A 140358-nucleotide genomic window follows, 5' to 3' on the forward strand; every position below is an offset into this window, starting at 1 on the left:
AAGTCACCACAAAGAACTGACTGCATGTTGATTGAGCTTTTTCAATCCAGAGAATCTTGCCCATTATCTGTCTAGCACAAGCCAGAGAAATCATTCGAAATAATGAAAAGACACTTCAGCAACTCTTTAGAAGAACCATTCAACCTTTTACTTTAGGCCTTCAGATCCAGGTAAATAAGTCATGCAGCTTGTTCCCCATGCATAATTCACCTTGCTTAGTGTACATCTGAACCTCCTGATGTATAATTACATTTCCATTTAGTCATTTAGCAGACACTCTTATCGAGAGCGACTTACAGTAAGTACAGGGACATTCCCCCAAGGCAAGTATGGTGAAGTGCCTTGCCCAAGGACACAACGTAATTTTCACGGCCTGAATCGAACCAGCAACCTTCGGATTACTAGCCCAATTCCCTAATGGCTCAGCCACCTGACTGTATGTATAAATAAATAAATAAATAAATACATTAATAAATAAATGTATATGTAAATGTAAATATGCAGTACAATGACAGACAGCAACAGTTACTGACAAGCAAAACAAAGGGAACAGCTGCAATTATTATGTGAAAAAGGAATTTTGAAATGTAATACCCATGTATAGATTTTAAAATATGTAAGTACAAGCTTGTATCCATCAAATGACAAATAAACTCAAATTTAAGCTAACAAATTCCAAAGTGACTTTGCAAGTTATCCTGCTGGAGAAAAACTGCAGAGTTTGTATTCCAGAACTTTTTGTTTTTACTTAGTTTAAACAATGCAACAATTATGTAAGCAGGGGGAATACTTCACTACTTGTAGTTGCAACCATAAGCATAAGAATTAGATTGGTGGCGACTGCATTTGCATCTCAATTGTCGCACTCACTGCTTCACTACTGTTTATGGAGAGGCCCACTGTGAGGTTGTTGTAGGTTGTTTATCATATGAGTCTCACATACACTTTGCATACACAGAGCTCACCAATGGCAGCACACTGTTCAATTCTAATGCACACATCTCACTGTGCCAATATTATCTCCGCGAGCCCAGACGTTTTGTAATAACCGTGGTCTGTGAATGGGTTGTTTTATTCAACGGTGTGCTTTAGTTTTTTTCAAATACTGAAAATGGATAAAACAAATATACCAGTTCACTCCTCTCCAGTTACTTTGTTGCCGTCCCCTTTCATTTATCACAGGTTGTCGAGAAAATGTGAATCAGAAGGATTAGGTTTTATGTAAAATATTTTGAGCAGAAATTGCTGAAAATACAGTGCTTCATTAAGTACAATGTAATGTTGATTCGTTATTGAAATTGAAATACCACATACTAATCTAAAGTCAGTGAAATGTTTGACATTGGTGTGTATAAACTGTCAAAAGGTTGTAGGGTTGGCCAGAACTGTCTCATTCCAGGGTCAGGTCTGCACAACTGAGAAAGACATTTACATTTAGTCATTTAGCAGACGCTCTTATCCAGAGCGACTTACAGTAAGTACAGGGACATTCCCCCCGAGGCAAGTAGGGTGAAGTGCCTTGCCCAAGGACACAACGTCATTTGGCACGGCCGGGAATCGAACCAGCGACCTTCTGATTACTAGCCCGATTCCCTAACCGCTCAGCCATCTGACTCCCCCAAGACAATCTCCTTCAGGTTGATTTCAGCTCTGATGGGGTCTCAATCCACTTTCCACTCATATCATTGTTCCTTAGTAACCTAGACTATTCATTTATTATTTTGCGGTCATTTCTGTCTTCAAACTTTATGCCTAGAAAAGCGAACAGTATTGAATGCCTAGAATCCAGAATTACAATGGCTGACACTTATAGAGAACAAGGTTAACTGTAGGTCACGTGTCCCCGCTCAGTAAAGCAGTCCCTTCCACCCTTTCTTCTCCAGATGTGAAGGAAGTGTCAAATGAGAGACGTGGATTACTGCAGCAGGTCTCTAAAATATGTTTCTCTGTCTCTTCTCTTGGTTTCTTAAAGTCTCTGTTCCTCTTTTCTCTCTGTCTCTCTCTCTCCTCTCTCTCTCTCTCTCTCTCTCTCTCTCTCTCTCTCTCTCTCTCTCTCTCTCTCTCTCTCTCTCCCTCTTTCAAATTAGGATTGTAATGTGATTTCTTGTCAAGACCGAAAACGTACAGCACTATAGATTGGGGAAACGTGGTGAAGCATTGGGAGAGAGCAACACAGCGGTGGTGGGATGTGGTACACCATCTATCAGGGAGACTGCAAGTCCCTGAGGCCGCCTTGTTCAGCGCCAGGCCCCAGTGGCTATAGTATTACTATACTATAGTATACTAGTATACTGTACTATAGTATTTGATAACTAAAGTAAATTAAACCAGAAGATAAATATATATTTTTACCCTATTCATTTGCCTTGCCTTCTGTATGCAATATACAATAGCTTACTGTAGAGGCGAGAGCCAGGGGATGTGTCTGCCCCGATTGTCTTTTTTCCCTTCAGATTTACAATGTAAAAAAGTTAAATAACAATGAACAATCATTGACATTTGTATGATTTCTTCTGTTCTGGAGCTGTGATTGGATGCTAGACCACACGTATCAGGGAACCTAACCGTCAAGCCATCTGGAGGCAGGCAAGTGTTGTAGCCGCTGATATCGATCATCCTTTACATTTCCTCTCACAGATAAAAGCTGCCATCTGGACACAGGTGTTACACCTCTTTGAAAACTGGAAGTACGACAACCTAGAAAAAAGAAAAAGTATTATTTCCACGTCGTTTTGAAAATCTTTCCGTTTGCATGCGTGTTTGTGTGTGCGCGCGCGTGCGTGTGCACGTGTTACCCTTGAGTTCTGCACACAAATAAACTGCACTTTCAACAAATATTTTTTGTTTTCTATGTACAGCTTCTACCCTATGTTATCCCCGGCTAAGATCAAGAAACAAAGGGAAGTATGTGTGTACTTTCTATGTAAACCTGGGATGTGTGCTTGCCTATGTGTGTATCACATGTAACTTTTAAATTTTAATTATAGCTTATGTTCACATTGCCCAGCTAGATGTTACAAATAAAGTAAACCTGTTACTGTATATTGTTAGTATTATTATTATTATAGTTCCGTTGCTGTATATTGTTACTGTTATAGTTTTTATTACTAGTTGGAGACAACGGGGGACTGGCTGTTTTCATCCTTATTCGTATAAGTATAACCTACTTTAGAGTTCTTTCCCCTGGAACAGATTTCATGTTCCAACTGAGGGGGGCTGTCGTTGTTTTGGTGTGTGGGGCTGCATCAAATACCCTTTTTGCTCTGTTAAATTGCTGCACTAGTCCACACTTGACCGGTGGGGATCTCATTCTATTTTGACTGTAACTGTTAGCTGCTCCTGGCATTCTCTAATCCCTGCTCTCCTCTCTGTCCCCCCCCACACATTCCCTGTGGTGTGGGGGGTTTGAGCTGTCAGGACCTGCTTGGTCGTCGGTCTGCCAACGCTGAACCAGGTCGTCACCCGGAATCCAGTCTCCATGACGGCCAACAGCGAGTTTCCCGGTCCCATCCAACGTCTATAAAGCCGAACAATGGATTTTGGTGTTTCAAAACCCATTGACACTGTATGACTATGTTTAGCTTGTGTTCTGCTCCTCTCTCTTACCAACCGTCTCTGGAGGAGGGGATCCCTCTCTGAATTGCTCCTCCCAAGGTTTCTTCCATTTTTTCTCCCGGTGGGAGTTTTTCTGGGAGTTTTTCCTTGTCTTCCTTGAGGGTTTAGGTTGGTTGAGGGGCAGTTCTATGGGCGCATGTGAAGCCCTCTGTGACATGCTTGCGTGTAAAAAGGGCTATACAAATAAATTTGATTTGATTTGATTTGATTTGAAGAAACAAACCGTGACTAAATGTAAATTGTTTTTAAAAATGCGTACAAATATCCGTTTTATTAACGTTGAAACAAATTGACGACTGAAAAAACATTGGTATGCCAATGCTGCCGCCAAGTGGTTATTTCATTTATGACAGATTTACTTGAAACAACGCAAAAATGTAACAGTGATAGCCTATCGTTAATTTTACAATGTCCTCCTGTTGCAAAAGTTTGATAGATAACCTATAACCCGAGCAGAGGACGTGTGATGAAAGTATAAATTATTATTTCACACATTTGACATAAATTACCCATCTACCGCAGTCAACATAATAGCTTGAGACATTTAAAAGATTGATATATTACCGAATTACAGGCAATGTGTGACATTAAATAATGATGACATAGTGTTATCAACAATGACAGTTCTAACAATAGTTGTCAGTGCCGACCTCTACCCTAACCCTGCTCAGCCAAGCCTTAGCGTGAGTAGCTGACATAGTATACATTTGCATACTGCTTTCTCACTCTGTATGTCTCATTGGTATTTTAGTGACACAACAGCACTTCAAGCCAAACATGTCATCATCACCTATCAACTGAAACAGGGCTGTTTACCAAGTCTTGAAACAAGTTCTTGCCAAGGGTTCAAGAGGTGAGTGTCAATCATTAGACTCATAGTTCAGGTTAAAGGAATGACCCCTATTAACGGAAGGAACTGTGTGAATGAATTACATGGCTTGGAAATTAATTGACAATAATCACGTATTTGTCAAAGTACAGTAATTGAGCAAAATCCAAATAAAAGTGACAGTACCATGTGATATTGAAACCGTCACCTGAGGCCCCCTGAGGCCTTGGGTCCTGTCATGATCAGTCTGTTCATCCCAAAAGGGTGTGTGACATTGATTCCTTCAAAGGATACCTTGTTTACACAGCGGCCTGTTTTACAGCGCAAGAGAATATCTGCTCTGTCTTCAGGTATCATGGTAAAATGATTCTCTGTGTTTACCTCCCAGTGTTATGTGATGTATATGGCAGTTAGAAAGAGAGGGGTTGGGCTAAAGGAGTGAGGATGTGTGGTGATGAGAAACTGGTTTAGCTCCTTAGTATGAGGGCGCTAAGATACTGTAGGTGGAGCTAAATCATAACACACTGCTTCACCACTCACTGCTCCTTTCTTTCTTTCTTTCTTTCTTTCTTTCTTTCTTTCTTTCTTTCTTTCTTTCTTTCTTTCTTTCTTTCTATTTGTCTCTTTCTCCTCCCTCCCCCCTTCTCACTGTCTCTCTCACTCACTCTCTATCTCTCTATGTTCAGCTTGTTGTCACTGAACAGCACTGCCCATGATAAATATATTTACCATGGTTTGTGTACATCCGGCCTGGCTTGAAAAAAAAGAAGACCTTTAAGGCTCAAGATTAAAACCACATTGTACTGTGCATATAGCCTATATATGTGTGTTTACTACATGTTTAAAGTATGTCTGTGTTTACTGTGTGTGTTTGTGTGTGCACGTTTACTCTCTGTGTGTCTCTCTGTGGGTGTTTTCAACTACATGTTCTATCATAGAAAGTGTGTTTCTTTAGTGCTTCACATTCTGATACATACACACTCCACACAACCATGCTCTTTTTACAAGAAATGTCACAGAGGGCTTCAATTGCAACTACACCAACCTAAACCCCCAAGAAAGACATGATGAAATTCCCAGGGAAACTCAGAGAAAAAATGCAAGGAACCCCGAGAGGAGCAATTCAGCGGCGGATCCCCTCCTCCAAAGACGGTGGTGACACAGAGAGGTACAGATCATAGGCTAAACATAGTCATACATCAAGTTGGCAAATGGATGTTGAAACAGATATTCAGAATTCCACTTCAGTGCTCTGAGCTGGAGCATGTCAGTCTAGGCAGGGGTATAACTAAAGGTCATGGCTGGAAAGTACAGGATCAGCACAGCACGACAGCCAGGTAAGATGTACAGGAAGGGACCAGAGACTCTGGGTTTGGCCCCAGAGTTACTGTAAGTAACCTTTTAGCCTAATGACCTCTGTTAATGTGGTGTTGACTGCTAACGAGACACTGGTGCCTGTGAGGGTCAGAGGTGGTGTTGTGTGAAGCTGTAGGACAATGTGTCGGATCCAGGTGTTGCATGGCCACTCATAGGTCCAGGCCTGTGGCCCGGGGGCTGGGCAACACTCCACTGACCCCAGTGTCCTGTTCCGTGCTGGTCAAACCCTGCTGACCCCTGGAGTAGATGACCAGGTGTGAGGGGTCGACCCAGCGGAAGGACAGCTCATATACCTCACCTTGCGAAATGGCTGGAATTCCAGGTAAACTTGTCGGTCGGTTAAACACATGGGTTGAAAATAGTGGTCGGACTGCAGTCTTTGGTGAAATTGTCTTGATCAACTTCAATCTGCCATGAATAGATTAATAGAGTTTGAAAGTGTTGTGAAACCATCGTTCGTTTATCTAACAAAATGTATCATTTTTGTGACTCCCAATCTGAAAGGGTTGTCACTGTTAATAGAATGTGTTATTGTCTTCACGGGCAAACAGACTTACGTAATCTTTCTGTATTTCTGCCATTCTATGGCCTGTTATTCTGGTGAATCTCAATCTACCAAAATGCTGACGGACTTCATTTTCTTTGAATACCACTGCACAAAGCTTTGTTGAGTCCTCATAAATCTCTGGGGAGCCTAAAACTGAAAAACCAGGCCTGTTCTTCAGTGTTCTCCATGCAGGCTGCTTTTGAACTGTCACACTGAGTAGTTACTGAGTGCGCTCTGACTGGGAACGTGGGACACGAGAGGGACCGCTCCCTGACAGCTTGTGGTTGTGGTTCCTGTCTCTTCTGGATCCCTGTCCCCAAAACATCTCTGGCTGTTGCCTGAACCCCCCCCCCTGCTAATTAAAGGACAGGAAGGGAGAGAACACACAGCAAGCTAAATGTGCAACTGTTTGGGAGGGTTGCTTTCCTCTCATGTTCTTCGTTATGTTCGATTATGCCATCATGTACTCAAAACAGATGCAGGTGGATGTGATTGGAAAATGGACCACAGTTTAATTATTGTATACAATTAAGTCTTTATTTTGTGACTACAGAAAAGATGTCGACTTTTCTGTAGTAACTAATTAATACATTTAATAAAGGGATTGTATATCCCATCATTGGACTATTGAATTGTTCATTTCCAATACAAGTAATTTGTGTAAGTGCAATGATAAAACAGTAAGTGTTAAGGTGCTCCACCACACATGCTTTTGTTATCAACAATTCACAAAGAGAAAGAAAGTTCAGGATCATGAGCGCCCCAATGAGTAAAATATTTCAATCACAACACCAAAAAGTTTTCATTTCGGGCAGAAGTGTAACGCTCTAAACCACAGAGCTGCAAGATTACGACACCCATCACAACAATGGCGTACTGTTTCCTGACATTCACGAAAGTAATTTGCTTCACTCTATAACTTCAGACAGCCCTACTCTAGGACTTTGTGGAGAGCAGTCAGGGTGGTTTGCCATCGAGAAACCATGCCACCTTGCCGAGAGGCTGTAGCTCTACAGATTCAAACACACTGGGGCCCTGGATCTCTTCCCATTGGCTATTCTGCAGAGAATGTCCCTGTTATTTGTCACTGAAAGACTGTTGCTCTCTGGGAAAGCGCACCGCAGAGCCTGGGGGGATTGAAGTTCTTAAAGCTCGTAAGCCAAAGAGAGAGTACACACGGGTAGAGATGCAGTGGATTTGAGTAGAAACATGTTTTCACTGTGAGCCTGACATCCTTGAGAACAAGCAGTAATTGGAAAAATGTGGGGGGGAAATGCTGAATTCAACAATGAGCGTATTTCTTCTTTTATCACAAGCACAGCTCCTTGGGGGCTTCTTCTGTGAGGTTAATGCAAGTAGAGATCGGGTCGAACCAATCCTGGGATTTAGTACCTGGTTGGCACACAACATGAAAAACCGCCACATTACAACCCCCCTGGCTGGCTAATGTAAAGGAAGATGGCAAACGAGGAAGAATACATGTATTTCAATAATACTCTGCGAAATGAATCCCTTCAGAGCCATGTGTTGGTTGACAGCTGCATGATATCATTTGGACCACAGAGCCGTGATGTTTGTGTTTCACCTCCACACAAGTCAACCATGAAACCCCTTCTATTTGCGCTGTTTCCAACCAGACTGTTAGCATGATAGCACACATTAAAGTGCTTTACCCATGCTGCCCATCCCAGAGAGACTTTGCCCAACAACATGCCCTCTGATTTACACAACAGGGGTCATTACCAAGCAACCAGAGGAGTCCTTCCTCCTCCAAAGCCTCTTCATCATAAGTGTTTCCACTAATGGATCCCACATGGCCAGACTCGTCTGACTATGATTTTCACATCAGTTTATTGCATGTAAACAAACGGCCGTATCAACAGAGCGTGAAGCCCCATATCGTTAGGGATTCTCGCTTCATCAGTCCGGGCTGGAAGAGGAAGCGCCCCCGGAAGGAAATGAATCTTCTTGTACAGGAAATAAAAGCTGTGAGCGGGTTAACAATGCCGAGTCATTAGCTAGTTTGGTTTAAATACATGACATCAGCCAGAAACAACTGAGACTTTGTGTGTAGGTGTGTGTGTGTGTGTGCATTTGTGTTTGGATGTGGGGAGACTTTTAAAGACGTGAATTCCATTTCCTGTGTAACCAGTTATTTCATGTGAGTGAAAGTCATTTGCCATATAGGCAAATTAACAAATAATCATACAGCATCAAGGTTCTGACATGTTCTTCATGTTTGACTTGAACAGTTTTGTGCAGGAAATCAGGGATGGCAGATGGCAGCAGAGTAGCAGACCTAGTGATGGTTCCAGATTGCAGGCTGGGTCAGGGAGGTGAGATGGTTAATTCCCTGTGCCTTGGCCCCGCCCCCCTCCTCCTGAGAGGCCTGAGGCGGAGGGGCGGTGCCTCGTTTCATGCCGTGCCAAGGATTCACACCAGCAATTTGACCTGTCAGCCGAGCAATGAATCACCTGGGAAAGGCATCATTAGTTCTAGAGATTTATTGGAAACACATAAGCGGCCACATTTTCATACTGGAGACGAGCTGAGAAGCCTGAGGGGGAGAGGTAGTGGGGGGAGGGGAGGGAGCTGCTGGGTGGAGTAAATGGGTGGGGGCCACATGATAGTGTGTGTGTGTGTGTGTGTGGAGGGGGGGGGGGGGATGGTGACCAGGGGTTCAGGTGCGAGTTGATGATAGAGTACACTTAGGTTTACCTCCATCGTTGATTATTTTCCTTGTTAAAACCAAAGCAACCCACCTCTCCTCAGACCAGTTTTCTCTTTGCTCCAGAGACTTCCACATACCAGTTCTGACGGAACAGCCCCTTCTCAGTGGACTATATAAATGACACAGTAGGCCCCAATTACTGGGTCATAAATTCAAAGAGAGGGAAAATATGCTCGGCTGGAACATTGAGTTGGTGCAGATGTGTGTGCCAACCGTGCATGTTGAGACTCCTGCTCTAAGTGGTGAAGGAGATTGGGGAAGTGACAAACAGAGAGCCATCGTTGTAACCATGCCGCCAGCTGCTGTTATGGAGGGCGTGTGGACAGCTGAGGCCCAATATACAGAAATCTGATGGATATCTGTACTGCATTGGCAGTGTTGATTATGATGTTGACATATTGCAAGAAACACATTTTTCCCAAAAAGTAATGGTATGATTCAGACTCGATATATTAATGTTCATGTAGGTGGACAGATACTGGAGTTGCGTACAGTTGAGGATTCATTTTTACATTTTTCTCTTTTTATATCTGCCTCCCTCCTTCTGGACTAGTCTGAGCAATGCCTTAATGCTACTTAAAGAATCCTTATTAGTGTGGTGCGTTAATGAGTTGCGTTCAACGCTGCTTCTCAAGTGTCCAAGTGCCTATATAATTGTGCTCCAATTACCTGTCAGCGCTGACAGCGTCTGCTATGAACGCCCTGTCACTGTCTCACACATTTAATTAACTCTCCCAGACTCAGATTGGTTTGTTTGGCATTCCTGGTCATACATGTTCTCTGGAAAACCAAGTTAGTCTTTCAACAGCTTAAAAGAGTTTTGAATGTGACTGCATTTTGACAGATAGGCTAAAGGTCATATGGTTCAAAAAGAATGTTTGATGTATTTTCGACAATCTTTTGTACCAAAAGAAAATAATTGTGTAAATTAAATGTGTGTCATTGGGTGGGTGTCATCCATGTCATGTATTTCAGCTCAGTGACTGACACTAACATCACAAACACATTTAGTAAGAAAACTCGTTTCTATTTGTGTGCCACATCATTAAATGCATCGTCTGTAAAATGCATTTGAGACAGTGTCAGGTGGTTAGATTCAGAAGTTTCCCTCTGAGTGGGATCCCTCCACTGTGCACCAGGTACTTAGTAGTGTGAGGTGCCTGGAGAGAAGGACGAGTCTGGCTGTTGTGTTGGTCATGCATCATTACAGAAGGGCTCCAGGGCCTTGGAAGCCGTGTTGGCTTGGATTAGCTACATGTTGGCCCCTTGAGGAGCCTGGTCCCTGCAGACACAGATGCAGATGTGTCCCTGTTGGACCCCGGGGGTTCTGGGTGTGAGAGATCCTCCCCCCTGGAGCTGGAACGGCCGATCTCCCAAGAGGGCAGGTTGACAGGCCCTGGCATCCCGACCTCGGGCCTTCAGCTCTGGGAGTCACACTGCAGTGCGAGACCTGACAGACAATTCATGGATCTGCTTAAACACACCCCTCAGCCACAGGCTTTACATTTAAATCAGCCATATCTCGTCATCTCAGTAATTACAAAGACTTTCATTTGTTGTGGGGATGCCTACTGTATAATGGTGGAGTGTGTTACTGTAACATGTGACTGCCTCACATGCCTCGTGTGTCTGGACCACGGGGCAAATAGCAGCACAATAATTCAACAACTTTGAAGTCATTGTAATAATATTAATAATATGAATACTAATCTTATTAATATTATTACAATATATGTAATAATAATTAAGCGTATTGTAATTTGAAATTGTTGACATTCATGATCATGTTGTTAATGAACAAACTTGCTCACTGTTTAATGAATGCGTATATTTGTTTTGTGTTTTCAGTCCATTCAAATTTAAGTGAATGGCAATCGTCTCTTCTCATTTGTTGGAGTAAACGGTGTAAGTTCAAAGCGAAATAAAGACACAAATCTCTTCCTAGTCCTGTTTTAAATCGTGTCTGACTACAATTTTGGAATTAGCATAATGCTAGTAATTACAGTCACCCAAAGTTACATCACCCTTATTTACACAGTGGGGGCAAGTTACAGCCCCGGACCTGTAACAGTCAGTGCTTGTAAAGTCAGATACAGATCCGCCTTTGGAGGAATGTTTATTCCACAGTTTTAAATTGTTCATACCCAGTTTACAAAGGAGAGAGAATGGTGACGTGGAATTGTTTTTGACCATGTATCATATCAATCCACTGAAAAGACATTCTGGGCTCTCTGGATCTAATTCTCACATGTGTCCATATCAAATTTACAAACGATTAAAACCACCCCCAAATAAATTCCAAAGTATTTCCTGTCTTGATTTCCCAGTCTTCTTCATTTCAGCACTGTTGACAACAAGAGAATTGGGGCCCTGAGAAGACGATACGTGCCAGCTACTCATTTCAGAGTGACATTTCAAAACCTGCCTGAGGTGATGCAGGCAGATTAATCAACGTCAACACTTTGCAGCTTACATGAAGCCTTTGAACAAAACAGAAGCTTGCTAATCACGTCAACACGAAGATTTTTCATTTCTAATTGTAAACATCTACAAAGAAGTTTGTTGACCTTGTTGTCCATGCCTTCATTTAAATATATAAAATGTGAAGAAATAATAAATGTTTTTTACTGAAAAATGTCTGTGTAAAATTACATACTTACCTTGCGCTATCTTCATACAAATAATATATAAACAAAAAACTGCCTGAGACAACTTCTGAAAACCAAACTTCCATGGGTATTGTTCAAATTTTACCTAAAATAACCAATTATTGAAAAGGATATGTGGAGAACTCGGTCATCCTTGACGCCAAACTGGCTGGAGAATAAGCAAATGAAGAACATCTGACATTCAAGTAAATGGGGATTCATTAATTCTCAGGAGAGTTGTGTCATCCTCACCTGTGCTGTTTGTGTATTCTAAGACCCAAAAGAATGACTTTGTAAATCTGCCCTGAAGCAGGAATCTTGACCTTGTCAATCCAGATTGACGTGTGTGTGTGTGTGTTTGTGTGTGTGTGTAAAACCAGCTACTTCATATTGTCTCTCCAGAATTAAATAAGCTAGATGTGCATACGACAGGTGCTTGTTAGATATTTAGGGCAGTAGAAGATTGTTTTTGTGGAAGGATTAGACTATAGTTCAAATGACTAATATTTCAACTCTTGTATTCAATGAGAGCGTTGCACACTTAAATCTTAAAGAAAATGTTTTGATACATTTGGTCATACATTTCTAAGACACTCCCTAGTCCAATAATAACAATATGTTTGAGTCTGAACCTTTTTTATACTTAGCACAACACATATTCTAAAAAAAAGAAAATGAATGATTGTCATAAATTCTTTAATGTATACTTGAGACCAAAATGTCACTCTTAGCAGCTTGATTCACACAGCCCCTGGACTCGTTTGAACATGTTGCTATGCTTTGTGGGATCTCTCCTGCTTGTATTAGGTTGATCTTCAAAGAATGTGACCCCTGCCGTAGTATCCAGGGCAGCTTAATTGCCATGAGTGAGTTAGATGTGGCAGCATGCCTCGGGGCCAGGAATCATCTGAATCCTGCTGTGTTGAGCTTTTGATGAACTATCCTTCACTGGAGCTCTCACCTGCCTGGCTGCAGCACACTGATGTCAACCGACACAGTCACCTGGCCTCGTCAGTTACCTCCGACATGATCCAATCAGGATGTTGATGCATCGTTTGTGTTATGGCCCTCAAATCCTGTGACTGGGCGTATGTGTGAAACAATAGTGCAAATGGGTGTGCTTTGGAACTTCGGGACATGAGTTGGTGCTTTCATGTTGACTGACTTTGAACCGACTTTGGAGACAAGACGGACCCTGCTTTGTGAACAAAGTTCTGAAGTCATGCATTGTTGAAAAGGCACATCCAGAAATAGCCGTGTCACATATTACAACCCAAACGTTCTGTTCTTTTATTGATCCCATCCTTTTCTCCTGCACCTTGATAAATAATAGCTGAGTCTCTCCCTGGCAGCGCTTCTAGCCTAGAGGCGGTTACGATTCCACACCAGGGGAGACATCCAGAGAAAATGAGCCGCCAAACCTGCTGTGGAGTCTGTTCTGACTGAGGAGTATGTGTTTGAGGCTAGTGTGTAGGGTTCCCACTGGATCCCCAGGCCAGTGCTGTCAGTCACCCACACTGAGAAGAGCATCCTCACCGATCACATTTTCCCTGTGCTTCCACCTATGGCAGATCTCCTGCAGATATAGACTATGAACAGACCGAGCCTGTCAGTCACTGCACTGGAGAAGTCAAGTTAGTCACGCTATGGTCTACACAGCCCAGTGCTGTGGAAAATATTCTCCCTGTCCACACTCTGCACTCACTCCTCCTTAGAGCCTTGTACCTTGTTGTTGCTCTTCAGATCGTTCTTACCACTAACCCTCTTTTCATCTTCGGCAGACAAATATACTTTGTTTTCCAGCGGCTAATACGTCTTTCGGTGACTTTGTTATTCTAATATGTTACATTAGTCACACAGACAGTCATTTGGGTCATTTAGTTGTAACCCAAGCATCGTTTTAGAATGACTGCATTTATCTCTTTGTTAACACTGGCATCTACCCCTCTGGGCCATTTTCTCTTGTGATGCCTATCATGTTGTTGATGGTAAATAAGCACTAAAAGGCTTTCTAGCTGGGGTACACTCAAATGACACTGCTGATTGGACGTGAAAAGCAGACGATACTATATGACAATCCCCATCTGGCATCTGGATATTCCTCTCTGTCTTTCTTTCTGTCTCTCTCAGTCTGCGTTCCTCTCTCTCTTTCCGTCTCTCTCTCTCTGTCTCTCTCTTTGTCTCTCTCTTTCTGCCTTTCTGTCCTGGTCTCTATCTCTCAGTTTCTTTTTTGGATGACTCAGAAACATGTTAATTGGAACAAAATGCACGCGAAGTGTTGTCCTACCCCATACTGCGCTAACAGTTTTCGGAATCACTGCCACAAAGGAAACTTTTAAAAAGTGTATTATGCACTCTGTGTATAGAAGTCCATTGTTGTTTTCTGCTCTTTTATTTTTTCCCTGTCTTTTCTTCCGAATTATGAATTGAGCTTTTCAAAGAAATCCTTACCAGATGAGTGCTCTTGCATGAGAGGCCTTTCACGAGCAAAGCAAATGTATGATTTCAATGTGTTCTTCCTTTGTTGTTTGGGTTAGTGTGTGTGTGCATGCGTGTGTGTGGTGGAGGTGGGGGGATACATTTGGATTCAAACAAAAGACAGACTTTGGAAAAACATCTTACTTACAGTGAGTTTCGAACAGTTTTGTAGTGAGATGGGGATCATTTTACATGATACTAAACCTGAGACAGGGAAAAGCTAATAGCCACTTGCAAGTTTCAGCTGCTATTGAACCTGCTATTGAAAATTTGGAAAGATGATTCATAGTTTGGTTTTATTGTGCTTTTACTGCACTTTACTTACTTACTGGATGACAGAGCACCTTCAATGGGATCAGCCCTGAGGTGACAAGAGAGGGAGAGAGAGTAAGAGTAAGAGATTGAGAGAGGGAGAAAGGTAGAGAGAGAGAGAGAGAGAGAGAGAGAGAGAGAGAGAGAGAGAGAGAGAGAGAGAGAGAGAGAGAGAGAGAGAGAGAGAGACGGAAGAAAGAAAGAAATGGAGGGAGCCGGTATGCATGTCTTCACACTACACTGGTGATTTTGTCTAAGGACCAGAGTCCTTAGACAGGTCGGGATAAAGATGAGGTAAATCCGGCCATTAAGTTGTCATTTGCGGTCTGAGAAAAGTCGCCTCTCGGATCTGGTCCCAGGTCAGTTTGGCCTTTTGTTCCATGATGAGTACGGCGAGGGGAAGCTGATCTCAGAAGTGTGCCCATGGGGTATATTCGGAGCTTAAGGCCAGGTTAGACAGGCTGCACCTCTGGCTTCTAAGCCTCACAGCTTTGTAGAAATAAGAGAAGGGAAGGTGAGGGCGGAGTGGGTGGTGGTGGGGGGGAGGCGCAACAGTAATTACAGAAGATGGTGATCTCGGTGACCTCACCACACCCGACACTTAGCATGTTGTCTGCGCGCCGCTGTCCTGCCCTGCTGTCTGTGCATGACAATGGAGCAGGTCATGGAGCCAGTGATTATACTGAGGCTGGGCTCTCCTGAGTCCTCTCAGGTGTGTGGGGAGAGACGGGACAACACCCCGGGTCCCCCTGCTACACAGGCACAGCCCTCCCCTGGCTGACCCCTCGACCCTGGAAATCAGCTGGACGGGCCCAGGAGGTGGTGCCTTTTATGAGGAGAAATGCTTGACGTTTTTTATGCCGAACCAAAAACAATGTATGCAAATTGGGTTCTGATCTGGTATCTTTATTATCTATGGACGATAGTCGAATAAAATAAAAGATGCTTGAAGCGTGAGGAAAATTGTAAATGTTACCCGTTGGTCGAGAGGAGATTTGTGTCGTGGGTTTCCAAAAGCAGAGTTTTAGATGGTGAGGAAGAGGAGAGGACATGTATGTAGATCCACCTGGTAACACTAGAGGGCGATCTTTCTCTCTCACTGCACTGAATCTGGATGTTAGGTGGTTCGGGGGACGCCGTTTAAGCACCGTTCTCCAACACAATTATGTGTCAACTATTCTTTTGTCCAGTATTTTGCAATACACGTTAGTCATCATTTTCATCAACTCTTCTTTGCTGATGAATCACATGAAATAATATCATTAGAGTTTAGACATGGTTATACTTGTTTGAAAAGTATGCTGGTCTGTGTTCTCAGTCAGTCTGTATCCATATTCATTCAGAGAAATGCCATGCCATGAGGAGTGCTTGGTAATGTCCCCATATCTCACATCCACAGATATCTGAGCGCTGAAGCAATTCAAATTAGCAGTGATAAGAAAAGAGCACAGTAGCTTCCTGCTAGGGTTGAGAGCTGGGAGTGTTTAGACATGGCCCCGTGGCTAACATTAATTGACGAAGCAGTCCTAATGAATGGGGCAGATCTACGCCAAAGGCTTTGACAACAATTACCATTGCTACAAATTGAAGCTCTCTTGGGTTCGTGGGGCTGGATGTACTGAAAGCCGCAATGACAACCCAGTGAAGTCACGTTGAACGAAAGCCATCGGTAGCATAGCTCATCGTTGTGGTCATTGGCCTGTCTGAAGTCTGTTCTAAATCTAGCCCAAGTGGACTTCTTAGAGATTGAGAAAAGGATTCTTAAGTCAGTTCGTATTGTTTTGCTTCCTTACCCCTCAGTCCACAGGATGACTCATACTACTAACACTCAGTGACAGACCGCCCTCTTATTAAACGCAGGGTTTTGCATGAAAACATGTGATCGTTGATAATCACCCAGCTCTGAGTGGCATTTCAAACTGTGCGTTCAGACTGTGAATTTTCTTCCTGACTGACTGGTCTTCCATCAGTTGAGGTTAAAAGAGTAGGTTTCAACTTCTCAAATGTTTTTAGAAAATGCTCGGCTGGAGGTCAGACCTCGTTGTTGTGTCACGTGATCGTTTGCAACTTATACTGGTAATATAATAACTGGTTATTATATTTGCTTCGAATTTTGCTTCAGCTTTAGTTTCATGAAACTGAAACCTGTTCAGCTTTGCCGTCGAAAAGTTTCCTGCCACCCCTCTTCTGCTAGCAGTAGTTAGTCAGTGTGGTCTGAGAACACTTTTCAGTTTGTGTGCTTTGTGGAGCGTAACACACACAGCAGAGGATTCCTTCAGTGTGATCTCCCTCAGGCCCCCTGCCAAAGCACCAGGGCAGGTTACACACTTTGCCTGCCTGTAATTCCCAGTGACAGCATCGATGCTGGGGGCCAGACCTGTAACCCTGTACGCAACGTTAACAAACAGGCCCTGGGAGGGTAGAAATCCCACAACCCCCTTCTACATCCCCTCCTCTCTCTCTCCACCCTTTTACCCTCCACCACCCTCTCATCTCCCCATAGAAGGCAGCTGTGAAGGGATCCAGGGTTCTTGTTCAGATTTGAGACCTCGTCATCCACCCGGCTTCCCCACCGCAGTATGTCAGTGCGCCGTGTTCACTGTCCAAAGGTATTTCAAGACACCTGAACTTGTAACAAGAGATCTCCTCCTGTTTATATCTTTTTTTCTTTTCTGGCTACTCTATCTGTCGCTGCACATATACAGAGCTCTGGGCTAGAGAATCATGTCAGCGGTTCATTATTGTCTGTGGGCGTCATACTCATGGTTGCATTGTGTTCTCAGTTTACCGTGAAGGTACATCGGTGTTGTGTGGAAACTATGCGATAATTATTGTGTCGGGAAATTTGGAGGAAGAATGTGTATCCTTTGGGCAGTGAGCAGTTGCCTGTCGAGAGTCATGTTGTTCTGTGAATCAGCCTACCTGCGCACTGTGGTTGACCCGGTGACTGCCTGCTGTAGGCCGTGTCCTAGTCAACGCGGCAACAAGAATGCAGAGGCTCAGTTCCCCTTTAAAAAAACGAAACATCGGGAGTGTGAGTCAAAGCCTGACACTCTTGCTCCTTTGCTCCCAAACAGCATTTTTTAGGGGGGGTTTCATGAAAAGAAATGGCATCAACCACACCTCCTAGTCTTGTTAAATTAGCGCCAATGGTACATTCCGCCTCTTGAAACTGTCTTCTACATAGAAGGAAACTACTTCTCTGAACCACCTGAGGCCACTGGGAGGTTGTTGATGTCACAGAAGAATATGCAAATCTCATCCAATGTCATAACACAAGTAAATCAAGGGAAATACAGCGGGGAAGTTATCAGTGTTGCTTAGTGGCACTGAGAACAGACGTTTTGTCATGACCAGGTCTGGAGGACGGGATTTGATCTAGAATGTTCTACAGGAGCCTTAGATAGTCCGTGCATTCTTTTAGGTTTGCTGGGATGTCTGGCAGGCTGCTGCAGGTTGTTAGTGGTCAGTTTCAGTGGTTTCTGAATAACAACACGCAACTCCCTATTTCCATTAAAGTTTAACTGCAAAGTGACATCCAGTAAGAGACCGGCTGAGAGAGGGAGGAAATGCTCTCTCAATACAGTAATCATATATCAGTAACGTATACAGTGCATCATATCATACATACATACTGTACATCACCATACGTGTCTGTATACGCACACACATATATATATATATAAGGATATAGAGCTTATTCTCTTTTCTCAATGAGTGTAACTCTGCGACTAGTATGAAGTTAGAAAGAAAGAGAGCGGTGTTGCATACAGTACTCGCCAGCCCACCATCATTAGTGACCCAGTTCTCGTCTCCAGACTGGGCTCCCCTCAGGTCCTTGCTGTTCCATGTGCCTCAGCTAGACAGATCTAGTCTCTGCTAGATCCCCTTTCGGGCGTGACACCACAGATGACCTCACTCTTTCTCCCCTGTGGGAGATGACCTCTGACCTGGAACTGAAAATAGGCCCCATTAATGACAGATCCTGATAGAGCACAGTTGAGCATATCAGCAAGTCTGGGCATGCTGATGGAGGGACAGACAAGTTTGTTAGTACCGGTTATGTATAACACCGCAACTTTATTATTTGGAACGCTCTATGAGTAATGGTTGATTTATTTGTCGACTTAATTTTCCTAGGTGAAGCAAGACGAAGATGAGTTGTTCATTTGGATGAGATCCAGTCCACTGAGACAGGAACACCTCCTGGGAGAGGACTGTGCGTGTGTGTGTGTGTGTGTGCGTGTGTGTGTGTGCGCGTGTGTGTAGACGAAAAGAAAGAACATCAAGTGTTCATAGACACTAGAGATTTGCGTGTGAAGTCCAGCTATATCATTCTTTTGATTTGCAGCCTTATAAAGTATTGGAACAAAGTTCACTTTTCTTTGTTTTGTCTTGCAAATAAAGTTGTGTACAACAAATGAGGTTGAATGGGATTTGTTCCTAGCTGAGGGTAAGTGAGTTGTGGTGTAAATAAGGATCAAGTGGTTTTACTGTATGTTGTGATTTAGACAGCTTGGGCTTCCACTCTTGTAAAGTCTTTAGACTTGACTTGTTAACACACTGTAGTGAGAGTAGAGCTCCAGAACGATCTCTCCTCATTCTCAAGCGTATGTTCAGGCACATACACGCACCAAGCTCTCTCTCTCTGTGGATGGAAGCAATTAAGGGAGAACAAAGCAAAAACAAGAGCAAAAAAAAGTGGAGAGGAAATGTTGAAAATACAAGTTTAGTAAATTACCTCATAAACACCAACCCTCCCCCCATTCAGTTTTGTGCCCCTAACCACTATGGCCATAGTCTGTAGACACACACACAGGCAGACACACACTGTCTCTGTCTCTCTTTTCTCCCCCCTCTTCCTCTACCTCCCCCCCCATCTCTCTCTCACCCCACATGTCCTGCTTAGCTACTCATTCACTTCATCTGGAGTTCATATGGGTTCCATTCCTTCCCCCCTACTGCCAGCCCAAAACTATTTCCTTTTTCAATTTCCAGGGGAAGTTGTTAACTGGTTTCTGAACCAAACAAGCTTTTTCTCTTTATTCTTTGCCTCTCCCTGCTCTCTCCCCTCTCTCTCCCTGCTCTCTCCCTGCTCTCTCCCTGCGCTCTCTCTCTCTCTCTCTCTCTCTCTCTCTCTCTCTCTCTCTCTCTCTCTCTCTCTCTCTCTCTCTCTCTCTCGCTCTCTCTCTCGCTCTCTCTCTCTCTCTCTCTCTCTCTCTCTCTCTCTCTCCGCCTGTCTCTCTCTCTTTCTCTGTAGTTCCCATTCTCTGTATTTCTGTCTGTCTTTCCCTACTCTCTCTCTCTCTCTTTTTCTCTCTCTCTTTTTCTCTCTCTCTCTTTTCTTTTTCTCTCTTTCTCTCTGTCTCTCTCTCTCCCTCTATCTCTCTCTTTGTCTCTCCCTTTTCTATGCTTCAAATGACTTACTATCAACACTTGTGTTTCAACACTCAATAAACTTCATAGGGATATCTAATAGGCAAACTGATCGCATGTTTCGAAGGTACGCAACGTTAAGTGGGATGTATAAACAACTTGTTCTCCACCCAGTCCCATACATGCTCACACACACCAACTGGCTCAAGCTGCACACACACGTACATCCTCTTTGTCTTTAGTATGCAACCATGCGGGCAGTAGCCACAGGCTACAGAAGCATGCTCATCTGAAAGATGTACGCAGGCCAAGCAGACTTTCCCAGCCCCACCCCTCCATCTCTCCATCCCTCGATGCCTGATTCCGTCGCTCCTCTCTCAGCCTGCTCTATGCCCCCTAACCTTGCTACGAGTACAGAGCAGAGAAAGAGGACTCTAACCCCCCCCCCCCCCCCTCCATCCTGGGTGGAGGAGAGGCGAGGCTGGAGGTGGCGAATAGCAGGTCCTCAGAGTAACCCGTGGTGACAGGTGTCAGGGAGTCTCATGGGCAGACCTGTGACGAGTGTCCTGCTCACTTACAATCCACAGTTTGGCGCTTTTCACAAGTCACGAACTGATGAGTGCCAAAGAGGTGGTACGAGGCTTTGCCCTCGCTCTAACACAAACACACACAGACACACATACACACACACACACATACACTCACACCCTCCCTCAAGCCTGGCACTCCACACACGCCCGCTGCCAGGCCAGCTTAGCGTAGTCCAGGAGGGCTTCTCTGTCTCAGGGCTGAGGCACAGAACACAAAGCCGGTAGGCCGTTACGCAGTTGGTAAATTATATTCTGCCGCGAGAGATGAGAGAGAGAGAGAACTCACCAGGACATCTCTGTTGTTTACCGTGAAGCACAAAGGCCACCACGTCGACTCGCGCTCCTCGCGTCTCCTTCCTCCACTGTGAACACGCCGAAGCATCCATGACATCGTTTGTTGCTTCTAAATGCGTGTATGCGACCGGTTCTAGCCTCTCTGAATACGTACAAACGGCTCTGTGAACCAAACTAATTGCAGACATGGTTTCTTGTTGCCACTGGTTTAAGTGCCAGGGCTTGGAAATTACATGATGTCATGGTGGATTTTTGTCATCTTGGAACTACTGGCCCTTCATTCCTTTTTTCAAAACTTTCATCCTTGGATGTCTCATGAATGTGAATGGAATCTTATGAATTTAAGTGAAATTCCCTTGAACCATCCCTGGGTTATCATGATTGTTTTTTGGGGTCTCTCAAATTAATGCTACAATCTGGCGTAAATGTACCATGTCTTCAGTTTTGGACCGACCATGCTTTTGAAAGAGCAAAGTAATCGAGCCAGGATGGCTGAAGAGATCTGACACTGAGGTGTTCATTCACTTTGCATGTTTCCTTTCTTCAGCACAGCCATGCAATTGACTCACCCGAAACGGGGTGACAATGTCCCCTCTCTTCGCTCCAAACCTCGAGAGCTCAGAAAGCAAAAATCCTCAATGACCTCAGGCCTATTCATCACGCTCTTCTGTCCGCCCATGAGAGAATTCCGCTGAACTTGACCCTGGGTCTTGTCACCTATTCTACGGCAGCGGGTGGAGCTCGCCCCCCGGGGCTCCCTGGGAGCGTCCCCTCCTCCCTGGTCCCCCGGGGGGCTGCCTTCTGATGATGCCAGCCCAGTGGGGAGCGGCGGGGAGCAGCCAGGGAGGAGCCGTCATTAGATCACAGCAATTACAGCATTTCCATGTAAGTGGGTCCTCAGCAGGCTTCCACATACTCATCAGGACCTCTTTTATACCTCCACCAGGCAGTCAAGACCCCCTTTATACCTCAAAGCAGGCAGACCTGGGCTATGGGCAGCTAATGAGAGCAGCCTCCGTCCCTCTATTCAACAAGCAGTCTGCCTATTCAGCCAGCTCTCTATAAACTCCCTGTATTCACCGTGGGCCAAGCCTGCAGTGTTAGCGCCAAACTGGCTTCTCTGTACCCACCTCCCGCCACCCTCCTGCCCTCCCAGCCCAGCCCCACCTTTTCACACCGAGCCGAGCTCAAAGGGAGGCCGGTAGGGGGGTGTACAAAAGAGCTGTGTTTGTTTAACATCTCTTTTAAGAGGAATACTTGTCAAATGTGGGCTGGATCTCCACTCCTCCACCTCAGCTCTCCTGCTGCAGCTGAAGCTTCTGTGGAAACGGCACCGCCCGTTAAGTCACACATTTTTAAGTCCTTTAAGGGTTAATACACATCTACTGTTTTTTATTGTCTTATTTGGAAATTTCGTTTTCATTCAATCCTGGTGTTAAAATATTGGCGTTAAGTAAAAAAAAAGTGGTCAATACATGATGAAATTAGCCTATGTGTTACTATCCTTGAAATCTAAAGCAGTAATCAATTGTCTTAAATAAATTGCACAATTGCTATGCTAGTATTCAAACCATTTATTTTATTATCATGTCAGGAGTAGACTACCTAATAACCAATTTCAAAGTAAAGAATATTCAACTTAGAATTTAAACACGTGATCAAAACAAGCCAGCATGGAAAATAAGACTTAAGTTTCTTATCCTTTTTTTTTATCAAGCATACATGGATGAACTAGGACAACTGTGCGTCCCTATGTCCTTTCACTTCTCAATCTGCAGAACATTTCTGTTGGTTTCTAAGAATAGCTAACCGACCTAATACAGTCAGTGACATTTTCACCATTCACTGAATACAATTAAATTATGTCTCACCAAAATGCCAAGCATTTACAGGCCTCTTTACATAACGCATCAGGACACGGTAACATATTACAGCTTGTTCATGCAACCACACGAAAGTTTTCTGTTCATGAAAAGGTATTGACAAAATTAGCAGTAGACCTATTTCGATAAAATATAATGTTCTCAGCATTATTAGCAAGGCCTTGTGTTAGTCAGTACAATAATACGTTTACAACCCAACGAAGTTCAATTCTATTAGGCTACAATTTTAATAGGTTAAACATGTGTGTGAATGAATCAGACAAAGGTTTTGTTGATAAATGTGCGCCTTTCCCATTACGTAGGCTTTTTGTAGGTTACTGATGGAAGTTATAATTTATAGTGTTATTTTGCATATAAAATAATCGAAGCATTTTATGGTTAATTCATTTTACAGCGTCAACGCATCTGTCGCGTTCGTCAAGAACAAGCTTTTTTTCTGGACTTGACATGCTTTGATCTCTAACAGCTAGAGCAAGAAAAGGGGACACAACGAATTAGGTTAATTTGCATTAATAATCAGTGGATATTTATCGACTTAATGAGGTTCATATCGACGATCTCAGTTTTAATTGAAACCAAGTGTTCATTGTTTCAAACTAATTAGGCCCAACTCTTTAAAAGGCCCGTCGTCTGCATAAAAAAAAAGAAAAGAAAAACGAATATTAGTCCACTCTTCTCAATTACGAGATGAAATGACGAAATATGTGATCATACTTTATTATTTCATTATTTCATTATTTCCTATAAAATGTAAATTATTGTAAACTATGACATTTCGGATTAAGGTTTGCGTTTGATGACAAGCTGTATCATGCTGTCCTGTAATAACTGCTTCACGCTCAAAGAGGACATTTGCATTTATGCAGATTAAATTAATCTGTTGATCTCCTTGTCTAACTGATGTAGAAGGCAGCATCGTGTGTGGATATTACGTCTGTATGCATGAGGACGGGTTAATTAGTGATACTTCGCCTAGGATTCCCTAAAGGTCATACTTAGCCAAAGGCTTGAATACATTCCATATTCTTGACATGCTACAAACTGACAAGTGCAGTGACAAAATTCCTTGTTTTTTTATGATTCAAAAAAAATTAAATAATTAAAATCTTAAACTCTACAAAAGGAAAAAAAAATCATTATAATTGTTTAGAGAACGAATGATTCACTGCTTTTTCATCATCACTAATTTTGCTTAACCCATTTTTATTAAAGTTTTTTTTATGTCCTCCCCAGTCACATAATCCTGCTTAGTTTTGGATTCTAGTTTTGGAAAAATTTCATTGCAATCACTTTTGTGGTGCTCTCACCAAAAAATAAATAATGTATATCTGTGTATTGTCTTTCTTTGTATACATCTTTTGACTTCCAACACCTATTCTAATGATCATAAGTAAGATGACCTTCAGAACTGTAAACACATTGCAGCATTTCGCTGTCTTTGCCTAGGACAACAGTCTAAAAATACTTGATGTGCATAAATGATATAAATGATATGCATTCTTTCAGTTGTAGCTACTGCCAAACAAACTGCCAAACTGGGCTGCAAGCAAAGAAACGAAAGGAAACATGAGTGACTTATTTTTGCGATCTCCCTTATTAGATCCAGTCCCATAATCCTGTCATCCTCCTGACAGACAGACAGACAGACAGGCAGACAGGCAGACAGACAGACAGACAGACAGACAGGCAGACAGACAGGCAGACAGGCAGGCAGGCAGGCAGGCAGGCAGGCAGGCAGGCAGGCAGGCAGGCAGGCAGGCAGGCAGGCAGTCTTTAAGCTCTGCAGGCTTTCTGACAGGCCACAGAACATATGAACCCTCCTGACCAGGATGTTCTCAACAGCCAGTGATGTCATTCTCTGCTCGTATGCCTTGTGTTCTTTCCTTCCTCTGTAATACATCTTCCATGGTCTGCTCTTTCTGGCCACATGATTGCTTCCAAAGACCTGTGACAGACAAACGCTTCCACAGTAAATGGCCCGTTCTTTTACAAGCATACTGCCTCTATTGTGCTATGTTCTTCATCTGTATTTGCTCCGGATAATGTTGTTTTTGTTGTCGTCAAAGGGGGTGACACAGTGTGAGTATCAGATAGAAGATACGTTGGCTCAGGAGTGGCCTGAGATGATATCCTGCATCAAAAGTGACCAAAATAACATAAGGTAGCCAAAAAGACCAAACTGAAAACAGATTTTTCCATCTTATTTGTGGCATTTGTACACTAACCGGAATGGATCGAGGCATGAAAGGCCACTGCTGTCTCTGAAAAGTGTGGTGCCTGACAAGCAAGAAGTAAGGCGTTGATGCAGCGATGTGAAGAGATCAGGGTCCTCCCTGTTTACGCTCTCTCTCCCCCCCCCCCCCCTACCCTACTTCCACTGAAGTGGGCTACAAGAGTGAAATTGACAGTTTGGACAGGCGGGTACTGCTGGTGGCGTCATATCAGGTTGTCACCAGAACATTAGGAACAGGGCAGGGGATGACTGTCAGGGATGTGGGGGTGGTGGTGGGGGCTGGTGGAGGGCTCGGGGCTCGGGGCTAGTGTGTGTGTGTGAGTGGGGGGGGGGAGGAGGGGCGGCGGGGGGGGGGGGGGGTGCGGCGTCATTAGAACCAGATGAAGGTGATTGACTGTCTTTTCTCTATTCTGGGGAAGGCATTTCTACTCCCGGTCTTACTGTCAGTTTCGTTACAAAATATCAAGTCAGAAGCATTCGTCTTCAGACATATCTATTTGGTAAACTTATGTTCCATGACTTTCCAATCCAGAGGGTTTGAAGACACAGATAAAGGACCCTCGACGAAATACGGCACAATAACTCAGCTCCCACAGACTGTCGGCTGTTTTCAGTTTATCCAACAAGAACAAAGATGCAGAAATCCCTCTCAAGCTGACCGGGCGCTTGGACTGACCAAAGCTCGAGGAGCTGAGCAACAACGTGCGCTCCCGATTACTGTCTTTATCATCTGAGAGAAAACAAAGAGATCTTAATCAATCGTTGTTGATGTTTTTCTTGCTTGAAAAAAAACGAAACTAAACAGAGCCAGGAGATGGGGTCAGGAGATATGGTTAGCTGAGTTGACCTCTGGGCACAAACAGCCAGGGTTCAAAATAATTGTGAGGGGTGGGGTGCATGTGTGTGTGTGTGTGTGTGTTGGGGGGCGGGGGGTTATACAGAGAGCAGAGCAACTCTACAGTTATCACGTCACAGCCGTGCCCCCCAGTTTCAGTTCTCGTTTGTCTCATCATGTCCACATGTGTCTTGTTTGGTTCTGTGTCTTAAGGTTCCTGTTTTGTGTCCAGTCTTTGTCTTGTCCTTACCCTTGTTACCATGTCTGCTCCTGTTTCAAGAATAAACCCTTTGTTTGACGCAATGCCTGGCCACTGTCCTGCGTTCAGGTCCTACCCCACCACTCCACGTAACAACAGTAGCTGATAGAAGTAAGTCAGGCTGCTAGTCTACTGAAGTCATTCACAGTGCAGCACACAAACTTTACTGACAGAAGAGCAACTTTCTTGAAGGCATTGAATGCTTTGCATTTTGTGAACAACAGGCTTTCAACACAACCATTTCTGAAAACTGTACACCATGAATTCATTCTCAGGTTTTTGCCCGGTGCCTAGTGCCCACTGCCGAAAGACTGTGGATTAAGTGATTTGGTTGCTTTGTGGTGCATTTGAATTAGGTGAGCCACATTCCTCCCACCCAGCCAAACCACTGGCTTTCACTGCACCACGGAAAAAGAGAAGGGTTTGTCCTCACATTTAGAGTCAAAACAAACAATCACAATGTTAACGCCAAAGAATGATTCCCAAAGCAAACACACGTGACTCAATAAATGGATTACAAGCTCCTCATAACAAAGCAGCCTTCTGCACCTCTGGGATTTTGGAGTTTGCCAAGTGGTGAAGGCCACGCCCGGCCATGGCTGGGATGTTGGAAAGTCACGGTGGGGTATTCGCTCGCTGATCCTTCAAGGGTTTGAGCATTTACCTCAAGTCGGCAGCAGCCATTTCACAGGTAGTCGAGCTGAATACTGTTCAACTGGTTGTGTGCTCCCTGCATGAGAGGCTGTCAGCTTTCTGGTTGTTCCACTGATGACAGCAGAAAGCTGGACATGCAGGGGCATGCCCCAGAAACGTATGCATTACAGATTTGCGGGAATTCAAAACCAGGATCGGGCCTAACGCCCCTCGCTTCCAATTGTTGCCATGTATCGGCTTGATCAACCGAAGTACATCCCACTTATCAAAGGGTCACAGCTGTGTTGGTGTGAGAGAGTGGAAATGTTACCTGAAATGTGTCAGTGGAGTAGACCCGGCTGTTAACGTTCGAAGTCGAGTTCCCCTGACACAAACACTTGCACTGACATGCACAGCCAGGCCCAGTGACTTCCTGGTGTCATCTCCTCCACCTGCGAGTGTCCTGGTATCCTGCCCCCCCCACCCCTCCTCGTCTATACATTTGGATGTCTTCCCAGCTACCCCCCCCCCCCCCCCAACTCTCCTCACCCACTGTCCTTTGATGTAGAGACCTGGCAGTAAATTCCTGGGTCTTTTATGCCCGCTCCCTTTTCTATTAGCAGGGTTAACAAGCTGCTGCAGCCCTAGCTAATGAGACTGTACCATGTAGAGGGGGTCACCTGGTGTGGGGGGGGGGGGACTTGGGCTCTTACAGGGACCCTGAGAGTGTGTGTGTATGTGTGTGTGTGTGTGGGGGGGTATCCTAAAGATGGGCCCCTGAGCCCAACCCTTTCCCGTCTGGGGCCCTGCTCAGCGCCGATCCCGCTGGGGACAGATGGGCAGAGAGAGGGGGGGGCCTCATTAAGACAGGATGTACCTGGACGCCGTAAAAACTCCCTTTTCCCTTCCTTCGTCCGTTTCCTTTTTTCTCTCTCTCTCTCGCTCTCGCTCTCGCTCTCTCTCTCTCTCTCTCTCTCTCTCTCTCTCTCTCGCTCTCCTCTCTCTCTCTCTCTCTCTTTCTCTCTCTCTCTCTCTCTCTCTCTCTCTCTCTCGCTCTCTCTCTCTCTCTCTCTCTCTCTCTCTCTCTCTCTCTTTCTCTCTCTCTCTCTCTCTCGCTCTCTCTCTCTCTCTCTCTCTCTCTCTCTCTCTCTCTCTCTCTCTCTCTCTCCCCTCAGACCAGCGAGAGCTCCAGGAGATCACTTACAGATGTAGAACAGGACAGCAGAGGAGAAGAGAGGAGGGGAGATGCTATTCGAGCTCAAGATTGCATCAGGCCTGCAAAGTAGCTTTTCCAATATCTTTATTCATTTATCATATTTCAAAAAAACAGACGTAGCACGGTCACGGATGATAAACAACGGTATCTCACACCTGTATTTTGGAAAACATGTTGTGTGAGGTCACATCTTTCTCCAGGGGTTGAGTTCTCTACTAACACGCGCACAGCTGGGGCCGACACCCTCCCTCACAGTCACACACAGTCACATGCACTCACACACTGAGGGGTTAAGTGTGTTGACCCCCGGGGGTCAGCCGATCATTTAGACGGTCCTCTGAAGACCCGGGCCATGCAGATCAGCTGTGAAGGCTGGCCAACCGTGTGACAGCAGGGGGGCCATCTTGTCTGGCTGTGACCCCGCCCCCCTTGCAGTCTGGGGCCCTTTCTTAATCAGCACAGTCACCGCTGACACGCAGCATACACACGGCAGTCCCCCGACATCACAGCACCTGTCAATCTACTAGGACAGACTCACCATGCAGGCGGAAGAGAGACAAACACGTCTAAACCAGTGTGCTTGTTTACCAGCCGGCTCTCACACAACCCTGGACGAGTTCCTGGCATTCTTCAGTCCTCAGCACCTTTGTTCTTGATCTATCTCTGTCTTCCATCTCACTCCCTCTTTCTTGAAATTCTCGGTAACACACACAGAGCACCGTGCACGCACCCACACACACACCCACACACAAAGTTTACCCTCCACAGAGAGTTTAGGCTAAAGAGAGAGTGAGATCGACGTCGCCTACAGGTATAAACGCAGACGGAGGCTGCCTGTGGTATGGAGTGACTATGAACACTGCTTAAGGAGTGTTTGTGTGTGTATGCGTGTGTGTGTGTGCTGGGGAAGGAGGCACCCAGATCCTCCTCCAACGAGGGTCTGCTGCCCCTTTGATCAAGCTCATCAAGCCGCGCCCGGTGGGGGCTAACATTCCATGGCGTCGGGACTCCGATGGGTCGGGGCCACATCAGGACTAATGATAATTCAATTAAAAGGTTGCTCACTCAGGGGGGGATGAACGACACCGCTCCTGTCCTGCAGTCATCCAGCCAGCCATCCAGTCATCCAGCCATCCCGTCATCCAGCCAGTCGGTTAGACAGTCTCCAGCATGGCCTAATTGAGGCCTGCCTGGCCCTCGGTGTGGGCCACGATGAGGGGTCGCCCCCGAACGCCCCCCCGGAGGCCCCTCTCCTAATTGGTTAATTAATCCGCACAAGGCTGCAGTCTGCGGAGCCAGAGGCGTCAGAGGGAGGGAGGGGGGGAGGGGGGAGTGGAGGAGAAGTGATGGAGGGGCAGGGGAAGGGGGGTTACTGAGTCTGACAATGACATCCTCTTGCACGGTAGAGACATGAGCATCTGAAAGAAGAGCCCACCGCGCGATGACTTCTGGTCTCGCTTGAATTCCAATGACAAACTTCCAGTCGCCTACTACGAAGGCCTTTAGATGCAATTAGGCCGACGCGCTCCAAGTAGGGAAGTGATCCCTGCGAGGATACACAAAGGAGTTGGGCCTATTATTCTCCAGCTCTCTCTTTCTGGTCTCTCTGTTATCTGTTCTTCAGGGAGGGGTTACACTGAGCTGGAGGGAAGGGCAGATGTGCGTAGTGTTGGTCTGGGTGACACTCACTGGAAGAGGACAAGTACGTAATTTGCCCTTAGTTCCAACACAGCACACTCTTGCATAATCTGGCTGGCACCGTTTGGAGGGAAAAGCTGAAATTGACTTCAGATTACACATCCAGAGTTTGTGAAGTCCTTTTTCTCAGAGGTAAAACCACCTCATCCTATATGGACAGGGTGTCCTTTTCACAAATCGACGTCTGTAAAAACACATGACACTTTTCGACTTGCGTGTCGGCATGTGTTGCGTAACGTGTGCATAGAATGTCTCGGGAACAAGACTTTATTTGCTGTGCCAACTTCTGGATGGATTCTTGTTTGACTAATCACCATTGAGCGGTCTCAGTCTCTCCGTCCAAGCGTCATAGCGTTAAATCAACAGCAGCCGTGTTTGTGTGTCCTGCTCATGGCGTTAAGCATCCCACCTGTCTGTTCGCCCCGGGAGAATGCAGCTTGTGAACACAGCCCCCGTCCACACAAACGGGTTCACAGAGGAAACTTAAAAGTGTCTTCATGAATGAAGGCCCCTGCACACACACGGTCTAATCCCGAAACACGGTGCAGGTAAAGACAACAGCGTGCCGGGCTAAGCTCACGACAGAGCTGCGGGGACGCTCCAGTGAAACAGGGAGGGGACGGTGCGGGTGATTGGGTGGTTTTGTTGAAACCGGGAGGTCGTCGACCACCCCCACAGGTACTCTACATCTCCATTCCGTCGGCTGCCCGTGGGTTCTCTTTGTCCCTAATCCTCGCTCAGTTTCAGGTACTGTGGCACAATGTCTTGATTTGGCAAGTTTCAGCATGCCACTGGTGGTCCCCATTGGGAGCCAACTCAGTGTTCAACCCAGACCTGAGCACCAAGGAATATGGAACTCGAGTAGCAAGACATGGTAATTTAGCAGCAAGCATGGCTCAAGTCAGACCTATTACTTGTCTTAGACACATCCAGCCTGAGGCAAGGACAAACTCAGCACACAACAGACTGTACATGACATGACAGCGACTCAAATAAACTCGAATGGACACATATGGACTCCGAGAATGTGTGTGTGTGTGTAGCGTGTGTGTATGGGTGGGTGGGTGGCTTGTTACAGCAGGTCAGTTCAAACCTATGCAGTAAACAAACAACTTGAACGTTTCCATCGGTTGGCGCTACATTGGACTGAATGTGTTTCCAGCATATGTCCCAGCGCTCATGAAAACGGAACACCTCTCTGCTAAAATGTCCTCTCAGATTTTCAACTCTGCATCTCTGTGTGTGTGTGTGTGTGTGTGTGTGTGTGAAAGTGCTTCATCTGGTGCTGTGTGTCCCTCTTCTCCTCTGTAGAGACATCCAAGAGAAGGCGAGGAGTGTCAAAAGGCATTTGGCCAGGATGGAGCCATGCGGCACGCTGCCATTCACATCGAATCAGACATACGGGGAGCCCAGCTCAGCCTGGGGGAACGTCCTCCGCCCTCCACAGTCCGCCCCGCTCCTCACCTCCGCTCTCAACACACCCTCCCTCCCTCCCCACCCCCCCCCCCCCCTTCTGGACCGCAGCAGAGACCCACCAAACACAGGGTCTCCACCACGCCTCATCACACTGCCCCCGGGACACCCCCTTGACTGGCCACACACACACACACACACATACAAACACACACACACCATGCCTGTCCTGTCCTCTCCCATTTATTGCCGTCCTGGCACCCACAACTCTCTCTCTCTCTCTATCTCTCTCTGAGACTCTTCTCCATCCATACTGACTCTCCTGCCCCCCCCCCCCCTTTCCTTCCACCCCTCCCCTCTCCTTCCACCCTCACCCCCTCCCCTCCTTTTCTTCTCCTCCCCTCCCCTGGATTTCAGAGCAAATAGCTGAAGGCCAGATTAGAGGTTGGCTGCCTCTTTGTGTTACCAGCTAGGATAAATATTCCCAGGATGACTCCCTATTGCCTGGAGGTTGTTTACCCGTGTGCATGCTGCCCATCCCCCCCCCCCCCCCCACCCCCACCCTGCACACACACGCGCGCGCGTCAGGTTGAAGACAGTGAGATCACCTATAATAGCCCTGAAGTCCTACATTCCCGTTACCTGTGCGGTCACAAGGAGCCCATATCTGAGACGACAGACACTGAGGCAGCCCCGAGGCGACCGGCGACAGCAACCATGTTCGCCTCTCAGGCCCTTAAATGGCCCCACACTCCAGCAGGGGTACAGAAAGACCTTCGCTAGCGTCGTTGAATAGCCATCCACAAAAAAATGAACTGATTCAGATGTGCGACAAAGCCTCAGTGCTTGACAGCAGAAAACTCCAGCAGGTTGTCCATGTGCCACAAAGAAGCTGTAATGTCCCTATCCGTTAAACATGTGTGATTTGTGGTGCTTTCTTTGACCTGACAAGTTAATGGTAGGGTCCTTTCTGAAGTCTCGTGAAGAGGGTTAGATGGAGGTAGTGAGGCTGTAGCTCAGAGCAGCAACGACCTGTGGACAGGCGGAGGAAATGGACTCCTATCTGGGATCAACATTTCTGAAGGGTTGATTTACACACACACACACACACACAGACTTTCACCACGAGAAACTAAAGAAGATCCCCTTTAGCTGACTCCACATAGGGCTCCTTGCCCCCCGTCACAGTGTTGGCACATTGTATAAAGCGCATCATGTAAACACCATTTCCAACTGTCAGTATTATTGTCCTGCTACGTTGATATTTCACTTTCTTAGAAACTTCTCGGAAGGCCTGTGTTTTGGTCGGGTTTTTTTTTAGGTGCGGAGAGAGCTTGGAGCGTGCCTGAACAAGACAGATGCTGACAGGCGGGACATATTTGCTGCTGGTCGGAATTCTTGCCTTTTTATTGGCTTATGGTGAGGGGGGGAGGGGGGGGGGCGTCGCAGCTCTGGATACGTGAGCGACTCGAGGTCTCGCTATTCAACACTGAGGAGCAGAGAACACAGTCGTCTCAGGTTTGATGGAATGACCTTGATTGGAACTGTTGCAGGATGAGACGAAGATATAAGTCATATGGACAAGAGTGATTTTTCTTGCACACCATCAGAGGGTTGCTAAATGCAATACATGTTCTCTCATGTCTCAAGTACCTGATGGCAATCTGTTCACAATCTATCTCCACTATTCTGTTATCTATAAACTCAAGATCACTTATCAAACCTTTTTTTTTTCTCAAAATATCCGACACACTGGTCCAAAAAAACAGATTTCTGTTGGTTACCATGGTCATCTGACTAAAGACATGCACACACAAAATATACACACACTCTGAAATCCACGACAATATCAAATAAATTTGACTCAGGGAGAGCAGGAGTCCCAACAAACACACAAGCCAAGGGCAACCATCTCTGCTTGTCCCTGCACTGCTGTGAAGGGGCCGGGCAAGTGATTCAGAGGGTCAAGCTCCTCCCATAATTAACGTTAGCTGCACCTGTGGACACAGTTTGTTAAGACTTGCCCCGCGTCACCATGAGATGCACATCTCTGCCATTCAGACTATATCAGACAATACGCAATGTTTCTCTCACTGAAAACATGCTGAGATAAGAACTTTATCACCCTCTGCATCTCTCCAATCTGCCATCTGCGATCTCTTTTTCTCTCCCTTTCTCTGTCTCTGTCTCTCTCTCTCTCTCTCTCTCTCTCTCTCTCTCTCTCTCTCTCTCTCTCTCTCTCCCTCCCTCCCCAATGCCCCACCATCCCTCCCCCATGTGCTGTATTTGTTTATTTTTTCCTTAGCTGTTCTCCAGAAGTAGGTGCATCAGCAGAACCGTTGTATGTGGTAGTCACGCTTGTTTAGCCTCTGTTCTACCCTGGACAGACAGGTGCATGGCAACCTGACACACACATGACTCACACACACCCAAATAAGTGTGCTCAAATCGCGCACACACACACACACACACATGCATGCGTACATAAACAACCTATCCAGGGATAGGCTCATCATCCTGCATATGTTTTCGGGTGAGCGAACATGCATTGTATTTTGTAAGTTTAAAGGTTCTCTCTCTTTCGCCCTTGCTCTTGTGGTGTTTAATGAGGGGGAGGCAATCTGACAGGGTGGCATTGACATCTTTCGTCACCAGAATTGCTCTTTATGCACAAATCTTCACCATGGCTGGCTGCCAGGGAACACACTGTAAGCACTGCTCCGTCTCCTAAAGAAGATGCCCCACCCCGAGAATATGCAGCTTTGACGGAAGCTGGAACGCAGGCTAGGTGTGTGAGTGTGAAATATATACACAATGATGTGAAGGGTCAGGCCAAGCCCTGTCTTAGCATGACTAAGAGGAGGCCATAAAAAGAAAGCAGATGTATGAGAACATCTTACTCCTTCACCTTGAAAGTTGCATGATGTTTTTTGGTTTATTTTTGGTGTGTGTGTGTGTGTGTGTGAGGGAGGTGGGGGGGATTGTAGCTCAATATTCAGTGGATGTGTAAACGTTATAAAAGTACATTTAACTAAAGAACATATTATTTGTTAGCCGCAGTCTGGCTTTGGTAAGAGTGAACACGGTGCATCTTTCTCCCTCCATCCTACACATTGCAAACAAGTCTGGACAGCTTGTATCTCATCCCCTTGAATAAACACTTGCAGGAAATGAATGTTTCCACTGATTCACTCCATACTGGAAGCATTTATTGTAAGAGAAATTCATTCAAGGCAGCTTTCTCTTCACATGGTTAGCATTTTCTTTTCCGGCCGATACATATCTTTTCATTTACTTTGACTTCACTTCCGACTTAGTGTTATCGTAAAAAGATTCCGTTTTTTGGGGGGTTGTCTATTGTCTGGCTGTTATCACATTTTTCTCGTACGTTTTTTCATTTTCGGTAAAACAGTTCAAGTTTCAAGATTACGAAAAAGGTTCAACAACTATTTTCTTTCCAATTGTGTTTGTATTATTCAGCACCTCACCCAGCTCAGTGTCTAGATCAGTGAAATGACAGTTATGTGTGGTGTCTCTTCTAAAGTCCTAGTTTCTGTGTTTCCCTTCTGCTCAGCTATGTTTATGACTGGAAAGTCAAAATGCCCGGGGCCAGTACTTTAACCATGCAATACAGCTGGTTAGGGACTGTTGGTGGGGGTAATGAGCTTTACCTTTAGCTGAACCATAAAGGCTGGTGCCTGCCTATGGGCATTCCAGCTCTGAAGCTTCATCCCCCCCAACACAAACACATACACAACACACACATACAGACACACACATGCACACAGGCAGGCATGCATGCGCGCACACAGGCAAGCATGCATTTACACACGCATGCACACCAGCAGGCGCACACACACCTACACCCCCACACACCACATTATACACATACACTCTCCCTCTTTCTCCTCGCCTTCCCTTTCCCCGGGTTCAAGGACCGTAACTCTCCTCATTGCAGAATTCCTGTCTTTCAACCAGGACTCAGAAACGACTTGGTCATAGTGCCTGACTACTGGTACTTAGCTTCAGCACTTCAGTAATCCATGGTAGATACATTGCTGCAACTGGAAGGTGTCATCCACGACAGCGCAAGAGTCTTCACATGCAGTGTGTATGATGCAATGTCGCAGAGCGTTGAGTCGTGTAGCGCACTGAGAACACAGACAAGAGCTGACGCCATGAGCCTCATTCAGGCCACATTTGTGCTGCCACGTTCAGGGCCTCACCAGCCGGTCGTCGTGTTCAGCTCGGGCCTCTTGTGATGGTGAGCCTGGATCACTGAGGGTAGAATGTGTATCAGTAAACCATGAAGCCATTAAGTCTAAAACTGCATCGCTAATGTAGTGAAACCTGTCACACATGTCCAATGGCATTTCCGTATCCACTTGGAGGACGGCACTCATTGTTTATACTGTTTGAAATATTTTGGGGGGAAAACAAGACATTGAATGACCATCACAAGAATGTTACCGTTGGTTCCAAAGTTTCATTTGAAGACTGGGACTCGTAAGTGTCACGGGCCATTTGATTTGAGCTCAAATACATCCTTTTAATACAGCAAATAAAATGTGTGAAGGGTGACTTGCTCTGAAGGATTTTCCTGTTTAATTGGAAAGACAAGCACTTTATTGCACACTTCAGTATCACTTTACATGAACCCCCTTAAGCAAGGTTTATACGTAGTTTAAGGACTGTTGAAGATTAGTTAGGAGCCTTTTTAGAGCAGCTAGAAATCTATAGGTTTACCAGACTTATCTTTACATCTTAGCCATGCACATAAAATAAATGTAACTCTATACATTGTCATCTCATTTCCCTTTTACTCCATTTTACCAGCACTAAAAATACTGTCGCTCTACAAACCAATGGGATGCAACCACTTGTAACAGTTCTGTAAATAGTATGTAAAACTACAGTGAAACAACACTCCAAAAAAGCTTCCTAAAATCTTCACTGGACTTGCAGTATGACATATGCTTCAATAGTTCATTGTGCCCCGGATACATTTTTCATAATCCTCTTCATATTTAGGTTTATACTCTTTGACTGACAGGCAGTTGGAATCCCTTAGCTGACCCATGATGCATGTTGAGGGCAGGGAGAGGTGAGCAGCAGCAGGTGGTTCCTGGGTCCCTTTGGATCTCCTCAGGGGTCGTTGCTGCAGCATTAGGGCCACTTCTAGCTGTCAATAGGCTTGGGAATCAGCCATGTGCTCACAACAGATAGAAAGGAGAGGCAGTGAGGTGGAGACAGAGGCTGATCAATTATCCTTCATAATCCATAATCCATAGTGTGTGACAACAATGGAGGACAAATGTGGAGTTTTCCAAGACTAGAAATACTTGCAATGCAAACATGGGTTCATGTTTTCTCCTGTGACAAAAAGCATGCAAGTGACCTTGAAACTCTTTAAAGTGATAACTCGTTGAAGTTTTGAGTGGTTAGGTTGTGCTACAGTGCTGGGTCTTTGTGTATGTGTGGGCCTGTTTGTTGAGCAAACAGCTTGTTCTAATTATGGTTCCTCACAGGGCCAGATAGGTGGACAAGGCTGCTTGTATGTTTGTTAGAGGGGGACAACAGATGCTTTTGATTTGGCTGGAGATGTGGCATCAACCATCCTGTAATTTATCTGTTTTTGTGCTGTGCTAAATAGAAGGACCAGTCTCTTGCAAAAGAGAGCTGCATCCTTCTCGAACAGAGGCCTCTTTGGCAGGAAATCCTTTTCCCAGTTTGCTAGCCGTTCTGGGAAGAAAGACCTCTTCCTTATTTTGTCCTTGTCGTTGGCTAGTAGGGCTGGTTCCCTGAGAAACCAGGACATCTGTTGTCTGTGACGGAGTGAGGGAGGCTGGAGGAGAGGAGAGTGGGGTCCACACTGGCCCGTCTAATTGGGAGTATGCGTGAGCAGGAGAAGGGAGGGGTGTTTGGGTGGGCGCCCGAGGAGGACCGAGGACAGGCCACTACGTTCCCACAGTATGAGAAGAAGAAAAAAAGGAAGAAAAAAAAAAAAGAAGAAGAAGCAATGCCCCTCCCCCCCCCCCCCCATCCCCCTCCCCCCATTCCAGACTCCAGACTAAAGCCATCCTTGCAATTTAGATTAATTTCTTCCACATTTTCCTTAGGGATTAGAAGTTAACCCCCGCCCCCACTCTACCCTTCCCAATCCCCCTTAATTGTTTGGCATTTTCATTATGGGACGTTGACCACCCCCAAGTCCTAGCCAGATCCCAGGTTATGAACATGTTTTATTGATTTAGTTGTGTTTCTCCTTCCATCTCCAGTTTAGGTCTTGTTGCCACTTTGTGAGAGTGACATGGCTGCTGAGACACATGTGACGTGGGATTTTTAAAACCAGGACTGAACCCATAAAGTGGTTTCGGTGGTTGGGAACTGCGACGTCGATTAGTGTGACAGCAAATGACTCTTAATGCACACCAGACTGTTGAAAGTGCTAAGTACGCTATGGATGAAGACAGCATGAGAACAGTTTGGGCATAAATGTCACTCATGTAAATTGTGAATGATATCCTCAAGTTAAACACCGAGGTGTTGTATCGAGTGCCACTGAACCCTTTCTCGACTGAACTGTGCTTGGAAATCATACCACAGCATAACTCAAAATAAATCTACTTGTGTAATGGGATTCTTGTTTCTTTTAAAGACAGTAAAAGTCCCGTTATTAACTGTCCTCCATGTTGGAAAAAAATAGCACATCATGTGACTCTTCAATGGCCTAGATAGAAAGGTCACAGTCACAGCTAACATGAAATATGACTTTGCCTCAGTGAGTCAAGAGATGACAAGTAGCCTTGGGCATCTTAATGAGATCAAATGATCATTAGTACATTAGTACTAAAGTATTAAAAGTTTTGTTTGGCAAAATCAGATAAAGGTGTGTTTGAGTCTAGGCAAGCTGAGGCCTATTTGTGTGTGTGTGTGTGTGTGTGTGCAACTCTGATCAAAAATATGTTAAAGGTAGTTTTCTTACTGATTGCTCACAATGTATAAAATGTCCTGCCTCTGGCAGCAAAACTATGGTAATGGTTTTAACTGCTAAACTCAATCTCAATTGGCTAGACTGAAAGGCGGATTTCCATAACCAATAACAATATTAAGATACTGATTGTGGGATGATGCAAAAGATGAGGGTGGTCATCATGGTTGCTTGTTCTTGTGTGTTTGCAGTTGGTGACTGGCCTCGACTGCAAACAGGAAGAAGGCTTCAAACGTCTTGCATTCAACACCAGCATGCAAGAGAAATGTGTTCACAACCCTCATGTCAGAAGTGTTGAGACAAAGGTTAACCAGCCCCCTTCAACCCTGACTGAAACACGACAGTGGCTCCACATACAGTATCCACCATAGCATATTATTAGCGGGACCGAGTCAGCCAACAGACTCAAGGTGAACAATGTAAACAGGCGGCAGGCTCTGTAGCTCTCGGCAACGGCTTCGTCATGAAAGCCACGGGCCGTCAAAGCTTGACAAACTTCCCAGCAGCAGCAGCAGCAGCAGCAGAGAGAGGTAGAGCACCCCTGGTCAATGGCTCGGAGGCAGGGAAGTGTCGCTGCAGCAGGGCTCGACCAGTCATCAAAGGCAGACATGGCAGAGCTTCTCGTCTCACGTTACACAGCCCTGTGGAAAAATGATGTGTGTAACTGAAGGCAGTTAGAGTCAACTGCTGGCAGGGCACTAAGCCACAGACTGACAGGTCTGGAAGAACAGGTTTCTGAGGGAGAGGCTGCTACTTGTTGAGCTGTTAGGCATGACACTGAGTCAAGCAACTACTGGTAAGTCCACCGGGGCCCTCTTTCTTTCTCAGCACTGGGGGAGAGAGTGAACTTAGGGGAAATGTCGCCGGGAACAGGACGACGCGGATGATTTGCGAGGGTTGGGAAAGGTTTACTGCAGGTCCGGGGCTTCACATTTCATTTCGAAAATGTCAGGCGCAGTCAGATGCGCTCTGTTTTCCGAAATGAACGGCACCTGGACTGACTCGTGTTCCGGGGACAATTTGAGTGCAGGTATGACACATTTACTTCACAGGTGTCTGCGTCCAAATGGCTTGGGTTGCTGAGACGTGTAAACAAAGCCACATGAATCAGTTGGCACGTCGTGAGTAAGTGATGATTAAGCACCCTTGCTCAACACACTGGGTTCCTCGGTAATGTCCCCGTTCATCTTCTCCCACGCTGTAGGAACTCTTCTGCTATTGTGAAACATCAAGATACGGTGTCACTGCGGACGGCACAGGTATGAGGTTGTGGTTACGTAAACGCTGGATCTAAAGATCCATTGGGTTGCATTATTCAAGAGGCTCATGTTCTGGAAAAAAAAGAAAAAGAGGAAGTGAAAGAAAAAAAGAAATGGCCGACAAAGAGTGCTGCTTGTCTCGTCGGGGACACGGGTACAGTTTGTTACACAGAGTGAAAAACACACAAGTGGTCATTTTGCTTGAGTGCTCTCTTCCTATCACACGGTGGGTTTTGTGATCTCTTGATTCACCGAGCCACAGTGCTTGTTTGTGTAGCTAAGTTACAGCACATAATGATGCCCACTGTTACTTCTAGTCTGGAGGGGTTCTGTTTATAATTGGGAAAATCTTCAAACACATGACTTGCCCTTTATCCCCCAAATAATACATAAATAAAATAAATCCAGCTCGAGGAGGAAGGACGGCAGCAGTGTAGTAGACCACATGTGAACGGCCCTGTCCCTCTCTCTGTGTATCCATGTGCACATGAGAACATCTGTCACATTATGGAATAAATAACAAGTTTCTTTTTTTAAGAACAGGGTAGATTTTTTATTATTTTTTGCTATAATTTTAAAACAGTTTTACACATATTTCAAAATGCATGTCATACCCATTTCCTAAGTTCTACATGATAAAAAACAAACCCATTTAGAAAAGTTTAACACATCATAAAAAGATAAGCCAGACACCAAAATTAAACCATTATGTACATATCCCATTAAATTACAACATAAATTAAAAATATTTACATTCAGGGGTAATATAACGGACAGAATTCTCAGTTTGCAGTTCATTTTTTAATTAAAACACTCTTTCAGAAGGGTAATATATACACGTTGCATACACAGGCACACTCACATCATGTAACACATACACTCTCGCTGAAAGGAATACAATTTCGATTAAACTGAATGATTGTGGTTGAATACAGTTAACATCAACAGGGACTCGTTTGTATTGAGGGTAAAGATGATCTAATATGGTGGAGTAGTCAAAAGGAAATTGGTCCCTAAGGACAGCTCTAAAAGTAAAAGAAAAGGAGAATAATTTCTAAGCCTTTGGTGTCAACCCACAATAATGATTCAACAAGAACACTGAAAGGCTTCTATTGCAAATTGTCTTTAAGGTTTGTGGTTTCTGGGAAGCACAGACAAAATAACAGACTTTCATATTCAGACACACAGTATGTAAGAATCTCCTCCCATGGACAAATACAATAACACTGAACCCATTGAAGTCATTATGAAAAGTCTAAGCAAAAAAGTAAATAAAATGGATGCTCCTCTCTCCCATAACAAGTGTCCTTTGGTAGTCCAATGGGAACCCTGCACCGCAGAAGAGACACAGGAAATCACCGGATTTGCCTCCAGACAGAAGAAGAAGAAAAAAAAAGGCTGTGAGGAATTCACAGCCACAGCAACTCATCTTGAAATGATGTCCTCCGGGGAGAAAAACAACGTCTGTTTTCTGTCCTGTTGCTATGTCAACAGAGTACAGGGCCTGTGGCTGGAGAAACCTACTGTATGGCACCAAGGTAGGTTGACCTTGCACTAAAACCAGCCAACGGGGATGAAAAGCCTTTGAAAACTCTACTTTTAGAAAGCGCATGGGTAGTTGTAATTCGTACGTTCGAGTGTGTAGCAACACAAAAATAAAATCTAAGATCAGTACTTGATGACCATTTTCAACACTAGATAGGAATCCAGATGAGGCATAGGGTCTCTACAGTCTTTTCGAAGGGTGGAAGGAGGGGACAGGGGAGGGGGGGCCAAGCGGGAGGGGCCGATGCGGGGGGAGGGGGGCCGTGGGGTCCTTATTTCCTGTGCTTCTCCATTTTGTCGGCTTTGCTTCCGCTGTCGGACGAGCCCTGCGTGTCGCTGCCGGAGCTCAGGTACATCTTGTCCACCTGCTTGAGGGCCTCGTTCAGGTAGTTCTGGAGGGAGGTCATGGCAGCGCAGATGGCAGGCGAGCCGAAGCCGTGAGTGATGAGGCTGAAGTGGGTCAGGCAGCCCTGGATGCCCTGGTCCAGGATGGGCGCTGGCCGGGAGTTCCCCAGAGGAGAGCGGTCCTGGGTCAGCAGGTCAGTGAACTCCTTACAGATCTGCCTGAGGAAAAACACGTTGCGATTGAGTATTTGTTTTGGGACACCAGACAAGTGAAGAAGGATTTATGACATCGCCGAACCCTCACGATATTGGAATTAATCAAGTACCACACGTAATTCGGATTCGAAACACAAGCCTGTTCCTGTAACTAGCCGAGGTACTTACTTGGCGGCGAGGAGCATGTTCTTGCGAGAGTTGGCCTCATTGCGTTCTACGTGCGGTCTGCCTAGGTACTCAGCGATGGCTTTCGCTGGAAACTCCGTCTCACAAACATACCCAAAATCCCTGGCCAAGTGAACAGCTTCGCCTGGGGAGGGAACAAATTCAGAAATGATGTGAATCTGGTCATAAAAAAAAAAAAAACGACACTCCAAAAAGGTAGAGAAACACAGATCTAAGAATCCCATCCAGACAACCACTGGGTGAACAGAGGAGTTGACTAACGTTCATAATCAGCTGAGCCCAGACTCTTTGCTAGAGGGTGGAAGAGCCAGTGAGATGAACATATCCCATCTCCAGGCTACTCCTCTGCATGGTCATAATGGGCTTAGCTGACTAAATGCAACCATACAGCCTGTGGCACCAACCGAGCCACTTATTGATAGACACGCACATCACTTTAGGATACAGCTATTCAGAAGCGCTGGCTTTAAGGTCATCCTCTCCTCTTGGCAACACGTACACGTGATAACAAGCCTTAATTCAGCTTTGAAGGTCTCTAAATAACACAAGCCCCGAGTCATTCCCCCGCACAGAACTATCAGCCCATTTATAGTGATTTGGCTTCGGAAGAAAAAAGATATATTCCACAAAGCCTGAGGCGGTTCGATGTGATTCAAAGTCAAACTATGGTTCCTGCTATGCGTCATTGTCTAGTTGAGACTGATGGGAGTCTGAATTGAGGAAAGTTGAGGTGTACTCACTGTCTGAATAAATAGATGAGTAGACATCTGGCAAGATAACTTAATGGAAAACTGTGTGTGTCATTGGGTGTGGTCATTGTTCTAGCTGTCTTAGACGCCATACACTCCATCGTTTTATTTCTCCTTCGGTTGTGAGTGCCACAACTATAATAGGCAGTTAGGATGCATAGATATGTCTTTCAGGCTTTTTCTGCAACGTTCAGGGTCTTGGACCAGATGGTAGCTGACCTGAAAATGTCTCACTGGAAGTCATGGTAGATAATGTCAACACTGCCTTGATGGTTAAAGGCAGAAGGGGAAAGAAAAGGCCCAGATTCAAACACACGCTACGTCACGCGAGTCCTTTACAATGGATATTCCACCAATCATAAAATCATATGGGTGACCAAAATAACCCAGAACCAAGGGATATAACACAAAGTCTAGTTGTATCCAGTGTTAGACAGGCAGCAACCTACCTTCAACGAGGGCAGTTAGCAGGGTGACATTAGCTGCCTTCCTTCTCCCAGCTGGCAGGTTGAGACCAATCTTGTCCAGCTTTTCTCTCAAAGACCGGCCACCATTTTTTGACTTGGCCCTGCAAAAGAGACAGAACCGGATATTCAGCTTTGTGATAATTGCTTGAACTAATTGCTGCCAGCTACAGAGGGGACCGGCTTGAAGGGAAGGCTTAGGAGGAATTCATGGCATTCGCAGTGAGAGAGTGGCATACTTGATCCTCTTTGTTGGTACATTTTGTTCTTAGGAGTAGAGATCAGAAGTGAGAGGTTGTCTTCCCCAACTTTCCTATCATTAGTCAGACATAATCTGTCCAGTTCCCATCTCTTTTCAGAGCCCATAGGAGGGAGGGACTTGCGCAGCGCGTTCATCCTTGAAAGAGGACTCATCACATACTTTTGAAAACACATAAATCAAAAGGGAGAAGAGACTTTGAAATCCACCCTGACCTAAAAAAACACACACACACACAAATAATGCCTCGTCCTGAGAACATTGCAGAGAAATCACATGCATACATACACACTCACACACAAACAGTCAAATTCCCCACTTGCTGGAGCCGAGTCAGTTTTACGCATGACTGGCGGGCAGGCTTCACTCTATTCGTGGCGGGTGAGAGAGACAGCATCTTTCCCTCCCCTCCCTCCCCCCCTCCCTCCCTCCCTCCCTCCCTCCCCCCCTCCCTCCCTCCCTCCCTCCCTCCCCCCCTCCCTCCCCCCCTCCCTCCCTCCCTCCCTCCCTCCCCCCCTCCCTCCCCCCCTCCCTCCCTCCCTCCCTCCCATCGCTCCATGACCTACTTAAGGGTATCTCAGATTGAGTGTTAGTGTGCGTGTGTTTGTATGTGTGTGCGTTAGCGTGAACGTGTGTGTGAGCGGGGACACATGGGAAGTTCGAAACATGCATTCCTTGCACAAAACACAGCGTTTCTGGTCTCGGGGTCTATCCCCCTACTCCCTTAGCAGACTGCTTGCTGACATATGGGCCACAAGGTCAACTGCTTAGCGACAATTAAAAACAGCTCTGCGACCCCCTGACACATGCAGACGTGCAGTGCAGACGCACATACAGTACACCCAATGTCGCTGTCCCACTCAAGTGCTAACTGCATGAACACAGCCTGTCCCCAAAGCGAGGGGACAGAAACTGCAGCGCAAACATGGCTTGTCACGAGTCTGCCACACCAGAGCTGCAGAGGAGCAGTGGCTGAAGAAGAGCCTGAGCGGCGTTTAGAGAGGCCTCGCTCGGCGTTCCCTTTCAGACGGCACACGTCCAACTGCTGTCGAGATCAGCTTCGGACCTCTTTCCCTTTCGACTCCTGACCATGAATTACGTGCGAGTTGGATACTGCATTGGTATTCCTGTGGCTAAGGTGCCGAGCAGATCTAGGTACTGCCAGCAGCTGTGGAATACCAGGAGTGCCGATAATAACTGCAACGTTTGGTTGTTTGCCAGGTATCATTGAGAGCCTCGAGGGGACTGAACCGCGCCAGGTTAAGTGACATCCGTATCGCCGGGAGGGCGTGTATAAGCGAACTGTCAGCTCGATCTGGCAGTGTACGGAGGTTGAACTCTGACCTGCGTAGGACTCCACCCAGCAGGGAGGCGTTGAGGCACTCTGGAGGGGACAGGCGTCTCTGCACCTCGGCCACGGTGACCTTGTACTTGGAGGTGGAGCTGAGGAGAGAGAGGCGGCCAGGCACGGAACAGAACACCTCCGTGGGGTTGGACACCATCCCCAGCAGGGATTCCTTCTGGAAGGGAAGGCCCAGCATGTTCCCCTTAGGGAGGGAGACAGGACCTGGAGGGGGAACAAAGAAAAGAAAAAAGATTAACGACAGAAGAGGTTGCAAAGAGAAATGGAGTTGAATAGCCTGGTTTTCTACGTTCATTAAGGTCGGAGATATTGAGGCCTCGCAGCTTTGGTAGATAATAAGACATTGACCCCCCCCCACTCTTTTATAACACAGTCTTACAACAACTTTCTCTCTTCACCCGCCTTGTGTTTTTTCTTTAAGTTCCAGTAAACACTACTTGTGTTCCCTCGTCCTGATGAATGTTCCCAAGAGCCTGGCCCCTTTTCAAGGCCCGACATGCACACAAAATGTTCAGTTGCTGGTCAGAAGAAGCCAGGAGATGTGGAACATGACCACTTTAGGTCAAGCTGAAAGGCCTTCCATCCTGCCATCCATAGAGGGCTTGCAGAGACCTCACCTCAACTCAACTGATGATGTAACTCAACAGTTACATCATCCCTTTCCAGACAGACAGACCCTGGACTTACAGCGCAGATGACTAAATGTACCTGAACAGAGTCTAGAAACGTTTGGTGTACAGATTGAGTCTAAAAAGGGGCTATTGTGGATCACAAATCACTGACAACGCCAGTCAGACAAACACATAGCACACTACATATAGCTACCTTCATCCTCACCCGCAAGTATGCCCCCCTCATAATAAGTCCTCTGTAAGCGATCAAGGTTCCTGCCACCTCGCAGTCCTAATACTGAGACAAAAATCACAGAGGAGGAACAGGGGTGATTTAGGACTCATCTGGGTCTAGGCAGCTGAGAGACACATTCCATGGTTTACTAGCATACACCCACAGCCTGGCTTGAAGCCTGACTACAACATAATGAGCCTTTACACATTACCATAACAATGACTATGGTTGTGAACAAACAGTTTACTCCTTCAAACTATGGATCAAATGTTTGCATGCTTAGAATAGACATTTCCGTACTAATTAAGAGATAAACATTCCAGATGTATCTATGCTAAGACAAATTTGTTATGAATCAAAAATGGCTTCCAAGGATGAAAATTTTATATTTCGGCAAAAAAGGATCCAAGATATGACTCCTTTTGACATTACATGATAATGAATTCTCATTATATCGAAGAATCTCATGCATAGGCTTTATTTTACATTTTAAAAGTTGTGAAGCAAACCAGCATGTGAGCATAAGAATACAGTATAGCTTTGAATCTAAAATAATATTTGGGAAAACCAGAATAATAATCCAGAATAATCCTCATTCAAAACATTTCAAGTCTCAACAAAATGCAGAATTGTCCTTCACATGCAAGCTAATGCCACACCCCAACCAAAGCTGGTTTAGCAAAAAAGGTCACAGAGTGTCTAAATGGAACTCTTCTGTTGCATAAAGACGTTGGGAGTACCAGCTGAGCCCCTAAAGACTGGCCAAAGCTTCCCATCAATGGACAATTTCTAAGATTGCTTGACTTCTATATGGTGTCTTGTCAGCCAACCTGACATTTAGAAACGTTTTTTTTTTTACCCACTCAGTCAATAGACTATTGAAGCAAGACAGGACCAGACAAGGCTTGGTTAAGTGCACCTTATGAAAAAATCTCAAAACAAGCTTCTCCTTACCGCTTTCATAAACGCTGAAACATGTCACTGAATTAACAAATAATTGAAAAAGCATTAAAGCCCCCTAGCAATGTTTGCAACTTGTCCTTTCTGCCATCTGATTGTTGGGCCTGCTTATACATGTCAGTGCCACACTTGTTAATTTAGATCTATGGATTTTAACATACTGCAGTCAAGACCTTAAAAATTGTACATACATTTTTTTATTTGATTAATTTAGCAGACGGTTTTATACAAATAGTGCGTATCAAAATATCGCAAAATATCAAGGCTCAGAAGTGTATTGAAAATTATAGAAAATATACAAAGTAACCAACCTTTTTTGATGACTGTCTGATCAGCCATTATAATACTGTGATCATCTCCATGCTGGAAAAAAAAACAAGACAAAGCGGTGCAGCAGTGAGATTTGTACTAATGACTACATTTGTAATTTGAGGTATTTTATGTATTTGAACTATAGCATTTGAGCTTCTGTGTTTAAATCCACATAAAGTGCAATTGGCCCCGCTCATTATACTACGTTATGCCTGATTTGTATTTAAAAGCCAGTAAACTTCTTGAGATTACTCACTTGAACATCATCGAGACCGTGACCCATTTCGTGCATTCCTAAATTATCACCAATGACTGAAGACTCGATACTGTGAACATGAGGTGGTAGAAGTTCTGGACGACGGAAGCCTTCTCTCCTGATGCCCGAGGACCCTCCGTCCAACCCCAAAATCTGACTCGCCAGTCCACTTCGAGCATGAGGCCCCAGTCCATCTTGACCCTGCCTGCCAGGCCATGACTGCTGCTGGTTTGACGACTGGGACTGGTGTATGGAGTTAATATTGAAAGGGTCGCTAAGGTGGGAGTAGGGATCACCTGACTGAGGGTATGACATGGGCTGGTAGGGTGGTGGGAAATAGGGGGGCTGGAAGTCCGAACTGGCAGAGTGGGAGAGGGATGGAGACGGGCTGTACAGGTGTTGGCTCACTGCAGGCAGGTGAGGTAACCTGGGGTTCCCGTTGCTACTGCCATCGTGCCTTTCCTGGTGACAAAACAGACATTAGAGTTTAGAAAGACATGCTAGAATTTGTCAGTATGGGCATAATTTGTTTCTTGCGGAAATACATGTTCATAGGTGTAATACCATAATAGACATAATCCACAATAAACAGGTCTTGAACATGTGTGAGACATACAGAACTGAATATGATAGGCTAAGGTAACTACTGCCAGCAATACAACTGCTGGCAATACTTCGGGAATCAGACTTTTGGGTTAACTGGGACTCATCGAAGATTGGAATGCAATTTAAACTCGACTGTCCTAAGTAGAAATGTAATTATATCTTATCATCTAAATCATAGCCTAAAAGGTAAACTAATACGTCCATTACTACTTGGAAGAAGGAAGTTTAAATTTTTTGAAATTGTATCATTCAAGGAAACTTCGCCTGTGAACCCTGAAAGTCCCTATTGTAAAGCGTCACTTTAAATTAATAAAATATGACCATTCTTTTAAGATTGTACTTGGTATGACTATTTTAACACTATTAACAGGCTAGTAGTAGGCTAGTAGGTTAGTAGTAGGCTATTTTATTATGTTATTGAACATTTTCTCATTCGAATGTTGCGTACACGATACTATTTAAGCTGTTTTACAAACTCTGAGAGGTAGGCCTAATTACAACAACCCAAAAATATATAAACCACTCACGAAAATGTTGAACGTTTGAGTCATCTAACTCGTTCTTTTCCTGAACGATTGACGCGTAGTTTCATCTTTCATAGATTAATAAAGTAGGCTAAGATAGACAACTATGAAAAATAGCTCGCTAATACAACAGTCTACATGATTTGAAAATATAGCCTATTGTTGGTCCACATAAGGAGTCCCGTTAAATTAATTTTGACTTAATTTTGGGTGGAATTTTTTTTGCATATTAAAATTTGATCAACGCAACATCTGATGCTGTCAAAACTTACCTCACAGTCATCTTCGTACTTCACGTTATCTGCTAGCTTCCACAACATTTCTGTTTCTGATACAAAACCGATCAGTATAAGAAAGCTCTCGACCAAGTAGTTTACTGTCGCAATTTAATCCAGATAAGAAATAAATAATTGCTTCCTTAAAAGGCAGTTTCTCGAACAAAACGATGGTAGTTTGAAGAGAGCACTGACGTTTAGAGGTGGTTTCGGGCGGCTGTCAACGTCTAGGTCTAAACAGCAACTAGAGAAAAACAGTTTTTTTGGCAATATCCCTTCTCATTCAGCCCAGCGCAGTGGAGAAGTGTTATGGAAATTGGAAGAAGCGTTCAATAAAAAGAAACTCGACTCCCTCTTTTGGTCAAAGTAGTGATGTTCAGTCCACTGATGTAGTAATGTTTGGTTCTAAACTTGTAGCCCTCCTTCAAATGTGTGGCCCTACTATATTTGCATAGCCACTTTCAGTGGGCGTTAACATAACTGTGATGTCACGGTAAGAGTCAAACTTTGCCGATTGGTTATTGTTAGAACGACATATATATTTTTAACCAATTGTTCGATAGTCTCGTAAACCAATGGGGCGTTTTAAAAATAGAAAGTACAGACTTTTTTCAAATTACAATTGTAACAATAACATAACAATAATTTAGTTGTGTTGATAATGATAGAAAATAGACCCTAAAATAACGAAGATAATAGCCTATTAGCACCTAGGACAATAATAACAATTATATCATAAAATGATGGGTTAATGGCACAATTAGCTATTACAACCAATATTTATAATAATGATAATAATAGCAAAGCTAATTGGTCATTCTTATAGTATTCGGCCTTTTGTTAAGGATTGCAATTTGCTTAACACCGTTCATCATAAAGAAAACCAAGCTATTATCACTGCATCGAAATGTACTTTTTCATTCTTGAATGAAAATGTATAGCCTACGTTGCCTATGTTATCATTGGGCTTATATTTGTTATGCGTATCTAGCTATCTTGTAAACATCATATGCATAACAATTAATCAGATTTTAGTCATGATCCCTTAGTTTCTGAAAATGAATCAACATGATTTTGAGATATGGGCCTATTTGTGGTTCAGAGTTGAGTGCTTAAGCCTTAAGGCTCAACGTATCTCTTTTTAAAACCCTGTTAAATCTCCCCAAAAATCGCACTCTTCATTAACATTTTTGGTGTGGCTACAATATGCAGATCGCTCTTTGAAAGGCTTTATATTTCCCATTGTTATTCCTTTTTTGCTTTTTTACGGTCTTGTTTGTGACAGGCCTAGTTTACTGGGTCCCATTTTCCACATGATTAAATAAGGAAATATTGATCATTATTAAGTCATATCCGTGACTTAATCCGTGACATAGCCATATCGTTTGATTCTATTACAGTCACATTTGCCATCTAAAAAGAAATGTGACGGTCTATGGTCAACATTCATGCTCTGGGAATGAATGGTTTGATGCCTGTTGCTTGAATGTGGTGATCGGCTCTGGGAACATAACGACTGGGGGAGAAGCAGTTCAACCGTGTGGGACGCACCGGATTAACGCAGCGTGTGCTTAGTGGCTGGCGTGTTGTGATATGAACCAGAAATTAATGCCCACTAATTAAGTTATCTTTACGTTGCTATGTTGCACAGTAGGCTAAACAAGGTTTGACACACAAGACCGACAGTTTTGCATGTGTTGTTGTGCATAGGCTATCCTTCAGCCAGTTTTCTTTCCAATAATTATTCGTTTAGGCCTAAGTGAAATAGTGTGACATGTTTCAATCATGTAATAGATTTACCTAAACATGTTTGCGCTGTCTTCGTATAAAATTGGCAAGCCAATCGGCAACAAAACAAAACAATCAGGCAATAAACAATTTGTTTAGTTTGAGCAATTAAGGTGGATCCTTTTTATAATTTACGCCCAGCTGCTCTGTCGACACTGTAATTTGAACAATGGAGTAGCCTACAGAGGGTCTCTAATTCTGGACAATTACTAGGACTTTATGTATTTGAATGTCATCATAGCCCATTACAAAAACTAATAAAAATGTTGCAGTTGGATATGTTGAACCCTGTGAGGGAACATCGCATTTAAATGTAGGCATAGGCCTATCAAACTACAGCCTAACTAACGTTGTGAAAAGCCAGACCTTCCAAAATTGTGTAGAAATTGAGTAGAAAATGCAAAACCAGCAATAGCCTATATCAAGACAAATAGGCTATAGGTCTCTACAACTAAACAATAAACATTGTCCTATTATTCTATAGGCTACGTGTCTTTAAACATATTTTCTGACATATTAGTTTTACAGACAGTGCTCATTGCGCTTGTAAGATGTCATTGACCTTCTTTACATAGGCTATAGCCTTATTTAGTAATTGTCAATTGCCGTTTCATGTTCCAAGGCCTTCATGTCAAATAATCTAACGAATATTTTTGTAAGACGCTATGTCAATAATAGTTGCTAAAGCCTAGGCACAATAAGTTGTTGATCTAGAATTAAAAAGGTTAACATAGCCTACCCGCCAATCCAGCCTCTCCAGTAAAGACATCAGAAAGACTCGGACAGTAATTCCAGTGCAAAGGATTCGAAAGAGTGAATTCACAAGTGCTCTACATAACCGACTACTCACCTGAAGGCCCTAAACTGCGCATGCGGCCTCTAGGTATACACCTGCGCGATTACCTCCCTATAGTTATGTGATTGGAGCCGACATCATCACTCACTCTCTTTCTGTCGCTACAAGGCATATCCTATTTCATCTGGAAAATCTAAGATGATATGTGAGGATGACGGCATAAAATAATTATAGGATTTCGCTGTGTATTTTCTTAATGATTGGCCAATCAATCTAATTTTATGATAATGGATTACAAATTATCATTAGGCCAACTGAAACAATGGTGTGTTCGAGAAGGCCAACTCAAACACAATCACAGGCAACAGCCTTATGTTGAAATACTTTCAGATATAGAGATAGACCAATATTTCCAGCTGTCAGGGTGATCAATACGCGACTTTCACGTTAAAAGTCTTAACGTCATTACAACCTAGCCCCAAAACTGTTTATAGATCATTATTTAACTGACATTAAACGTTCAGTGTTGCAGAATCAACTTTTCTAATGGCAGAAAACGCCCATGTGATTTAATTTTCATTTAAGAAAATATAGTCTCCAATCTTGGTCAAAAATGTGTGGAAGTATTTCACTGCATGCTATCATCTGATTTGATCTTTAATATTTATTTTTTACTGTAGATAAGTGCACCTAAAAAGCAATTAAAAGATCAATTTAATTAACATACATAGTTATGACGCTTTATTTTAGATGGGTTACTTTGCCAAGCCTGCAAAAAAGCACGAAGTCTGGTGAGCAGTAGTCTTAACCTCTGCTTCCATCTTGTGACCGTAATCAAGCACTGCAGGGGAATTGAATGCCTTCAACAATTAAAATATGCCTCAGACCCATTGTGCAATAGTAGACCAATCATTTATTTTTGAAATATATTTGTAAATATATTTGTTCAAAACACACTTACAATTTTACTTCCAGAGGTGACATTAATAGCATAAAAAGTATGTGAGTTTCATTAAGAGTGCTGTTTAAGGAGAAAAAGACCAATACTAGTTATATAAAAAAAGAAAGCCTGTTGTTGATATCAATGGACCATACTCAATAAGCAACCTTATACATCATAAATGTTACTTTTGAAAGATCAACAAAAGTTATTTAAAAAGTAAATTGCAGTACAGCCAACGCCTTTTTCCGGTTAGGGCCACAAGCAGTGTGTTGCATCATAAATGGTGGTATACCTTTGAAAGATCAACAAAAGTTATTTTAAAAGGAAAACAGATTGACAGACAGCTGTACCAGCATCCAATGATCCACAAATATTTACCTTTATTCTGGAGGATAGCCTAAGGTGTCTCCAAAAATGAGAAGTGTGTAAATAAATGCTGTCAACATTCTAGTGACGCATCCACATTTTTATAAATGAAAATAAAACTTTCACTGACAAGTTCCCCCCCCCCTCCCTCCCCACAATAGAGAAAAAATTCCCTTGAGCGCAGGTCATCTGAAAGTGAATGAATTCGAAACAATGAAAATTGAAGAGAGAAAAAAGTGATTGTTCAAACGGCCCCTCTTCTTATGGCCAAAATAAACAGATCTTCATCAGCGCATACAGAGCTCCAGGGAGAGCAGGTACAGGCATCAGGGGTCGACATCCAGACCGAGTTGGTCCTGGGTTTGACGGGGCAACTGGGTCTCTTTAGAAATGATACGGGGTGTGAGTGACCCAATTGGAGGTCTGGGCTTTGGTGCGTTTGGCAGAGCTGTGAGAGGTGAAGAGGGACTTGTAGACCTCGGACTTCTCGTCCATGGCCTGGATAGACCTCTTGCTCCCAGGACCCACTGAGGACTTGACTCCGTTGGAAGAACTGGCTGATCCAGAGGGTCCTGCTTCTGCAGGAGAACAGAAGGAGCGGAGAGGTTAACGCCTACGGTCAGGAGAATCCTACAAGTCCGTCACGATCAGGGGATTAGTCATGTAGCTGTTGCGGGATGTGAATACAATACCTGACTGACTGCTTTCCCCGTCAGTCTGTGTTGAAGTCTTTCCCTCCACAGAATCAACTTGAGAGGAATCTGGATTCTCTTAAATACATAAAAACACAACAACAACCGTGAAACCAGATAAATCCCGAGGAAATGAATAAGAATGGGCAGGTTTTCACTCAACCCCATGTCACATATTTGTTATACTTTTTATCCTTGATACAGTTGTTTGTTGATGATGATTGCTGTGCATTGTAAGAGTTAAGAGGTGCTTACAATATTAGAGTAAGTAAATAAAACATGTTATGACAAAAAAAGATTTGGGGATGGGCATCATAAATAAAATAAGTTTTTTTCCATAACTTGCCGACGTGCTTTTTTGACAATCACTTCTCTGGACATCCACTTATCACTTATACAGAATGCTGCCTAAATGGTCCATGTCGGCTCGTGCCGTGGATGCGAATCCCATATTTACTCATTTAACTCTCTATCACAATGCATACAAGCCCGCAATGTCTCCCATGTCAAATCAAAGTGACACTCATTACGCATGGTAACATTGTGCATGCAGAACACAGCGCACACTGGATATTCGATGACTGTATTGCAGTGTTTACCGATCAAAGGCATTTTCATGCACCCACACATATAAAAACTCGGGACGTTAAAAGCATTGATTGAATGTGTCTTGTCTCAGAGGCAGACTATGTACAGTATGGTGTGATTAGTCAGGTCTTTATTGGATCTGTCTCCTGACAGCAACCTGTCCAGAGCTTCCCTCTGGACGTATTTTGTAATCTTAACTAATAACTAATAATATAATTGCATTAAAAAAGATGCCAGCCAGTCCCATTTGCTCTATAAACTCAAGGAAAAATGAAATACTGTACATTATTCAAGCAACCCTGACGCTAACTTCTGTACTGTAGAATTTAAATTACTGGCTTCACTGTATCAGTATATTACTGTAAATGTAACCCGCATCACTTTTTTCATTATTATTTTGCTTACAAATGAATACTCAGTGTTAACAACCAATGCCTTTTTCACAAGCATTGTGTTGAAAAGAGTTTGAAACAGGAAACCCCCAGCTACGTGCTACGTTTGGATGTGAACTGTCAGCAGAGAGAGAGAGAACTGAGTACGACAGAATGATGAGCGAAAGAGGGGAGTGGAAAAAGTGAATGTTCTAGAAGTAGGCTACCACTCATACTTGGAACAGTGAAAAGGATGTGAGCAATTCCTTTTTCTGGAAGTCTGTGTCCGAAGTGGGTGCAAAGTCTCCAGAGAGGCCTTACCTTTTGAATCGGACGCTTTAGAGACACTCTCAGGGCCCTTGCTCTTCTTTGATTTCTGAACAAGAAGAAAAGCAGGGAGTCAGATGGCTGAGCGGTGAGGGAGTCGGGCTAGTAATCAGAAGGTTGCCGGATCGATTCCCCGCCCTGCCAAATGACGTTGTGTCCTTGGGCAAGGCACTTCACCCTACTTGCCTCGGGGGGAATGTCCCTGTACTTACTGTAAGTCGCTCTGGATAAGAGCGTCTGCTAAATGTCTAAATGTAAATGTGAAAGCAGTTGATACTTTTACAGGGTGTGCTTGAAGAGGAGGGGCCTTACATCCACTAGCAGGACGGCTGGCTGGAACAGTCCACTTTATTTAGTCAGGGGTGTACCTTGGTTTTGGCCTTGGCCCTCTTTTCCAACATCCTCTTCATCAGTTTGTCCACGTCATCTTTGGGGCCGTTGAGCACCACCATGTCTCCATCTTGGAACGGGTCTCCACACTAGAGCAGAAAGGACTGAATGAATATCAAGCAGTGTTTCCCAGAGATTAGAAAGCTATTTGTGGCGGGGGGGCGGGTGACCTTTAACTACGGCACTAATGCTGAAGGCTCGCTGATATAGCTGTCGGTCTTACTAGAACGGCGTAGGTATGCATCGTTGCTAACGTGTGCTGACGCTGTGACTGTGTGCGTATGTGAGAAAGACGCGCGAGTGACAGAGAGACGGAGGGAGAGCAGGGAAAGGAAATGCAGCTGAACGAATACGCTACGTGTTTTAACCTAAATAGTGTTAAAACAACATCTTATTGTTTATGTTGTTTATGTTATTTTATTAATTAATCTATGTGTGGGAAACACTCAGAGATATTTCTCGCCAAAGGGAAATCACAACCAATCGGATTCTGATGAAGTCACTATTCACAGAAAGTTAAGTCACAGCTCACAGCAAAGAAACCAATGGAATCTTTCGCACCTGCATCATGCAACTGCTTCATCAGGATGTGGGTATACTTAAGCGCTGCGTTAACTGTGGCTCACACTACCATCAAAATCTAGCCTTGATGTTTCAGTTGACAGTTTCATATGGTCCCAGGGTGTAGAACTCAACACAGTATGTTAAGAATGATATTCTGAGGCATTTAAATGGAAATAATAGCCTACCCCAAACAGTAGGCACTACGAACTGTAATTCCTGTAGAACAATATATATTTTGGGTTCTATGCTAAATAAGTCTCAAATAACCAAATGTGAGAGTTAATTATTACATCTTGGTGGAAAATATTTTTTTGGGGAGTGGACTTTGAACAATGACACAAATCCACCACTGGATTCAAACTGTGGAGATTTAGGTTAAAGACAGGAAAATACTGTAATTTAGTTAGAAACATGAAAAAATACACATTTCTTCTGAGGTCTCATTTTCAAAAGCAGAGATACCAGTTACGCACACACACATCTATTGTGTCCCAGCAGTGGGTCACTGTGACCTCTAGCCATGTGGTATGTTAACACAAGAGCGCTAATCTCAATCGCTGACCAGGCAGCCAACAAACACCGCTGTCGCCATTACTACTGCAATCCAAACAGCCACCCAGCCAGCCTGCAAGCCAAATCGGCCAGACAGATATTTCATCAAACAAACCAAGACACAGAGACCTGCTGTCACCAAAGAGAACACGTCTATTTCCTACAAACCCCTGCAGGATTAAGGCAAAGGAAATACACTGGGTCAGTCGACAGTTTATAGAGGGAAACTGACAGAAGTTGCAGAAGTTAGTTGGGGGGCGGGGGGGGGGGGGGTGGGAAGAGAAGAAAAGGAAGGTGAAGAGACAGGAGCAGGAAAGGGGAAGCGGGTGGGTGGAGTCTTGTCTGTAAAAAAAATAAAATAAGTGCCTGTGTGAATGTGTCAGCAAGACAACCAGGCAGAGCCAATCCCTCCAGGGAGATGCAGAGCGAGCACCTCGCTTCCAGAGAAGAGCGCGAGACGACGCCGCCACCACCACGACCGCACGCACGCGCACGGGCAGTCTCCCGGGCCGACCCCCGCCTAAGACAACAACAACATAACCGAGAGTGCAGCCTGGCAACACACACCACTGTTTCAGCTCCAGCCCAGTGCTACTGCTGCTGCTGCCACTGACGACCATGGCTCCTGTCCTCCTGAGTGTGCGTCTGGACGGAACCCTCTGACACGGCCAGCGCTCACCATGGTCGAGGCCGTGGCTACAGCTCATGTTTAAACCCCCTTTTTTTGCATGGAAGGAGCCAGGGGTTAACTGCAGTTGAGGTGAGTGGCCGTGGGTCTTTGGGTGTGTACAGTGGGGTCAGTTGCTTTCTATTTGTTCATTTGGTCCAAATCAAAATGGAGGAGGCATGCTGTTGTGTGTTTTGCCTTCACGTGAGATGAAATGGAATTATTTATCCTGCTATTTTAGGAAGCAGTGCGTAGATGGTGCACTTCAGCAAAGGGTTTGTTTTGACGCTCACTAGCTTTATTTAAATGGCAGTGAAGGGAGTTTTAATAGCCTCTTTCTCAAAACAACATTTCTCAACGTCAGTTTAAAAGTTTGATGCCCTGGGATTACGTCAAACATCGACTTCAACAAAATAATTATTAGAGCAGCTCAATGACTGAAATCATGCAAACAACAGGCTTCTTTGTCCTTGTGACAAAGTCAGCCAACGTTCAGATAAATAACTGATGCTCCATTCTTCCCCTATCTTTAAAAGGATGTGGATAGTGGAGATTGAATCATGTCTGTGCAATCTTGTCATGTCCTAATATCTTGCTGTAGACCAAGAGACATCATTTGATCACTTCTATAGCGGACACAGTGTCCAAATCTCACCGGTGAGTAAGGCAACAGGCTTTGGGTGAATACATTTCTCCGAGGTGCTATTAGTCAACTCCCTCGAGTAGTGTTTAGACCCAACACGGGGGGATGGGGGGGTATAGTCACCCTCCTTTTTTATAGAAACTGAATAGTCTGTCGGTGAGCAGTATTAAACTGCAGGTACACAGACCTGCAAAGCTTCAGCTGTGTCAACAAAGATAAATACTATTAGGATTCATGGAAATGATCTCTACCATCATCGATGAAATATGCAAATCATTTTCAACGAGGGAGTATTTGGTCGGGGGGAGGACGAAGAAGGAAACAATGTGTAAAGAATTCTAAGAAACACCTCTTTCCTGGTTGCTGCAACGTCCGTTTCCTCCACAACCGTGATTCATTTTCAAAGCTATGGGTGGCTTTAATCTTTCACTGTCTGTGAATCAAGATTGGAACACTGTTCCTGAGGAGTACTGAGGAGTCTTGTCTGGTTGCGATACGGTAACTGTGGCCGTCATGGTTACAGGAGGTTGCAAGAAGGGGTTGGTGTCGAGCCGGAATACTATGCTCCAGCTTGAGGGCACCAAGTGCAGCTTCTTGTTCTGCCTGGGAATCTGCATCCTCCTCTGCTTCGTCATCCACCTGAGGACCCGGGCTCCCGCAGGCCCCCATGCCCAGAGTGGGCCCCTCAGCTGCAGGGCCTTCTCCACCTACTGCCAAACCTTCCTCCCCAGCACCACCACCGACGAAACCCTATTGCAATCCCATGACTGCAAGGTTGTATGTCTGTATGCCTCCATTTGTATTGTCTGCCTGTTTTCATTTCATTTGCCCCTGAGGAGTGCCTGTGTGCGATAGTACAGTGAATATCTATTCTAAAAGAGATTTGCATGGTATGCCATTTTGGTTCACAAGCTAAACCGAGAGCTAAACCGAGAGCTAAACCGAGAGCTAACCCCCCCCTCCCCCCCCCCCCCCCCCCCCCCGCCCAGGTGGAGAGTGAGGAGGGTCTTCTAGAACATGTCAGCAGCCAGGTTCTAGGCTGCCCACAGCTGCTCAGAGACCTCCACTTCATCACCGGCTCTTTGAGCCGCGAGGAGGAAGACTATCCCTTAGCCTTCATCCTCACCGTCCACAAGGAGCTGGCGCTGTTCATCCGCCTCCTACGGGCCATATACGCACCCCATAACGTCTACTGCATCCATGTGGATCTCAAAGCCTTGCCGGAGTACCGGGCCGCCGTCGAGCATGTGGTGGGCTGCCTTCCAAATGCCTTCCTGTCCAGCCACAGCGAGACGGTGACCTACGCGGGCTTCACCCGTCTCCAGGCCGACATCAACTGCATGAGGGACCTGGTGAGGTCCCCGGTGGCCTGGAGGAAGGTCGTCAACCTCTGCGGCCAGGACTTCCCCATTAAGAGCAACCTGGAGCTAGTACGCTACATGCAGAGCAAGGAGTGGAGGGACCGAAACATGACCCCTGGGGTCAAGCAACCCCCAGCTATGGGGCACAGGACCCAGTTCCATCACCGGGAGGTCAAGGGCTCTCACGTTGTCCAATGGGGGAAGGACCAGAAGAAGCCCCCGCCCCATGGCCTGGAGGTTTACTTTGGTACGGCTTACTACGCCCTAACCAGGCCCTTCGTGGACTATGTTCTGAAGAATCAGGTGGCCCGCGACCTACTAGAGTGGTCCAGAGACACTTTCAGCCCCGATGAACACTACTGGGTCACACTGAACCACATCAAAGGTAAGATTGTGAAACGAAAGTAGAGTAGTACATTTTGGCTCAGTGGAGGGGGAATTTAGAGTAAGTCAACGTAGTCTCTTTGGGGTCTCTTTTATCATAGACACTAACCTTAGAGACGCTAACCTTTGCCTGGAATCCAACATGGAACATAAACAGGTTTCAAAGCACCAGATAAAATCTTGACTTACACAATACAAGTCAACCATTGACTTGGTGCCTATTTTGATCTGTTGAGTTGTCAATGACTGTTCCTGCATCATTAATAATGACTAATGTAGCCCGAGATTGACTTCTGGTTTGGGATTAATGATGTTCTTCAAGGAGTGCCAGGAAGTGACTTAGATGGAGGCTGGGATGGAGCAATCCGGGCGATAAAGTGGAAAGATCAAGAGGGAACCGCACATTTCGGATGCAAAGGTAAAACGCTTGTACCGCAGCCTCCATTTTAGCTGGGCAGCTGACTGTCCCATCATCGTCTATTTCAAACAGCTTTTAAATACATGTAACTCTCCATATTCCTAGCTAATCCAAACTCTGTCACTGCTGTTCATCTCAAGTGTCCTCACACATGAAGGTTAAGGCCAAATCCCATTTCTCTGCCTTACCCCTACCCCTTAGTTTTGTGCGTTCACGTGAGAATAAGGGCGATCCCAATTCTTGTTTTGATCGAGGGGTAGGGCTAAGGGGAAGGGGTAGACACCGCTTAAAACCAAGTATTTTCGGGAGCTTACTTGACACCAAGGGGAACCCAGAATACACTACGCAACCGGCAACAATGATGGCCAGATCACCCAGAGTCCCATAAATGTATAGCCTGACATTGTTATACTCATAATTCTAGTCAGAATATGAGTCTGAAAACTCTCCGTTGGGCTGTGACTACGGGGCGTGTTTCAACCGAACTCGTAAAACAAATGCCTCTCCGCTCAATTGGATAGACCTACAACCAATCAGAGCAACGTAATATGTTGTTTGTTGAAAACAAATTCAACCCAAGCCCTCTTTCGTGACGTTGTTGATTACGTTACTGTTGATCATCTGTCCATCATCGTATAAAGCCCGCCCTGGCAATTTCATTGGTCCGTCCCGATTCTGGTTTTCTGTAGTTGTCCCCAATGAAAGACCCTCCAGACCCAATTTACCGAACACATTTTTTTGGGGCGGGGAGAAGTTGGGCTGGCAGCCAGGCTAATAAATGTATTTTCGGCTTCAATAATTGATATACAAATGACATCAGTCTTGTTTTGTCCTGTATATATATATTTTGGCAAATATGTTCTTAATTGAAAAGTCTTTTAAAAATTGCTAGTTTGCTACGCTAACATTACATTGTTGATTGGCACAACAGTCCCGCATTTCTCTGACTAGCCTTGAATGGACTCCATGCATGTCTACAGTTTTATTCAGTTCCATGAGCAGCGAATTTCATTTGAAATCAGGGCAAAACACTACTTGCTTTGGAGACATCGATAAGGGCTAGATGACGTAACCGTAACCAAGTGGTGTCTCATTTCATAGGGGTATGTTTTCACCCCTAGCCCTTCTACTCGATTTCGAGGGACAAGGGCTAGGGGTAAACGAAGAGGTAATCTCTCTCCTCAAGCTCTAGATTGGACTACTGATTAGAATGTTTATGCAACCAGAGATAATGGGCCTGCAGCATTGCGATTTTGTTTTGCTAGTGTCTCCTCCCTCCGTGATGATGTTATCGATCCTCGTTCCTCACTCCTCAACAGTTATTATCCAGTCCAAGCCCACCCCCCCCCCCCCCACTCAGTATTTCTTTGTGTTGACGTGTGAAAGTGTCATTGGCAGGTCGATACGTCAGGGACATCTGCATCTACGGTCTGGAGGATCTGCAGTGGGTCATCGACAAAAACAGCATGTTTGCCAACAAATTTGAGAGCGGGAACTTCCCAGTGGCCCTGGACTGTCTGGAGCTGTGGCACAGAAACAAGGTCCTGCAGCAAGCCTCCGTGCCCATAGAGCCCTCCTGGCTCTTGGCCACACTGGCCAACAGCACCGTCTCCACCAGCAGCCCTTCCAACGCCACTGCGGGACTCTGAGACAGCAGCAGGTCTTCCGTCTGGAAGACTGCTGTGCTCCTATTAAAGACATGGCCCTCCAGAGATTGAAGCTACGCTTTCTCACAGGTTTGAAGCTCGACCCTGCGCTAGAGAAAAGCTACTATCAAAGGCTAGACTTGATTGTATGTGTGGTAGGATGGTCCTTCAAACTCAAAGGTCCTGATAATGGCCATAATCTGGGAAGGTGATAGAGGCAGTTTGGGGAATCAAGCTTTTATGACACAGAAACACCATCTAAACAGGATACTGGCAGCTAAAAGTGGACCCAGGCTCCAAATGGTAGCATGAGCAGGCTTATGACAAACACAAAAAAACGACATCTAATTTTCTAAATTCACAATATACTGAAATCTTGCACAGATGATTAGACTATGAGCACCGACATATCTTGTTTGGTTGAGACGCTCTGTGCTAAAAATAGGCTTGGTGTATCACTAAGGGCAGAGTGGCTTAGGGGATGGCGCACTAAGAGACTCTCCAGAGTTCTCACATGTCACAGGGGGTTATGGGGCATGTAGTCTGCTCTCACAGAGGCTAACTACAGACCCATGTAGTCTGCTCTCACAGAGGCTAACTACAGACCCATGGGTATTCAGTCTGCAAAATCCAGCTCATATGATGTCATCTTTTTTTGTTCTTCTTTTCTTATTATAAATGTACTCTGCTGCTAAGTTTGATCCCCACTGTAAAGAGACCTGTGTATTGTTGAATCCATTGCTACATTTTCTGGTGTTCGTTTTCAACAGCCCATGGCTACAACTCCTGTTAAAGAATTTGTCCTTGTTTTAAGGATTCAGCCTATTTTTTTATTTTTTTTATGAGCAATAAAAACGAATTGCTCACGCAATGCCTTATAGCTTCTGCTGCTAATAACAATGGAAGATTGCTGTTACAAAAAGTGAACATAAATAATATGTATTTATTTATTGTTTTATTTAATGTGAAACTAAATTACGTAAACAAAAGTCTACTGAAAGTAAACTATGTCATAAGGTAGAATACCTAAGCTACAACTGCCTGCTTTTAAATGTTGTTTTAAACTAAATGTACTGTTTTTGTTTGTTACATCGGTGGTCAAATAAATGCATTTTAAAAGTGCGTCACCCCCTTTCTGACACGCATGTGCAACAAGGTACCCAATTGACATAAGTCCCTCTGTGTCCTATCAGCTCACTGGAGGTCTGGGAAGACCTCCTGTGAGTTTCAGTGGCTCTCTGGTTTCCATGGCATTCCGTATCAAAGCACTGCAGGCCAGCTGGAGCTGGATTTTCCTGCAATGTTGCCAAGACCCATTGATTGTCAGAGTGTGCTCAGAGACAAACCTTCTTGTGTATCCTGTACCCTTTTATCCAAATGACCCCTCACCATAGTAACTGATTATAATGAATAACCAACGGCTGGAAAAGAAGGTAACAGCCTAATCTTGGTTACAGATTTATTCATCAGTAAAGTCCAAATAAAAAGAATACTACTTTTGCTCTATTTCCAGTCAAAGCACAGAGACTGTGTGGTTCACATTAAATCATTGTAGACTGCGTAATGTAACCCTAATCCTAAAGAAAATCATGGTTTTCTTTTTTTCAGGGTTTTGTGTTTGTCGGAGAGTCAAATGGGACATGGGAACACACAAGAGACTCAGACACCAATCGTGCCTCATGGCATTAATCATTCACTACTGTGAAAAACCTGGACTGGGGTCTAGATAGGCCTGAAGTTAGTGCAACAGAGCATTGAAAATGCCTCACTGCCACCCGCTTCCTGCCTGCCGCCTTAACTACGTTGTCAAAAAAAAAGTGAAAGGTCATATGCAGGATGTTTACGTCAACCGCATGTTGATGCATGACTTTTGCTTGTCGCTGCCTGCAGAGATCCTTTTGAATAGGTAATTCACAGTGTAGCATATGGTCCAAAAACCTGTGTTGTGGAACCTGCTAGCATTCTTATCATGTAATAGGACACACTGAACATAAGATGTGACGACTCCATCTGCTTTCATGTCCCTTGGCACAAAATATACCGCCATCTAGTGGACAACGTGAATACAGAACGTGAAAGGCACAGATTTGTGTCGGGGGAGGTGTGTGGATGATTGCAATACACCATTATGTTAAGAGGTACACTGGCCACAGGTCATGTAGAGATGAGGTAACAAGAGAATCCTGACAAAGCTGCATCCCTTCCTTTTGTGAGGAGGAACAGAGAAGGGATGTTTCTTTGTTGATGTCAGGATAACAATTCGAGGGAGACTGCAAAATGAAACACATTCCTCCCTGTATGTACGACACAACAGGAACATTGAATCCTCGAGTGTCTTCATAACCTCCCTGTGTAGCAGGGGGCACCACTGATGATTGACAGCCGTGGGAGAGGCGGGTGGACATGCGCATGTGACTGCCTCAGGGAATGTCCTCACCTTGTGGCAGATCTCAGTCTTGACCTCCTTCAGAGCCCGTTCAGAGAACACACAGCCACAGGTCTGAAGGTAACAGAACCTGAGACAGGACATCACAGAAGAACAACATTAAAATCAATATCCCAATTATATTTAACTATACATACTTACTATACCTTATATATTTAATATTTTGTTTATATTATTCATGAGTCATTTAAAGTATGTAGCTAGGAGCAGTCTGTTTCGTTCACATTTTTACAAATTTCCTCAAATGGACATTCTTTCAGGACTCAAATCTCCTTTTAAAGGCTGAAACATTTACATTACATTTACATTTAGTCATTTAGCAGACGCTCTTATCCAAAGCGATTTACAGTAAGTACAGGGACATTCCCCCCGAGGCAAGTAGGGTGAAGTGCCTTGCCCAAGGACACAACATAATTTCGCACGGCCAGAAATTGAACCGGCAACCTTCTGATTAATAGCCCGATTCCCTAACCGCTAGGCCATCTGACTCCCTGAAGTACATGTATCATTGCAAGGTTGCCAGGGCCTTCAAATGTAAAATAGCCAAGTAACATCAAAGATCCACCACCGCGCCTTGTCTAGAAACTCGAGACACTTAAGCTAATGGCTTGTGGATCGGGTGAATGTCTCTGATGGCACTGATACACAGGCCAGGAGGAGGCCAGAGCTGGGGAACCTTACTTGTGTTTGCCATTCATCTCCAGGCCCACCACAGGGCATATGAACATGGAACAGTGCATGTCTTCATAGCGGTCTCCCTTGGTGTTCCTCCCCTCCCCCTCCCAGGAAGGGTTATCAGTAAGGTTCAGCTCTGTCACATCCTAGAACGTTGGTGGAAGTGGGAGGAAAAGCACATACAGAAACCTCATGAGCACAACCTGGACCATAACAAACACTATGGCTTGGTTGCAGACATTGGATGGTGTGTCCCTGCCTGGATGAACAAAGGGAGGTGGATCGAAGCGTATATTTGAAACCACACAGAACATACCTTGATACCACGGATATGTGTTGCAACCTCAGTGTTGGGTCTCTCTGCTGTTTTGTCTAAAAGATATTCGATCACTGCATCTTTGTTGAAAAGCCTATTAACATATAAAACTTGTTAGCTTGGACCAAGAATGTGATAATCCTAATGCAAATAAAATGTTAACTCTCAAAACATTTGAGTAAGTCTCAAACGGATCACTTTATTGAAGAGAGCTGTAAAGAGGCAAACACACCAGGAGCGTCCAGTCATGGGAGGATGTAGCTACAGTAGTAAAATGTAACAGAAACTCACCTTCCGAGATCACAAGCAACAATGGGACGCCGCAGTTTTTCCTGGCTTAGGGCGCAATACTTCCACTTGGCAGCAAGTTCTGCGTTTTTATCAACCTAGAAGTAATAGTAAATACAATGTTGCAGAAAGAATTACTCGCATACGAGGCAGCTAACTTAGGTTTAGGCTAGCTCCACTGGTTGGAGCAAAGCTAGAAAGCTAGTCAAGCTCTATGGCTAGCTACTCACACAGCTAACTAGCCTGGACAAGGTGTATTTAACTCCAATACATATTTAACCTCTAATGTAATTCCACATTTTTTTTATAATTTATAATTTTATATCGAAGAAGAGTTGATAACTTGAGTTTAGTCTATGCTGTTAGGCTAACATCGCTAGGCTAGTGATACAGTAGTCTAAGTGATGACGACACAGACTCGTTTTGATGGCCAGATCATTTACCTTCTCAACTTTCTTCGGACCTTTTACCAGTTCGTGCCTTTTGGGAATAGTACCTCCATCACACCCCATGCTGACAACTATCGTTAACTTGCTATGAATGTTATTTTTCTGAGATCCGCTAGCCAACCGCTTGCTCAAAACTCAAACAGGAAGTCCGCGAAAACTGTAAACAAACAAAGAAGCTGAAGATGTATTATAGGGTCCAAAAACATGAGCAAATCTGGATATCGCCCTCTAGAGTCAGGTTGAATTGATACAGAGACAAGTGTGTAGTTCCCAATTTCGACCACAGTGTGACAGCATAACTGTAATTTTAGGAGGTTTCACAAAGTGTTTAAGTGGCAGTAGTTCCAATTCATTTGAGAATAAGTAGGTTCCGTAAATATGGTTGGTATTTACTTTCTTATTTCCAGAGGAGAAATGTAACTCCAACGGTCACAAGTGGCCTTTTCCAGTTAGTTTTTTTTCTGCATTGCGACACCCCAAATGGATCATATGGATTTTTGCTCATACATAGGCCCAAGAGGACCAAAAGACCAAGGCGATGCCACTGTGGTCTGAGGGCGACATTTTCAGCTCACCTTTTTTAGGCCGGACTACCTCACCACAAGTGTGGTTCCAAACCTTCAGTTAAACATTCTTTAAAATTACATTTCCTTTCACAAAACCACTTATATTGATTGGGTGAATTGAATAATGTTCAAAGGTCCATCCGATGCATCATCTCTCTATGATCGTAGCCTTCAATGCATAAGGTAAGTGTCCTCATGCTGGCTCTAAAGCCTATTGTAACAGCGTTTGAGATGAAAGTTTCCTTGGAAGATAGCTCAATGAGTGCTAATGAGATCTGTTTCCTGTGCCTTGCAGCTTTCAGATTAGTTTACCATCGACGCTCCAGTCCGAGAGTGACCATTAGTTGGAGGAATGGTACCTCAGTGGAGACATCTGTGGCGGTGGGATTGATTTGCGATGGTAAAGTCACACACAAAGAAATCAGTAGCTGAACTTCATTTATGGCAAGAAATAGACAAGCTGGGACATGCCTCAGTCTTAATAATCAATACAGATATTTTGAATATGCAAAACCATCTGAATGAAAGACACAAAGTACTGTATTTAGATAATAATCCATTAGGACCAGTTCGATTCAGGCCTTCCTGTAATTCAGAAATTGTGTTATGTGTCTTATTGGATTACCTCTCTCTCACACAGCTAAATGTTTTGAGGTATGGATTTTCATTAAATGCAATGGAGTGCCATCTCTGTTAGTAAACTATCTTTGTGAGAGTGGCAATCCCCAGGCTAGGCTAGTGCAAAACAACACCTTCGAAACTCACAACCCACGGTGATGCCGAGGTGAATCCTTGTGTATTTTGTGCCACAAAATAATAAGAAAATGCCACCCAGTAGTGGAATATAAATGCAATTACTTATACAACATCAAACACTAGACCAAGAGGTCATTCACAGGATCTGTCAGGCAGGGCTATCCCATGGTCAGAGTGTGTATACCAACCACTGCTAAATACATCTGCACTGGGTGTTCCTATATAGGCTTCCTCAGAGGTCCACAGTACCAGAGTCATTTCAACTCATCCTCTTCGATTGAGAGTCTGCATGACTCTTGCATCTCACTGAACCCGACCTTAAAGAAATGCATGTATGAAATGCATTCCTGCACCACAGTCCACCCCCCCCCATCCCAACCACCCACCCCCCAAGTGGCCAGGGTATGTTTGTGAACTGATGATGAATCAAGCCTGTCCAATCAGCCGTCTTCTGGCCCCACGCTGTAACACAATCCACCCGAAGCATCCCACCAGTTTGCAGAGATGAGGGCAGCATTAATTGCACACGTCGGACCTGGCAGAGCACCGAGTCAAATGCATTTAGCGTTTCTAATTGGGGAGGAATCGCTGTGTTTGGATTGGCACGGGTCAGTAGTTAAAATCCCGCTCCAGCTTCCTAGAGATTGTAAAGGACTGTTTGAAATTCCGAGGCCGTTCCTTTCCTGGCCTTTCAACCCCGAGACACAGAGTTACCAAAATACTTGATTACATACCTGATTTTTATATGGGTTCAAAAGGGATGGTCCATGAAATGACACCATGCTAAGATGACACCATGCTGGGCACAGGCGCTTTCAAGAATATGAGACGTTTTAAAAACCTGTTTTATTGCTGGGCACATTTTCTAAAGCTTAAAGTATCTCCTACACTTTCCCATTGAAGCAGGCTACTATAACTAACAAAAACTATAAATGTACGTTTTTTTTCACATGAATAAATCAAACAATTGTATTGTATGCTGACCAGATTTGAGTTCATGAACTATGCAATAAACACAACCAAAGATACAGTCTCTTCATGAAGATTTGAGCTACTGTGCACAATTTAACCACACTCCTCGTGTCAACCCTTTCTGTGTTTACTTTGAAAGCTATACTCGCGTTGTTGAGATGAGCTCATTTGGAAACACATTCCTTAAAACATTTTTCTAATCTCATGGTCTAAGAAAGATTGAACGTGGTCGACCTAAACTCACTTTCCTCTTCTCTTTAAAGAAAAATTAACGACCGAATATCTAGAGCGTTTCCTCTGTCCTGTAAGTCTGTTTATTCATCCATTTTATTAGGGGTTCGCTGCTTTGTGGGTCTGTTTCTTCCCCTTCTATTCCCTCATATCCATGTTTCTGTATTTGAACAAAAGTGGGTACACTCCTAACGACGTGTCCGCATAGACAACCCAGGTCTTTGCAACAATATTTACTTGTCAGACGAAGGCATGGACAGTCAATGGAAAATCAATGGTGTCTGTGGGCAGGACACAGTTTCCCCCACCTGGCCACATTTTCACCAGCCTTCACTTTGTCATCCTTTTCCACTGTGACAAACCACCAGACTCTGTGCCACACACAGCTAACTGTCTATCAGAACAGAGTGGCTGAGTGGAACAAACCCTACAGCTGGCAAGCTGCTGAGGTCCAGTCACGTCTCGTTACTCTGACAAGGGACCAGAGAGCTCCTGACAGTTGATTGGCTGGGATGTGGGTTCCCCGGGGAGACGGGGACATACCTGTGGCCATCCTGTGGATTCTGGGGGCGCGTGGTGGGAATCACCCATTGGAGGGGGTTTTAGCCGACGTGTCCATGCCAACCACCCATACACCTCAGTAATAACAAAGCTCCTCTCTCCTGCTGCGGGATGATGGGGGCATGTAAATTAGCCTCTCCTTCTATATTTAGGTCAGCCTCAGACACCTCGGACTGGGACGTTGGGGGGATTCCATGTACTCTGGTTTAGCATGAGCTCAGCGCTAACTTTGACAACGACCCAAAAAAGCCATTTTGGGTAGCTGGATTCGCGTGTTTTTCCCCTCCAGTGGGTCGTTGAACGCGAGCTCTGGAAGCCTATTGTGCGATTGGGTCTCCTGAGTCACATCCACTTTCCTCTGTTTATTTCTCCTCGTGCCTGAGCCATATGAAACCAACCACTGCTTGGCTTTCCGTGTTCTGATGTTCTTACCAGTCCCAGCCCGCCCCGCGGAGCCCCCCCATGGGCCGCATCCCCCTCTGACTCTCTGCTGAGACCTCTCTCCATGGGCTTCTGGAGGAACACGTGTTTTTCATAAGGGTCTTTGCGTCTGGCCTTGCATAAATGTTTAGCAGCGTTCCTTCTGGGAGAGGGCCTGTCTTTACTGAGGAGCCTAATCAGCTGTAAATTCTGGTTTCAAAAGGCAAAGGAAGGGATGGAAAGAGTTAATCTCCAAGGCCCATTGCACAATTCCTTTTTCTTAAAGTGGAAGGAGGGGATGACGAAAAGAGGAGAGAGAAGAAAAGCTCTTGGGTTTGACAAATGATCTAATAAAGAGGGAGGGAGATTACAGGCTGGGTGCCCGCCGGGAGAGGAAGTGGAGCAGTAAATATTTTTAAAGGCTGTCAATAAATTTGTAGTGTTGAGTTTAGAGTGGAGTACAAGGCAAAAGCCAGAAGTGGGAATCTGTGCAGGGACAATTGGGACAGTGTACACACAGTGTTCCCAGTACCCATACATTGGTAAATTTGTCTCTTATGATGAGATTGAGATTGAACTCACATATATTGCATAAAAGTGGTCACCACAAAGCCTTGGGACTGTGACACGTTTGCACTTTTGCTTTGACGTGGCGACAATGACTGCAGGTTAAAGTAAAGACAGTTAGCTTTATTATGATTCATGTGAGGGATTTATTCGGATTCCTATCAGATGCACCATTAAGGAACTCCATCACATTTTGTACATAATCCTTCCCTTTTAAGGAACTGGAGGTTTTTAGTAATCTGGCACCACAGCATTGTTTCTTTAGGCAGGTGTATTCATTTTTAAAGCGCTTGTCAGAATGTTTCATATGGATCAATCTTTGTCCAGTGCAGAATGACTCACTTCAGAGGAGTCACTTGACAAGCAATTGCCTTTTTCCTTTGGCTCAGAGTCGTTCTGTGCTCTGTAAAAGAGTCCCGTCTCACTTTCCCACACCTTTCAAACAGGCTTGTTAGTCATCAGCCAATTAAAGCTGATTTAGAGGTTCACCTGCATGTCTAGTGGCAAACGTGGCCCAGGGCGGTGATTTCCAGCGGTTGACCCCGGTGATTGATATGATGATGAGATAATGACGGACAGCCACAGGTCTTACCTGCAGCCAATCCACACCGGCGCTACAAGAGTGATTGTTGAATTACCGTGACAAGAAATGAGTTTATGAGGAAGGTTACTCAGGAATCATTGGTTGATTGTGCAGAAATATTAAGTTGGATGATAGTAGATATAGACATGGCAGTGTTAAAGCTTGCATTGTCTTTGTGTTTTTCAGAGATGATGCTGATTTTTAGGACGGCGACGGATGTTATGTGATGTCACCAGTCAGGTTAGCATATAGGACGTCACACTCTGTCAACAAATCCCTGAGGTTTGGATTTGGCGAGAAATCCAACTACATACCAACAGTGCACACTAACCCTGCTTGTTATCACTGATAAACCCAACAGAATAAATCAGATTTCCTAGACCTCCCACTCTCAGAACATGAAGATTATTTCAGTGCAACTCCCACTCCCATTAGTGCACAGTCATTCAGTCATCTCCTGAATTATATCTGCTCTGTGGAGCTGTATTTTGTCTCTGATAAACAGCTTGTCCATGAATGACGGTTATGGGTGGAGTGCTATATACAGTATCCTACCAGTGCAGTCAGGTTGGAAACATTTACATCCTGTGGTCTTGGATACATAATTGTGTAACAGAGTATTCGAAGGCTCGTGTTAATTACACTGTGATATCAAATGACAAAGGGAAAGCGTGCACACACACACACAAATCCACACACAGGCAAACAAACAAAAGAATTCCCTAAAGGCATCAGAGAGGTGCCAGCTTCCTGATGTTAATTCAGATATGGACTAAAGAATCGGCTCAAGTCCTTGTTTGATAAGCAGGGCTGGACACTCACCTTCACACTCACCCGCTGCCTCTCAGCGACCACCTTCTGGTTTAGTGTTCCTGACCAGGCCTGTGTGGATCTGCTGTTGTCAGGGTCGTGGCCTGGCCAGAGGACTGGCATCGCCAACTCATTTAATATCAAGACGTATAATTGGCTGATAACAGGCCGAGGTCAGGGTTCCCTCTGCAGAACACGTCTCTGTAATCCTCTTATTTACATTGGGGATCTTGCTCAGATACATGTGTAGGGAGTTATTGGAGAAATGATATCGATTTTCTTTCAGGATTTTTCTTCTCAAATTCAAAAGTAATTAAGATTTGTGTTATTCTCTTATCATCATAGTGAAAAGAATACAACTGAAACAATCCTGGTGTCTCCATCCCCATAGGCTTCCATCTGTGTATGTGGTCAGGCCAGCGGCCGTGAAGTGTGCTGGGCGCGGCTGGGGTCCTGGCCTGGGACCTGGCTGCCTGCAGCAGCTACCAAATACACGTCACAACCAATCAGCATCACAGCCTCCGAGGCCTGACTGAAGCCTGACAGAGAAGCCGTGCTCCTCATCTCGAGTTTCTCCTCTGCTTTTCTCCTCACCTCCACGCACCCAACTACGTTCCACCCCAACCTCTCGCTCGCGCACGTCCTCCACTGTCCAGGAATGTGGGGCCGCTTCATACGACGAGATGGAAATCGGAGGCGGTGAAAGTGCATGGCGGAATGATATTCTAGAAGCGCAAGTGTATTTTTTGATGGGCAATTTCGTTTTCGCTAGGCCGTTGTCTGTTTGCCAGGGTGGGCTGAGGGCCTCATGTCCTATATTTCTCCCTGATCGTCATGTGTTGAGTTGAGTTTGGCTGCTCCTGCTGATTGTTCCATTTGGATTGAGTGGAAGTTTTCCTCTGTGCCTCGGAGTTCTCTCCATCCCTCCCTGGAGGAGAGGACCAGAGAGCTGACTCACCAACGTCGGAGAAGGCTTCGTGAAGCGTGACTTCATCACAGGTCGAGTCCATGTGTCGAAATGTTGTCTGTTGGTTGAAATGTCATTCAATTCAATGCGATCGAGAGGTGTGGTGGTGGGATTGATTTCGCCTGGGACGTCGTGCCGTTTTCATCGGAAACCAGGGGGTCCCATTGGGGAATATTGTTTGAATCCTGTTCTTCCTGGTACCTTTATTTTTTCGCACTCCACGCACCCGCGGGCCCGTGCACGCACGCACGCACACTCACGACACAGCCTGACCTCGGTGCGGAGTGTCTCCTCCCGATGTGTGTCTGCACCCTGTGTTCATCAATTAACAGTCCACTTGCTATGCAAAAACAAACAAGGCCAGCTTCCCCAGAAAGCCCCGTCAAAACAAACAGAGCCTTGCATGTCCACGCAGCCTCGTCGTCAAATCAAACCCAGATGTCCGCTTAACCATTTCGCCTCTCTTTCCGTACCCCCCCCCCCCATCCCCTACCCCCCCCCTCCCCTTTTTCCTGTCTGAGATTCCTCAGCTCTTGGATTGGAACGGCTGGTCCTCCATGGTTGTGATTTGCCACCCGTGTTCTCTCCAGCTCACCAAGAATTTCCACTTTTCGTCGAGCCGGCACGTACCTCCACGGACCCTCCGGAATGATCACAACCGTTTGAGGTGCAAAACAAGAACCAAATGGTGGATTGGGCCCAAGAATTACACTGACTGACAAATGAAGTGCGCCTCGATCTGATGGTCCTCTTTGAATCGTTGCCATGGGCTGTCTGTGTCGGAGGAGCTGAGCTACGCCTCTGTGTTTACCCTAGCAGAGCTGTCGTACCCTCAGCTACCCTCTCCAGGATCAGCGCAGTCCTGTGGCCCTGTACAAACCCTGTTCAATTTTCAGCCAGAGAGAAACAGACAGTAAGAGGGAGAGAACGAGAGAGAGAGAGAGAGAGAGAGAAATAGAGAGAGAGAGAGCTAATTTACTTTTCCACCCCAGTGCACATTCTAGAGTAGCAAAACAATACGAGGCAGGCTACTTTCCTGTCTCTGTGGAAGAAAAAAAAACGCTGCCGTTCTCACCTAGCTTCTTTTAATCTGAGAGACAAATAGCCCCCAGTGTTGTCCTAAGAGCTTAGGCACAACTCAGGATGGCTGAATGGGTCCTTGGAGACCAGCAACAGAGAGCATGAGTCAGTGTTTGAAGTCTGGATCTTGAGGGGCAGTAATTTACAGCCTTTTTTTACCCCTTTGTCCTTTATTCTGGCATAATGGCAGTCATCTCCCTCCCTCTCCTGGCCAAGCACAAAGTGTTGTGCTGTGATGGGGGTCAACTCCTGAGATCCATGGAACTCATGAACCATGGTTTTGAACAGTAACTGAGAAAATGAAGTTCTGTTTGATTGATTTTCGCGAGGTAAGACAGGTTTAAACTCTTTCAGTGTGGAAAGGTGTTGGAGTCCGCTAAATGTTGACACCCAAAAAAGAACCATCGAAAGATTCCGTGGACCAAGTATTGACCAACCCTTACCCCTCCCCCAAAAGCGTTCATGTCCAACCTGGCTTGCTGTGTGTTGCTGTCCAGTCTGCGGTCGGCGTTGGAGTACTAGGTTTATGAAAGGGGGGCTGGGGGGCTGCAGGGCCTTGAAGGGGACACTTGTGGGAAGGAAAAGGTCTGATGGCGAGAGATCAGCTTGAGTAAACATTCAGGTTAATGAAGCTCAGTGGGCCTAATCCCCCCTCCCTCAACCCGCCATAATCCCCCGGCAGGAGCAGGACTTGTCAATCATGCAAGGCCATGGGGTGGGGTGTGTGTGTGTGTGTGGGGGGGGGGGGGGGGGTAGTGAGGGGTGGGGGGCAGGGGGGCAGGGGCGCAGGCCTGGTAAGACTAAGGAGGAGAGTGAGGGGAGATGGGTGGGATCAAGTTGGGGTTTTCAGAGAAAGGATCTTTGCTTTAAAACATACAAAGGGAGAAGGTGGGAGCCCCGGGTCTGGACCAGGGCTTGTGGGAGGGGGGAGGGGGGAGGGGGGGGGAGGGGGGAAGGGGGGGTAATCAACAACACATGAGGAGCATGAGGAAGGAAGAGGGGTTCCAGCTAAAGCTCCCCAAACACTGACATCACATCGTGTGGTGGAGTTATCAGATATTGGACACGCAGTGGTGGAAGCTTGGCTGTCATTCAGTGAACATACAGAAATATCGCAACAAAAGTAAGTATACGATAGGTGGGTATTGCATAGTATTTACATATGAACATGCAGTCCGTACAGTTCAAAGATTGTAGTAAGTACTGTTCAATATGGACTAAAATGGGCTTTTAATTTGAAAACACCAGAACTCTACCAGTGGCCACACTGTCTCTCTCTTAGTGTCACTTGGCCCTGCAGTCAGTTGAAAGGCTCAACACCACCTCATACTTACCCCTGAAGTGTTTACAAATCAGCCGGCGAGTGGCTTCTGCAACTTCAAAAGAGCCTAGCTGGGCCCAAGCAAAAGGCAGGAGATGGTGAGATTGCCGTCTTTTCGACCTCAGTGGGATTTGTGCAGCGTGACATTACAGCCCTGGGGGACGGGCGGACCTCTGCACTCTGCTGAGACCACATCGAGGTGGAGCCAATGACACAGTGGCCTTCCTTCAAAGAAACCTACAGATATTCACGCCGTGTACAGTTTGTAACAATAAAGAAAAGGTTTTTTTTCTTGTTGTTTGGCAACAACTTTTTCTAGGATGGGAAAATGGCGATAACGACACTTTTATTTGTGTTTTCAGTTGGAACAATGAAAATGTTACTGGATAACTAAAGTACATGGAAAGCATTTTTTTTTTTTTGTATATCAAAATCTTGTGCAAGCTGTGTTTAAAAATTAAATGTGTCACAATGCATCCTTGCATGCCTTGTGTGGGGACAAAAAAAGAGTGAGACCACATTAAAAAGAAGGACTTGGGGATTCTGGTTACTGGATACCATACTATTTCAACCGGTTTATGATAGTTCTTCATTTTATCATGGACAAAAGCGTCACAAAAATGTACAGTCATTGCATTTTCATCCCCAGTCTATGATAGAAATGGCTAAAAAAGGTCAGATCACTGAGAGAAAAATCAATGCCAAATTGAACACTGCAGAGAAGTGGGGGGGAAATAGTGTACAACTTCATAACAGAGACGACGGCTTCTCAGTGGACAGCCATCGCTGGGTGAGTGATATTGTGAGGGGGGATATATGAAATGGTCTATGGCATAACACTGGGTGAAGGAAGTGTGTGGAGGTATTTTATAGGCCATTGATGGCATGACTAATTGTGTAAGTATTGGTTTACTGGCCATATCTGTCCTCTGTCTGTTCTCACACTTCTCCCTTTTCTGTCCTTCCTCTGGTAAAACGTTTTTTTTCTCCCTTTCTTGCCTCACCAGAGAGGTAAAGCTGCTGTTTTACTATAGCTTATATAGTGATGATGGTGATTTATGCCCCATAGTCTCGCCTCTCTTCTTATCCCTGCTCATTGGGTTCTCATAAATCAGAGATATGTAGTCAGCTTGGCCTCATGCCACTTGTGCCACAGGCACACCTCAGGGGACCCAGAGTGGCCAAAAAGCACGGGAGAGGAAGAAAGCAAGTTCACATTTTGCTTTTCTTTTTTTTCTTCGACAGACTGTCAGTGACTGGCATCCATTTCTGTCTTTGTAAACCAGGAACAATCTCCCTACAAAAAAAAAAACGAAAATCTGCAACTATTTATTTCCTTCATACTTTGCGGCAAGGGAATGTTGGCTTCCATGTTTCTGCAGTGAGATATTTGTGAGTAAAATAAGCCCTCTTCACACCACAAATACCAGTAAGACTGGGTTGTCTGAATGCTTCTGTCAGTAGACTGTTTACTAGAGCCAGATGGCAGTAAGAGAGAAAGAGCTTGGTAGAGAGAGAGAGAGAGAGAGAGAGAGAGAGAGAGAGAGAGAGAGAGAGACAGAGAGAGACAGACAGACAGAGAGAGAGAGAGAGAGAGAGAGATAGATAGATAGATAGATAGATAAATAGATAGATAGATAGATAGAGAGACAAAGAGACAGAGAGAGAGAGACAGAGAGAGAGAGACAGAGAGAGATACATTGGTAGTGAGTGAGGAGGGAGAAAGTGAGAGAGAGAGAGAGAGAGAGAGACAGAGAGAGACTGAGAGAGAGAGAGAGAGAGACAGAGAGAGAGAGAGAGAGAGAGAGAGAGAGAGAGAGAGAGAGAGAGGGGGAGAAAACCAGAAAGAAAGAGAGAGAGAGAGTCAGTAGGGTGGGGAAAAGAGAGAGAGAGGGTTTCCCTGGCATTGGTTTGGACTAAGAGCCTCATCCACACACAGACACTGGATGGTGTCTACCAGGGCCCCCACTGCTGGCACTGGGCCAACGTCAACATGGCACCGTCCTGGTGCACGTGTGGCACCATGGACTCCCCGCCCCGCCAGCCTGCTTCTTCTTCTGTGGTGGAGCTGTTGTGCATAGTGACAGGGCTGTCTGGGATGCTGGAGGCCCTTCACTCACTGAATTATCTCACCGGGGGCCTTTTATTATGGCCTGTGCAGTTATTATTTTTATAAATGGCCAGTATTTTCATCCCAAATGCCAACGTTCATTGCACACAGCTGTTTCTCCTCAGCCCTTGTGTTTTCTTAACTTAAGAGGAGCTTTCGCAAAATGGCTTTCAGATATTTTCTTCAGCATCCCCCTCCGCCCTCGCCTGTCCTCACTGTCTATGCTTCAGAGACATTTTTTCCACTTTAGATTAAACCATAACTTTAACAACCATCGTCTCCCTGTCGGAGTGACGGGCCAGTACAATATGTACATACTTACGGCTTTAAGACAGTCTATCACTTATACATTTAGAGAGTGAGTTGTAAATGTCTGGGATTTTCGCAGCAGCATTCCCCTCTCCACAGTGTGTCTCTGTTTCTGTGAAGCAGGACCCCGAGAGCAGAGAGGAGCTGTAATGCACCTGCAGAGTCCAATCAATAGGACAGCTCTGGTTACCAAGGCAGAGGGGCAGATAGGCAGAGAGAGATGGAGAGATAGAGAGATAGTGCGCTGAGGAGATAGAAAAATGGAGAGGCATTGAGATATCGGGAGAGAGAGATAGCATGAGAGAAAGAGAGACAGAGATGGTGTAGGAGCACTAGCTGCAGGCTGAGGTCCAAGATAGAGGAAATAATGAAGATTACACCAATTGGAATGACTGATAACAAACCGCTAGCATTTGGTCTTGTCGAAAAGTCACCGTATTTACACAATGTTGTGTACCACCCCATTTTCATGACTGTGGTACACAACAGGTCCAGTACAAACATACATTCGAACCAGCTTTGACTTGATTGTCCAGCGGAGCCAGACAGATGGCCTCCATGGTTCCCTCTCCGACAGAAGCCAGACAATGTTCAGAGTTGAAAACATGATTCACACATTGAGACATTCAGACACCATCAGTGCAGTCGGCAGGCCTTTACTGGTCCCTGTCGTCCCATTACGACAATCCAGGAGACTGAGTAGACTCAGGCTCTCCTATCCACCTCGTAAACCCCCGTCGTGGTCCTGTCGATCCCCTCTGCTGTTGCTGGAGAACCCAATGTTCCAATATGTCAAATTCACTTTGTGGTTTGAATACCCAGAAATGGTTACGCTGGCGGTGCTTAACGCCTGCAAGAGACGAGTCATTGTTTCGGAGTCTGGAAAGGGAGCAATGGGAGGATTACTGTCATATGGAGAGGTCCTCTTGGATCATTGTGGATCTTGGATCACCGAGAGAGCCGATGGAGAAACCAAGACAAGAAACAAAGAAAAACAAGTTGATGACAGCAATGACAATAACGTCTTTTCTAAAGTCAAACATGATGGAAATGTGTTTTCACCATCTATTAGCCCAGGGCATCTGGCCGTCCATGCTGTCCAGACAGATGTGTTTGGAACCGTTTGGGAAACAGATTGAACCAGTTAGCCATTCATGTCCGATCATGTTCTGTCAATCTAGATCTCTCTCTGTCCCTTCTGTGAAGACATTGGTTCCAGTTTGGGGTAGGGGTTTTAATGCACGTTGTCGTTAAGTAAAAAAAAAAAAAGCACTCAGCGCCCTTCAATGATCCATGGTCCCCTGGCTGCTAGCATTGCTACCCGACCTGCAGGTTTGTCAATAAAGGGATTATTCTAATAGAAAGACCTGGGCCTTTTAAAACCCTTTTTACTTGTCAGATAATTAAATCAGCCAATAGAGAATCTGTTCCTGATCGGCCAGACCTGAATTATTGATAGGCTACTGGAATCCTGGAGACTCTTGGGGTTATCTATAATGGATCCTGTCCATCTGGTCAACTCTGTGTGTGCGTATGTGTGTATGTGTGTGTGTGTGTGTGTGTGTGCGTGCGTGCGTGCATGTGTGTGTGTGTTTGTGTGCAGGTGTGAGTGAGTGTGCGTGGGCATGTGAGTATCCGTTTGTGTCTCTTTGTGCAGTAGGGGGATTTGATCCCCATCAAGTGAACCTCACCTAACCTAAAACACCAAATTCCTCTTCATTGTTAAATGGGGAAAAAAACGACAACTTTTCTCGTGTTCCACCGGGACTCCAGTGTGATCAACAGGAGGGTAATGCAGTAGCCCTGCAGTCTTGTTCTAATTAGGTGTGGTTAAGCAGTTTTCCAACGTCTGTCAGCCACTTGTAGACGTGGTCGTAAACACAGAGGGGTTCTGGGTGCTGCTAGCCCCGGTGGAGGCCCACAGGCAGGCAGGCAGTCAGGCAGGCATGCGAGACAGGGATGAATCCAATAAGGCCCTCCACCACTGTGAAGACCAGACCACAGAGCCAACAATCACAGAGGAAGGTCAACGCCAAACAAAGGAGAGGGAGAGACATCATGGAGTGGGCTGGAGGGGAGGGGAGGAGAGGGAGGGAGGGAGGGCCTAACCGTCACTCTGATACTGTACTTGAACCCCGCTGCACAGTTTGCTGTTGGTGGATTTGCATGAAAGACAGTTCTGCGTTACGAACAGACTGGATGATATTTTGGACGACAGGGGCACAGGACACAGCTTCTTTGGTGGTATTACAGGTCAAACAGGAGGAATATTTATGAATGACAAGGCTCTCTATCTTTGTCTCGTTCTCGGGCTAAGTCTCAGTCCTCCGTCTCCAACTCAACTCTGAGTGGGAGGAGTTTTCACACAGTTTAGAGTGACAAGACAATGAGGGCCAAGGTGAGGCAGAGAAATCTACAGCCTGGAGCTTAATGGCATACAGGAGAGGAAATGAACACTGTGCTTCAGTTTTTCTCACCTTTCTCTTTCTTTCTTTCTTTCTTCCTTTCTTTCTTTCTCTGTCTCTCTCTCTCTCCATTCCTCCCTCTCTTTCTCTCTCTTTCCTTCTCTGTGTCCTCCAATCTTAGGCAGCCAAAGTTAATCCTAAGGCCACATTTACTCTGACCGCGTCTCATTCCCACTAAAAAAAGACAGGTGTGTTGTCTTCTTGTTCCCTGGCTCCGCTCTCACCTCCCTGCCATCTACTCTACATCCCAGATCCTGCTTCATCTGGTTCCATAGCTCTCTCTCTATCTCTCTCTCTTCTGCCATTGCTCAGTACAAAATATCCACTCATTTGATGGGAGTCCATACTGTATGAGTAAATGCTAACTCGTGGCTTTGAGGAGGGGAGGGAGGAGAAGTTACTTGGAAGATATATGACCGAACACTGAAGGACCCCCCCCCCCCCCCACACACACACACACACACACACTTGATTACAAATCAATCACTGTTAATGCAGCCCAAAGAGATTTGTAAACTAATGACCCTGAGATGTCCCCCCCTCTTCCGTTCCAATATCCAATCTATGAAAAGATGTAATGCATGCTGCATATTGACAACAGTCACTTAAGGCTGAGCATTTTATCAATGACTCTGACTGATCTTATCAACTATCAATAACAGGTGAATGGAGGTCAGAGAGATGAGATCTTACTGCACCATCAACAACTTTTTTGGTTTATTTATTTACGGTTCTTGAATAATAAAAGTATTATAAATTATTAATAAAAGAACAATTATATTGTGGATTACAAAAGCACAACAATCTGTCAGTCAGACAGACTTCCAGGCCTTTTATAATCAGTCAGAAAGTCAGTCACTGAGCCAATCGGTTAGCATGCAAGTCATTTGGTCAGTCATCTAGCGTGCAAGCTAACCAGCCTTCTAGGGTGTGTCTGTCATTTGGCCTGACATTACAGGGTTTGTTTAATGTCCCAAATAAAACATTTCATATTCTGAGACAGACACGACAATATTATTTAATATCCCTACATTACTCAAGCCAGCTAAAGCAATGAGATTACGTTTTTAATTGTCTATTTCAAATGTGAGTTACAGTAACTAAATGGACTGACTTTGCAACCACAATGACAAAGAATTACAATTGGCATATAATGTAAAAAATAGATGTTTATTCAACTTTTTTCATGGTGTTGTTGACTCTAGAAAACCTTTTCCAACAAATTATGGGCTTCAAATAAACCTATAAAAGCAATGGACAGTCACAAAAAGATTTGCAGCACAGCTCAAAAGAGGCACACCACATTACATGTAGGGTTTCATGGTGACCTCGTATTCAGAATATGTTTTGCCGACCTCTGACCCGTGTACGGCGTGACTACAGAGGCAGGAAAAAGGGGGTGACCGAGGAGTTCTCACTTTTTTGGACGCAAATCTGTTTCAGATTGAGAGACAGCAGGGCTTCTGAAACTCAGGAAGCCCTGGTAGAAGGGACCAACATTGTTCTCATAAAAACAAGACACTCTCCTCCTGCGTCTCTCTCTAACTCCCTCGTCTGTCAATCTCCTCATTCCCCCTCCCCTCCGCCGTTCCTTTCCCTCCCCCCAGCACCCACCCTACTCCTCTGTCACCGAGCAGAGTAGTGCTCGCAGGCTGAATTGTGACAGAGACTGGCCAGATAGCTAAAGGCCTTAAGAGAGTCTGAGGTGTATATGTCGTGAGACCTAAGGGCCCTGATGGGATAGCAGGTGAACACTGAGCAAGAGAAGACAAAGTTGTCGTGAAGCCGCCCTATGACTGTGTTGCCACAGTCACTAGCCGACCATTTTCCTGTTATTTATTTTTTAAAACCCGTCTCTCAGTTTCCTTCGATGAAATGTGCCGTCCATATGTCTTGTCAACAAATGATTTTTTTTTAAATTAAATGTAATGTTCTAGTTTGCAGACAGGGGAAATCCCCAGCTCTGATTACATTGTTATATGTACAATGTTGCCACAACAGTAATTCATGGAAACAGGTTACCAGTTGTGCTATTTACTTAGAATGCCCTTTTCTAGAAGTCAGGGCCATGCCCATCCTCATAGCAAATAAAACGGCTTAGAGATTCTTAGTAATACTATGCAAATGCTGCGGGGCCAGTTGATTCAAGCCCTCATTTCAAAATAACGCATATTTGTGGAAACTGAATCTTTGTGAGATATGTATATGAAAATGTGAGGTTTCTCCCTAGCAGACAAACTGTAGCTACAGTACAGACCGACTTGGATGATGAGTTGGTGGTTGAGCTCGCTCCGCCGTGGCACTGTATAGTGTGTCATGGAATACAGCAACCAGTCTCGTATTGTTCCCAGGACAATGGTTTGCTCTCCCTCTTGTTTACCTGTGGGGCCACTGCAGCTGAAGAGCAACAGCGACTGACAGGAAAAAAACAACAGATACACTCTTAGTATCAACTCTAAGCTTCAGTATCAACCCTAAGGCCACTGCCAGGAGTGGGCTATTCTCAATGTTCTCACAAACCATTACTTTTGTCACCAGTCCCCCCCGTCCCCCCGTCCCCCCACCTCCCTCGCTAACTATGTGTATTGTTGTAAACAAAGCTCACGTTGTTGTGAAACTATTTCATGATGTCCCACAGTGACTTGAGATATGTTAGACACAGACACGCCTTGCCCTTAAAAAAGGGGAAAATTCCCCACCGTGCGAACATGGGCCCTCCAGACCTGATGCATTCTGGTCTGCCGTGGGAATTGGCTATCATAGGACATTTTGACTGGTTCTCACCCGGTGTTGTTAACATTGGTGATGGGCTTGTAAATCTAAAAAGGCGAGAACAATTGTCAATTACGACAGTCTGACCCCAAAATATAGATTCATCAGCAGGCCTCACAGTTTGCTGCTCTGAGGGAATCATGTATATCACAATGTACAGTACTTGTTTTGTAATCAAAACAAATAGTTTATTATCTCTGGCATACTGCATACGAAAACTATTTTCACACAAGACAGCACAGACATCGAAGGATGTGAATGCATGGGAAAACAAGCAAACTGAGTACCTGCCTCGAGGATATCCAATTCCACATATCTGCAAAGACATTCCAGTCCCTTCTTGATGAGCTATCTCAGTTCCTGTGCTTGGTGAGAAGTGTGTCTGTAGAGCACTGTTTTCTCACGGTTTAGTGAGGGTGTGTTTGAAGTAAAGCTGTGGTATAAACATGCTGAAGGTAATGGACCGGTAGCAAATAAAACAATCTGTCTGATGTCATTGACATATTTTCATTGTTTTATCATCCGATCTCCCTCAGCCGTGCCTTGTCACTGCATGCGTAACCGCACTGAAACGCAAACATTGTTTGATCATGTTAATAACATTTATTGTTTGTAATATTTGACTTTTCAAATCGGACACAGGGCTTTACTCTCACGTCATTCATTCAACCCCTAGTAAAAAATTATGGGCGCCCATATAAGACACCCCCCGATCAAACAGGTACCCACTGGAGACCTGAGGACGACACAGTGTGTCGCAATGTCAGGCAGGGCATACATTCACACGCGTTCATTCAGCAGAGGCATCGATCAAAAGGGATGCACAAAAGTGGATCCACGAAATGCAGCCAGCAGCTGCAAAGGCTTTTCAAACCACCTCTGGTACACGTCATGGTGGGTGAGAGCCCAGCGTGTGGGAGCGGCGTCGGCTCCCCTGGGCCGGCCTGCCGCCGGTGGCAGAGGGCAGGGCCTGTGGGTCTGTGGGTTAGGGTTTCCTCCTCCAGATACAGCCCCTATCCGGGGTTTACACTCTCAAACATCTGTTGTAATTTCTGTCAAATTGAACTTTTACTACCTGGTCATTAAAGCCGTGGCAATGACAAAACCAGATGGTCTCTAGCTGTTCGTACAACTACAGCCTCTTTATGGTGTTGGTGAAAATTGAACCAAAGGGAGCCGTCTGCTTTATAAAATTAAGGCAATCATTCCCACATTCCTGGGACAAGGAGAGTAATATAGGGGGCGAGGTAGGGGGGTGAGGAGAATGACAGGGGGGGGGGGGTGCTTGACTCTAGGGTTAGGGGGCGAGGATCAGATGTTAGCACACACACACATAGGCACTCACACACACACACACATACTGTAGGTTGGACCCATACTCCGTGGGAGGCAGAGCAACACCAGGGTTGGGGTCCCAGTAGGGCTAACAAAGGGGAAGGTGGAGTGTGAGGCAGTATGTTTATTAGTGATAACAGTACAGTGGGCCAGAGAGGGGGAAGGGGGGGGGGGGTACCTGCAGGGTTTGGCAGTGTGAGTGCAGTGTAACGATTGGGTAACACTGTTTGAGGGGTGTGGGCGGGGTAACGGGGTGGAGGTAACATCTGCAAGGTGTCAAATCATCCTCTCTACAGCTTCCCTTCTCCTCTGCCAGACCCCACTAAAACCCATCTCTTCCTCCATTTAAAAAATATAGTTTTGGGGGGCCTTCTTTATTTGAGGAGACAATTGGAAAGTAACAGGTAAGAAAGAGAGAGAGAGAGAGAGAGAGAGAGAGAGAGAGAGAGAGAGAGAGAGAGAGAGAAAGAGAGTGAGCGAGCGAGAGAGAGAGAGAGAGAGGGAGGAAGACATGCAGGAAATGGCCGAGGCTGGACTCAAATCCGGGGCCTCCTGCGGTAAGGTTGGCCCATGTGGTCCATGCTCTACCCAGTGAGCCACAAGGCCACACCCTCCATTCTGTGTTTTGTCTACATTTGACACCGTGCCATGGGGACCTCGGCCCTGCGGCAGAGAGGGTTGGAGAACCGAGGAAGGCTCCGTACTGTGATGTCGTACGGGTCATGTGACACAGCCAGCGCCGCCGCTGCACGCAGCCAAGGGAGGGCATCACAGGAAGAGGCAGACAATGGCAGCTTTCAGTTCTCAGGCGGAGCATTCCGATGGAAGAATGAAACGTGCCCATCCGTCTGGCTAATGAATCACGAGCAGACGAACGCTGGGTGTCTGGGTCAAATTACTTCACTGAGTGGTAGGTAACGTTTGTTACATGACGGGACTTTTCCGTAACCCCAGTCTACCCTCTCCTTGGTACCTCTAGAGTAGAAGAAAAGATCCGACTCGTTGAGTAAACGGTTCATTCTACATTACATACAATACACAATTGCAAAGCAACATTGAAGATGTCCATAAATAACGACATCATTTCTCCGGTCAAGGTTATTTCGATCTACTCCATCTCTATCTCTCCAGAAGGTTACTTGAAAGAGGAAAAAAAGACTAGTTGCAGTTGCTCGCCTGACAACAACATGCAAAGCAGCTTTTACACTGCAGTTGAACCCCTTGATTTAAGCAGACGGTGACAGCTATGACACAAGCTCCTCTGGTATTTCGAGAAATCATTATCAGCCCAGGCAGGTCTGTCTTCCCGCTTGGTGACCTCCGTCATGGGCCTGGGTGTCAGAGAGAACATCCTGTTGGTGACACACCAGAGAACCTGCTTCCTTCTCCAGCAGGCTTCAAGCAACAGCAGACTTGCTCATGTTACAGGATACACATCCACACCAGCTGGCCATGCTCCTGACTGTGTAGTCAAATTTTGATATGTGTAGACAAACATCGGTCAATGCCTTTTTTTTTTGCTTTTCTGATAACGACTAAACTTGTTCGTGATCCGCTTCAGTGAGATAGCTACAGTGTAGCAAAGGTAATTTGAACTATCTCATGACATAGTTTATTTTTGTAATTTAGCTTGAGAGAATCTACTCTTTTTTACTTGTTAATGTTATACTGCAAATGATCTGGCCTAGGCCTAAATAAATTGCTTGACATGTAATATATGCCCATGTCAGCTACCGAAAAGGTGGCATTAGTAAATAATTCCGATTTTAAAAGCTTAAAATGATGCTAAGGTGATCTCCCAGAAGTGACGAAAAAAAAAACAGTCAAAAAGGTTGTTGCCATCACAAACATTGGTGATGTGGCCTTTTTGAAAAGGTGCATTAAGAGTAATTAAAATCTTGATAATGAATCTGCTGATTAAAATAGGCTTGCTGTCAGAATTTTCTGATTAATTATAAATCATTTGAGTGCTAAGAATCGAAGAACTTATCTACAAATCTGTCATGCGTAAGTCTGTCAACACTATATGGCTCCGCGTGAATGGCCAAAAGCTTCCAGGCATAATGTAAACAGCTGCCAAGAAAGGAGCTCTTGACCAAACAAAGATAGAGGTGAGATAAAAGAGATTAAGAACTAATAGACTCGAGCTATTTTGTTAAGTGAAGAAAAGAAGTCAATTGAAACTCAACAACGCGCGCGTGCACTGTCTTTCTCCAGCTGATATACAGCACTCCTAGACCTCCACACACACGCACACACACACACACGCACCCACACACACCACGTCAAGTGAACACCCCGAAGAGGAGGAACCAAACTTTGCTCATTTACTTAACAGTTCTCCACCGCCGCCGAAGCGAAAACGTTCCTGGAAGTGGAAGGTACAAACGTTACCGATACGGTTTTATGCGTGAATGCTGTCAATTCGGCTTTATGGACAGACTGATCTAGTGGTGGGCGGAAAGGGATCGAACACAAATCTACCAATTCATCTTCAGAAGAGGATATGTGTCCATAGCGAGAGGGCAAACTCCTCTTGATTGTGCCGGACAATCGATTATACAGATTTGTGAACATTCTGAATTTAGACAACAGTCACCACGCTGACATGGAGAGACTGTTCTGAATCACCGAACTTCCCAGTTTTCAACTTAAAGGATGGTAAGTGAATTAGTTCTTGAGTTATGCTTTAACTAATGGAAAATGATAACAAGCGAAGCCAATAGGAATACAATCAATAACCGTGGTATTGGAATTTTGTTTATTAGAGTATGATTGAGGCATTTATGTTGCCTATTATTAGCGTAGGTGTTTATATACATTTAGATTTCCACGATGCATATTTTATATTATGCAAGTTTCCCACATAGGCCTATATTTAAACTACTAAATTTAAGTTTTGTTCAAATGCGATTATGAAATGCTACAGAATTGTAGGTTAGTCCATAGCTAATTGTACAAGATACCTTTGCTTTGAATCAAGTTGACGCTGAATTCTATAGGCTATGCTATAATACATTCCCACGTATCAGTTAATCAAGAGACGATTTTGCTGCGCGAGATAGCTGAGTCAAAAACCTAAAATTTGTTTATGGCATAGCAAATTAAAGTAGTCACCCAATGTGGGCCTGTTTCAAATAAGAAATAGTCCAGCTGATTTAACCATAATACTGTAATATCAGATGTATAAATAATAGACACATTATTTATATATATAGACAAATAATATGAATGGAAATTACTTTAATAAAAAATGCCTTCTCTAATGCTATTCATTGAATGCAGTCTTCACATAATTTAGGAAAAATGTAGCATATTTGTAAATATGATGTGACACAAATTAAGGTTCATACTCATTTGAAAATAAGAATATAATTTATGTCATTAATTATTTGGTAAATTGTCCCACAATTCACATATGAATTCCATATTACACTTTCTGGTAACATTTTACATTTTCAAGAGTCCTTAATCTACCTAGGCATACTACTTCTTTGTCAGTAAAATACCTTTCCCAATAATACCTTACATTTGACCCTATCTTGTATATTGCCACCTTTTACTACAATACAGTAGTCCACCTTACGTATTGTTATGAAAGTCATTAAGATATATTATACAAGGCAACTGTCAATTTATTAAGGCCCTAAAAAAAAAATCTGTTTGAAAAGCTTTCCACTTTTTGTAAAGTTTGGTGTGTTGCCTATTCATATAAAGAGCAGAGAGACAGTGGGTACAGTATTGCTGCAAGCCCATTTTCCAGTTATAGCCTTTGTTTTCCTCATTGGCAATTGATTCCTTTCGAAACACATTCGCTTGGCTCAGGCACAGAAGATTGCACCAATCACTGGGAGCCGCCAGTAGTCAGGGACCTCATTAAGTAATTACAAGGAGCCACATTAAGCTTTTTTTTGAAGGCAGGTATTCATATTTATCAAGGAGCCCTTCATAGCTCTGGTCTAAAACCAGCATGTGTGTGTTTTTCTAGCCATTGAAATCACCTTTAAACACTTGTTTATCAGCCGCATTTAAGAGTTGGAGAGGCAAGGCTGCATCTGTCTCTGCTGCGTTCAGGATCAAATGTGTCTTTTCGTCGTCACAAAACCATCAACATCTTGACATTTAGATAGTTATTGTAAAAAAAATAAAACATAAGGTGTAAAAATGCATTTAGGAGTGTATACTTTTTTGAGTTGAACTGCACCATATGGAGGACAAATAGTTCCCCGAAAACTTTATTGAAGCATTTGATTTAATTGGTAGTCTCTTTTCTCTTTCATGGACTTTCATGGACTTTCTGCACCTTAAACTGTAATAGTTACCACAATCAATCAAATATGTTTGTTTTATTTGTTCAAATGATTTGATCATAATCTGTATTTGACGTCATCCCTCTTTGTCAAAGTCAGCCATCTGACTAAAATAATCGTTGCGGAGTAAATATCCCCAAAATGGGGTCGAGTTCAGAAAAATTACAGAATGTAAATCTCTAGAAGTCTGTACTTTCACCCCCACAAATAAAGTGATGGTAAGAAGCAAACCACATACCTTAGGCAGGGTGTGCTTGGGTGTGTTTGATTTAACCCTCGGTTTCGTCTCCTAATAACATTAGGCCCCATTTTTGGACGGCCTCTCTTATGCGGGACTCTCTCTCTCTCTTTATGGTTCGTATTACTGAGTCTAATAAATTGTGAATAAGCGGCAGACTAAAGTCCAACGCCGAGGAGAATTCCCCATCCTGGAGCGTGAGGCACCCCCCTCTTAAGAAAACACAAATTAATTCAGACTCCTCTGTAGCCAAAGGTTTGTGGAATGATAAATATTTTTATAGGAAGCTCTGCTCTTCCTGACTTTATCTGCACCAATTTCATTATTTTACGGCTAGCTTAAAGCCCCCCTCTCAAGGGCACACACACATACTTTTTCTTTCTCTCTTTCTCTCGTTCTCTCGTTCTCTCTCTCTCTCTCTCTCTCTCTCTCTCTCTCCCTCTCTCTCTCTCTCTCTCTCTCTCTCTCTCCCTCTCTCTCTCTCTCTCTCTCTCTCTGTCTCTCTCTCCCCCTCTCTCTCTCTCTCGTTCTCTCTTTTGTAGAACTACCTGCCCTTTATCAGGCTTTCATGACCAGCCTATCACACTGGTGAAATACTGTACAATTCTCAAAAAATCTAATACTGCTTGTTCAATTAGAATGCCTTTGACATTTTTTATTTCATTATCAACTGTTCTGAGACAGGGTTTAAAAAGCTATATATCCAAATACCAATGCCTTACGGTACAACAACAAAATCCATTTGATACATTCACAAATTCAACAACTGGAATTTGCTGACTCATTTATACACTGCATAACGTCCCCACCAACAATATGGCTCTTGTATTAAGCATCTAGTCCTGAAACTTGAACTAAGAAGTCTTACTAAAATCTCCAAACACTGAGACAATTGTTGATTGAAATCATCGTTGTCAAATCAAAAGCATAGCTATATTTCCCTCTCGAACACACTTTGTCAAAAGTACTACAATGAATGAAGACTAACATTTCAATTATGTGTTTTGAGTTGCATTGTGAAGAGTTTCTTTTAGAACCCCCCTACCCACAAAGCTCCCAGTACCTTTGCGTTTGTGTTCCTACACAATGACTACCTACCGCCCCCTAAAATCACCTCAGGTTATAAATGTGGAAGTAGAATTCAATAAAGGCCTTTTTTTCTAATCCTAAATGCCCTGGAGCAATAGGCCCATTGTGCTGTGTGAATGTGGGGAGGAGGAGGAAGAGAACGTGTAGAGTGCGTGTTGAGAGCAGGAACAGAACTGGAGCTGGAGCTGTTTGGCTCGATGTGCCTGAGCAGTTTGTGGAGAGGAACAGAAGTATGACCCTCACCCCTCCTTCTCTTCCCTATCTCCCTCCACCTCCCCCGCCTCCCCTCTCCCATTCTCCTATGCCCTGGGGAGCACCCAGGGAGGCCTGGGGCAATCCAACTCGGTGTGTCTGTGTGTGTCTGTGTGTGTGTGTGGGTGTCTGTGTGTGTGTGTTGAATCCTGGTCTGTCAGCAGACAACAGCTGTCTCTTTGGCTATCTCTGCTTTCCTTATCTCATTTCACAAAGCCACACACAGACAGGGAATGTCTTTAATGATTTTGGGGGATTATGGTCCAATTGTTTTGAAACGAAATTTGTCATACATGATATGCCATCATATATATATATAAATATATATATATATATGTATTCAGTGACATACAGAGTGTGCTGTTGACTACATAACTGACCAACCCAGTAATATACTGAAAGTCCTTGCTGTGCTGATCAAAGAGAAATGGCTAAATCAGGGGAAGTCCTTGCAGGTAGGTGTTTGTACTGGAGCTACTGGACAGCTGGACAGCTGCTAGCAACTGGAGCAGGCATTGTCATCAAGCATGGAGAGGGCAGGGAAAGGGGTGACGGGCAAATCTTTTTCTCCTAATGACTTCGAAAGAGTCAATCCTGTGTGTGTATTTGTGTGTGTGTGTGTGCACGTGTGTGTGTGCACGTGTGCGCCCACTCTTCCATCCGTGGAGCAGATGTTTTACCTGTGAGCAGAGCAGACCACCATCTGACTGAGGTCACCTAGTGCCTCACGTATCCCCCAGCTGAGGCCCCGGCTGCTGGGGGGGTCGAAGCAGCTGTCCCTCCTCCCTGACCCCGTCCCGGGGCACTGCTTCTGGGGAGACGTGGTCCGGCCTCTGGGGCCTCTTGGTGGTCCTGCGGGAGGGAGACATGGATACGATGAGAAGTATTAGAGGGTGTCAGAAACAGGGATTAGGAGGAGAGAGCCGAACGGGTGGTCAGACAGACAGACAGACGGGGTGGATGGAGAGATAGTGGGCGTATTGAAGGAAGGGCGCTTCATTACGGGGTGGTCCGGGGTGCAGCTGGTATGAAAAGCAGTCTTGTTGCTGGAAGTCTGTCAAGTGGAAAAGAAAGGCCACCGAGTCTGGGTTCTCGTGTTACGCTACAAATGAAAGATACCTCATTACCATTGGTTTCTTTCGCATGCTAAACAGAATTTCAATGTTTTCTTTGTGACCACGCTTAATGCAGAAGTTTGCTGCTTCGAGGCATTCATTGCTTTATGGTCGCCAAAGAGGATCTCTTAGAGGTAGTCTGCGATACCGGTTCGTTCCTATCCTCTCATGTTTCCTAGTGCCTGCCAGATCGCTGGAAATGCTTTATGTCTGATCATAGATAATGTGATCATCACACCTCATTTGCATCAGCCCTAACTGTGCACTGGTAGTGCGTTGATCAATGAGTTGTCCCTTAATGACAAACACACACACGGTACAGTGTTGAGGAGGCTCCTCCCCGATTGTAAATCAACTCATCAGCTCTTCACTGGGTCCCAATCCTTCTGTAACATCTGTCTTTAGACCACCAGCGTCTGGGACGCACAGCCCTGCAAGCCTCACAAATGGCCCCAGACCTCAACCAGCCTTCTCGTCTCTTAGTCTCCCCTGTTCCCTGACCCACAGACACCCATTCCCCCATAACTCCAGCTCCAGAGTCCGCTAATCGCCCAGTTCACCCCCAGTAACGAAGCACAGTTGGCCATCACCCAGCCCCCACAAACTTCCCAGCCACCCTAACCCCCCAGCTGCCCTCTCCTCAAGCTCTCCCCTACCCCACCCCCGCCCAACTGTTGGCCCCGCAGGCCAAAGATTGAGAGTTTGTCAGCCAGCTTTATTTATGAGCTATGAGGTTTAAAGGCTGCAGAGAGGGTAAAGCCACAGGCTGTGTGTGTGTGTGTGTGTTTGTGTGTGTGTGTGTGTGTGTGTGTGTGAGAGTGCGTGTGTGTGCTTGCCAGACATTATTTGCAAGACTTGATTGACCTTTGTGGATCATTACCCTACAATTGCATCTCCCACTTGACTTCCAGCGACTCAAGTCGATTGCCTGCCACAATACATCCAGGTTACAATGTGTACAACATTCATGACACCTCTTTCATGTTGTATAACTTTGTCTCTGAGGTGCAGCTTTCTGCCCAAAGGCCAGACGCCAGACCACGGAGGGCATCGACTGGCAGATGGCACTGGCTCTTAGCACGAGACCAGTCAGGAAAATGCGGAGCTCTACAATGCTGAAACATTGTACTGGGGCCCTTTGTTGAGGAGAGAGACTGTGGCTCTAGTGTGCTGAAGTGTATCCATTCCCCCCCAGGCAGAGAGACAGACTCCAGGGCTCCATATGGCTTGGTTGGAGATCGTAGGTCACCTTTGCCACCTCGCATGCCGCGCCGAGACCTGATGTGATCAATGAGAGGTCACCCCGGAGAAGGGTCAGATCTGATGTCTGACATGGTCATTTTTTTGTACACACTACATCCATTTGTTGACTCAGTCAACACAAATATATATATATATATATATATATATATATATATATATATATATATATATATATATATAATAGGCTTTGTGCAGACATGAGACTTCAATTACAAAACACATAAGTCCCTCTAAAGGTGACATGAGTCTCACCGTGTTGTCTAGCAGCATTTTGAACCCCATGGAGCTGCGCCGTGATGCAACCCATCACAGGGCTGGAGAATACGATACCCGTGAAGAAAAAAAGAGAAAGGCTTTTCCAGAAGAACTCCAGGACCCAGGTGGACCTGGGGCCTGGCAGGCCCTGGCCCCTGTTGGGTTTGTTTTAGCTCAGTTACAAGCAGGGCCCTCGCCTGCTCCGCTGATCTGGGCTGATCTCCCTGTCTTCCCATGGCCTTTTGCTCCACGCCTGGGCCGTACCAGGAAGTGCTGCGTGCATCACGGGGACAGAGGGGAAGTCGGGCTGGGACGGGGGCAGCCCCGGTTCACGTTCCCATGTTCCCCCTGCTGCACGGCCAGGCGGAGCACGGCGCTCGGCCCCCGGTGCTCCGCTCTCCCTGGTCGGCGAGGTGAGTCAACAAGGCGGGTTTCCTCTGTGGTGTGGGGTGGCTGTCCCGGGCCGACACCCCTGATTGGCCGCGACAGGAGTGTGATGGGGGTGTAAGATAAAGGACGCGATTGGCTGAGACTCTCTCCGTCCGTGTTGGGGTTGGATTGAGCTCAGTTTACGGAGGGTACGCGGACTGAAAGAAAAATAGAAAGTCAAAAAAGGAGAAATATTCGGCGATGAAAGGAACCAATCCTGTTTTAGCGTGTGGAATACAGAGACTGGTCTAAAATGGAGGCAAGCCCTACCCCACATTTCAAGTGATTTTCTTTCTCTGCATGTGAAGATTTCATGTATGTGAAGAAGAGAAATTGCATGAAGAAGAAGAAGAATTGCATGAAGAAGAGAGATTGCATGTGAAGAAGAGAAAAAAAAAAAAAAAAAAAAAAAAATGACTAAGATTTCCTCGAGGGTTTTCCAGTTGTTTCCCCCTGCGGGTGACTGTCCATCACCTCTCCCTGTCACATTTACGGTCCACCTTATTTATGTTTAGATTACGGCCATTAACTGCCATCACGTAAGTGGTTTTAAAGGCCATTCACAGTAGGAATACCACTATTTGCTGAGAAAACACCCAATGCCTCAGTGAGTCATAGTCCCCTGTTTGAAGAAGCAAGGGGTTAGCTTCATCAGTCAAAGTTAGAGTAACGTATGATTCATCTTCTATGAGATCTGTCTGTCGGGCCCGGTGTTATTAACTGAGGAGACCTTGGAGTGACAGACATAATGAATGGAGGCAGGTCTTAAGGCTTCTGCTCATTTGAAAACCTCGGTAGACAGGAGGCAGTTAGGCCTCATCTTTTCTACTGCTGGATCATTTATGGAACATGCTGTCTCTCTCTCTAACTCTCTCTCTCTTACTTTCTCTCTCTAACTGTCTCTCGAACCCTCTCTCTCTCTAATTCTCTCTCCCTCTCTCTGACTTTGGTTTTGTTTTGTGAGTGCACTCACAAACACCTTTGCACGCCCTCTCGCGCGAGGGATTCCTCTCACACACACCGAGGAAACGAGCATCACGCTCACAGTTTTCCCTCAGCGCTCATTTCTTTCGTGCGACACTCCCTCGAGTGAGTGATTGTATGTACTGGTTTGGCCTCCATCTTTCATGGGTGTCTTCCATCTGTGTCACAGAGCTGTCGGCTGAGGCGGTGTGCATGGCCGTGGCCAGGGTGAAGTGGCCTGAGGCAGGGGAGGCCGAGCCCTGACCCAGGGGGTTCGGGGAACAGGAGGGAGTTTTTGTGTCCCCATTTTTTAACCTTGCTGCCCTAACTTGACGTCTGGTGAACTGGTTCTCTCATTTGTCACCTCAGAGGGAACTGTGACTTGTTGACAAATGAAGCGGTGACTTGTGGCTTGGTGGTTAAGCCTGCTCTATCGGTTGTAAACATGGCTTCTGTCAGTTGAAACATTTGAAACAGAAGGATCTTAAAAGTATGGGGAAACCGTTTTCTAGCTGTGGTTCAACTGGGGACCTCTCAGCATCCGGAAGAACGAGAGAGGAAGAGAGAGTAACCTGCAGAACCTGACCAGGGGTCACATGGGTAGACTCACACAGCCGTAGTCCTTAGTACACTTCCTGTTCGGAAGAATGAAGAATGTTGGCATTGACCCTGCAAGCTCTAACCCACTGACCTATCAGTCTCCCTTTCTCTCTCCCACCCTCTCTCTCTCACTCTCTATTTCCTCTCGTCCTCTTCATTTCCCATATCCTCTCTGTCGAACTTAGGTTATTTATTCATCGTTCCCCTTTATCATTACCCCCTAACTCTTGTGTGGTACACATTTTTTCTTTCTCTCCCACTTCCTCTCCACTCTCCCTCTGTCTTTGTGTGTTTATTTATCCTTCCCTTATTGCTTATGGTTCATCTATGTTTCTGGCCTCTGTTGAGATGACGGTTGGCCGTGGGTAGCATTTCCTTGTGTGCCGTGTCTCTGCTGGTTAGGTCTTGTTGAGTTCAGTACTAGAATACTCTTTATGTATGTGTCACTCATGTCACGCTTATCGATTTACAAAGTGCTTATCTAACGTGCTGCCCATGCCAAAAGTTTGCTTGGCGCTGAAGGATGACATTTCCCAGGAACTATGTCACCCATCAAGTTTTGGCTAACAGTCGTTTCGACTGGTGTCTGTCAATAGAGCTCCTAATGGGCGCATTCTTAAATAAACCTCTCTCGACTTTTCTCTTCCTAATCCACATCACCTCTTCAACTGTGTGACTCAGGGTAATTATCGTCCCTCTCCCTCCCTTATTCCCCCACTCTCTCTCTTTCCCTCTCCGCCTCTCTCTTTCTCCCAACTCCCTCCCCCTATCTTTCTCTCGTTCCAACGCTCCCTCTCTCTTCGTCCCTCTCTCTTATTCCCCCTTCTCCCTCCCCCTTTCTTGCTCTCTTTCCTTCCCCCCCTCTCTTTCACCCCCCCCCCCCCTCTCTCTCTCTCTCTCTCTCTCTCTCTCTCTCTCTCTCTCTCTCCTCCCCCGTCTCTCTGGGGTGTTTTGGCCTGTGGTTTGTTGCCGTGTGTCATTCACCTGCATACCTCTGATGACTGTTTTCCTTTGTCTACCCAGAATAGCTGACAGGGAGCGAGGATCTCCACTGACTGGGCTGTGACAGGAGAGCGCTTCACCGTCAGGTACGGTCTAAGACCTTTGTAAAGATCCGATTTTTGACAGCAGGTCTCTTGCCTAACATCCAATACAGGCTCATACTTGTGTGGATTACAGTGAACGCCTCGCCACGACAAAGTGTTGTATAATAGGAATTGCATCGTTTAATCCTTGATCCATGCAAATCATATTTTTGTTCTTTTTTGAGACATTGTTGATTTTATTTTGACAATCCCATACACAGGGCCCCTGACGATCCATTTTAGACACTTTCTTCTTCGACAGGTGAGTTTCAATTTTTTTCTCACAACCGCCTAGAAACTTCATTTGTCTTCTGGCCATGTCTGAGGTCTAGGGCCTGCTTTCGGTCTAACTTAGTTTGACCCTCCTCTAGACCCATCTGCACCTGCTGACGGTCCCCTTTCCTCCTCTTGTGTCAGCTCACCCGAGAGCAGTGATGGCGGCATATGGACAGACCCAGTACAGCCCCGCCCTCCAGCCTGCCGGACCCTACGCACCCTACACGCACCACACGCAGGGCTACAGCATGCCCTCCTACAGTGAGGACCCCCCCCACTCCCCTCTCTCTCTCTTGGGCATTTCTCTGTCTATATTTGTATCTTTATATATTTCTATCTCTATTTTTCTCTTTCTCTTTTTATTTCTCTCTCTCTGTCTCTCTGTCTCTCTCTCTCTCTCTCTCTCTCTCTCTGTGTCTCTCCCTCTCTCTGTGTATCTCTATCTCTCTCCCTCTCTCTGTGTGTCTCTCTCTCTCCCTCTCTCTGTGTGTCTCTCTCTCTCTCCCTCTCTCTGTGTGTCTCTCTCTCCCTCTCTCTGTGTGTCTCTCTCTCTCTCCCTCTCTCTGTGTGTCTCTCTCTCCCTCTCTCTGTGTGTCTCTCTCTCCCTCTCTCTGTGTGTCTCTCTCTTTCCCTCTCTCTGTGTGTCTCTCTCTCTCCCTCTCTCTGTGTGTCTCTCTCTCCCTCTCTCTGTGTGTCTCTCTCTTTCCCTCTCTCTGTGTGTCTCTCTGCAGTAGTGGTGCACATGCACACTCATTGACATACGGATTACTTGCTGCAAGAAAAGTGGTCTAAGGAAGCCCCTCCTCTCTCTCCCATGTCAGACATTAAAACCGAGGATGGTCTCAGCCACTCCCCAGGACAGAACAGCCTCCTGGGCTACTCAAACTTCAGCAGCACTCCACCGAGCCAAGCACTCTACAGCTACTCCACACACGGTGGGTCACACACACACACTGTCCACGCACTCTATGACCCAGACAAACATGCGACGGTCATACGACGACACGCAGACACACACCACCCTCACCCAAACCTCATCGTCCGGACTTCTCGCCGACTGAGCGAGGGGGTCCTTTGGTTCCAGGTGGGCGTCCGTCGCAGTGCCTGAGCAAGCCCCGTCTGTCCTCCACCACACCTGTTGTCCATTAGCTGCGGTCTGGCCTCCTGGCGTCAGCCGTCTCGCCCCTCTCCTCTGGGGGTCAAACCCCCCTCCTCCACCCAGACCTACAACACTGCCCCACATGGACGTGTGCTGTGTGTTTGTGCGTGCGTGCGTGTGTGTAAGTACGTGTGTGTTTGCGGGGAACGATGTGAAAGACATCCAAAGAGAAAACGTGTGTGTTGTCCATGTGTGTTTTTGGTGTGTTTTCTTTTTTTTCTTCACCCAAACATTCCTCAGTTGTCCGGCGCCCAAAGCATGCTTCGCTCAGTATGACTTTATGACTTTCAAAGCAGCGTGAAATTGACCCTCTCCGTCAAAGGCGAGAGGTGAAGGTGCATGTTGTGGGTTTGGCTCTCATGCTGGGACTTGAGACCCTGGCGGGGGCCGGAGCGGGGGGGCCCTCGGCTCCGGCATCATGGCTGGGGAAAGGACACGAGTTTCTATATGTCCCCCCCCACCCCCCCACCCCCCTCTCTGTGTGTTGTGCTCCATGTACATGTGGCAAAAATGGAGAGACAACTCCACCCTTTTTTCTTTCTTTTTTGTTTTTTTTTTCAGTTGAGAGGGACCACAGCTGTGACGGTCGAATGTTCTTTCTTAAACAGTAGAATGGGTAAATCCCCTCCAAAGACATGGGGGTTGATTTGATGGGAGGGGGCGAGGAGGAGGACGTGGTGGTGGAGGTGGTGGAGGAGGGAGGTAGAGTGTTTTGAGAGGTGTTAACAGACCCAGTCAGACTGGGGGGAACGGGCGCCTGGAGGAAGGCATTCCTCCTGCAGGGCTGAGCACTGGGATGTGTCTCCACGAGAGCTGCCGAAGCAGGAGCGCTCCTTCCCACCCGTGACGGTTTGTCGGCCATAAATCCATCCAGGCTTCCTCCAGAGCGGAGCCGTCTGTGGAGGGGCTGGGCTGGAGCAGGTCAGGGTTGAGCAGGACCTGGTGTCCATCAGCTCGGTACTTCCCAGCTCCGGACGCTTGACTTTTGAAAGTTTCGACTTTTCCACCCCCCGCGCGCTTCTTTTATGTCGATCTGGTCTACGGGTTCTCCTACTGGGCCACTTGAGTGATGTTTTGATTTGTTGTTTTCCAGGTGGCAGTATTTCATCTGGAATTTTCCAAGGATCAAATGCGATCACCAGTTCAACTCCATTTAACCCCACGCAACAGGTACCGGATGCTCTTTGACTGGTAACAGTGGGTTCACTAAAAGCAACACAATGGGTCCATCTCCGGAAGTGAAATGAATACGTTGAATTCTTCCTGGTGTGAGATGTGCTCATGGTGTGTGTGTGTGTGTGTATGTGTGTTTTGTCAGGATTTCTCTGCCTACTCCAGCTACAGCCAGAGCCAGTACTCTCCTTACTACAACTCCCACTACAACAGCCCGTACCTTGCAGGCAGCAACATCAACCCAGCCGCCATCACCTCCCCCTTAGCCTATCAGCACCCGGAACACCCCGTAGTGCTGCCCAATCACAGCCCACAGTCACATTCAGGTAAGGAGGTGGTAAACTGGTCTTCCTCTGCAGGGGGGTTTATCTCATCGAGATCTTTACCGTTCCAGACCCTTTGATTAACATCTGTGTGCATGTGTGTGTGTGTGTGTGTGTATGTGTGTGTGTGTGTGTGTACCAGGAGAATACCAACTGCCCCCCAGCCCCCCCACGCCAGGGAAGGAGGAGGGGGTCCCGGCTCGACGAAGCTCAGATGGAAAGCTGAGAGGCAGGAAGAGAGTCAGCGACCCCACCCCCCCCCTGGACTCTGATATAGAGGTAACGACACGACCCCCCCCTCCACACACACACACACACACACACACATACCCGCCCGTCAAACCTGGATGTGGCCTTCACCACTGCGGTTCTCATGAAGCGACTGAGGCGCTCGCTGACCGGGCTCTGTGTGCTTTGTGCTCCGCAGCGCGTGTTCGTGTGGGACCTGGATGAGACCATCATCATCTTCCACTCTCTCCTCACAGGGAGCTTCTCCACGCGCTTTGGCAAGGTACGCTCCCGGCGACAGCCGTTCCGTCATCTCACCGGCCTCCCTTTTCTCCATCACAGGCTTCCCGTCCATCCCATCGGTCATTCCCCCCCCCCCCCCCCCCCCCAGTCTTAGCGTCACCCACTTTTGTTTATTTGACTTTGCTCGCTAGGCACGTCGGGGCTTCTAGCTGTGTGTTTGGCCCCTTTTTCGTTTCTCCCTGTCTTTTTCACACGCTGGGTGTTTCCCCCCCCCCCCCCTCGCTGACCTCCGGTCTCTTTACACAATGGACCGGGGGATTGTTTGTCCGTGCACGGTTCCCTGCCGTGTGACTGACAGGTGATGGGCTTCGGCGTAACAGACAGCCAGATGACGAGGGGAACGACATGGGTGTTTCTTGTTTTTGGCTCGCACCGCTGTTTGGAATTCTCACGCTTCCCCCCCGGCGCTCGGACACAGGGGGAGCGGGGGGGGCGTCCTCCGTCTTGCCACGCCCTTGTTTCTTTTTGCTTTCGGTTGCCGAGGGGGGGATGGAGGGGTGGACCCGTCCAGCGCCTGACCGACCGACGCTGCACATTCTCGACGACGCCCACCCGGCTGCTCGCGGAACCAGGGGTCTCGAAATGGACACACTTCTGGAAGTCCCCACACGTGGATGAGGAAAGATGGACGATGAGGGCTGAGTTAGGAGGAGGGACCCACGCCCACAACATGGAGATGGTCCAGTCCAGCTGAGATTCATGTGATCTGTTTTCGGATCCTTTCTGATCCTCTTGAGGGGCTAGTGTTTACATCAGGTTGAAGTTGTCTGTGTTTAACTGTAGTCAGTTTCTGTTGTATGATGTCTGTATCCAGTAAATACGGTCTACGGCTTCATATGTACCTGATGGTAAACTAGTGTGTGTGTGTGGGTGTGTGAATGTGTGTGTGAATGTGTGTGTGTGTGTGTGTGCGTGTGTGTGTGTGCAGCCCAGACAGGGCCCGGGCGGCAGAAGAGTAATGGGCGTGCTGAAAGACAGTTGTTTTCCTCTTCCACTGAGAAGATGAGGTGAACCATGGAGCACATGAGGATTTTATTCCCTCCATAAGTGCTCCCCTTGTATCTCATTCATCATCCTGCAGGCTGCTGCATGGGAGCCCTATAGCGTGTGAACTCCTTCCCAGGGCCTCGCCATGCTCACAATCACGTCCACCGTTCAGGACATACCAAAAGAGGAGTGGAATTGCTTGGATTGTAGTTTTTCACTTTTTTGGGGAGTGTGTGTGTTCTCCTTTTTTCGGTCATTCCTTTCTAAACATTCCCGGCTGTAATTAACTGGAATTATTTCACCTCAGAACTTCTGCATTCAGAGAGGCTGGGTATTAGATGATGGTGATTACAGATAATGACCCCAATTAAGACCCAAGCCCTGCCCCGCCTCCACCTTCTCCCTATTCTCCTTTCCCCCCCCTCCTCCTCCTCCCCCTCTCCTGCCTCGCCTGTTTCCTCCACCCCCTTCATCTCAAGCCTCCAGACCACTCCTCCTCTCCTTGGCCTCCTCTATTCATCAAACCCATTTCAGTGGCCGGACGAATGTCTCAGAGGCGCTAATCTGATAGTCACCTTTGGCTGACGTCTCAGTCGCTGTTGTGTTCTCCTGCCAACCTGTAGATCCAGTCAGTACAGCACAGCACCTGACCTGTCAACCGCAACAATACCCCAGCAAAGTTTACACCCACAGGCCCAGTCCAATGAACAATGGGTTCTCCTGTGGCTGTCAAGGGATATTTTGGAACGAGCTCGTTAGGGAAATGAATCGGAACCCATGTTGGTACTCATTCATTAAAACCCAGCACTTGGGTTCAGGGGAATGAGAGAGAGAGAGAGAGAGAGAGAGAGAGAGAGAGAGAGAGAGAGAGAGAGAGAGAGAGAGAGAGGAGAGAGAGAGAGAGAGAGAGAGAGAGAGAGAGAGAGAGAGAGAGAGAGAGAGAGAGAGTAGTTGAGAGTGTAGTTGGTAGGCATGATTGACACATTTTTAATGACACTTCCTCATAGGCTGATAGAACCTGTTGTGTCAGTCAAGCAGCTGAGCTGCCAGCCTGTTGCACGGCTGTTTAAACAGACAGGGAGGAAAACAAGGACGGTTGGTTCCTCGGATTAGACGCTTGTCAATTATCAAAGGCCAAAGCGATTTAGTTCACTTCCTCTGTTTGTTTGTGGGTTCCAGTCACTACTCTGTTGCTTACATAATGACATGTTTTAACGTCAAGCAAAATGTTTTTGTGTGTGTGTGTGTGTGTGGGGGGTTAGGACTCTTCCAAAGCCGTGTCTCTGGGGCTGTGGATGGAGGAGATGATTTTCAACCTGGCCGATTCCCGTCTCTTCTTCAACGACTTGGAGGTGAGACTTCACAACATCCCTCCCTCAGAACAATCCGGTACAGTTCCTCCCCCCTCTGTCCCAACGAGGTATGAACAGAACTATGTCTACCACTCGTCAGTGACAGAACAATACGACGACATGTTTGGACTAATAAAAGGACAAAAAGCCTCCTTTCATTGAAAGGGAGAGAACATTGTGTGTTTGGTAATTATAGGTGTGTGTCTGTCTCTGAATGAAAGACATGTCACGGGGGAGGAGGGAGGGCTGAAAAAGGAAGGAGGCCAACAAAGCCGTTTTGCCTTTCTTCTCAACCCGACCCGTGTCGGCACAACTTATTTGTCATGCCGTAGATGTTTCTGGGCCTCCGATTAGATTTGTCCATGAGTGGCTCAGCAGAATGTGCAGTGGACTCTCTCTGTCCACGGTCGCTTTATGAGTCTGAGATCATTTCGTGTAAACACAAGAGCCGGGAAAGCACTGCAGTTTGAGTCTGAACGGGAAGGTTTGGGATCATCTGTACATTATTCCAGTCATGTGGCGACTACATGCTGGATCTCATTTATGGAAGGACATTTTTCGTCTTCACAGGACCAGTTACAGTCCTGTCAAAGTCAGACCCAATACACACGTATTTTTAGGGCCAAATCGTGTAATTAAATCCCACTCAACTTTAAGAGGTGTTGAGCGCTGCTGCTGTGGCTTGGTAATAGAGCTGTTCTGGAGCCTGGCGTGTTGTCTGCGCCATGGTAACGGGCCTGTGTGGGGCTGCGGGGGCCGAGTGGGAGTGGGCTCCCAGCGTGAGGGCAGAGAGGGAGAGCGTGATGGTGAGGTAGCGTCTTCCTCTCTCTCAGGCTGGCTGAAAGGTGATAGGGCCCGGGGCCTGAAGGAGCAGGCCCAGAGAAGGGCTACGGTAGGAGTTAGTGGCCTACCAGGACTCAAGAGATGAGAATACCAGAGAGGAAGTTCAGAGGGAAAGAATTAGGCTGGAGAGAGAGCGGAAGAGGGAGCAGGGGAGGAAACAGGAGACTGGGAGAAAGGGGGAGAGGGGGAGAGAGAGAGAGAGAGAGAGAGAGAAAGAGAGAGACAGAGAGAGAAAGAGAGAGAGAGAGAGAGAGAGAGACAGAGAGAGAGAGAGAGAGAGAGAGAGAGAGAGAGAGAGAGAGAGAGAGAGAGAGAGAATATATATATATATAAAAAGACATAAAGAGAGTGAGGAAATTCCCTAGAAGAAATGTTTGCTAAGATACATCATCATTTTTTGGCAGTTAATACAAGTGGGTGTATTGTTATTCTGTTTGGACGTGGCATCAGGTAGGGATGGTGTGTCGCCACGCTCCTTTCTCTCTCTCCTCTCTGGCGCCTCCCTGTCTTTGCTTCCAGCAGCTTATTTCTGCCCCCATGCTGCCCTACGTTCGAGTTTTTGTATTTTTCATTTGGTTCTATGGTTCCCCCGAGGCCTGCCCATGCACATCTCACCTCTGACACAGATCTCCTTCACTCATAGATCTGTTTCCTCTCTCATTTCCCAGGAATGTGACCAGGTTCATATTGATGACGTGGCATCCGACGACAATGGCCAGGACCTGAGGTACACTTCCCCCTCTTCTCCTCCCTCACCTCTCCTCTCCTCCTCCCTCACCTCTCCTCTCCTCCTCCCTCACCTCTCCTCCTCCCTCACCTCTCCTCTCCTCCTCCCTCACCTCTCCTCTCCTCCTCCCTCACCTCTCCTCTCCTCCTCCCTCACCTCTCCTCCTCCCTCACCTCTCCTCTCCTCCTCCCTCACCTCTCCTCCTCCCTCACCTCTCCTCTCCTCCTCCCTCACCTCTCCTCTCCTCCTCCCTCACCTCTCCTCCTCCCTCACCTCTCCTCTCCTCCTCCCTCACCTCTCCTCCTCCCTCACCTCTCCTCTCCTCCTCCCTCACCTCTCCTCCTCCCTCACCTCTCCTCTCCTCCTCCCTCACCTCTCCTCCTCCCTCACCTCTCCTCTTCTCCTCCCTCACCTCTCCTCTTCTCCTCCTCCCTCTCCTCTCCTCCTCCCTCACCTCTCCTCCTCCCTCACCTCTCCTCTACTCCTCCTCCCTCTCCTCTCCTCCTCCCTCACCTCTCCTCTCCTCCTCCCTCACCTCTTCTCCTCCCTCACTTCTCTTCCTCCCTCACTTCTCTTCCTCCCTCACTTCTCCTCCTCCCTCACCTCTCCTTCTCCCTCACCTCTCCTCCCTCACCTCTCCTCTCCTCTTCTCCTCCTCCCCTGTTCAACCCCTGAACCAGACGTTCCCCCAGGGTTTTTCGCACACAGAAGGGGCTATGGAACAATATATCTCTCATTCTCTCTCTCTGTGCCTCTCTCTCACTCTCTCTCTATCACCACCACCCCCCCTCTCTCTGTCTCTCTCACACACATGCACTAGCAAAAAGAATATATCAGTGTATCACCCATCATCCCTCATCAAAATATGCCTATGTCATCCCTCTGTCACCCTCTTCCTAGACATTTTACAGCCTAAAGTGATGAATCATTTTAAAACACAAATACATATTTGTACCAGAAGACAACATCAAAGTGCCCTTTTACATTCCTTCACTTTAAGCATAGTCAGGAATGTTACTCTTTTCCTCGCTGTTTTGTTGATAACTCACTATACAGGCTGTTACAACTTGCTTCTAAGCACCCTCAACAACCCTGCTGGCACGTTTGGCAGACTACCATAGGGTTAGCACTGATCATGGCAACTGAAAGCACAGATTTGTATGCAAATACCTGTGGGTATCCTTCCAAACATCACAATGAACCACGTTTTCATGTGTCCATTCTATCCACTAAGCCCAAATCCAACCCGTATTCAAATCCAATCCCGTATTTTCATTGGCCCTTTTAAACCAAATCCACTCCACCTTCCCCATGAAAATGTCCTGCCGGCGCTAGAGCCTCTCGAACACGATTTGTACCTCGCAAAGTGCACTAATTGTACACTGCATTGGATAAAAGCGTCTTAGTTCGAACGTCGAGGGGAGTGGAGTGAAGCGTTGGGCTGGCTGCGAGGCTCATCCCGCGTCCTGCGCGTGTTGTGTCGGGGCTCAGATGGCTGAGCGGTGAGGGAGTTGGCCTTGTAATCAGAAGGTTACCGGATCGATTCCCCGCCGTGACGAAATGACGTTGTGTCCTTGGGCAAGGCACTTCACCCTACTTGCCTCGGGGGGAATGTCCCTGTACTTACTGTAAGTCGTATGTTGGATAAGAGCGTCTGCTAAATGACTCAATGTAATGTTGTCCTTCCTGCAGCACGTATAACTTTGGCTCGGACGGCTTCCAGAGCGCCACGGGGGCCGGGACCCTGTGTCTGGGCTCAGGGGTCCACGGGGGAGTGGACTGGATGAGGAAGCTGGCGTTCCGCTACCGTAGGGTAAAGGAGATCTACAACACCTACAAGAACAACGTGGGAGGTGGGTCGAGCTCCTTGTTTACTCTCTTACTGCACGCACACGACAACTCCACGACTGGAGGTTAATCATGGTCTGTGTATGTATAAGACATGGCAGCGGTGGAGGTTTGAACCCGGTACCTCTCAATTTGTAGTCCGGTGCTCTACCATTGAGTTCCACCCATACGCATAGTTATCCCATAAAGCCCCAATGGAAACCTCCTATGTCTGTGCAGTGCTTGGGCGTGACGGGGCGTGGTGTCTGTGGTTGTGTCCTTCAAGCCCTGTCTGTTGTTGTGACAGGTCTGCTGGGCAGTCCTAAGAGAGAGGAGTGGCTGCAGCTGCGGAGGGAGATGGAGGTTCTGACGGACGTGTGGCTGACACAGGCCCTCAAGGCCCTGGCCCTCATCAACTCCAGGTCACCGTCAAGCACCACACTGAGCCCCATTTCATTTGGAATCAGTCAAGTTCATGCCTTAGCTCCACCTCAGACACATTCTGGTGGGTGTTAGTGGGAGGATATGACGATGTCGAGTGATGACCCCACCGCCAAAGTGACCCCCTCCCCTCCCTCCCCCGCAGGCCCAACTGTGTGAACGTGCTGGTGACCACCACCCAGCTGATCCCGGCCCTGTCCAAAGTGCTGCTCTACGGCCTGGGCTCAGCCTTCCCCATCGAGAACATCTACAGCGCCACCAAGACAGGTCCGCCCACGCGCCTTCACACCCTTCACACCCGCACCGCACATGCAGCCAATCACAAAGAGACAGAGAGGGGAGGGGGGGGGGGGGGGGGGGAGGGCGGGCGGGCAGGCTGTTCCAGTCAGGAAAAACCACGTGTGTGTGCATGAGGGGATTTTCATATCCACGTAGTTGTGGTATGGAGGTGATATCTGCGGGCGGGTAGGGTCGATGTGGAGTCGTCTTTCTCGGCTGGCTGGTCACTGTCGTCTTGATCTCTTCCACGGGTCGCCCAGGGAAGGAGAGCTGCTTCGAGCGCGTGGCCCAGCGGTTCGGTCGCCGTGCGGTGTATGTTGTAATAGGAGACGGCGTGGAGGAGGAGACGGTAGCAAAGAAGGTGAACATCAACACCCCCACACCCGCCCACAGCCTCTGTGAGAGGGGAGAACACGTGGTGTTCGACCACACCTCCACATCACTCAGACTGGCCCATAGACACACCCACGGAAACGAGAACAAAACGTTCCCGTGTACTCAGCGCTGTTGTTGCTGTTGTTGTTGTGTTGCAGAAGAACATGCCATTCTGGAGAGTGTCGTGTCGCGCTGATCTGGAGGCTCTGAGCCATGCACTGGAGCTGGACTACCTCTAGGGGGCGCCAGCCGTCCCAGCCTGCCCTCCACCACTTCCTAGACACATCCCACGGACCAATGAGTGCGCAGGCAGCGGACATACACCCACAACTTCAAACCAAGACTATATGGGACCAATTTTTGCATCAGCAGGGAGTTGCATCTAGTTACTGGAAATAATACTCTCTTTTTTTTTCAATCCATTTCCGCCTCTCTTTTCATTGAAGGGGTCCCACTTTTGTATTGTAGAGTGTTGCACTGAAATACAATGACCCATTGCGCAGAAAGACATTAAATAGGGATTCAATGTTTTAGTATGTCTATCTATTTGTTAGTTGTATGTTTTCTTTATATGGAATAATAAGGAATAGGTTAATACAAACTTTTAAAGAGTCCTAACAAAAGTTTTATAGGTGAGAATTATTGCCAGCAAGTTATTTGAGAGGAGACAATTCTACTATCACTATTAATTCATTTTTAATCTTCAACAATTTTGTATAATATTTCCCCCAAAAGTTACTGTGTTTTAGTCAGTATTTAAGGAGATTGTTAAGAATAGTCTTAATAGAATTAGATTGACCTACGAAATGTGACCTATTTATTTGATCTGCATGAACACACAAACATCCAGAAAAATGATTTGGGCAATGGGTTAGCAGAATGTAACTCAGCTATCTAGAAAATATTCATTCTTTTTCAAACCGACTTTATTCCTCCAGAGTTCTTAAATTTGTTTTTGTTTTTTTATAAAAAAGAAGCTATAGGCTAGTGCTTGAATAGAAACCAGCTGTCTTCAAATGATGCTGGAATGTACATTTGTTGTCTTGTTTTATTGTTTCTCTCTCTCTGATGGTTTGTATTCTTGTATGCCATGAATCTGATGAACTGGTGTGGTGGTCTCTGGACGTGCATGTGCTCATTACACAGCCTGTCAGCTTAGCTACGATTTGTATATAATGTTTTATTGTTGACTTGTTTTCGACAGACAGTTATAATAGATTAATAAAGATAAATTAATTGTGTTCTGAGAATGAATTTCTGAATTGGTATTTATTGTTTACTTGAAAGATACATCATTATTAATTATTTTATATTATAATTTATTATTAAATTAAATATCTCATTAGTCCTTAAATTATTTTAAAATATTATTTAAAATGGGTGCAGTGAGTGATGTGGGACGTCTGCTGGATACAAAGACATAAGATGAGCAAGGCCTCCCTCTGCTGGATGTAAAATGAACTTCAAGAGAAGAGGACCCACTGGAGGGCATGGTGGTTCTCACTGACACACTCCTGACTACATTCACCAGAAACATTCAAGCCTTCAAGTACAAATGTATTTAACACATTCAAAACAAATGATACCAAAAAAACACTTCTAAATATATAAATAGCATAAATAGCATAATACTTCAGGTTTGCAGCACATAAAAAAACGCACGTACGTCAGTTGGAAATACTGAGCAACACTGTGCTAACATCCTAACTGTGGCCAGTAGTCTAGGGAGCCTTGACAGGAACCATGTGGAATCCTCTGACGACTGCAGGGTGGTTCTCCAGGGTCAGGCTAGCCTGCAACATCTTCACCCCCACCATCCGAGGTGTGAAAGAGACAGTCCTCTCCACACTGCCCCCTGGCTGAAGCAAGTGGATCCTACAGGTTCAGAGGGGACATAACCAGAATATTACCTCAGTGAAAGCAGAAGCAACTCACAACAAAAACATTTCACAAGTAGTATTTCTCAACCTCATCTGAACCGAACGTTTTCACAGGGTAAAGTTATAGAATACAATCAACCCCCACCTATAATACAGTTAGAACCACTCCCACGGTAGAAAATTATTTTGTCAATGCTTAGCACATTCTTTGTTGACAGTTCGGCAGGCTGTCAACCGTCACTCCTTAAGAAGGTATGTTTGATGCGTAACTGAGGTGGCTAAATACATCACAGAAGCAAATGACGGCTAACTCCACTGTTACCTTGAGTGAGCCTTCCCCTCTATCAACCCGGCGGCACACACAGTCAGAATCCCGCTGACTGGGACAGAGAAGGGGTTGATGAAGGCTACCACAGCCTGGTACTCCTTGTGTGGAACAATGGAGTCCTCGTCTGAAACCTGAAAAGAACCTCAACGATCAGCGTTCATCCCACTCCCTCTCCGAGCACAGCCATGACTACATGTGGGGAGGCCTTGTGTTGAAATACATTTATACTATGTTCATTTAGCGGACGCTTTGGTCCGAAACAGTGTACAGCTGGGGGATTTAAACTTGCAGCGTCTTGCACTGTAGTCACATGCTTCAACCTTGAGCTACACCCACCCTGAGCTACACCCACCCTGAGCTACACCCAGAGCTACACCCACCCTGAAATTCACCCACCCTGAGCTACACCCACCCTGAGCTACACCCACCCTGAGCTACACTCAACCAGAGCTACACCCAACCTGAGCTACACCCACCCTGAGCTACACTCAACCAGAGCTACACCCACCCTGAGCTACACCCACCCTGAGCTACACTCAACCAGAGCTACACCCACCCTGAGCTACCCCACCTCTGACACATCATTCACACAAAGGATCAAAGATTCAAGAGCTTTCGATGGAACATTTGGTGGGGAGAAAGTGTTCAGAGCCATGCGACGCCTTCTTTTCTGTCCGTGTGGAACCCCATCCTTCGGGGTTCAGCGAGAGGAGCCTACCTGTATGGAGAGCTCCGCGCTGGGGACGTTAATCTCCTCGGAGGCCAGGAAGGTCTGGGAACTGGCCTGGTCCTTCAGCACCACAGCCAGGTTGACCAGGTCCTCTCCCACCAGGCCCTCGTACTGGGACGCACCGATGTGGTGGCGCAGCACCTTGACTGCAGACACAGGCAGGGGGAGGAGAGAAAGAGAGGTGGGAGGAAATGGATGAGCTCCAATTGCCAGGGAAATGAACTAGTTTTTGGGACATTTCAAAGGATTCCAACGCATTCATGAATAGAGAGGATTCGACGAGTGTGTCGTCATTCGGGTTCTTACCTTCTAAGGGGGCTATCTGTATTAGGCTGTGGCTCTCCCAGAAGGTGTCTGAGGGGCTGTGGTCGTACGTCTTGGCCTGTGCGTTGACATGCTCTTTCAGGACCTTGGGTATGGCCTCCATGTTGGTGATGGTCACTGCAAAGGAGATGCTCTCCCCTGACACAGGCATCTTCAGCAGGGCCAGAGACACGGACAAGCCCTGGGTGGAACCTAAACAACACACAGAACCAGGCATAGACAACAGCGTGAGTCAAAGGAGACTTTCCTTTCATTGTCATGCCCTTCTGGCACATTCTAGACTTTCAATACAGTCAACTGAAGTTGGCTTGGTTTGAAATTACTACAGGAGGGTCAGGTGGTGGCACTCCTTCAGCAGAGACATCTTCATAGAGATTAAAGTTTGTCTCAAGGAGAGACACACAAGGAGAAGACGTACCTCTGCTCAGTGTTCCTCTTGGGGACACAGAGGACCCCCTGGACCTTGTACCCGATGACGGCGCTGCAATGACAAGAAAAACGTTTTAGTGATCGGTGGCGAGTCCGCTTTGAGGAACACCTTCATATCAAAATATTCACGTTCCCAATTCTGACTGCAATCGCCCGAGGTTATGGACCGATACGCTGACTGCATTTGAACACCCGCAAGATTCAACGCCGTGCACGCCATACGGACCTCTCGGAACCGCGAAAGCCAAAAGCCGCTGAGCTCCCCGAGTTTGCACTGACCTTTGGTGGCTTTATAATTGGCTGTGATGTTGCACGGCCGGGGTAAACCGACGGCCTTGGTGCAGACGAGGGAGCCCACCCTCTCCGTGTCGATGCTGCGGCTGATCACCTGACCCTGCCTCACCACGACCATGTGAACATCGGCGTTCACCTCGGCCACCACGAAGGGCACGTCGTAAGGCAGGTCCACCTGTCTGTCTCTGATGGCCCTTATAGGGGCGGGGCCACAGCAGAACACTCCTACCAGAGAGGACAGAGAGTCCAGTTAGAGAACGGAACCAGAATTCAAATGAGACCCTTATGATTGCGGTGTATTGTGCGTGTGCCTGCGTGCGTGTGCGTATGGATGTCGAGTCTCTGTGAATTCTCACCTCCGCTCCGTTCCTGTGGGGTGGGGTCTAACACTTGCCAGCCGTCCAATCCTGAGCCCAGGTCGGGACGTGTCATCCAACACTCTACCCATACATGGAAGTTCCTGTCAGGAAGAAAGTCACATTTTAGGTGGAAGACTACAAGCTAGGAGATGATGACTCATGATGGGAAGTTGCTCTCACCATATGCTCTCGGTAGTTTGGGGCAGTTTCATTCCTGTCTCACTGTAGAACTCCTCAATCACCAGGTTGCCATTGGTGTCGTGGGCGGAGTTGAAGTTAGTGACGACTCGGGTGGGAATACCAAGCACTCGCATGACTGGAACACAAAAACACATTCAATATTTGTCTTGGGAAATGGGGAAGCCTTTTCACGCAGCACCAGGTTTTGGCAATGTAGAAAATCAAATGACCTCCATTGTTATTTCAAAGAAGACAACAATATTGTAGGGACAGTAATGATGAGTTGGAATAATGGTTGGTAATTCTTAGTATCAAAGCATCATTACCGGTGCACATGACAGCAGCATATACCCAGCACTGGCCGTACTTGACAGGGCTGAAACCAGACTTGGCCCATAGCCTCAGAATGTCTTCACTTCTAGTCCACTTGGAGGGGGGTACTCCCTGACTGAAGTCCCCTGACCAGTTTCCTTTCAGGACGCCACGGTCGTCCTCACAGTTAATCTGAGAGGAGACAAAAAAGACTTTGGATGAAAGATATTTCAAAATAAAAGGTCAAATTGCATAGACTGGCACGTACTGGCAGAAGGGAACAGCCCACAGTGCTGCAGCTGTGCAAACTTGTTTCGTTGCTAACGTAGATGCCAAACGTATAGTACGCAAGCTGCTTCCGTCACAAAAGTCGAAAGATTGTGAAAGTTCACAAGTGTCACTGTCTGCTGTATCCCAGTTCAAGCCACAGCCTGTTTTATGAGGTAGAGTTTGGTTCTCAAGTTGTGAGAAAGTCACCTTAGTAAAACCCTGGAGGGGGGGGGGGGGGGGGTGCGTGTATAACTCACCATGGCCGACACGACCCTGCTGATATAGACGGGGTCTCCTCTACTCAGATAGTCCTGTTTGTGGTTCCTGCTGTGCTGGGGGCTGAGCTGTAGAATCATCATACAGATCTCCAGGATCCCTGGCTCATACTGAAGCACGGACATGGAGGGAGAGGGAGAGGGAGAGGGAGAGGGAGAGGGAGAGGGAGAGGGAGAGGGAGAGGGAGAGGGAGAGGGAGAGGGAGACGGAGACGGAGAGGGAGAGGGAGAGAGAGAGAGAGAGAGAGAGAGAGAGAGGTTGAAGGGTCAGTCACAGGGACTTGGATAATACACAGCATTCATCTGTCTTGGGCAGAGACAAAGTCCTGGGCGGAAGAAAATGCAGTGAGCTCACCTGGTCAAAAGACCATGGTCTAGACACAAGGTTGCTGGGAGGGCCCATGAAGAGCAGGCCAGATTCATTCTTGACATATTCATTCCTCTGGTCTTCAAAGGGAATGTACACTGCATCCTCTGTAGGTGGGACGAAAACTTTAGAACATTTCCAAAAGGGGCTGTTACGGATGTGAGGTGTAAATACCAGCCACTCCAAGGGGTTTCCTCACCACGGCACCAGGGATTACAGAGCAGGATGAGGCGTCCCACCATGTATGCCTTCTGGCAAATCTGGGTGAGCACATGCAGCTGCAGACTGTACTGGCCCACAGCGGCTGAGGCAGGGGTGGAGAGGAACACAGAGGGGGCAAGGGGATTGAGGCCCTCCTGGCTGAAACAGGCCCCCCATCCAGAGAGAGAGACCTCCTTGGAGAAGGTGACGGGAAAGGACACTCGGAGACGACCTGTAAGAAAGACGACAAGGCGTTAGTGTGGCCTGATTCAGAAGACAAGCACGAGAGGGGTCATCAGGCTGTTTCAGGTCTTTCAACACCGTCGACGACACAGCTGAGGCGCAGGTTATTCCGTCCCCAGATTCTGGCTTAGTAACTTGGCCGCGCCATGTAGTCAGTGTCATGTCACACTGAGAGAATGTAACCAGACCAAACCAAACGGAAGGCTCAGTACCTAGTAGGGCTTTGAAGATGAGGGTATCAGTTTGGGGGTTGAAGGGCCTGCCCTTGAGGTCCAGAGTGACTCGGAAGGGCGCTCCTCTTCGTACGACGAGGCTCCTGGATGTGAAGCCCTGTGTCTCATGACTCTGTTGGTTAGCCAGCTCCTCCAGGTTGACATATTGAACGCTTAAATCTGGAATCACACAGATAGAGTCACAAGGTGTACAACTACAGTTGGGTCCAAAACTGTTCGGACCGTTTCGGAGTGATTGAATGCAACAGAGAAACCACACGTTATGGAAACGGTGCACAACATAGAGTACAGAAATACGTTTCACAATTTGAAAGAAGTTTACAATTGACAAATGACAAATGTGGTGAAGAAAGCATTCATTGTGTGAGAAAAGCCATATCTCACCTTCCATTAGATTGAGTGTGTCTTCAGGGTTTTTCTCGGCGAAATGAGAACCCATTCTCTTTCCACAACTATTTAAAGAGCTCCATCCGCCCAACCCACCATTGATGAATAATTATCTGAATTATCCGTCAGAAAGTGTTGCTACATTAGAAAGTGGACCAACCGGTTTCACCCATAACTATGTGATATGACTGTAGTTGAAGGCAAGGCCTCGAGTGTTGAGCAACCACTTTTGTATGTCGTGAGTGCACACCTTTGACATTTAATCACACCCACTCTCTTGAACAGATGATGATATGTTGTGGTTGATACTGTACAAAGTGTACATCTTTCTTTGCTTGGGTTGTCATTAAATCATTCAGCCTCTACATGTGCTATTACATAGTTACAATAACAATAACAAACCAAAAAATAGGACTTGTAAATTAAATCCAATATTTATTTAAAAAGTCAAGCTATTGGGGAAAAATACATTATTTTTTTTTATTATATAAATTTTGCCTTAAAGTGTGAGGATGTGCTGTGATTTGATACCAAGTTCTTTTTAGTGCTGCATTGTTGGCAGCTGAGCAAATGTACTCCCTTTTGTTTCATATACTGTGATTCCCTCTGTACATTAAGTTTCTTACATGGCATCCAGTCTTGGAGGTTGTGACAAGTTCCCTATACGTTGACATTAACTGCTTGATAGGCAAGAAGACATGGAAATTTTCAGAGTAGGCGAGGCCGTATGCGTGCATAAGAAAATAGTTTTCAGGTCACTCATTCACGCACATTTCGTCCTCGCACACCCACTTAAATATGATGTGTGTAAATCTTTCATTGGAAGTCTGAGCTGTTTTTAAGGAACGCTAACCCCCCCCTTTTGATGAGATTACTGGATTATGGTGTTTCAACACCCATTGCCATTTGCCTGCTGTATGACTGTTAACCCTGTGTTCTGCACCTCTCTTTCACCAACCGTCTCTGGAGGAGGGGCTCTCTCACTGAATTAATCCTCCAAAGGTTTCTTTAATTAATTCTCCTCTAGTGAGTTTTTCCTTGTCTTTCTTGAGGGTTTAGGTTGGTTGAGGGGCAGTTCTAAGGGTATATATTAAGCCCTCTGTGACATTGCTTGTAAAAACGGCTATACAAATACATTTATTTTGATTTGATGAGATTAGAAATGTGCTGCCAAAAGCCAAAAGTTTAGACCGTTTCGTAGTTCACCTTTTATGAAGGGCTTGTTCAATGCCAAAGACACCTTCAAGAACACAAAATACAAGAGTAAAATACAAGAGTAATTCATAAGAATCTACCTTTATTTTATGTTAATGCTTACATAAAAGCTAGTCATAAAAGAAAATCTGGAAATTGTATTTTACAAATATACAGTATTAGACAACTTATCATAAATTGTTGGGCATCAACAGCTTTGATATGCTGGAAATATATGTAGCTATGAAGGAAACATAGGAAACACACAGAAATCAAGATCACCTTTGGCACACCATTTGTATGGCAGTATGGAAAAAGGAAATGTAGGCTATTTGTACCCTTAAACAATTCAGTGTTAAAAGTGTTCACTTGTGTGAATACAAGGCCATATAAAAACAAGTAGCCTATGCCTGGATTAGAACAGAAATCAACACAAAAATCAGAATATATTAAATGAACGCATTCTCACTCATAGCTTTGTATCAGTTCTATTACTTTGTCAGATACGATACTTAAATGTAGGCAAAATATCATTTAAAATGTTGTGTTTCATGAAATCTTTCAATGTTGTTTCAAATTAATTAAACAAATTGCAGCTATACCAATCTAACCACTGAAACAATAAAATGACACCTTTGTGTCAAATAGACCAGAGAACCAAGTTCCAACTCATCATTTGTTCAAGGACAATCAATGCCTGTCATACAGTAGATCTATGAGCTCAAAGTAACTCATAAAAGCACACATTCTCTGTTTTAAGGGGCAGTCCTTGGCTTGTTGTATACCAGAAAGTCTGTGATGTCATGCCACACGTTGCTGTCATGGTAGAGGTAGTTCATGGAGGACTGCAGGGATGGCTGGAGGGTGTGTGGGTAGTACTCAAACAACCAAAGCACGATGCCCCACACCAGGGTGGCGAAGAGGGGGAAGGGATCACGTTTGGGCTGGGGTATGTAGCCTTTCTCAACAGCCAAGCGGGACAGGGCAAAAAGGATCCTTGACAACAGATACATGTTGATCTGGAGACAAGAAAAGCATCAGAGAAAGACATAGTTCAACTCTGTTAAAGACCAGACAGAGATCATTACAGTACTCATGTTCAAATGTTTCTCTTGAATAACTTCCTGTATTATTTTTTTCTCTAGGCTAAAGTCCTAGTTTGCTTACCTGGCTATTAATGTTGTTATTTTCACCAAACACCAACCAACCTCCAAGGCAGGCAGCCAAAAAGGACTGTGACTGGAGACTTTTGCCCTGGATCTTCTCCTGTAATGTCTGCAGTCCCTTATAAGTGAATACGAAGTAGGCCAGGTTGCGGGAGTGGGTGTAGGTGGCTTTTGCAATGGCCCTGAGCTTGTCCTTCAAACTGGGTCAAAGAGAAGCTGATTATCTTTGGGGGAAACCCTATTAACCACAGAAGTGTGCTCGGGGTCTTATAGAACAGCGTCTCACCTTCCACTTCTGAATAGAAACGTCATTACAAGAGCATGTGGGGCCCTGATTTTGGCACCGTAACTAGAAATAAAGTCACATTATTAAGTTCAGTGGGCAAGATAATGAGAAACGTCAAACATGAGTTGCAGAAATGAGCAATCTTGCTAGCAGTTAACAGCGTCAGTCAATACGTTCTCCCGACTTTACGCGACTTTCGAATCGATATGTATCTGAATTAGCATTAATCATAGTCAATAATTTGATAACCAAATGTATTTGTAAATAGCTTGTTAACTAATTAGCTAGCCACTGTTTACAGTAACTGCTACTTAGCTCCACAACTGTCTTAGCTTCTAGCGAAAATTATTAAAAGTAGAACGTGGACACACTCACACAGCACCATTTCTGAATCCTTTGACAACAGCGAGGGCAGCTTTATATTGGTTTTGTTGTAGCAAATTATTAATGGTGTACAGAAGAGTCTTTAACAGATCTGGACCTGCCATTTTTTCAGAATGTGAATGGGACGGTATTAAATGTTGCACACAACTTGAGAGCTTTGGTACAGCTCACAACTTCGTCGTATATAAAACAAAAATCCTATCGTAAAAGGTTCCTAATCAGCAGCTGGCGTTGCATGTCATATCGCCAAACAAACGTCCTATGTTGTGTGGTTTCAAACATATTTGCACCATTCAAAACTAAATGACAAGTTCCAATAGCTCATTGTTTATTTGAGAATTTTCCAAATCAATTGACAGATTTACATAACATATTCACCCTTTTCACATTAACATGAGAACAAATAAATAGTATTCAACCATTGACTCCCATTTATCAAAAGGTTAGAGCTTCCACAAAGAAAAATACAGTGATTACACTATCAACATGATTTACAATTCAATTATTAGAATTCAAAGTATTAGCATTTGCATATGGCTATACATTTCGTTCCCCTATGATCCAGGAACACTAAATTATTAAAAATAAAACAATAATTTAAAGTGGTAAATCAGTCAAGTAAGCTGTCAAGGTGCTATCTCTAGTTACTTGTTAAATACTGAAAAAAGAAATCTACATTTAATTGACGAATTTAGATTATGTTTTGAAACAGCAATCTCTTCACAAGGCAGTGCACTAGAACACAGTGAGCCAAAATGAGTAGCAGTCATGAGTCAGTACAAGACTGTGGATGCAGTGGATCAAAAGGGACACAACTTTACCCAAAGCCCAATACACAGCCAAGCCAGAGAGAACACAGCCATAGACAACATAAGGGTAAATATGGGCCTAATGTGACAGAGGCTGGGGATTAGAATTGATGAGTCCAAAATCCTGATCAATAACTTTGAAAAGTAGGTTCTCAATCGAACGTAGCCATCTGTTATCTAGACTTGATCTCTTTCTGGGCAACTGAGAATTCATAAAATGGGAATAAAACCCAATCCATTCACTCATACCTAACTTTGTACGCAGTGCTTGGATATCACCTGTCAATCAATTTGATCTTTCACTAAAGTGTCTGTTGTGTGTAGTGAAACTGCATGCTTTTGTTTGGCGACTAATTACTGTGATCTAGAAAGCCCAATCATTATTTCAGACTGGCTAAAATTGAAGTTGTGCTAATTAACATGCCTGCTAAGGATATGCTTTAAGAACCAGAGCCACAAAATATGATGGTCTTTGAGCTATAGATTTTGTGCAGTCACTCACTGCCATCTTACCCAACGTACGTTTCCTCAAAACATACAGCTGGTGAATCTTTCTTTCGCAGGCATTTGCTACCCTTTACGTTGGGACAAAAAAATGCAACGCTTGCACTGATTATAAAAACTAGTATTTTCTATAGAGCTGTATTACAAATCAGAACCCTATAGAACTAGGGCTAATGGGCCCGGGCATAGACTAGTCATTTTCAGGCTTCTTTTAACTTTTTGGTGTCATATCTTAAACCTTAAAACATTCCAAATATTCTAGGTTTAATGAATCCTTTTATCTCATCAACACAATTCTTGAAAAGAGTGGTACCCGTCAGTAGGAGCAGAAGTGTCTATTCATTGGCCGAGCAGTCTCATCCATGTTCTCACACACACACACACACACAACGCTCCCACATCATTAGTAACGCCTCTGATCTGTCGTGGAAACAACTGGTAGGTTTGGCTCATGTGTTATCCTCTGGGTGTGCCTCTGGGCACCCAGTCCTGGAGAAGCAGCCTCGTGGGCGGGGGGGTGGGCGGAGGTCAGATCTTACAACAGCCAACCTGGTTTACCCATCAGACATGTCTTTTTACCTAGAAGGTTTTTCCCAACCTCTGTATTCGAGGTTTTGATAACATGAGCTGAGAGAGAGAGAGAGAGAGAGAGAGAGAGAGAGAGAGAAAAGAAGTCCTAACTGCTTCTAAAGACAAACTTTGGATATTATGGGCACAAAAAATGTCATCTACAAAAACTATTGCACGTGAAAATATATCCTCTTATTACTCCATTCACAACTACATTACTGTCCACACACACACACACACACACACACACACACACACACACACACACACACACACACACACACACACACACACACACACACACACACACACACACACACACACACCAACAGGTAAGATCCTTGAGAGGGCTGAAGTTAGATTATCAGTTAAGGGGGGGGGGGAAGCGGGACAGCTTAATAAGTTAACATACTGCAATCTCTAAACGTCGACAAGCGACCGAAGGAACGGGGCGCTCGCTTTGCGAATGCTACAGAACGCCGTCCGAGCATCCGTCGGGCGGTTCTTCTCGCTTGGTGCGGGCTCAGAAGGCTGAGGGGAACTGAAAGGGGTTCAAAAGACGCTGAGGAAGTGCATAGGTCAGTCTGACTCTTCCGTGATCCATGAAACACTGCAGTGGGATAGGACACACACACACACACACACATGTACAGTGAGGTGCACACATGACTAGGCGAGGGTGGAAGCCCCTTCCTCCCACGGGCTCCTCCTGTTCCTGACAGGCGGGCTGAGCGGGCCGGGTTAGGCAGGCAGGACCTGGGTCGCATAAGTCAGGAGAGAGGGGTGGTGGTGGGGTCATCACGATGGAAACGGAGGGGTGGGGGGGTTCGTCAGTTCTGCGTCGGGCTCTTTAGCTGCGGATGTGGTGTGCGTGTGTGTCCTTGAGCAGCTCTCGGCTGCAGTGAGACAGACACAGAGAGAGAGAGAGAGAGAGAGAGACAGAGAGAGAGGCAGACAGAGAGAGAGAGAGAGGGGGGGGGGGGGGGAGAAAGGCAGAGAGAGAGAGAGAGAGAGAGAGAGAGAGGGGGGGGGAGAGAGAGGCAGATAGAGAGAGCGAGAGAGAGAGAGAGGCAGACAGAGAGAGAGAGAGCGAGAGAGCCGCCATGTCTGACCGCCAGACAAAGTGCCTGAAACCACAGGAAAGGGAACAGGAAGGTGCTGTGGGCACAGTGGTGTTGGGAGGCCAGTCCTCAACAGCCTGCTCCCAGCAGCATCACAGTGATGCTACTCCTGGCCAAAGCCCTCCGTCTCCTCGATGGCAAACATCAGCTTCTCCTTCAGCTGCTCGTAGCTCTTATAGGGAGGCAGGTCCAGACGGTTAAAGCTGCGTTTCAGACAAGAACAAGAAAAACAACAAGATTTGTAGTTGTTTATTGTTCACTGTACAAATACATGTTTGTTTTATTTTTTACATCTCCACACACACACACGTTATGGCATCTGGCTGAAGACTTGTTAAAGGCGGATGCATTGCTGGAGTAAGAATAATTTAGTAGTGGCTACTAAATTTAGAACTAAATTTAGAACTGAACTAACCCAACTCTAATCCACTTCAGTGTGTGGATTTGGTACCTCGCAAAAGATACTCCAGTAACTTTATAACATCTTTGAAATGTTTTTCCAACTTGTGTGTTCAATCAATCACCACAACTGAACTTACCATGTGTGGCTTCTTGGAAGCCAGTTCTCCTTGCCCACTTTCTCTATGCAGAACTTCTGAGGGCCGTTACTCCCTGGAGAGAGAGAGAGACAGAGAGAGAGACACAGAGAGAGAGTGTGAGAGTGTGAGAGAGAGAGACAGAGAGAGAGAGAGAGAGAGAGAGAGAGAGAGAGAGAGAGAGAGAGAGAGAGAGAGAGAGAGAGAGAGAGAGAGAGAGAGAGAGAGAGAGAGAGAGAGAGAGAGAGAGAGAGAGAGAGAGAGAGAGAGAGAAAAGAGAGGGGGGGCAAAGCAGAGGGTGAGATGTCGTCTCAGCTCTCCAAGGCTGTCCTCTGTTACACAATGAATGTCAGGGGTTAGGGGAGGGGGGGGGGGGTGTTCCTTCTGGAACCTTACCCATGAGGTCAGCAAAACCGCCCATAGGGAGGCGACAGGTTCCCGTCACAAACTGCAGCAGCCTCATGCGCTTCTCATTGTCCATCTCCTTCACAAACTGAAGAAAAGACATCCAGGGTCACAGAACAGACAGTGGCTTCGACCCAGACAAGACCATGGGGGGGGGGGAGAAGGCTGCCGTTCTGACGGTCCAGACTCCTTATGTCTGTGGTGCTTGCTGACCTGCCAGAACCAGAGGATCTGCTTGCTGCTGCGGGCGTAGTGTCTGTAGATGGCGTTCCTCTGCCAGTCCACCAGGTCGATCTCCTGCATCCCACACAGCATCACCTAGAGGTGGGGGGAGGGCGTTACAACTTCCACCAAGGAGCCCAGCGTAGATTCATTATGCATACGTGTTTGAATGAACGTGACCATCTCGATTGATCGCGTGGGCCGAGGCCGCGAGCCGTACCTCCAACTCCTTGGCGTCAAAGTACTGCAGGTACTGCTGGGGGAGGACTTCATTAAAGCCTTCAAAGAAGGCCTGGGTCTGCTCCTCCACACCCCGGGAAAGCCTCCACTCTGCCACCAGCCTACACACACACACACACACACACAAGGAAGATGGAGACACCGAGTTAGGAAGTCAGCGATTCCCTGGTAACAGTCCAAGGTGCCGTGTGCTTCTGGAGAGTGGAGGACCAGCCTACCGGATGTACTCCTCCTTGTTCTCCTCGGTGACCAGAACGTTCCCTCCGTCGGGCTTCAGCTCGTGGGTGGTGACCTCTCCCAGGATCTCCTTGTCCACCGAGAAGTACATCTCCAGGCCGCACTCCTCCAGGTTGTTATCTCTGAGGGGGACACATATTTCACAGAGCACCATCATCATCACTGTGCTATTTCCTGTGAATCCTCGACATCGTTTGTTATTTAAACCCCTGAGACCTAATGCCCCCACGGCCCCAGACTGACTTGATCCAGATGAGGGAGTTGTAGAACTCGGGGTCGATGGACTCCAGGTCTTTGAGAGCCAGGGGTTTGTTCAGAATGCGCTTGTAGAAGGGCAGGGAGAATCCCGTGTCAATGAACTTCCCATGGAACAGAGCCTGGAGGGGCGACGGGGGGACACACACCCAGGAACATCAGTATATTGGTAAAGCATTCGAAATATGAAACTAATGAAAAACCTTTCTATAGACTCATTCAACTATAGATTTGGACTGAAGCTAATCCGTGTGGGATGGATGTCCAACGTTGGGACTTCTTTCCCTGCTCCTCCAATGCTGCCACCCCCCAACTTGAGACACAAACACCCCCCCCCCCCCCCCCGCCCCACTTCACAGAAAACAGCTACAACCCTCCAGCACCGGTACGGAGGGTTACATGGTTGAATGGACAGTACCATGGCAATGAAGCGTCCGATGAACTTGAAGTACTTGAGGTGGTCAGGGTTGATGTAGGAGGCAGGGTTGATCTGCAGGCAGTAGTTGTCCTTCCCAGCGTACTCAAACAGACAGTACATGGGGTTCAGCACCTCGTGGGACAGCAGGAAGAACCACTCCCTGCACACATACACACACACACACACACACACACACGGGGACACGCACACACAGACTATTTGGACTGGTTCTCCGGTTGGAAAGTAGAGCGAGTCCAGGGAACGGGGCAAGTCCCGTGGCGGGCTCATTAAAAGCTGTTGTGTCTTTACCTGGCTACGCCTCCATAGTCCAGACCCTCCTCTCCTGGGAATATGATCCAGAGACGGCGTCTGAGGTCTTGTGGGTGGAAGCTCATGATCTGGGAGAGACAGAGAGAGAGAGAGAGATAGAGACACAGACACAGAGAGAGAGAGACAGAGAGACAGAGAGAGAGAGATAGAGAGAGACACAGACAGAGAGAGAGAGACAGAGAGAGAGAGACAGAGAGAGAGACAGAGACACACAGAGAGAAAGACACAGAGAGATGTAGAGATGAGAGAGAACGAGAAGCCTGTTAAGGCAGCAGCACAGTTCCACAGGGGAGGACCGGAGGAGCAGGAACAGTCATGTGATCTAAACAGCTCCTCACCTGCTGGAAGGAATCCTCAAACAGGGTTTTGCGGGTGACGCTGATCTTGATGTGTTGGGGCATTGACAGTTGCTGGGGAGTGAGGGAGAAGCATGTATGTTAAGCCCCGAGCAAGACAGATACATTTCATCCATAAAAAAAAATATATATATATATATATACCAAAGGCAGGCTACAGGATAGCTCAATCCACAGCAGTCTCTGTTCAACCTACCTGACACCAGAACCGGAAGTACTGAACTTTGGCTTTGAAGTCCCTGACGTAGGTTATTTGAGGCCCGTTCTCCCTGCGATGGACAAACGAGAGGGGCTTAAGTGTGTGTGTGTAAGACAGCCCGGTGAGGGCTGTCTTGGCATATGCATCAAACACACACCCCCCCCCCATTTGTGTGTGTGTGTGTGTGCGTCCACAGGCGTTTCCAACGCCGGCCGCTGCAGGGCCTGTCCTCACAGCGAGGACTTCCCTGTGCGAGGGTCGATGTAGGTGGTGGTTCTCCTGTTGTGGTCCACAAAGTAGGGGATGCCGTCCACCGTGAACCTCATCTCCCAGCCCTCGGGCAGGGGCTTGTCATTCAACAACCTACAGGACACACACACACACACACACAGAGAGACCACGGTGAGATGTGGAGGCTGGAGGGTGTCTCCTAACGCGTGCACCAAACATAGCCGACGGTCCACTCGTTGTGGACACGTGCGCTTCCTCACCCCTGCGTCCTGGGGTCCTCCCACTGGGTGGTCCGCGTCGTGTGCTGCACGAAGTACACCCTGCCGTTGCTGTCCGTTCTCTTCTCTGGCGAGACAGACACAGGGCACAGGCGTGTGAACATGGGGGGGTGGAGGGGGGTCACCTCTCTGGGTGCGGCGTGGCACACTGACATGTCAGTTACTGTCATGGCGAAAGCAGGGCCGGTTGCTGTGCCGCGGGCTCGATGCTTACCCCAGCCATGTGGCAGCGGCCCCAGTGGGTCAAACTCCTTATTCGGCGTGGGCGGAAGCTGGTCCTGGAGCTGAACGAAGAGGGAGGGAGGGGGAGAGAGAAAGGGGGGGGGGGGGGGGGGTGAGAGAGAGAGGACAGAAAGAAAGCAACAACAACAAAAAAAGAAGTCAAACAAATGACATCAGGCTAGGCATCACACATTCATCGCATATTTCTCCCCCCCCCCCTCCCAAGTGGGTGGGGTCTGGGCGTTGAAAGCCTCTCCCCAGCCGTCAGGTGACGCTCCTGTGCTCCTCACCCCGTAGATGAACCTCTGGTTGAACTGCTGCATGGCCCCCTGCAGCTGGCTGCGCTGGTGCTGCCACTCCTCGTAGTTCCGCACCGACTCCTGCGTGGGCCGCTGCCAGGTGGTGGTGCGCGTGATGTGGTCCACGAAGTACACCCTGCCCATGGGGTCCACCCGCCGCTCCCACCTGCAACACACACGCCAGGGGGGGCCTCAGCAGGGCAGTGACCCAGGAGTGTAAACCAAGCTCACCCCCTCCCAATGCTCCTGGGCGTTTCCTGACACGTGTTTGTGCCTGTCGGCTGCTGATTCACTGTGTTCACTGTGTGTGCGGGGTGTGTTGATTGTGTCGCTGGTAGACAGGAGGCGTGGATCCAGTGAGTTTCTTTTACCCCGCAGGAAGTGAGTCGGGTCGGTCCCAGGTGGTCCTCTTCTCAATGTGATCCACAAAGTACAGACGGCCGTTCTGGTCCACTCTCTGCTCCCAGCTGCACACACCCAGAGACACGCTAGAACGAGGGGCCTCTTCTTCAACACACTCCACAAACACATTTCAAACTGGAAAAGGTCATACTACTATAGACACCCTAAGGGAGCCCAGAGCAGCGTGGCACAATGACAATCGATGGATATCCATTGCTGCTCGACGCCTACATCAAACCGTTAGGGACAATCAGAGCTGTCGACAAGAGCTACGATGCTCCGTGCTAATGGGGCTTCAGTATTCACCGACCAACCCCCCAGCATGCAGCTGATAAGGGGGTTCTTGTGGCTCCAGTGAGACTGCCCTGACTCGGACCTTACCCTGGGGGCAGTGGTCCATTGGAGATGGGGCTGGGGCCCGGGGCTGGGGTCACTGCTGGAGCCTCCGCTGCAGGCGGGGCGCCGGGGGCCTGCGAGGGCCCAGCGGGGGGCTCCTGGTAGTCGGCGCTGCCGCTGGCCGAGGCCTGGGACAAGCCGTCGGTGGGCGGGGCCTCGCTCATCTCGCTGGGGGTGGAGCTGCTGGAGGAGGCTGGTGGGGGGGGGGGGGAGAAGGGGGGGGGGGTGAGGTCGCGGTGTGTGACGGCGACGGGAACAAGGTGCGGCTGAGGCAGGGAGCCGAGGAATGTCTGCGACAGGGCGTGTCGAAAGCTCTTTGTTGTCGAGCCAAAGGCATTTCTACCTGGTGTGATGAAAAGAAAATCGAAATCACTGTTATTCTCAGCTCACCTGGGGAGGCGGCTGGTCGGCGGGGGGTGGGGGGAGGGGGCCGGGCAGGTCTGGGAGGGCGAGAGCCACTGGAGCCCCCGGGGGACGGGGCGGGAGACCCCGCGCCGTTGACGGGGTGACCGTTGGGCACGATGACCCAGTCCTCGTTGGAGTCGCTGGAGGGAGACGTGTCTCTGCTGGACCTGGAGGGGAAACCAAAAGGACGAGGCGCCCCCACGTGAACCACACGGCCGACTCCCCGTGGGACTGGGCGTCGCCGGTCGAAAGACAGGGGGTTGGTGGGGGGCTGATAATCACCTGTTGCCACAGTCTCCGTTCTGTCTCACGTCCCCGTTCGGTACGGCAGCTGCGGGAGGGGGCACGACAGGACCAAAAAAAAAAACGTCAAACGTCAGTCGCTCCCCGACCTTTCGGTCGCGAGGCGGCGACGGCGCGGCAGAGGCCACACGTCCGACACAGAGGAGACGTAACAAAACTCCTCACCGCGCTCTCTCTCGGCTGAGGCAAACGTCTCAGGGTCCACCTGCATGCCGTCGAGACACACAGACAGGTCCCCCACGCCGTCCCTCGGGTCCCTGTCCGAGCACAGCTGCAGCGTCTGCACCACCTCACACACTGCGGACACACACACACACACACACACACATACATACATACATACAGACACAATCCGGAGAGCAGATGAGCACACCCCAACACCTTTGATCATTGCGAGCAGTCCAGAATGTTGACATGCATGTCATGGGTCACATGGCCGAGCACATGTCAAGCGTGTCTGAAAGGAGCCCTTGTAAAAGGGCAGAGTAAACCCATTCTCCAGTTTGACCTGAAAGGCCTTGCTCTAAGCTGGGGGCCAGCTTTAAATAGCTTACCATTGATATGCTATATAGACAGACTACAAAACAACCAATCTTGCTGGAGGAGAAACAAATATACATTCTTACACAAACAGGCTACTGAGTGTGTGTGTGTGTCCTATTAGGCACACTGTCCAGTTCACCACTGCAGAATGGTTTCGACAAATAAAAAGCATATCAACTAATACCGATGCTCGCTATGTAACCATGCCTGGCTAATAGTTAGCTTTGCAGGTGGAGGAGACTGAATTTGGCACGTACAGAGAGCAAAACTCACATTTCAGTTCATTGGACTTGAGTGTTTCACTGATTTCCAGGGTAGCCAACCCCAGCAAGATGTCCGCCTTCAGGGTCTGGTGACTCCATACCCGGAATACCAGCTTGCTAAACGGGGTGACTATTCTATAGTAGGAGAGGAAGCAGCAACACCAGAGATGAACCCATACGTAGAACAGTAACTCGACTTCAACTTGATTTATCCTTCAAAAGGAAATGAGTGTGCAGCAGGGCTCATTAATACTTCCACTTTCAGTGTAAAAAGGCTTCGATGGCATTACGATTGGGTGTCATGAGGCTACGATATGACCCATAATAGACATGGTAGCCTGCATGCAATGTGGTTCCTGCTACCGCAAAGGCCCCAGGTCTAACACACGCCACACAACTTACACTGTGAGGGACTGCTTCCATTTGGGGCTGTGGGTGTTGTTGCATTTTTCGGTTTTCTTCGACTGACCGTCCACGGCCACCTCCACGTACGGACTGGGCCCGAACCAGTTCTTTTTGTTTTCTCTCAGTTTAGCTGACAGGACTGCAGGGATGAGCGCGCGCACACACACACACACACACACAATGTCGGTTATCAAACAGGAGATTCCGACCACACTTATGTTTATTCGTCATGCGTCATATCTAGGTCGTTTGTTGCTGCGTTCCTATTGGAAGTCACTCCATGTGCTCCTAGGCCAATTCAGAGCTTCTGCCTTGACGACAAGCATTCACCCCATGGGCCCGTTCTTTCGAACGCCCCATAAAGTCTCCATGAATCACAAAGCACACCCATGACGTCATCAAACCAGACTCGGGCTGAAATGTGACAACTCACCAGTGACTTGAAGTTGTGCCTTCATGGTACAGCCATTCACCACAGCCTGGTTGGGCTGCGCTGGACCTACACCAACAACAACAACAAATATGACATCACAGGTAAACATGAGGCCAGGCTGACAGGTTTGCATAAAAGGCATTGTCCTTGTTTGAACTCAAACTGACCAGTAAACCAAGGAGCATTATAGACTAATGTGCTATTCCCTTAAAACAATTCAAATCTTTGTTGAGAGAGGATCAAGGAACTCAACCTGTCCCTGCAGCCCCTGGACACTGTGTGAATCCTTGTGGCAGCCCTGCTTGGCTAAATCTGTTCTGGATTACATGTGATGTAACACCTGGTGATGACAAGCCTATGCTGCGTACAGAACCTGACTTCTACTCTGTCAGTGATGGCCTGAACTGTCCTATCTCTAACAAACCCCTCGTCAGCGTGATCAGCCATATCATATCCCTAAGTAGATGCCAAGGGTTCCCCTTATTCCAACACCTACATAACCAGAAACACCTGAAAAGTCCGGTGGTAGCTGTGTGATTTAGAACATAGCATATGACTTCACGTTTCACTACGATTTTCAGTTACGTGATCTGCTAAGATGGTCCAGCAATCACGGAAAGGTTTATATTGCCACATCACATGATTAAATGTCCTGAGCTACCAGTCTAGTCTATGACTCTTAGAACACTAGATAATCTCTGGCCACTAATGACCCCATCCACTGTACACAAAAGCATAAAGGTTGGCCAACTTGTTATTTAAGGCACCACCAAATCTCTTTCCATAACACCATTAGCCATACATGGTACTGACTTGCTGGCATTGTTAGCTAACAAGATACACCCACGTCATATGGAACACTGAAAGTTTTTCTTTCTTTGAATTTGACAAAGAGTTATTAAATATATGAACTAATGTTGTCTGCTTTGCATGTCAATCTAGACGTATTTGTCCTGCAATGCGGACAACAACGAAGGTGTCAACAAACAACAACAAACAGTACTCTAGATATATCCTACTACTAGGCCGAATAGTTAGCACCAGCTAGCTGACAAGTGCAGATAGATTAGCTTGTCTATCAAAACGCAGTAGTAACTACCTAGCAGATTAAACTGTTCAGCTAGGCCTTGACGAGCTACTGAATATATTAACTTTGAGTCTGACGAGTTTATGTGTCCTGAATCGACAAGGGGTCAGATTATTGCTAGCTAGCATTTGCACGGCAAGCTTTTCTTGTTCAACCGGCAAGATACTGTAGCCGGTGTACTGTACAGTATTTACGTCTAGCTACTGTACTGTAGCGGGCTAACTAAACACACAGCGATATGATTGTAGCAAGTCACCTTAAGGTATGTTGTAGAGCTGGTTACACATGATACTTAAAATGAGAATTACCTAAAGACACAAGCAGACGCTCCCGTTGTTTGGAACAAGTAAGTACTGTAGCCAGCTGGGAGGGAGCTAGCTAGCTAGCTGGTTGGGTTGGGATATTTGCTAGCTGTGTGTGAGTAACGTGAAGCCAACGCCAACAAGTATTTTCGGATTTTCAAAATAATAGTCCCAATCCAATAATACCAAACCTCCTTAATCCCATTAAAACCTTCTATTCGTAAGGAGAATGCATTTAACATTATATCATTCAGACACCAAATGTTTCTGTTTCAAATCTGTTTAAAAATGGTTCACCTAAAACTCAGTAGACTCTCCAGTAGATGGCAGATGTGGAATACTAATCTAAAGGATGCAAATCTGATAAACGTTTCAGAACAACATTAGCTATATTAAAGTATGAATGAAATATGTGAATGCTAAATTAGAAATGCTGACATTACCGTGTTTGCCTACGTAGTCTACTTTACAGGACCACGTAGAAGGCCTGCCACTTTGACAACATCACAAAATAATTTCAAAATGTCATTGGCCTCAAATTTGTTTACGAAGCAAAACCGGCGACAGGCTGTTTTACAAGCCGTTTCATTTAGAAATACAGTTAACTCTCGGGTGAATTCGGGTAATCTGGGAAATTGGGTTCTGTGGAAACCCTCTAAACTCGAGTGTGTTTTGTTTAGTCCACAGAACTTTTACTCTAGTTTTAGGATGGATGTTTTGACTGAAATCACAAAACTTGATAGGTGTGGTTTCACAAAAGGGGCAGGGCAAGTGTCAATCAGGAAGCTCCTTTGATAAAATGCATGCAATAAATGATGAATAAAAGATTACCCGAATTTACCCTACCCCAAACATCCTTTCGCAAGCAGGCACACATGTAGCCTACGCTGAAAGTTGACATTCTGTCAGAAACCTCAGACCTTGCTCAGACATTATGTCCTGGACTATACATAATGACCGTAAGCAGTAGCAGACAAGTGATTACCACTTGGAACGCAACCTTCTAAATGCGCCACTGCTAGTGCTATCATTTTCAGCGCCAGGTGATGCTCAACGAGAATGCTAACCAATCAGAGCAGAGAAGGAAAGACCATACTGCAGAAAGTTGCGGAGCAACATCAACGCCTTCTCATTACTCCGCACTCAGACTCTTTGAAATCTGTAGCCTACACTGTCAACTTGACCAGCGGTGCGGAGCTCTCTTAGAGAACCAGAGACGAGTGTTGAAGAGCATTCCTAACGCATTCAGAAATGTTGGCTTGTACGGAGATGATCACTATGTGCCTGCAGTCGGCGAAACAGAAGCATCTTCGGGCGCAGCAGCAGCAGCCGCAACTGCATAACCTTGTACATGGACTTCCAATATTTCACGATGTAAGTAGCTACATAAATAAGGAACTCACATAACAGTCTGTATGTGGTAGCCTACCGACAATAGTATTAAAAGTCTTAGTTTAGGAAAGCTAGATGTTTTTTTGTTTGTTTGTTTGGCTGTGTGTTTGATTTGTAGCCTAATAGCTTATAAAACACCGTAAACAAAATAATAATAAAGGCCTTTAACAGCTACGGATGCCATTTTACGTAATAAATGATGTGATTTTTTGCACTCCACCTTTGTTTGGCTTTGTATGTGTGTCCGTGACGTTGTGCTGTGTCAGTTATGTGGGTTGGATGGTAGACGAGGGAGAGGTACACAGCTGGTGCAAAGTATAAGCTTTCTCAGCAGGAGAGATTTGGGATCTGGTTACCCCCCCCCACCCCCACCCCCCCCCCCCCTCCTTACCCTTACCCTCAGACACACACACCCAGCCAAGATAGGTAAGTGCACAGATGAGTCCACAAGCCAGGTTCATATAGCTGCGGAGACAAAGTCATATTTAAGCTTTGGCTGACCCATCCTTATCTATCAGTCCCTAGTTGAATTGTTGTTCATTGTGAACCAGGGAATATACAGAACGTATCATAAGTAGTTCCCTGGATATTGAATTACATGGTTCATAATCTGTAAACTGTGACACATCGCTTGAATTGTGAGTCATCTTCATGTACAGCAGAAATAAATGAACGTCTCTGAGATGTTGCTCCACCTTTCTTTGATTGAGGAAGAAGAAGACAATTTGATGCTTTGCTCAAACACATCAAGGATCTGTTTCCAGCATGTTTGATAACAAATGATAAGTGTCGGAGCATGGTGTCATGAGCTGGACAGAACTGTGTTGACCTAAATCTCCACAGACCAAGCAAGACACACAACAAAGTCCAAATTGGTGTCTCACACTTGATTCTCCCTCTTGCCTGCCCCAAGGGGGGAGATAGTATGGGGCCGCTTAAACAATCTGCTTGTAAGATGGTTTCATCATCAGTGTGCTGCAATGAATGAAGCTAATGGTGCATGATGATAAAAATATCTTATTTATGGTAGGTGCTCTCCATGTTTGCAGAGACATAGAATAATGGTCGCAATCAAAGTCATCGAATCATCTCCACCTCCTTGTACGTTAGGATGCAGGGTGAGGAAGGAGGATTTACTAAGACGCACTCCTCTCTTGACGACACGAGCAGACCTACTTTATTCATGGGTTTGGTAATGCCCTTGGGATAAACAAGCCTCACATCACAGAGGGATATTTGGCCTATTACTGTACTATGGTGGATAAGTGGATGAGCTCTTTTTAACCTGAATATATTACCATCTTAGATATTCTCCCACTGTCCCAGCACAGTGGGAGAATATCTAAGATGGTAATATATTCTGGTTAAAAAGAGCTCATATTACATAGCGTTGTCTGGTGTAAAGTTAGAGACACGATAGAATGTGTTCGTTTTTTATACTCCATTGCTGTTGGCTAAATAACCATCTAAGATAAATCCAAGTTGTTATTCACAAACAGATGGTTAACCCCAGACCTCGACCGACGGGACAGAACTTGAATGAAATGTGATGTTTTCATCATCTGTCGCAGTCTTGGTTGAAGTAGCTGTGAAAAGGATCAGTGGTCAGGACAGGTTGATCAGGGAATGATGAAACCTGGACTAGGTTCAGAGTCAGATGGGAGTCAGATGGCTGAGCGGTGAGGGAATCGGGCTAGTAATCAGAAGGTTGCCAGTTCGATTCCCGGCCGTGCCAAATGATGTTGTGTCCTTGGGCAAGGCACTTCACCCTACTTGCCTCGGGGAGAATGTCCCTGTACTTACTGTAAGTCGCTCTGGATAAGAGCGTCTGCTAAATGACTAAATGTAAATGTAGGTTTGGTATCTGTGCCTCTCCGGTGTGCTGTCTGAGCCTCACGCACCCGCCATTTCTCCCTCTCGGCTGACCGGCGCAGCTAGCAGTCTGTGGAGATCAGTGTCAGTAGGGCCCCTAGAGTTCCCACTGTCTTAACACCTGCCAGAGTGACATCAGAACAGCAGCACTCTGGGTAGCAAGCCTGACCTTTTCTGGCTGCTTGTAAATGGAGCATCATCACCTTAGAAGACCGGGGCTAAATATACAGCCGTAGTGCAACCGGGGAAGACATTGTTACCGAGCTCTTAGGGAGGGGGGGAACGAAAAATCTCGTTATAGGTGTGTGCTGTGGGGAGCGGGGGGTCGTGTGTGGAATGGGTTTGGAGACTAGGCCTAGCTTTGATGAATCATTGCCAATCTAAGCAGAAGCTTGAGCTTGGTGACATCTTGAACCAACACTGTAAGCCTCTTGGATGGGGGTTTATAACCCCCAAGAGTGGAGCCAGAGGTGACCGGTAGTTCTGGTGATGAGAAAGTCAGAGGATGAGATACATGTACCCGGGTCATGTTTTAGAAAAACAATTATTACACAAATATGACATACAAACTAAAGCAGTTTGGAGTACTAACAATGTCGGCCAATGGCTTTGTTGTGTTGACAAATGATTTGTTTCAATAGATACCCTAAAGGGATGTTCTGCTCCAGTGAGTAATGACTTCTCTTGTTGTTTCAGATTTTCCGCCGTGCTGACAAAAACGGTAAGTAAACCGTAACGCCGTGACACTGTTGATGATTCATGTACTCTTCTGTGAGCTTGTGGATTTGCATTTCAATTTGAGCTCACGCCATTTCGTTCAAAACGAAAGCCAATAATACCCATGAAAGACTAATCAACTAATGCTCTTTTCACTTCAGTCTTAACCGAAAACCTTTACAGACACAAAACCATGTAGAGGTTGAGGATTAATGACTTGTGTGAAAATTGTCTTTGAGGCAGCATAGATCACTGTCAGTTCCATTGACTTAGAGAATCAAACTAATTGGGCTTTTTTTGTTGTTGTTTTCATTGGATAGTGAGATACTCAACATAAATCGTGTTACTTTCTTTGAATGCTCCAAAAGCCGTCTGCAAAACTGTGTACCGAGAATTGTATGCCATACCCACTCTCAGTTGTAATAACGATCGAAAATGACATGCAGCCTCTATCTCGAAATACTGTGCTGAAATTGCCCTGTCGAGTGTCTCTCAAGTGCCCCAATTGGTCTCCACATCAGATGGCATGATAAGGAGTCAAATCAAATCAGATATGAGTAGGCAGCAGCAGACTTGTCCAGCCACCGCAGGTCCGAATCAGTGCTACCAAACGGCTCTGACCTCTGCAGTCTGAGACGCCAGCCAGGTGATGAAGTGTTCCGCGGCCGCGGTCCAAGCACCGCTGCTGCCTGGCACGGGCTTGATTGTAATCAACTCTGCTCGGTCAGGTTTCGGTGTCTATGTGAGCGGTGGAGAGAGCACAGCTTCCCATGGTTAGTGTCGAGATGAGATTCGAGGTACAGGGCTGTCCAACCATGCTCCTGGGAATCTTGAAAAAAACATTTACTTGGGTCTTCTTTGTTTGTTTTTTCTTCTTCAAACTCTGCAACATTTGATTCAGGTGTGATAGTTTAAGGTTAGAAGAAAAAACATACAGGACGGTAGCTCTCTAGGAATAGGGTTGGGAAGTCTTTTTCTGTTCCTTCGACAGTAGAGAACCCAACCAAGGTTTTTATACTTTTAGGCACGAAACAATTTGGAGAGCAAGAAATCACGGGGAAGAATTCAGAGTTTACAGTGTTGATGAGGAAAGGCAACACGTCAGAGTGGTAACAGACACCCTGATGAAACACCACTGCAAGTAGAGCAGGCCTGCTGAGAATAACAGCAGCCCTTGTAAGAGTATTTCCTCCCTTAGAGGAGCCTAAACATATAACTACAAACCAGTCCCTTCCCCCTTATATTGGCCATGTATGAAGGCTTTTTATGTCCTTGGGAATATATAAAACACTTAAGAGTTCAGTGCCGAAGTGAAGTTACCACAGCTGACCGTTAAAGAGATAAAAGTCTGGCCTAGTTTGTGCCCTACTTACTCTGAGTCTTGCTTACTTTATTGTTTACTTTGAGTCTAGTTACACAGTTACGTTGCCGCAACGTCATTCAATGACCAAACATACGTTGCCGCTACGTAATTGGCGACGTTGGGGGACCGTGCAAGTGAAGGGCGCCAGAATGCAACCGCAACGTAATCTTGTGACGTTATTCAAGTAACCTATATTTCTGAATTCTACTGCTTCTATTGGGGCGGTTCATATGCAGACTTCATTTGCCCAAATTGCTACTTGTCCTTGCATTATAGGATGGTAGTCAACTTTAGGAGGACTATTTTTGTGTGATGTGTAGCCTAACTCAAGCTAATCATAAACGAGGTAGCATTTCCATGTAACATTCAGTCATTTTATTTCAAACAAAGTGCCAAACAGTAAATTAAATAGCGAGGGAGAGCACAGGGTAAAGCGAAGGAGAGCACAGTTTAAAGCATCTCTGGTTGCTGTCAACACTCTACTGTTTTGAAGTAGCCTAACATCAAACAAGGAGCATACCCCTATCCCAAACACAATTTCTAACTTTAGGATAGGTATTTAGATTTAGATATATGTACGATTATCTAATGTTTTGTTTCATTTGCAATCAATTGCATTTTTGTTTTTATTGTACGATGGCAGCTGCTGTCGGTTTGCCTCAATGTTGTAAATAGGAGTGCAATTTAATGACAGTCTCGCTGAACCTGCAGTTTATACTTCATAAAAAATAATTGCCCTACTTAACAAGCACAGGGAAACTGTCTACATTCAATTGGTTGTCATTCAGTGCTTGACATGCAGTAGGCCTGTCTGCTGTACCAATCAGGCGTATCCATCTCCTGCCTCACATACTGCAGCTGCCATGGTGGACTCACCAGGTATATGAGCCGAGACATACGGTACATATGAGTCAGGAATAGACAAGGCGGCTGACAGCCCCTCTCTTTCCCTCCTTCTCTTTGTCTCTCTCTCCCCCCCCCCCCCCCCCCCCCCTCTCTCTCTCTCTCTCTCTCTCTCTCTCTCTCTCTCTCTCTCTCTCTCTCTCTCTCTCTCTCTCTCTCTGTCTCTGTCTCTGTCTCTGTCTCTGTCTCTGTCTCTCTCTGTCTCTCTCTCTCTGTCTCTGTCTCTGTCTCTCTCTCTTTGTCTCTCCTGTCATATGTATTTTGTGTGTCTTTGTTGACAGACTGACAGTATAGGTGGGAATGGCCGTGACAGTGAGGCCCTCAGAAAGCAGGGAGAGGGCAAAGTCCGAGTCCCAATAGGTGCTAGCTCGAGATAGAACTGGGGTAAACGTCTCCCCCATCAACTCAAGGCCAAAGTGACAGCTGGACTGAATAATAGATGTTGGATGTAGCTCGGATCAACAAGAAGAGAACATTTATATTGGGCAAACAAACACAAATGTGTCCCCGTATCAGGCCCTGAAGTTGCCATGTGACTCCCAAGACACGTTTAGATTTGAATGGGGTACCCAGTGAATGTTCAGTTCACAGCCTTAATAGATACGACTGGAACCAGCAGGCCCACTCACAAGGGATTTGAATGGGCCCTAAGTGTCAGTTAATAATACCCACTGACTACATCCTGTCCTGCTGCAGGACACTTAGTACGCCGACCCCTTCAGTAAGAATGGATGAAATGGACAGATGCCAAACCAAGAGGCAATCACCTTTTCCAGGTCCCTCTTCGTGGCCATGGCATCTTAACCCCAAACTGTCAGCCACGTGAGCAGCCTCCCTGCGGTCATCATTAAGCTGTCAAAGAGATGAGAGGACCAGAGAAGTACGCGCCGACGATGGTGTGGGTCCACACAACGCTCGAGATGGAAGGACTTCACATAGAGGGAAGGGGAAGATTGTGAGAGGCCAGGTGTCTGTTGTCAAGCGCTTTCTTCAACAGGCGTCCAAATGCTGTCGCGTCGTGCCTGTACCAAGTGGCCAACACGAGGCGGTCCTAAGCAGGGTGTGTCATCTCCCTGGAGATTATCATTCTCATCTGCACACCCGACACATCTCCCTGTCTGTTTTTGTGATTTAACCCGACAGATAAGATATAGAGAGGCTGGCTGAATCCAATAGGAAACGAAGCAAAGAAGCCCTTGATTATGTAAAGAAACCCCTCCAATCAGAGACAGACAGACCTTCTGGGAGAAAAACATGTCCTTCAGTCCGTTTGACACAGCTTGTGGGGGGGTGGGGGGGTGGCGGGGGGGGGGGGGGGGGGGGTGTACAGGCCGTTTGGTCGGGTACTCAGTCATTAGCAGTGAGAGGAGGTGTGGAGGAGTCCAGGCTGTTCCAGCCAGCATATTATACATTCAGATCAGTGTGGATGACTCCTGCTATCGTGCCCAGCTAAACAGATGGCCCCTCAGATTTGCCCTTGAGTTGGGGCTGCAGCGAAGTCGACAGCCTGGAACCTCCGGCATATTGACCCGGTCCTCGTCGTACCTTTCGAGGCGAGACGATTTCGACCGCTTACTTGGGCGGTTCGCTGGGATGCGCCTCTGAGTGCCCTTCTTTATGAGATGTTTGGATCCGCTTTGCCCTCTGATAGTGCTGAACCGGTAGTCTGGCCAGTAGGGATGTGAAAGCCAAGAACACGTTTATCTGGTGGCGCCCCGTCCGTTCGGAAGTGGCCACAGCGTCTGCTACTGACATGGGCTCCAGCTCTGACACGCCACCCACGCCAACGACCCAGATGGAGAGGAGGGAAAGAACCCCGTGTCAGACATCGGATTTAGATCCGATCGACGCGTGTGTATATGGAACGTGTCTCATTAAAGTTTCCTGGTTTGTCACGAAAGCGCCGTCGAGCGTTGGCCGTCGGACCGTTCTCGCGTGAAACACGGCGACGACGTAGCCGGCGCCGTGTGGCGTCTGACGTGCGTATTCTGTGTCCGTTTCAGACGACGGGAAGCTGTCGTTCGAGGAGTTCAATGCTTACTTCGCTGATGGGGTGCTCACCACCGAGGAGCTGCAGGAGCTTTTCTACTCCATCGATGGACGACAGAACAAGTAGGTCCTCCACACCTCCTCTGGGGTCTGGATCCAGTCTGCAGGCAATCCACCCTAATGAACTGGTCACTGCTGTTTTTAGTTACAGGGCGAAGGCAAGGCCCTAACCCTAACTGCAGCATGTGAGGGCCCAATTGTGTTTTCTTCTCTTGGAGACCACTTCAAAACCCTACTTCCTTAATACTGCAATCAGAGCCAAGTAGTCTCTGATCATTAGTGTTAATGCCATGCACAGAGAATATTTTGCAACCCAAGTTGACCCAAACTTCATTATGTAGTCTGGAACATGAAAGCTTATCTTAACTTCCATGTGTGTGCTAGTCACAATGGCTAAAAGGTCCAATGATTTCAACCCGTTCTCTTTATGGCTTCTGGCAGAGTGGAGATTTATATTCATGAAGCACTTAACTATCTGCCTCCTCCAATCTGGAAAATGGTTATGATAGCCAGATTAGCTTTGCTGTCTAAATCCCTCCCCTTCTCAGGTTAGCTAATAAAGTCATCAAGATGGGACGCTTTTGCACACACACACACACACATCCACACACACGCACATGGTGGACTGGTATATCCCAAGGCTTCAACCCAGTTGTTCTGAACATCTGCAGTTTGGTGATTATGTTAATAGACTGCATTAATAGACGTGTGTTTCGAAGGACATTTTCTCCCACCACTGAGAATCGTAGAACTAATAGAAACACATTAAAGGAGAGAAGAAGTCATTTAATAGTCATTGACGATGTGATGATGGCTTGTGACATAAAGGCCTAGGGCCACTTTTGAAAGGCAACGTCGTGATCAGTGCTTGTGGATGACACAGACCATAGCAGGGATGCATTGTGACCCCTCAAATTACAGAATTCATTAACCTGGTTTTCTTGCTCCACTCATTTGTTTGTCAGAAGTTTCCAGTAAAAAGCCATTAGCTAGCAGCAAGAAAGCACTCTGGTTCCGGCTAACAGACTTCTATTCAGGCATTATGACATTAGCAGACAGGAATAGTTTGTCTCCTTTCCGTGTCAAGGGAGTTCTAAATTGAACAATTTCTTCAACACTGTTAAACAATGGCAGCTTTATTGAAAAAGGAAATTGCATTATCATAACTGAGTTGGCATGTCTGAAAGTAAAGGCTTTGGACTTCTGAGATAGCATGAATATGAATGGAGCAAGCAAATGTAGAACGATGTAGGGTTGGAAAGCAATTTGACAAAGAACAAAACTACTACTACTAACTTTACTTTTTACCTATGCCTTTACTTACTTTTTTATTTTCTGTAAGTAAATTCATTTTGAAAATACGACCGAAATTCTGGATGCAATCAGTTAAGTCCACTTTTTAGAATAGGCCGCGATTCTATTAACTTTCTTTTTCTGTTCATCTCCTGCCTTATATTGCAGCAACCTAGACACTGACAAGCTATCAGGTGAGTTTGAAGAGATCATTTTCCTGTTCTTCCTTTTTTTTTCATCTTTCATTATCTCCTTCACCTCAATGCACCCCATGCATTCTTTGTGATGACCATCTACAATTCTTACAGTATCGCCAACGCTGAGATGATCATCATCTCCATCATCGTCATAACAGCTCCCATCATCGTCATAACAACTCCCATCATCGTCATCATCATCACCCTTACCATCATCAATCCAATTGTGTTCCATCACCCTAATCCCCTCGCCCGGGCGTGGACATGGCTGGGGCTGGGCGATGGGGATTGTTCTAGAACTGGACTGTTCAGTGAGTAGCAGGCAATGTCCAAATGGCCTGAATAGTGGAGAAGTAGGACAAAGATCTGTACACTGTAAACATGGACTACCAAGAATAACTTGCTGCATAATTTATTGATCTGCAATTGACGTCGGGGGAGGGGGGGGGGAAGTCAAATTTGTCTCATCAGTTTGAGTGCATCTTGGACTTCCTCCATCAGACATTAACCAATCACCCACCTGTTTGGAGGCTCTGGTGCTCTCAAGTTGGTTTCCATGGCATTTGCTACATCCAAATATATTTAGTTTAATACTTTAGAAACTTTTTGTTGGGGTAAAAAGTCTGATTTGAGATCTGGGTCGAGTCTAGCCGTGATGGCCTATTCTTCATGTCCCGCACACCAATCATTCTTTTCAAATGCTTGACATTTCAAACACATCAAACAGAACAAAGTGTCATAGCAGAAAAACCCTCGCCATTATATTCAGACAGCTGAAGATGCATCGTTTGGATGCACATTGTGTGAAGTTGTCATTTCATTGACGGCTCTGTTAAATCAAAGTACTACGACAATAGTAGTACGCATATCTACATATATATATACAAATATAAATACATATATTTTCTTTCTTCTTTCAGATTATTTCTCTCAGCACTTGGGGGAGTACCTGAATGTCCTCTCTGCTTTAGACAACCTGAACATAGCCATTCTGAAGGCAATGGACAAAACTAAAGAGGTAAGCCGCAATGATAAGCATAAAAGAGCCTTATCCCTCTCTCTTTCTGTTTCTCACACACACACACACACACACACACACACACACACACACACACACACACACACGCACACTGCGCCTAGTACCCACAGCTGACTCATGGCATTGAGAGGAAATGGTCCTCTACACAGATGGAGCCTATCCAGCACCCTGGCATCAGCACCTTGTAAAACTGATGAGTCAAGCAACGCTGTTGCTACTGGAATATTCCAGTTAGCCTTCATTGCCATTGGATGAGCTGCATGAGCGGCACCCAGTATTTTGGCATCTGGAGTGTGTCTAATCACTGAAGAGTCATGGATGACCTGGTACTTATTTGCAACCAAATGGTGATGTGCAATGAGCTATGGAGGGTAAGACTAAAAGGGTATCATGGATTTATCCTCCCCATAATTGTTGCTGAATCTGTTGGAGATTACAGATTGAAAAGCAATGATCTCTGTCTAGCCTAAACAGTGAAGCAAAGGTCAGCACAATAACGTGAAAGGGATTATGGGAGATTGAGGATACGAAGACCTTTCCTTCTCGTCAGCCTCAGCGCAGGGCTGGAGAAATATCCCTTTTAAAACTAGCCGACACAGTTTCATTTCCATAGGAAGTTAGGTGGTCCTGTTCTTCGGCTGACATAGCTCAAACTATTCTCGTGGAGGTGGACATGTTGGCGATCCTTAAAATGGTATTATTACACCCAAAGAACAGTCATTTTACCTCATGTCTCCACCTTCCTCGTTAGGTGCCAATTATTCACAAGCTTGACTGAAAAGGTTCTTAACCTGCAGGACAGACAGACAGACACAGACAGAGAGACAGTCGCTTTGCAGAAAAGCAAAAGCCTGATTGCTGTCTAATGAAACCAGCCATGCCTTTTAGACTGAAGGGCAGGTTTACTGAATAGAAATCCTGCCTGTCCCAATTAGACCCCCTGTTTCTCGCAGCTCTTCCTTATGCTGTCAGAAGGGAGGCCCGCTGGGGTCTGTCACTGATTATTAGCATCTGGAGTCTGTCACGCATGCCACTACCAGTGGCCCGGACCGCTTTCCCCATGGTGCTCATCTACCGAAGCTAGCTGTCATCTTGGGTTTAGCCCCAGCCCCAGCCCCAGCTTCCTTTGTTATTAACAATGAGATGAGAGATGATTCCAATGGGGATCCTTTAATTATAGCATGTTCGGAGAAAGCAGCCTAAAACGATCTGCATAGAATATTGCATTAAAACAATTTCTCTTTTCAACGAGGGCCTATGTATCGTTTTTAACGAGGGGTAATTTGGGGCAATTTAGATTGCTGCATCATTATTGTACTATTGCAAAGTACTTCATAATTACCCTACAGACTTGAAGTCAATGAAGTATGATCACTGGACGGATGAGAACCCATTTTTACCAAACATTTACTCCTCTTCCCTCTTTTCTCCCTCCCCTCCTCTCTCTCTCCCCTCCCCTCCTCCCTCTCTGCCCTCTCTCCCATCCTCCCTCTCTCCCCTTTCTCCCATCCTCCTCCCTCTCTCCCCTCCTCCCTCCCCCTCGCCTCTCAGGAGTACCAGGGTTCCAGCGTGCTGGGTCAGTTTGTGACCAGGTTCATGCTGAGGGAGACCTCCAGCCAGCTGCAGTCTCTCCAAAGGTCCCTGCAGTGCGCCATGGAGGCCGTGGAGGAGCAGAGCAGCCCCGCCCCGTCAGTACCGACCTTCCACTGCACCCCTCCCTCAGCTTGTGTGGGTTACAGGACCCTCGTGACGCACAGAGGACGGTTCATGGCGGGGCCCACGCCTTGTCGGCTTTAAGAGGCTCCTCGTCTTTTGGGGTGTTTCGGAACCGCACACTAAAGTAGCCATCGCAGAAGTAGCCCTCCGACCACAAAGATGGTGTCCCTTGGTCTAATGATGGAGCCAAATATGCATTGGAGACATAAAGAGAAGCAATATTATTTGATGTGCTGACGGGTACAAGTGGGCCACTTCAGCATTCGATTGAAGCAAACTTGGTATTTGCGGTGTCACTAATCCACTCCACATCCGTTAGTCCCTCCTGAAGTGGGCAAGCTAAACCCGTCTTCCAGGGCAGCAGAGTTGGATGCCCCTGGACAAGAGGGAGCTCCTAGTAACCTTCCCTTCGTGTGTCACACCAGTGTCATCGCTAACCGAAGGAGTTCAGGAGGATAAGGTGGAGAGATTCACCTGTTCTCTTCCGGATTTAGAGATGTCGCTGTGGCATTTAAAAGACAGGCAGGACCCAGCATGAGAACATCCGTGTCCTACTTCCTGTGCTCTGTCAGCAGGACACACACACACCACGCGTCCTGCCCTGCCCTAACAACCAATGACACCGCTATTCTGTGGGAAAAAAACCCTCCCCAAACACATACACATATTTGTGCACACACAAAACAACGGGTGTAGTGGAAGTCCCAGCTCATAGGCCCCAGAGGGATACAATGACATACTTTTCCTGTTGTAAACGTTGTCATATATTTATGTCGTTATGGTTGTCCTGATCAATTTGCCGTGTCACCGGCTCCTGCTTTTCTTCGTTCTTTTTTTTTCTTCTCATCCCTCTTTCAACCCATCCAACCGACAGTTACTCCCGATCTCAGACGTGTGTCCGTGTCTTGGCAGGAGGGAGGTGAAAGCGACCGAGCAGTACACCGGAGAAAGGAACAGCAGGAGGTGTGGACGCAGGCTCCAGAAAAAGCGTTGTCTGTCCCCGACGGAGCCCCGCTCCGGCGTCCTCACCACAGGTGACTCTGTCCCAGCCCTCCCCGAGATGCCGCTTCCCCGCTCTGCTGTCCTTGTTGGGATGGGATAGCCAAGGACGCACACAGCCCCACACTCTGAATACCGAATGTTGTTTCGGTTCAGTCTGAGATGTATGAAGAGCTGAGCGGTTCGCTCGGGGGGCAAAACCAACACGTATACTCCCACTTCTGAGAATGCAGAGTAGGGCCAATTATTTACTTTGTGACGGGATTTATTAGCTCTCCATCGCTGATATTGATGTTCTGAGGAAAAGAGTATTGATGTTCTCCTAAGACAGTTCAGTGGGCTGTGGTTGGAGTTTGTCATCCTTAGGCACTAACAGGTGGTTTCTCTGACCGGTCACTGTTCTGTCTCGGTGGTAGGTTACACATACTTACAGATTTTTTAAAAAGCCGACAGTATGATGCCTAGTAGCTATGTCATGATGGGTCATGTTAGGAAATAGCACACCTGGTCTGGAGGTCAGCAGAACCTGATATCAGTCAGATCGTGTCCACAGACAAATCGAATGAACAGTTTCACATTTCCATTCTGATGGCATTGTGTCGGAACATGTCTAGACAGAGTATTGACTATACTGGAGCTGATACTGTTCGATATGAGGAAAGGTTGCTCTGATGGACTACTATGACATCACCAGC

General features: G+C 46.2%; 8 protein-coding genes and 1 long non-coding RNA gene across 19 annotated transcripts in view; 3 read left to right on the forward strand and 6 right to left on the reverse strand.

Moving 5' to 3' along the window:
* Positions 1 to 40021: 40021 nt before the first annotated feature.
* On the reverse strand, positions 40022 to 50731 carry tfap2c (transcription factor AP-2 gamma (activating enhancer binding protein 2 gamma)). Of its 5 annotated transcripts, none has more exons than XM_047036906.1 (8): positions 50651 to 50731; positions 46719 to 47180; positions 46462 to 46513; positions 45170 to 45253; positions 44326 to 44548; positions 42708 to 42826; positions 41492 to 41633; positions 40022 to 41326 (listed from the first exon to the last, which is right to left on the reverse strand). In XM_047036906.1, the coding sequence occupies exons 1-8, from the start codon at positions 50678 to 50680 to the stop codon at positions 41035 to 41037; spliced, it is 1404 nt and encodes a 467-aa protein (XP_046892862.1). In that variant the 5' UTR covers positions 50681 to 50731; the 3' UTR covers positions 40022 to 41034. The 5 variants fall into 5 exon arrangements, with proteins under 5 accessions (XP_046892862.1, XP_046892860.1, XP_046892859.1 ...); XM_047036904.1 differs by lacking the exon at positions 50651 to 50731 and adding an exon at positions 48121 to 48561 and having other exon boundaries at positions 45182 to 45253; XM_047036903.1 differs by lacking the exon at positions 50651 to 50731 and adding an exon at positions 48121 to 48561.
* Positions 50732 to 51600: 869 nt separating this feature from the next.
* rtf2 (replication termination factor 2) lies at positions 51601 to 64959 on the reverse strand. The gene is made up of 9 exons (XM_047036878.1): positions 64788 to 64959; positions 64348 to 64442; positions 64057 to 64150; positions 63747 to 63886; positions 63057 to 63135; positions 54363 to 54473; positions 53989 to 54043; positions 52709 to 52786; positions 51601 to 52594 (listed from the first exon to the last, which is right to left on the reverse strand). Exons 1-9 carry the CDS (start codon positions 64854 to 64856, stop codon positions 52401 to 52403), a joined length of 915 nt encoding a protein of 304 aa, XP_046892834.1. The 5' UTR covers positions 64857 to 64959; the 3' UTR covers positions 51601 to 52400.
* Positions 54703 to 62242, forward strand: gcnt7 (glucosaminyl (N-acetyl) transferase family member 7). 2 transcript variants are annotated; one of them, XM_047036877.1, is made up of 5 exons: positions 54703 to 56260; positions 57334 to 57584; positions 57800 to 58556; positions 58878 to 58973; positions 60372 to 62242. In XM_047036877.1, the coding sequence occupies exons 2-5, from the start codon at positions 57372 to 57374 to the stop codon at positions 60620 to 60622; spliced, it is 1317 nt and encodes a 438-aa protein (XP_046892833.1). In that variant the 5' UTR covers positions 54703 to 56260; positions 57334 to 57371; the 3' UTR covers positions 60623 to 62242. The 2 variants fall into 2 exon arrangements, with proteins under 2 accessions (XP_046892833.1, XP_046892832.1); XM_047036876.1 differs by having other exon boundaries at positions 54703 to 57584.
* Positions 64960 to 80147: 15188 nt separating the features above from the next.
* On the reverse strand, positions 80148 to 81677 carry LOC124478751. Its single transcript, XR_006957264.1, has 3 exons — positions 81571 to 81677; positions 81211 to 81330; positions 80148 to 80925 (listed from the first exon to the last, which is right to left on the reverse strand). It is a non-coding gene; the product is annotated as an uncharacterized LOC124478751 (long non-coding RNA).
* A 3192-nt stretch (positions 81678 to 84869) lies between these two features.
* Positions 84870 to 105760, forward strand: eya2 (EYA transcriptional coactivator and phosphatase 2). 3 transcript variants are annotated; one of them, XM_047036819.1, is made up of 16 exons: positions 84870 to 85279; positions 94156 to 94220; positions 94439 to 94479; positions 94589 to 94754; positions 95315 to 95428; positions 96746 to 96822; positions 96971 to 97151; positions 97291 to 97427; positions 97576 to 97659; positions 99929 to 100018; positions 101530 to 101588; positions 103281 to 103441; positions 103723 to 103837; positions 104002 to 104123; positions 104396 to 104496; positions 104669 to 105760. In XM_047036819.1, the coding sequence occupies exons 4-16, from the start codon at positions 94652 to 94654 to the stop codon at positions 104747 to 104749; spliced, it is 1425 nt and encodes a 474-aa protein (XP_046892775.1). In that variant the 5' UTR covers positions 84870 to 85279; positions 94156 to 94220; positions 94439 to 94479; positions 94589 to 94651; the 3' UTR covers positions 104750 to 105760. The 3 variants fall into 3 exon arrangements, with proteins under 3 accessions (XP_046892775.1, XP_046892774.1, XP_046892776.1); XM_047036818.1 differs by having other exon boundaries at positions 94635 to 94754; XM_047036820.1 differs by lacking the exon at positions 84870 to 85279 and adding an exon at positions 93708 to 93814 and having other exon boundaries at positions 94635 to 94754.
* tgm5l (transglutaminase 5, like) lies at positions 105549 to 111413 on the reverse strand. The gene is made up of 14 exons (XM_047036817.1): positions 111320 to 111413; positions 110915 to 111094; positions 110458 to 110691; positions 110247 to 110365; positions 109874 to 110002; positions 109361 to 109538; positions 109035 to 109170; positions 108852 to 108955; positions 108481 to 108720; positions 108191 to 108253; positions 107755 to 107964; positions 107437 to 107594; positions 106713 to 106849; positions 105549 to 106385 (listed from the first exon to the last, which is right to left on the reverse strand). The coding sequence occupies exons 1-14, from the start codon at positions 111372 to 111374 to the stop codon at positions 106232 to 106234; spliced, it is 2097 nt and encodes a 698-aa protein (XP_046892773.1). The 5' UTR covers positions 111375 to 111413; the 3' UTR covers positions 105549 to 106231.
* A 1189-nt stretch (positions 111414 to 112602) lies between these two features.
* pxmp4 (peroxisomal membrane protein 4) lies at positions 112603 to 114507 on the reverse strand. Its single transcript, XM_047036947.1, has 4 exons — positions 114344 to 114507; positions 113969 to 114031; positions 113684 to 113882; positions 112603 to 113535 (listed from the first exon to the last, which is right to left on the reverse strand). The coding sequence occupies exons 1-4, from the start codon at positions 114454 to 114456 to the stop codon at positions 113272 to 113274; spliced, it is 639 nt and encodes a 212-aa protein (XP_046892903.1). The 5' UTR covers positions 114457 to 114507; the 3' UTR covers positions 112603 to 113271.
* A 2750-nt stretch (positions 114508 to 117257) lies between these two features.
* On the reverse strand, positions 117258 to 126439 carry itcha (itchy E3 ubiquitin protein ligase a). Of its 3 annotated transcripts, none has more exons than XM_047036824.1 (24): positions 126421 to 126439; positions 124735 to 124800; positions 124299 to 124440; positions 123907 to 124031; positions 123256 to 123387; positions 123070 to 123118; positions 122773 to 122954; positions 122368 to 122575; positions 121956 to 122051; positions 121576 to 121750; positions 121278 to 121347; positions 121046 to 121130; positions 120789 to 120917; positions 120552 to 120624; positions 120338 to 120409; positions 119979 to 120067; positions 119670 to 119829; positions 119240 to 119373; positions 118978 to 119118; positions 118740 to 118860; positions 118511 to 118615; positions 118289 to 118385; positions 117896 to 117968; positions 117258 to 117559 (listed from the first exon to the last, which is right to left on the reverse strand). In XM_047036824.1, the coding sequence occupies exons 2-24, from the start codon at positions 124757 to 124759 to the stop codon at positions 117460 to 117462; spliced, it is 2583 nt and encodes an 860-aa protein (XP_046892780.1). In that variant the 5' UTR covers positions 124760 to 124800; positions 126421 to 126439; the 3' UTR covers positions 117258 to 117459. The 3 variants fall into 3 exon arrangements, with proteins under 3 accessions (XP_046892780.1, XP_046892777.1, XP_046892779.1); XM_047036821.1 differs by lacking the exon at positions 126421 to 126439 and adding an exon at positions 126130 to 126344; XM_047036823.1 differs by lacking the exon at positions 126421 to 126439 and adding an exon at positions 126078 to 126344.
* Positions 126440 to 126576: 137 nt separating this feature from the next.
* necab3 (N-terminal EF-hand calcium binding protein 3) overlaps positions 126577 to 140358 on the forward strand; it is a 17085-nt gene continuing 3303 nt past the window's right edge. Inside the window, exons 1-7 of one of the 2 annotated variants that reach the window (XM_047036825.1) lie at positions 126577 to 127497; positions 130084 to 130108; positions 134374 to 134482; positions 135881 to 135906; positions 136830 to 136927; positions 138500 to 138636; positions 139577 to 139698. In XM_047036825.1, the coding sequence (XP_046892781.1) occupies positions 127375 to 127497; positions 130084 to 130108; positions 134374 to 134482; positions 135881 to 135906; positions 136830 to 136927; positions 138500 to 138636; positions 139577 to 139698 (640 nt within the window). In that variant the 5' untranslated portion in view covers positions 126577 to 127374. Of the gene's footprint in view, positions 127498 to 130083; positions 130109 to 134373; positions 134483 to 135880; positions 135907 to 136020; positions 136221 to 136829; positions 136928 to 138499; positions 138637 to 139576; positions 139699 to 140358 lie in introns of those variants that run through there. The other variant, XM_047036826.1, reaches the window with a different exon arrangement.

The sequence above is a fragment of the Hypomesus transpacificus genome, chromosome 16 (assembly GCF_021917145.1).
Source record: "Hypomesus transpacificus isolate Combined female chromosome 16, fHypTra1, whole genome shotgun sequence".
Classification (NCBI taxonomy): Eukaryota; Metazoa; Chordata; class Actinopteri; order Osmeriformes; family Osmeridae; genus Hypomesus; species Hypomesus transpacificus.

Coding starts and splice junctions, on each gene's coding strand:
- tfap2c (XM_047036903.1), bottom strand. CDS start 48,168: ATGTTGTGGAAGCTAGCAGATAACGTGAAGTACGAAGATGACTGTGAG. Junction 46,514..46,718: donor ACGGTCTCGATGATGTTCAA/GTGAGTAATCTC, acceptor TTTTTTTTCCAG/CATGGAGATGATCACAGTAT. Junction 41,327..41,491: donor AACATGCTCCTCGCCGCCAA/GTAAGTACCTCG, acceptor GTTTTTCCTCAG/GCAGATCTGTAAGGAGTTCA.
- gcnt7 (XM_047036876.1), top strand. CDS start 57,324: ATGGTTACAGGAGGTTGCAAGAAGGGGTTGGTGTCGAGCCGGAATACT. Junction 57,585..57,799: donor TGCAATCCCATGACTGCAAG/GTTGTATGTCTG, acceptor CCCCCCGCCCAG/GTGGAGAGTGAGGAGGGTCT. Junction 58,557..58,877: donor CACACTGAACCACATCAAAG/GTAAGATTGTGA, acceptor ATGTTCTTCAAG/GAGTGCCAGGAAGTGACTTA.
- rtf2 (XM_047036878.1), bottom strand. CDS start 64,856: ATGGGGTGTGATGGAGGTACTATTCCCAAAAGGCACGAACTGGTAAAA. Junction 63,136..63,746: donor GAGATGAATGGCAAACACAA/GTAAGGTTCCCC, acceptor GTCCTGTCTCAG/GTTCTGTTACCTTCAGACCT. Junction 52,787..53,988: donor TAAAGCGTCCGATTCAAAAG/GTAAGGCCTCTC, acceptor TATGTATTTAAG/AGAATCCAGATTCCTCTCAA.
- eya2 (XM_047036819.1), top strand. CDS start 94,652: ATGGCGGCATATGGACAGACCCAGTACAGCCCCGCCCTCCAGCCTGCC. Junction 97,428..97,575: donor CCCTGGACTCTGATATAGAG/GTAACGACACGA, acceptor TGTGCTCCGCAG/CGCGTGTTCGTGTGGGACCT. Junction 104,497..104,668: donor AGGAGACGGTAGCAAAGAAG/GTGAACATCAAC, acceptor GTTGTGTTGCAG/AAGAACATGCCATTCTGGAG.
- tgm5l (XM_047036817.1), bottom strand. CDS start 111,374: ATGGGTTCTCATTTCGCCGAGAAAAACCCTGAAGACACACTCAATCTA. Junction 108,721..108,851: donor CCCACAGGAACGGAGCGGAG/GTGAGAATTCAC, acceptor CCTCTCTGGTAG/GAGTGTTCTGCTGTGGCCCC. Junction 107,595..107,754: donor ACAGATAGCCCCCTTAGAAG/GTAAGAACCCGA, acceptor CTGTGTCTGCAG/TCAAGGTGCTGCGCCACCAC.
- pxmp4 (XM_047036947.1), bottom strand. CDS start 114,456: ATGGCAGGTCCAGATCTGTTAAAGACTCTTCTGTACACCATTAATAAT. Junction 113,883..113,968: donor TTTCTATTCAGAAGTGGAAG/GTGAGACGCTGT, acceptor TCTTTGACCCAG/TTTGAAGGACAAGCTCAGGG. Junction 113,536..113,683: donor ATAACAACATTAATAGCCAG/GTAAGCAAACTA, acceptor TCTTGTCTCCAG/ATCAACATGTATCTGTTGTC.
- itcha (XM_047036824.1), bottom strand. CDS start 124,759: ATGAAGGCACAACTTCAAGTCACTG. Junction 123,388..123,906: donor CAAGTCCAATGAACTGAAAT/GTGAGTTTTGCT, acceptor GTGTGTCCGCAG/TGTGTGAGGTGGTGCAGACG. Junction 117,560..117,895: donor CTTCCAAGAAGCCACACATG/GTAAGTTCAGTT, acceptor TCTGAAACGCAG/CTTTAACCGTCTGGACCTGC.